The sequence below is a fragment of the Gnatocerus cornutus genome, unplaced genomic scaffold, assembly GCF_029298725.1.
Source record: "Gnatocerus cornutus isolate USDA-ARS CGAHR unplaced genomic scaffold, icGnaCorn1.1 ctg00000025.1, whole genome shotgun sequence".
Classification (NCBI taxonomy): domain Eukaryota; kingdom Metazoa; phylum Arthropoda; class Insecta; order Coleoptera; family Tenebrionidae; genus Gnatocerus; species Gnatocerus cornutus.
In genome coordinates this window covers 2761475-2905653 of record NW_028275376.1, presented here as the reverse complement: position 1 = coordinate 2905653, position 144179 = coordinate 2761475, and positions in this window count along the sequence as shown.

Genomic DNA, 144179 nt, shown 5'->3' with positions numbered 1-144179 from the left:
TTCTATCTTGAATTCGCAAAGAAGAGCACAAAATCTACAAAATCATGACTTTTTACCAAGATTCAACGGCTGAATTGCAAGAAAACAGCAGAATTCTGCACGAAATTATCAAAATTCTTAGAGAAAACCGAATATTTCGATGCAAAACGACGATTTCTCGCCGATTTTCGTTGTTTTCTGGCTTGAATTCGCAAAGAAGAGCACGAAATCTACAAAATCATCACTTTTTACCAAGACTCAACGGCTGAATTGCAAGAAAACAGCAGAATTCTGCACGAAATCATCAAAATTCTTAGAGAAAACCGCATATTTCGATGCAAAACGACGACTTCTCGCCGATTTTCGTGGTTTTCTGGTTTAAATTCGCAAAGAAGAGCACGAAATCTACAAAATCATGACTTTCTGCACGAAATCATCAAAATTCTTACAGAAAACCGCATTTTTCGATGCAAAACGACGATTTTTCGCCGATTTTCGTTGTTTTCTGGCTTGAATTCGCAAAGAAGAGCACGAAATCTACAAAATCATGACTTTTTACCAAGATTCAACGGCTGAATTGCAAGAAAACAGCAGAATTCTGCACGAAATCATCAAAATTCTTACAGAAAACCGCATATTTCGATGCAAAACAACGATTTCTCGCCGATTTTCGTTGTTTTCTGGCTTGAATTCGCAAAGAAGAGCACGAAATCTACAAAATCATCACTTTTTACCAAGATTCTACGGCTGAATTGCAAGAAAACAGCAGAATTCTGGACGAAATCATCAAAATTCTTACAGAAAACCGCATATTTCGATGCAAAACGATTATTTCTCGCCGATTTTCGTTGTTTTCTGGCTTGAATTCGCAAAGAAGAGCACGAAATCTACAAAATCATGACTTTTTACCAAGATTCAACGGCTGAATTGCAAGAAAACAGCAGAATTCTGCACGAAATCATCAAAATTCTTACAGAAAACCGCATATTTCGATGCAAAACGACGATTTCTCGCCGATTTTCGTTGTTTTCTGGCTTGAATTCGCAAAGAAGAGCACGAAATCTACAAAATCATGACTTTTTACCAAGATTCAACGGCTGAATTGCAAGAAAACCGCAGAATTCTGCACGAAATTATCAAAATTCTTACAGAAAACCGCATATTTCGATGCAAAACAACGATTTCTCGCCGATTCTCGTTGTTTTCTGGCTTGAATTCGCAAAGAAGAGCACGAAATCTACAAAATCATCACTTTTTACCAAGATTCTACGGCTAAATTGCAAGAAAACAGCAGAATTTTGCACGAAATCATCAAAATTCTTACAGAAAACCGCATATTTCGATGCAAAACGACGATTTCTTGCCGATTTTCGTTGTCTTCTCGCTTGAATTCGCAAAGAAGAGCACGAGATCTACAAAATCATGACTTTTTACCAAGATTCACCGGCTGAATTGCAAGAAAACAGCAGAATTCTGCACGAAATCATCAAAATTCTTACAGAAAACCGCATATTTCGATGCAAAACGACGATTTCTCGCCGATTTTCGTTGTTTTCTGGCATGAATTTGCAAAGAAGAGCACGAAATCTACAAAATCATGACTTTTTACCAAGATTCAACGGCTGAATTGCAAGAAAACAGCAGAATTCTGCACGAAATCATCAAAATTCTTACAGAAAACCGCATATTTCGATGCAAAACGACGATTTCTCGCCGATTTTCGTTGTTTTCTGGCTTGAATTTGCAAAGAAGAGCACGAAATCTACAAAATCATGACTTTTTACCAAGATTCAACGGCTGAATTGCAAGAAAACCGCAGAATTCTGCACGAAATTATCAAAATTCTTACAGAAAACCGCATATTTCGATGCAAAACAACGATTTCTCGCCGATTTTCGTTGTTTTCTGGCTTGAATTCGCAAAGAAGAGCACGAAATCTACAAAATCATCACTTTTTACCAAGATTCTACGGCTAAATTGCAAGAAAACAGCAGAATTTTGCACGAAATCATCAAAATTCTTACAGAAAACCGCATATTTCGATGCAAAACGACGATTTCTCGCCGATTTTCGTTGTTTTCTAGCTTGAATTCGCAAAGAAGAGCACGAAATCTACAAAATCATGACTTTTTACCAAGATTCAACGGCTGAATTGCAAGAAAACAGCAGAGTTCACGAAATCATCAAAATTCTTAGAGAAAACTGCATATTTCGATGCAAAACAACGATTTCTCGCCGATTTTCGTTGTTTTCTATCTTGAATTCGCCAAGAAGAGCACGAAATCTACAAAATCATGACTTTTTACCAAGATTCAACGGCTGAATTGCAAGAAAACAGCAGAATTCTGCACGAAATCGTCAAAATTCTTAGAGAAAACCGCATATTTCGATGCAAAACGACGATTTCTCGCCGATTTTCGTTGTTTTCTGGCTTGAGTTCGCAAAGAAGAGCACGAAATCTACAAAATCATCACTTTTTACCAAGATTCAACGGCTGAATTGCAAGAAAACAGCAGAATTCTGCACGAAATCATCAAAATTCTTAGAGAAAACCGCATATTTCGATGCAAAACGACGATTTCTCGCCGATTTTCGTGGTTTTCTGGCTTGAATTCGCAAAGAAGAGCACAAAATCTACAAAATCATGACTTTTTACCAAGATTCAACGGCTGAATTGCAAGAAAACAGCAGAATTCTGCACAAAATCATCAAAATTCTTACAGAAAACCGCATATTTCGATGCAAAACGCTTATTTCTCGCCGATTTTCGTTGTTTTCTGGCTTGAATTCGCAAAGAAGAGCACGAAATCTACAAAATCATGAATTTTTACCAAAATTCAACGGCTGAATTGCAAGAAAACAGCAGAATTCTGCACGAAATCATCAAAATTCTTACAGAAAACCGCATATTTCGATGCAAAACGACGATTCCTCGCCGATTTTTGTTGTTTTCTGGCTTGAATTCGCAAAGAAGAGCACGAAATCTACAAAATCATGACTTTTTACTAAGATTCAACGGCTGAATTGCAAGAAAACCGCAGAATTCTGCACGAAATCATCAAAATTCTTACAGAAAACCGCATTTTTCGATGCAAATCGACGATTTCTCGCCGATTTTCGTTGTTTTCTGGCTTCAATTCGCAAAGAAGAGCACGAAATCTACAAAATCATGACTTTTCACCAAGGTTCAACAGCTGAATTGCAAGAAAACAGCAGAATTCTGCACGAAATCATCAAAATTCTTACAGAAAACCGCATATTTCGATGCAAAACAACGATTTCTCGCCGATTTTCGTTGTTTTCTGGCTTCAATTCGCAAAGAAGAGCACGAAATCTACAAAATCATCACTTTTTACCTAGATTCTACGGCTGAATTGCAAGAAAACAGCATAATTCTGCACGAAATCATCAAAATTCTTACAGAAAACCGCATATTTCGATGCAAAACGACGATTTCTCGCCGATTTTCGTTGTTTTCTGGCTTGAATTCGCAAAGAAGAGCACGAAATCTACAAAATCATGACTTTTTACCAAGATTCAACAGCTGAATTGCAAGAAAACCGCAGAATTCTGCACGAAATCATCAAAATTCTTACAGAAAACCGCATTTTTCGATGCAAATCGACGATTTCTCGCCGATTTTCGTTGTTTTCTGGCTTGAATTTGCAAAGAAGAGCACGAAATCTACAAAATCATGACTTTTTACCAAGGTTCAACAGCTGAATTGCAAGAAAACAGCAGAATTCTGCACGAAATCATCAAAATTCTTACAGAAAACCGCATATTTCGATGCAAAACAACGATTTCTCGCCGATTTTCGTTGTTTTCTGGCTTCAATTCGCAAAGAAGAGCACGAAATCCACAAAATCATCACTTTTTACCTAGATTCTACGGCTGAATTGCAAGAAAACAGCAGAATTCTGCACGAAATCATCAAAATTCTTACAGAAAACCGCATATTTCGATGCAAAACGACGATTTCTCGCCGATTTTCGTTGTTTTCTGGCTTGAATTCGCAAAGAAGAGCACGAAATCTACAAAATCATGACTTTTTACCAAGATTCAACGGCTGAATTGCAAGAAAACAGCAGAATTCTGCACGAAATCATCAATATTCTTAGAGAAAACCGCATATTTCGATGCAAAACGACGATTTCTCGCTGATTTTCGTTGTTTTCTATCTTGAATTCGCAAAGAAGAGCACAAAATCCACAAAATCATGACTTTTTACCAAGATTCAACGGCTGAATTGCAAGAAAACAGCAGAATTCTGCACGAAATTGTCAAAATTCTTAGAGAAAACCGCATATTTCGATGCAAAACGACGATTTCTCGCCGATTTTCGTTGTTTTCTGGCTTGAATTCGCAAAGAAGAGCACGAAATCTACAAAATCATCACTTTTTACCAAGATTCTACGGCTGAATTGCAAGAAAACAGCAGAATTCTGCACGAAATCATCAAAATTCTTAGAGAAAACTGCATATTTCGATGCAAAACAACGATTTCTCGCCGAGTTTCGTTGTTTTCTAACTTGAATTCGCAAAGAAGAGCACGAGATCTACAAAATCATGACTTTTTACCAAGATTCAACGGCTGAATTGCAAGAAAACAGCAGAATTCTGCACGAAATCATCAAAATTCTTACAGAAAACCGCATATTTCGATGCAAAACGACGATTTCTCGCCGATCTTCGTTGTTTTCTAGCAAGAATTTGTAAAGAAGAGCCCGAAATCTACAAAATCATGACTTTTTACCAAGATTCAACGGCTGAATTGCAAGAAAACAGCAGAATTCTGCACGAAATCATCAAAATTCTTAGAGAAAACCGCATATTTCGATGCAAAACGACGATTTCTCGCTGATTTTCGTTGTTTTCTATCTTGAATTCGCAAAGAAGAGCACGAAATCTACAAAATCAAGACTTTTTACCAAGATTCAACGGCTGAATTGCAAGAAAACAGCAGAATTCTGCACGAAATCATCAAAATTCTTAGAGAAAACTGCATATTTCGATGCAAAACAACGATTTCTCGCCGATTTTCGTTGTTTTCTATCTTGAATTCGCCAAGAAGAGCCCGAAATCTACAAAATCATGACTTTTTACCTAGATTGAACGGCTGAATTGCAAGAAAACAGCAGAATTCTGCACGAAATCATCAAAATTCTTACAGAAAACCGCATATTTCGATGCAAAACGACGATTTCTCGCCGATTTTCGTTGTTTTTTGGCTTGAATTCGCAAAGAAGAGCACGAGATCTACAAAATCATGACTTTTTACCAAGATTCAACGGCTGAATAGCAAGAAAACAGCAGAATTCTGCACGAAATCATCAAAATTCTTACAGAAAACCGCATATTTCGATGCAAAACGACGATTTCTCGCCAATTTTCGTTGTTTTCTGGCATGAATTCGCAAAGAAGAGCACGAAATCTACAAAATCATGACTTTTTTCCAAGATTCAACGGCTGAATTGCAAGAAAACAGCAGAATTCTGCACGAAATCATCAATATTCTTAGAGAAAACCGCATATTTCGATGCAAAACGACGATTTCTCGCTGATTTTCGTTGTTTTCTATCTTGAATTCGCAAAGAAGAGCACAAAATCTACAAAATCATGACTTTTTACCAAGATTCAACGGCTGAATTGCAAGAAAACAGCAGACTTCTGCACGAAATTGTCAAAATTCTTAGGGAAAACCGCATATTTCGATGCAAAACGACGATTTCTCGCCGATTTTCGTTGATTTCTGGCTTGAATTCGCAAAGAAGAGCACGAAATCTACAAAATCATCACTTTTTACCAAGATTCAACGGCTGAATTGCAAGAAAACAGCAGAATTCTGCACGAAATCATCAAAATTCTTAGAGAAAACCGCATATTTCGATGCAAAACGACGATTTCTCGCCGATTTTCGTGGTTTTCTGGCTTGAATTCGCAAAGAAGAGCACGAAATCTACAAAATCATGACTTTCTGCACGAAATCATCAAAATTCTTACAGAAAACCGCATTTTTCGATGCAAAACGACGATTTCTCGCCGATCTTCGTTGTTTTCTGGCTTGAATTCGCAAAGAAGAGCACGAAATCTACAAAATCATGACTTTTTACCAAGATTCAACGGCTGAATTGCAAGAAAACAGCAAAATTCTGCACGAAATCATCAAAATTCTTAGAGAAAACTGCATATTTCGATGCAAAACAACGATTTCTCGCCGATTTTCGTTGTTTTCTATCTTGAATTCGCCAAGAAGAGCACGAAATCTACAAAATCATGACTTTTTACCAAGATTCAACGGCTTAATTGCAAGAAAACAGCAGAATTCTGCACGAAATCGTCAAAATTCTTAGAGAAAACCGCTTATTTCGATGCAAAACGACGATTTCTCGCCGATTTTCGTTGTTTTCTGGCTTGAATTCGCAAAGAAGAGCACGAAATCAACAAAATCATTACTTTTTACCAAGATTCAACGGCTAAATTGCAAGAAAACAGCAGAATTCTGCACGAAATCATCAAAATTCTTAGAGAAAACCGCATATTTCGATGCAAAACGACGATTTCTCGCCGATTTTCGTGGTTTTCTGGCTTGAATTCGCAAGGAAGAGCACGAAATCTACAAAATCATGACATTTTACCAATATTCAACGGCTGAATTGCAAGAAAACAGCAGAATTCTGCACGAAATCATCAAAATTCTTACAGAAAACCGCATATTTCGATGCAAAACGATTATTTCTCGCCGATTTTCGTTGTTTTGTGGCTTGAATTCGCAAAGAAGAGCACGAAATCTACAAAATCATGACTTTTTACCAAGATTCAACGGCTGAATTGCAAGAAAACAGCAGAATTCTGCACGAAATCATCAAAATTCTTAGAGAAAACTGCATATTTCGATGCAAAACAACGATTTCTCGCCGATTTTCGTTGTTTTCTATCTTGAATTCGCTAAGAAGAGCACGAAATCTACAAAATCATGACTTTTTACCTAGATTCAACGGCTGAATTGCAAGAAAACTGCAGAATTCTGCACGAAATTGTCAAAATTCTCACAAAAAACCGCATATTTCGATGCAAAACGACGATTTTTCGCCGATTTTCGTTGTTTTCTGGCTTGAATTCGCAAAGAAGAGCACGAAATCTACAAAATCATGACTTTCTGCATGAAATCATCAAAATTCTTACAGAAAACCGCATTTTTCGATACAAAACGACGATTTCTCGCCGATTTTCGTTGTTTTCTGGCTTGAATTCGCAAAGAAGAGCACGAAATCTACAAAATCATGACTTTTTACCAAGATTCAACGGCTGAATTGCAAGAAAACAGCAGAATTCTGCACGAAATCATCAAAATTCTTACAGAAAACCGCATATTTCGACGCAAAACAACGATTTCTCGCCGATTTTCGTTGTTTTCTGGCTTGAATTCGCAATGAAGAGCACGAAATCTACAAAATCATTACTTTTTACCAAGATTCTACGGCTGAATTGCAAGAAAACAGCAGAATTCTGCACGAAATCATCAAAATTCTTACAGAAAACCGCATATTTCGATGCAAAACGACGATTTCTCGCCGATTTTCGTTGTTTTCTGGCTTGAATTCGCAAAGAAGAGCACGAAATCTACAAAATCATGACTTTTTACCAAGATTCAACGGCTGAATTGCAAGAAAACAGCAAAATTCTGCACGAAATCATCAAAATTCTTAGAGAAAACTGCATATTTCGATGCAAAACAACGATTTCTCGCCGATTTTCGTTGTTTTCTATCTTGAATTCGCCAAGAAGAGCACGAAATCTACAAAATCATGACTCTTTACCAAGATTCAACGGCTGAATTGCAAGAAAACAGCAGAATTCTGCACGAAATCGTCAAAATTCTTAGAGAAAACCGCATATTTCGATGCAAAACGATTATTTCTCGCCGATTTTCGTTGTTTTCTGGCTTGAATTTGCAAAGAAGAGCACGAAATCTACAAAATCATGACTTTTTACCAAGATTCAACGGCTGAATTGCAAGAAAACAGCAGAATTCTGCACGAAATCATCAAAATTCTTACAGAAAACCGCATATTTCGATGCAAAACAACGATTTCTCGCCGATTTTCGTTGTTTTCTGGCTTGAATTCGCAAAGAAGAGCACGAAATCTACAAAATCATGACTTTTTACCAAGATTCAACGGCTGAATTGCAAGAAAACAGCAGAATTCTGCACGAAATCATCAAAATTCTTACAGAAAACCGCATATTTCGATGCAAAACGACGATTTCTCGCCGATTTTCGTTGTTTTCTGGCTTGAGTTCGCAAAGAAGAGCACGAAATCTACAAAATCATCACTTTTTACCAAGATTCTACGGCTGAATTGCAAGAAAACAGCAGAATTCTGCACGAAATCATCAAAATTCTTAGAGAAAACCGCATATTTCGATGCAAAACGACGATTTCTCGCCGATTTTCGTGGTTTTCTGGCTTGAATTCGCAAAGAAGAGCACGAAATCTACAAAATCATGACTTTCTGCATGAAATCATCAAAACTCTTACAGAAAACCGCATTTTTCGATGCAAAACGACGATTTCTCGCCAATTTTCGTTGTTTTCTGGCTTGAATTCGCAAAGAAGAGCACGAAATCTACAAAATCATGACTTTTTACCAAGATTCAACGGCTGAATTGCAAGAAAACAGCAGAATTCTGCACGAAATCATCAAAATTCTTACAGAAAACCGCATATTTCGATGCAAAACAACGATTTCTCGCCGATTTTCGTTGTTTTCTGGCTTGAATTCGCAAAGAAGAGCACGAAATCTACAAAATCATTACTTTTTACCAAGATTCTACGGCTGAATTGCAAGAAAACAGCAGATTTCTGCACGAAATCATCAAAATTCTTAGAGAAAACCGCATATTTCGATGCAAAACGACGATTTCTCGCTGATTTTCGTTGTTTTCTATCTTGAATTCGCAAAAAAGAGCAGGAAATCTACAAAATCATGACTTTTTACCAAGATTCAACGGCTGAATTACAAGAAAACAGCAGAATTCTGCACGAAATCATCAAAATTCTTACAGAAAACCGCATATTTCGATGCAAAACGACGATTTCTCGCCGATTTTCGTTGTTTTCTGGCATGAATTTGCAAAGAAGAGCACGAAATCTACAAAATCATGACTTTTTACCAAGATTCAACGGCTGAATTGCAAGAAAACAGCAGGATTCTGCACGAAATCATCAAAATTCTTAGAGAAAACCGCATATTTCGATGCAAAACGACGATTTCTCGCTGATTTTCGTTGTTTTCTATCTTGAATTTGCAAAGAAGAGCACGAAATCTATAAAATCATTACTTTTTACCAAGATTCAACGGCTAAATTGCAAGAAAACAGCAGAATTCTGCACGAAATCATCAAAATTCTTAGAGAAAACTGCATATTTCGATGCAAAACAACGATTTCTCGCCGATTTTCGTTGTTTTCTATCTTGAATTCGCCAAGAAGAGCCCGAAATCTACAAAATCATGACTTTTTACCCAGATTGAACGGCTGAATTGCAAGAAAACAGCAGAATTCTGCACGAAATCATCAAAACTCTTACAGAAAACCGCATATTTCGATGCAAAACAACGAGTTCTCGCCGATTTTCGTTGTTTTCTGGCTTGAATTCGCAAAGAAGAGCACGAAATCTACAAAATCATTACTTTTTACCAAGATTCTACGGCTGAATTGCAAGAAAACAGCAGAATTCTGCACGAAATCATCAAAATTCTTAAAGAAAACCGCATATTTCGATGCAAAACGACGATTTCTCGCCGATTTTCGTTGTTTTCTGGCTTGAATTCGCAAAGAAGAGCACGAAATCTACAAAATCATGACTTTTTACCAAGATTCAACAGCTGAATTGCAAGAAAACAGCAAAATTCTGCACGAAATCATCAAAATTCTTAGAGAAAACTGCATATTTCGATGCAAAACAACGATTTCTCGCCGATTTTCGTTGTTTTCTATCTTGAATTCGCCAAGAAGAGCACGAAATCTACAAAATCATGACTTTTTACCAAGATTCAACGGCTGAATTGCAAGAAAACAGCAGAATTCTGCACGAAATCATCAAAATTCTTACAGAAAACCGCATATTTCGATGCAAAACGACGATTTCTCGCCGATTTTCGTTGTTTTCTGGCTTGAATTCGCAAAGAAGAGCACGAAATCTACAAAATCATTACTTTTTACCAAGATTCTACGGCTGAATTGCAAGAAAACAGCAGAATTCTGCACGAAATCATCAAAATTCTTACAGAAAACCGCATATTTCGATGCAAAACAACGATTTCTCGCCGATTTTCGTTGTTTTCTGGCTTGAGTTCGCAAAGAAGAGCACGAAATCTACAAAATCATTACTTTTTACCAAGATTCTACGGCTGAATTGCAAGAAAACAGCAGAATTCTGCACGAAATCATCAAAATTCTTACAGAAAACCGCATATTTCGATGCAAAACAACGATTTCTCGCCGATTTTCGTTGTTTTCTGGCTTGAATTCGCAAAGAAGAGCACGAAATCTACAAAATCATGACTTTTTACCAAGATTCAACGGCTGAATTGCAAGAAAACAGCAGAATTCTGCACGAAATCATCAAAATTCTTACAGAAAACCGCATATTTCGATGCAAAACAACGATTTCTCGCCGATTTTCGTTGTTTTCTGGCTTGAATTCGCAAAGAAGAGCACGAAATCTACAAAATCATTACTTTTTACCAAGATTCCACGGCTGAATTGCAAGAAAACAGCAGAATTCTGCACGAAATCATCAAAATTCTTACAGAAAACCGCATATTTCGATGCAAAACGACGATTTCTCGCCGATTTTCGTTGTTTTCTGGCTTGAATTCGCAAAGAAGAGCACGAAATCTACAAAATCGTGACTTTTTACCAAGATTCAACGGCTGAATTGCAAGAAAACAGCAGAATTCTGCACGAAATCATCAAAATTCTTACAGAAAACCGCATATTTCGATGCAAAACGACGATTTCTCGCCGATTTTCGTTGTTTTCTGGCTTGAATTCGCAAAGAAGGGCACGAAGTCTACAAAATCATGACTTTTTTCCAAGATTCAACGGCTGAATTGCAAGAAAACCGCAGAATTCTGCACGCAATTATCAAAATTCTTACAGAAAACCGCATATTTCGATGCAAAACAACGATTTCTCGCCGATTTTCGTTGTTTTCTGGCTTGAATTCGCAAAGAAGAGCACGAAATCTACAAAATCATTACTTTTTACCAAGATTCTACGGCTGAATTGCAAGAAAACAGCAGAATTCCGCACGAAATCATCAAAATTCTTACAGAAAACCGCATATTTCGATGCAAAACGACGATTTCTCGCCGATTTTCGTTGTTTTCTGGCTTGAATTCGCAAAGAAGAGCACGAAATCTACAAAATCATGACTTTTTACCAAGATTCAACGGCTGAATTGCAAGAAAACAGCAAAATTCTGCACGAAATCATCAAAATTCTTAGAGAAAACTGCATATTTCGATGCAAAACAACGATTTCTCGCCGATTTTCGTTGTTTTCTATCTTGAATTCGCCAAGAAGAGCACGAAATCTACAAAATCCTGACTTTTTACCAAGATTCAACGGCTGAATTGCAAGAAAACAGCAGAATTCTGCACGAAATCGTCAAAATTCTTAGAGAAAACCGCATATTTCGATGCAAAACGATTTCTCGCCGATTTTTGTTGTTTTCTGGCTTGAATTCGCAAAGAAGAGCACGAAATCTACAAAATCATGACTTTTTACCAAGATTCAACGGCTGAATTGCAAGAAAACAGCAGAATTCTGCACGAAATCATCAAAATTCTTACAGAAAACCGCATATTTCGATGCAAAACAACGATTTCTCGCAGATTTTCGTTGTTTTCTGGCTTGAATTCGCAAAGAAGAGCAGGAAATCTACAAAATCATGACATTTTACCAAGATTCAACGGCTGAATTGCAAGAAAACAGCAGAATTCTGCACGAAATCATCAAAATTCTTACAGAAAACCGCATATTTCGATGCAAAACGACGATTTCTCGCCGATTTTCGTTGTTTTCTGGCTTGAATTCGCAAAGAAGAGCACGAAATCTACAAAATCATGACTTTTTACCAAGATTCAACGGCTGAATTGCAAGAAAACCGCAGAAATCTGCACGCAATTATCAAGATTCTTACAGAAAACCGCATATTTCGATGCAAAACAACAATTTCTCGCCGATTTTCGTTGTTTTCTGGCTTGAATTCGCAAAGAAGAGCACGAAATCTACAAAATCATCACTTTTTACCAAGATTCTACGGCTGAATTGCAAGAAAACAGCAGAATTCTGCACGCAATTATCAAAATTCTTACAGAAAACCGCATATTTCGATGCAAAACGACGATTTCTCGCCGATTTTCGTTGTTTTCTGGCTTGAATTCGCAAAGAAGAGCACGAAATCTACAAAATCATGACTTTTTACCAAGATTCAACGGCTGAATTGCAAGAAAACCGCAGAATTCTGCACGCAATTATCAAAATTCTTACAGAAAACCGCATATTTCAATGCAAAACAACGATTTCTCGCCGATTTTCGTTGTTTTCTGGCTTGAATTCGCAAAGAAGAGCACGAAATCTACAAAATCATCACTTTTTACCAAGATTCTACGGCTGAATTGCAAGAAAACAGCAGAATTCTGCACGAAATCATCAAGATTCTTACAGAAAACCGCATATTTCGATGCAAAACAACGATTTCTCGCCGATTTTCGTTGTTTTCTGGCTTGAATTCGCAAAGAAGAGCACGAAATCTACAAAATCATCACTTTTTACCAAGATTCTACGGCTGAATTGCAAGAAAACAGCAGAATTCTGCACGAAATCATCAAAATTCTTACAGAAAACTGCATATTTCGATGCAAAACAACGATTTCTCGCCGATTTTCGTTGTTTTCTGGCTTGAATTCGCAAAGAAGAGCACGAGATCTACAAAATCATGACTGTTTACCAAGATTCAACGGCTAAATTGCAAGAAAACAGCAGAATTCTGCACGAAATCATCAAAATTCTTAGAGAAAACCGCATATTTCGATGCAAAACGACGATTTCTCGCCGATTTTCGTGGTTTTCTGGCTTGAATTCGCAAAGAAGAGCACAAAATCTACAAAATCATGACTTTTTACCAAGATTCAACGGCTGAATTGCAAGAAAACAGCAGAATTCTGCACAAAATCATCAAAATTCTTACAGAAAACCGCATATTTCGATGCAAAACGATTATTTCTCGCCGATTTTCGTTGTTTTCTGGCTTGAATTCGCAAAGAAGAGCACGAAATCTACAAAATCATCACTTTTTACCAAGATTCAACGGCTGAATTGCAAAAAAACAGCAGAATTCTGCACGAAATCATCAAAATTCTTAGAGAAAACCGCATATTTCGATGCAAAACGACGATTTCTCGCCGATTTTCGTGGTTTTCTGGCTTGAATTTGCAAAGAAGAGCACAAAATCTACAAAATCATGACTTTTTACTAAGATTCAACGGCTGAATTGCAAGAAAACAGCAGAATTCTGCACAAAATCATCAAAATTCTTACAGAAAACCGCATATTTCGAAGCAAATCGATTATTTCTCGCCGATTTTAGTTGTTTTCTGGCTTGAATTCGCAAAGAAGAGCACGAAATCTACAAAATCATGACTTTTTACCAAGATTCAACGGCTGAATTGCAAGAAAACAGCAGAATTCTGCACGAAATCATCAAAATTCTTAGAGAAAATTGCATATTTCGATGCAAAACAACGATTTCTCGCCGATTTTCGTTGTTTTCTATCTTGAATTCGCCAAAAAGAGCACAAAATCTACAAAATCATGACTTTTTACCTAGATTCAACGGCTGAATTGCAAGAAAACAGCAGAATTCTGCACGAAATCATCAAAATTCTTACAGAAAACCGCATATTTCGATGCACAACGACGATTTCTCGCCGATTTTCGTTGTTTTCTCGCTTGAATTCGCAAAGAAGAGCACGAGATCTACAAAATCATGACTTTTTACCAAGATTCAACGGCTGAATTGCAAGAAAACAGCAGAATTCTGCACGAAATCTTCAAAATTCTTACAGAAAACCGCATATTTCGATGCAAAACGAGGATTTCTCGCCGATTTTCGTTGTTTTCTGGGATGAATTTGCAAAGAAGAGCACGAAATCTACAAAATCATGACTTTTTACCAAGATTCAACAGCTGAATTGCAAGAAAACAGCAGAATTCTGCACGAAATCATCAAAATTCTTAGAGAAAACCGCATATTTCGATGCAAAACGACGATTTCTCGCTGATTTTCGTTGTTTTCTATCTTGAATTCGCAAAGAAGAGCACGAAATCTACAAAATCATGACTTTTTACCAAGATTCAACGGCTGAATTGCAAGTAAACAGCAGAATTCTGCACGAAATCGTCAAAATTCTTAGAGAAAACCGCATATTTCGATGCAAAACGACGATTTCTCGCCGATTTTCGTTGTTTTCTGGCTTGAATTCGCAAAGAAGAGCACGAAATCTACAAAATCATGACTTTTTACCAAGATTCAACGGCTGAATTGCAAGAAAACAGCAGAATTCTGCACGAAATCATCAAAATTCTTACAGAAAACCGCATATTTCGATGCAAAACGACGATTTCTCGCCAATTTTCGTTGTTTTCTGGCATGAATTCGCAAAGAAGAGCACGAAATCTACAAAATCATGACTTTTTACCAAGATTCAACGGCTGAATTGCAAGAAAACAGCAGAATTCTGCACGAAATCATCAATATTCTTAGAGAAAACCGCATATTTCGATGCAAAACGACGATTTCTCGCTGATTTTCGTTGTTTTCTATCTTGAATTCGCAAAGAAGAGCACAAAATCTACAAAATCATGACTTTTTACCAAGATTCAACGGCTGAATTGCAAGAAAACAGCAGAATTCTGCACGAAATTATCAAAATTCTTAGAGAAAACCGAATATTTCGATGCAAAACGACGATTTCTCGCCGATTTTCGTTGTTTTCTGGCTTGAATTCGCAAAGAAGAGCACGAAATCTACAAAATCATCACTTTTTACCAAGACTCAACGGCTGAATTGCAAGAAAACAGCAGAATTCTGCACGAAATCATCAAAATTCTTAGAGAAAACCGCATATTTCGATGCAAAACGACGACTTCTCGCCGATTTTCGTGGTTTTCTGGTTTAAATTCGCAAAGAAGAGCACGAAATCTACAAAATCATGACTTTCTGCACGAAATCATCAAAATTCTTACAGAAAACCGCATTTTTCGATGCAAAACGACGATTTTTCGCCGATTTTCGTTGTTTTCTGGCTTGAATTCGCAAAGAAGAGCACGAAATCTACAAAATCATGACTTTTTACCAAGATTCAACGGCTGAATTGCAAGAAAACAGCAGAATTCTGCACGAAATCATCAAAATTCTTACAGAAAACCGCATATTTCGATGCAAAACAACGATTTCTCGCCGATTTTCGTTGTTTTCTGGCTTGAATTCGCAAAGAAGAGCACGAAATCTACAAAATCATCACTTTTTACCAAGATTCTACGGCTGAATTGCAAGAAAACAGCAGAATTCTGGACGAAATCATCAAAATTCTTACAGAAAACCGCATATTTCGATGCAAAACGATTATTTCTCGCCGATTTTCGTTGTTTTCTGGCTTGAATTCGCAAAGAAGAGCACGAAATCTACAAAATCATGACTTTTTACCAAGATTCAACGGCTGAATTGCAAGAAAACAGCAGAATTCTGCACGAAATCATCAAAATTCTTACAGAAAACCGCATATTTCGATGCAAAACGACGATTTCTCGCCGATTTTCGTTGTTTTCTGGCTTGAATTCGCAAAGAAGAGCACGAAATCTACAAAATCATGACTTTTTACCAAGATTCAACGGCTGAATTGCAAGAAAACCGCAGAATTCTGCACGAAATTATCAAAATTCTTACAGAAAACCGCATATTTCGATGCAAAACAACGATTTCTCGCCGATTCTCGTTGTTTTCTGGCTTGAATTCGCAAAGAAGAGCACGAAATCTACAAAATCATCACTTTTTACCAAGATTCTACGGCTAAATTGCAAGAAAACAGCAGAATTTTGCACGAAATCATCAAAATTCTTACAGAAAACCGCATATTTCGATGCAAAACGACGATTTCTTGCCGATTTTCGTTGTCTTCTCGCTTGAATTCGCAAAGAAGAGCACGAGATCTACAAAATCATGACTTTTTACCAAGATTCACCGGCTGAATTGCAAGAAAACAGCAGAATTCTGCACGAAATCATCAAAATTCTTACAGAAAACCGCATATTTCGATGCAAAACGACGATTTCTCGCCGATTTTCGTTGTTTTCTGGCATGAATTTGCAAAGAAGAGCACGAAATCTACAAAATCATGACTTTTTACCAAGATTCAACGGCTGAATTGCAAGAAAACAGCAGAATTCTGCACGAAATCATCAAAATTCTTACAGAAAACCGCATATTTCGATGCAAAACGACGATTTCTCGCCGATTTTCGTTGTTTTCTGGCTTGAATTTGCAAAGAAGAGCACGAAATCTACAAAATCATGACTTTTTACCAAGATTCAACAGCTGAATTGCAAGAAAACCGCAGAATTCTGCACGAAATTATCAAAATTCTTACAGAAAACCGCATATTTCGATGCAAAACAACGATTTCTCGCCGATTTTCGTTGTTTTCTGGCTTGAATTCGCAAAGAAGAGCACGAAATCTACAAAATCATCACTTTTTACCAAGATTCTACGGCTAAATTGCAAGAAAACAGCAGAATTTTGCACGAAATCATCAAAATTCTTACAGAAAACCGCATATTTCGATGCAAAACGACGATTTCTCGCCGATTTTCGTTGTTTTCTAGCTTGAATTCGCAAAGAAGAGCACGAAATCTACAAAATCATGACTTTTTACCAAGATTCAACGGCTGAATTGCAAGAAAACAGCAGAGTTCTGCACGAAATCATCAAAATTCTTAGAGAAAACTGCATATTTCGATGCAAAACAACGATTTCTCGCCGATTTTCGTTGTTTTCTATCTTGAATTCGCCAAGAAGAGCACGAAATCTACAAAATCATGACTTTTTACCAAGATTCAACGGCTGAATTGCAAGAAAACAGCAGAATTCTGCACGAAATCGTCAAAATTCTTAGAGAAAACCGCATATTTCGATGCAAAACGACGATTTCTCGCCGATTTTCGTTGTTTTCTGGCTTGAGTTCGCAAAGAAGAGCACGAAATCTACAAAATCATCACTTTTTACCAAGATTCAACGGCTGAATTGCAAGAAAACAGCAGAATTCTGCACGAAATCATCAAAATTCTTAGAGAAAACCGCATATTTCGATGCAAAACGACGATTTCTCGCCGATTTTTGTGGTTTTCTGGCTTGAATTCGCAAAGAAGAGCACAAAATCTACAAAATCATGACTTTTTACCAAGATTCAACGGCTGAATTGCAAGAAAACAGCAGAATTCTGCACAAAATCATCAAAATTCTTACAGAAAACCGCATATTTCGATGCAAAACGCTTATTTCTCGCCGATTTTCGTTGTTTTCTGGCTTGAATTCGCAAAGAAGAGCACGAAATCTACAAAATCATGAATTTTTACCAAAATTCAACGGCTGAATTGCAAGAAAACAGCAGAATTCTGCACGAAATCATCAAAATTCTTACAGAAAACCGCATATTTCGATGCAAAACGACGATTTCTCGCCGATTTTTGTTGTTTTCTGGCTTGAATTCGCAAAGAAGAGCACGAAATCTACAAAATCATGACTTTTTACTAAGATTCAACGGCTGAATTGCAAGAAAACCGCAGAATTCTGCACGAAATCATCACAATTCTTACAGAAAACCGCATTTTTCGATGCAAATCGACGATTTCTCGCCGATTTTCGTTGTTTTCTGGCTTCAATTCGCAAAGAAGAGCACGAAATCTACAAAATCATGACTTTTCACCAAGGTTCAACAGCTGAATTGCAAGAAAACAGCAGAATTCTGCACGAAATCATCAAAATTCTTACAGAAAACCGCATATTTCGATGCAAAACAACGATTTCTCGCCGATTTTCGTTGTTTTCTGGCTTCAATTCGCAAAGAAGAGCACGAAATCTACAAAATCATCACTTTTTACCTAGATTCTACGGCTGAATTGCAAGAAAACAGCATAATTCTGCACGAAATCATCAAAATTCTTACAGAAAACCGCATATTTCGATGCAAAACGACGATTTCTCGCCGATTTTCGTTGTTTTCTGGCTTGAATTCGCAAAGAAGAGCACGAAATCTACAAAATCATGACTTTTTACCAAGATTCAACAGCTGAATTGCAAGAAAACCGCAGAATTCTGCACGAAATCATCAAAATTCTTACAGAAAACCGCATTTTTCGATGCAAATCGACGATTTCTCGCCGATTTTCGTTGTTTTCTGGCTTGAATTTGCAAAGAAGAGCACGAAATCTACAAAATCATGACTTTTTACCAAGGTTCAACAGCTGAATTGCAAGAAAACAGCAGAATTCTGCACGAAATCATCAAAATTCTTACAGAAAACCGCATATTTCGATGCAAAACAACGATTTCTCGCCGATTTTCGTTGTTTTCTGGCTTCAATTCGCAAAGAAGAGCACGAAATCTACAAAATCATCACTTTTTACCTAGATTCTACGGCTGAATTGCAAGAAAACAGCAGAATTCTGCACGAAATCATCAAAATTCTTACAGAAAACCGCATATTTCGATGCAAAACGACGATTTCTCGCCGATTTTCGTTGTTTTCTGGCTTGAATTCGCAAAGAAGAGCACGAAATCTACAAAATCATGACTTTTTACCAAGATTCAACGGCTGAATTGCAAGAAAACAGCAGAATTCTGCACGAAATCATCAATATTCTTAGAGAAAACCGCATATTTCGATGCAAAACGACGATTTCTCGCTGATTTTCGTTGTTTTCTATCTTGAATTCGCAAAGAAGAGCACAAAATCCACAAAATCATGACTTTTTACCAAGATTCAACGGCTGAATTGCAAGAAAACAGCAGAATTCTGCACGAAATTGTCAAAATTCTTAGAGAAAACCGCATATTTCGATGCAAAACGACGATTTCTCGCCGATTTTCGTTGTTTTCTGGCTTGAATTCGCAAAGAAGAGCACGAAATCTACAAAATCATCACTTTTTACCAAGATTCTACGGCTGAATTGCAAGAAAACAGCAGAATTCTGCACGAAATCATCAAAATTCTTAGAGAAAACTGCATATTTCGATGCAAAACAACGATTTCTCGCCGAGTTTCGTTGTTTTCTAACTTGAATTCGCAAAGAAGAGCACGAGATCTACAAAATCATGACTTTTTACCAAGATTCAACGGCTGAATTGCAAGAAAACAGCAGAATTCTGCACGAAATCATCAAAATTCTTACAGAAAACCGCATATTTCGATGCAAAACGACGATTTCTCGCCGATCTTCGTTGTTTTCTAGCAAGAATTTGTAAAGAAGAGCCCGAAATCTACAAAATCATGACTTTTTACCAAGATTCAACGGCTGAATTGCAAGAAAACAGCAGAATTCTGCACGAAATCATCAAAATTCTTAGAGAAAACCGCATATTTCGATGCAAAACGACGATTTCTCGCTGATTTTCGTTGTTTTCTATCTTGAATTCGCAAAGAAGAGCACGAAATCTACAAAATCAAGACTTTTTACCAAGATTCAACGGCTGAATTGCAAGAAAACAGCAGAATTCTGCACGAAATCATCAAAATTCTTAGAGAAAACTGCATATTTCGATGCAAAACAACGATTTCTCGCCGATTTTCGTTGTTTTCTATCTTGAATTCGCCAAGAAGAGCCCGAAATCTACAAAATCATGACTTTTTACCTAGATTGAACGGCTGAATTGCAAGAAAACAGCAGAATTCTGCACGAAATCATCAAAATTCTTACAGAAAACCGCATATTTCGATGCAAAACGACGATTTCTCGCCGATTTTCGTTGTTTTTTGGCTTGAATTCGCAAAGAAGAGCACGAGATCTACAAAATCATGACTTTTTACCAAGATTCAACGGCTGAATAGCAAGAAAACAGCAGAATTCTGCACGAAATCATCAAAATTCTTACAGAAAACCGCATATTTCGATGCAAAACGACGATTTCTCGCCAATTTTCGTTGTTTTCTGGCATGAATTCGCAAAGAAGAGCACGAAATCTACAAAATCATGACTTTTTTCCAAGATTCAACGGCTGAATTGCAAGAAAACAGCAGAATTCTGCACGAAATCATCAATATTCTTAGAGAAAACCGCATATTTCGATGCAAAACGACGATTTCTCGCTGATTTTCGTTGTTTTCTATCTTGAATTCGCAAAGAAGAGCACAAAATCTACAAAATCATGACTTTTTACCAAGATTCAACGGCTGAATTGCAAGAAAACAGCAGACTTCTGCACGAAATTGTCAAAATTCTTAGGGAAAACCGCATATTTCGATGCAAAACGACGATTTCTCGCCGATTTTCGTTGATTTCTGGCTTGAATTCGCAAAGAAGAGCACGAAATCTACAAAATCATCACTTTTTACCAAGATTCAACGGCTGAATTGCAAGAAAACAGCAGAATTCTGCACGAAATCATCAAAATTCTTAGAGAAAACCGCATATTTCGATGCAAAACGACGATTTCTCGCCGATTTTCGTGGTTTTCTGGCTTGAATTCGCAAAGAAGAGCACGAAATCTACAAAATCATGACTTTCTGCACGAAATCATCAAAATTCTTACAGAAAACCGCATTTTTCGATGCAAAACGACGATTTCTCGCCGATCTTCGTTGTTTTCTGGCTTGAATTCGCAAAGAAGAGCACGAAATCTACAAAATCATGACTTTTTACCAAGATTCAACGGCTGAATTGCAAGAAAACAGCAAAATTCTGCACGAAATCATCAAAATTCTTAGAGAAAACTGCATATTTCGATGCAAAACAACGATTTCTCGCCGATTTTCGTTGTTTTCTATCTTGAATTCGCCAAGAAGAGCACGAAATCTACAAAATCATGACTTTTTACCAAGATTCAACGGCTTAATTGCAAGAAAACAGCAGAATTCTGCACGAAATCGTCAAAATTCTTAGAGAAAACCGCTTATTTCGATGCAAAACGACGATTTCTCGCCGATTTTCGTTGTTTTCTGGCTTGAATTCGCAAAGAAGAGCACGAAATCAACAAAATCATTACTTTTTACCAAGATTCAACGGCTAAATTGCAAGAAAACAGCAGAATTCTGCACGAAATCATCAAAATTCTTAGAGAAAACCGCATATTTCGATGCAAAACGACGATTTCTCGCCGATTTTCGTGGTTTTCTGGCTTGAATTCGCAAGGAAGAGCACGAAATCTACAAAATCATGACATTTTACCAATATTCAACGGCTGAATTGCAAGAAAACAGCAGAATTCTGCACGAAATCATCAAAATTCTTACAGAAAACCGCATATTTCGATGCAAAACGATTATTTCTCGCCGATTTTCGTTGTTTTGTGGCTTGAATTCGCAAAGAAGAGCACGAAATCTACAAAATCATGACTTTTTACCAAGATTCAACGGCTGAATTGCAAGAAAACAGCAGAATTCTGCACGAAATCATCAAAATTCTTAGAGAAAACTGCATATTTCGATGCAAAACAACGATTTCTCGCCGATTTTCGTTGTTTTCTATCTTGAATTCGCTAAGAAGAGCACGAAATCTACAAAATCATGACTTTTTACCTAGATTCAACGGCTGAATTGCAAGAAAACTGCAGAATTCTGCACGAAATTGTCAAAATTCTCACAAAAAACCGCATATTTCGATGCAAAACGACGATTTTTCGCCGATTTTCGTTGTTTTCTGGCTTGAATTCGCAAAGAAGAGCACGAAATCTACAAAATCATGACTTTCTGCATGAAATCATCAAAATTCTTACAGAAAACCGCATTTTTCGATACAAAACGACGATTTCTCGCCGATTTTCGTTGTTTTCTGGCTTGAATTCGCAAAGAAGAGCACGAAATCTACAAAATCATGACTTTTTACCAAGATTCAACGGCTGAATTGCAAGAAAACAGCAGAATTCTGCACGAAATCATCAAAATTCTTACAGAAAACCGCATATTTCGACGCAAAACAACGATTTCTCGCCGATTTTCGTTGTTTTCTGGCTTGAATTCGCAATGAAGAGCACGAAATCTACAAAATCATTACTTTTTACCAAGATTCTACGGCTGAATTGCAAGAAAACAGCAGAATTCTGCACGAAATCATCAAAATTCTTACAGAAAACCGCATATTTCGATGCAAAACGACGATTTCTCGCCGATTTTCGTTGTTTTCTGGCTTGAATTCGCAAAGAAGAGCACGAAATCTACAAAATCATGACTTTTTACCAAGATTCAACGGCTGAATTGCAAGAAAACAGCAAAATTCTGCACGAAATCATCAAAATTCTTAGAGAAAACTGCATATTTCGATGCAAAACAACGATTTCTCGCCGATTTTCGTTGTTTTCTATCTTGAATTCGCCAAGAAGAGCACGAAATCTACAAAATCATGACTCTTTACCAAGATTCAACGGCTGAATTGCAAGAAAACAGCAGAATTCTGCACGAAATCGTCAAAATTCTTAGAGAAAACCGCATATTTCGATGCAAAACGATTATTTCTCGCCGATTTTCGTTGTTTTCTGGCTTGAATTTGCAAAGAAGAGCACGAAATCTACAAAATCATGACTTTTTACCAAGATTCAACGGCTGAATTGCAAGAAAACAGCAGAATTCTGCACGAAATCATCAAAATTCTTACAGAAAACCGCATATTTCGATGCAAAACAACGATTTCTCGCCGATTTTCGTTGTTTTCTGGCTTGAATTCGCAAAGAAGAGCACGAAATCTACAAAATCATGACTTTTTACCAAGATTCAACGGCTGAATTGCAAGAAAACAGCAGAATTCTGCACGAAATCATCAAAATTCTTACAGAAAACCGCATATTTCGATGCAAAACGACGATTTCTCGCCGATTTTCGTTGTTTTCTGGCTTGAGTTCGCAAAGAAGAGCACGAAATCTACAAAATCATCACTTTTTACCAAGATTCTACGGCTGAATTGCAAGAAAACAGCAGAATTCTGCACGAAATCATCAAAATTCTTAGAGAAAACCGCATATTTCGATGCAAAACGACGATTTCTCGCCGATTTTCGTGGTTTTCTGGCTTGAATTCGCAAAGAAGAGCACGAAATCTACAAAATCATGACTTTCTGCATGAAATCATCAAAACTCTTACAGAAAACCGCATTTTTCGATGCAAAACGACGATTTCTCGCCAATTTTCGTTGTTTTCTGGCTTGAATTCGCAAAGAAGAGCACGAAATCTACAAAATCATGACTTTTTACCAAGATTCAACGGCTGAATTGCAAGAAAACAGCAGAATTCTGCACGAAATCATCAAAATTCTTACAGAAAACCGCATATTTCGATGCAAAACAACGATTTCTCGCCGATTTTCGTTGTTTTCTGGCTTGAATTCGCAAAGAAGAGCACGAAATCTACAAAATCATTACTTTTTACCAAGATTCTACGGCTGAATTGCAAGAAAACAGCAGATTTCTGCACGAAATCATCAAAATTCTTAGAGAAAACCGCATATTTCGATGCAAAACGACGATTTCTCGCTGATTTTCGTTGTTTTCTATCTTGAATTCGCAAAAAAGAGCAGGAAATCTACAAAATCATGACTTTTTACCAAGATTCAACGGCTGAATTACAAGAAAACAGCAGAATTCTGCACGAAATCATCAAAATTCTTACAGAAAACCGCATATTTCGATGCAAAACGACGATTTCTCGCCGATTTTCGTTGTTTTCTGGCATGAATTTGCAAAGAAGAGCACGAAATCTACAAAATCATGACTTTTTACCAAGATTCAACGGCTGAATTGCAAGAAAACAGCAGGATTCTGCACGAAATCATCAAAATTCTTAGAGAAAACCGCATATTTCGATGCAAAACGACGATTTCTCGCTGATTTTCGTTGTTTTCTATCTTGAATTTGCAAAGAAGAGCACGAAATCTATAAAATCATTACTTTTTACCAAGATTCAACGGCTAAATTGCAAGAAAACAGCAGAATTCTGCACGAAATCATCAAAATTCTTAGAGAAAACTGCATATTTCGATGCAAAACAACGATTTCTCGCCGATTTTCGTTGTTTTCTATCTTGAATTCGCCAAGAAGAGCCCGAAATCTACAAAATCATGACTTTTTACCCAGATTGAACGGCTGAATTGCAAGAAAACAGCAGAATTCTGCACGAAATCATCAAAACTCTTACAGAAAACCGCATTTTTCGATGCAAAACGACGATTTCTCGCCAATTTTCGTTGTTTTCTGGCTTGAATTCGCAAAGAAGAGCACGAAATCTACAAAATCATGACTTTTTACCAAGATTCAACGGCTGAATTGCAAGAAAACAGCAGAATTCTGCACGAAATCATCAAAATTCTTACAGAAAACCGCATATTTCGATGCAAAACAACGATTTCTCGCCGATTTTCGTTGTTTTCTGGCTTGAATTCGCAAAGAAGAGCACGAAATCTACAAAATCATTACTTTTTACCAAGATTCTACGGCTGAATTGCAAGAAAACAGCAGATTTCTGCACGAAATCATCAAAATTCTTAGAGAAAACCGCATATTTCGATGCAAAACGACGATTTCTCGCTGATTTTCGTTGTTTTCTATCTTGAATTCGCAAAAAAGAGCACGAAATCTACAAAATCATGATTTTTTACCAAGATTCAACGGCTGAATTACAAGAAAACAGCAGAATTCTGCACGAAATCATCAAAATTCTTACAGAAAACCGCATATTTCGATGCAAAACGACGATTTCTCGCCGATTTTCGTTGTTTTCTGGCATGAATTTGCAAAGAAGAGCACGAAATCTACAAAATCATGACTTTTTACCAAGATTCAACGGCTGAATTGCAAGAAAACAGCAGGATTCTGCACGAAATCATCAAAATTCTTAGAGAAAACCGCATATTTCGATGCAAAACGACGATTTCTCGCTGATTTTCGTTGTTTTCTATCTTGAATTTGCAAAGAAGAGCACGAAATCTACAAAATCATTACTTTTTACCAAGATTCAACGGCTAAATTGCAAGAAAACAGCAGAATTCTGCACGAAATCATCAAAATTCTTAGAGAAAACCGCATATTTCGATGCAAAACGACGATTTCTCGCTGATTTTCGTTGTTTTCTATCTTGAATTCGCAAAGAAGAGCACGAAATCTACAAAATCAAGACTTTTTACCAAGATTCAACGGCTGAATTGCAAGAAAACAGCAGAATTCTGCACGAAATCATCAAAATTCTTAGAGAAAACTGCATATTTCGATGCAAAACAACGATTTCTCGCCGATTTTCGTTGTTTTCTATCTTGAATTCGCCAAGAAGAGCCCGAAATCTACAAAATCATGACTTTTTACCTAGATTGAACGGCTGAATTGCAAGAAAACAGCAGAATTCTGCACGAAATCATCAAAATTCTTACAGAAAACCGCATATTTCGATGCAAAACGACGATTTCTCGCCGATTTTCGTTGTTTTTTCGCTTGAATTCGCAAAGAAGAGCACGAGATCTACAAAATCATGACTTTTTACCAAGATTCAACGGCTGAATAGCAAGAAAACAGCAGAATTCTGCACGAAATCATCAAAATTCTTACAGAAAACCGCATATTTCGATGCAAAACGACGATTTCTCGCCAATTTTCGTTGTTTTCTGGCATGAATTCGCAAAGAAGAGCACGAAATCTACAAAATCATGACTTTTTTCCAAGATTCAACGGCTGAATTGCAAGAAAACAGCAGAATTCTGCACGAAATCATCAATATTCTTAGAGAAAACCGCATATTTCGATGCAAAACGACGATTTCTCGCTGATTTTCGTTGTTTTCTATCTTGAATTCGCAAAGAAGAGCACAAAATCTACAAAATCATGACTTTTTACCAAGATTCAACGGCTGAATTGCAAGAAAACAGCAGAATTCTGCACGAAATTGTCAAAATTCTTAGAGAAAACCGCATATTTCGATGCAAAACGACGATTTCTCGCCGATTTTCGTTGATTTCTGGCTTGAATTCGCAAAGAAGAGCACGAAATCTACAAAATCATCACTTTTTACCAAGATTCAACGGCTGAATTGCAAGAAAACAGCAGAATTCTGCACGAAATCATCAAAATTCTTAGAGAAAACCGCATATTTCGATGCAAAACGACGATTTCTCGCCGATTTTCGTGGTTTTCTGGCTTGAATTCGCAAAGAAGAGCACGAAATCTACAAAATCATGACTTTCTGCACGAAATCATCAAAATTCTTACAGAAAACCGCATTTTTCGATGCAAAACGACGATTTCTCGCCGATCTTCGTTGTTTTCTGGCTTGAATTCGCAAAGAAGAGCACGAAATCTACAAAATCATGACTTTTTACCAAGATTCAACGGCTGAATTGCAAGAAAACAGCAAAATTCTGCACGAAATCATCAAAATTCTTAGAGAAAACTGCATATTTCGATGCAAAACAACGATTTCTCGCCGATTTTCGTTGTTTTCTATCTTGAATTCGCCAAGAAGAGCACGAAATCTACAAAATCATGACTTTTTACCAAGATTCAACGGCTGAATTGCAAGAAAACAGCAGAATTCTGCACGAAATCGTCAAAATTCTTAGAGAAAACCGCATATTTCGATGCAAAACGACGATTTCTCGCCGATTTTCGTTGTTTTCTGGCTTGAATTCGCAAAGAAGAGCACGAAATCAACAAAATCATTACTTTTTACCAAGATTCAACGGCTAAATTGCAAGAAAACAGCAGAATTCTGCACGAAATCATCAAAATTCTTAGAGAAAACCGCATATTTCGATGCAAAACGACGATTTCTCGCCGATTTTCGTGGTTTTCTGGCTTGAATTCGCAAGGAAGAGCACGAAATCTACAAAATCATGACATTTTACCAATATTCAACGGCTGAATTGCAAGAAAACAGCAGAATTCTGCACGAAATCATCAAAATTCTTACAGAAAACCGCATATTTCGATGCAAAACGATTATTTCTCGCCGATTTTCGTTGTTTTCTGGCTTGAATTCGCAAAGAAGAGCACGAAATCTACAAAATCATGACTTTTTACCAAGATTCAACGGCTGAATTGCAAGAAAACAGCAGAATTCTGCACGAAATCATCAAAATTCTTAGAGAAAACTGCATATTTCGATGCAAAACAACGATTTCTCGCCGATTTTCGTTGTTTTCTATCTTGAATTCGCCAAGAAGAGCACGAAATCTACAAAATCATGACTTTTTACCAAGATTCAACGGCTGAATTGCAAGAAAACAGCAGAATTCTGCACGAAATCGTCAAAATTCTTAGAGAAAACCGCATATTTCGATGCAAAACGACGATTTCTCGCCGATTTTCGTTGTTTTCTGGCTTGAATTCGCAAAGAAGAGCACGAAATCAACAAAATCATTACTTTTTACCAAGATTCAACGGCTAAATTGCAAGAAAACAGCAGAATTCTGCACGAAATCATCAAAATTCTTAGAGAAAACCGCATATTTCGATGCAAAACGACGATTTCTCGCCGATTTTCGTGGTTTTCTGGCTTGAATTCGCAAGGAAGAGCACGAAATCTACAAAATCATGACATTTTACCAATATTCAACGGCTGAATTGCAAGAAAACAGCAGAATTCTGCACGAAATCATCAAAATTCTTACAGAAAACCGCATATTTCGATGCAAAACGATTATTTCTCGCCGATTTTCGTTGTTTTCTGGCTTGAATTCGCAAAGAAGAGCACGAAATCTACAAAATCATGACTTTTTACCAAGATTCAACGGCTGAATTGCAAGAAAACAGCAGAATTCTGCACGAAATCATCAAAATTCTTAGAGAAAACTGCATATTTCGATGCAAAACAACGATTTCTCGCCGATTTTCGTTGTTTTCTATCTTGAATTCGCTAAGAAGAGCACGAAATCTACAAAATCATGACTTTTTACCTAGATTCAACGGCTGAATTGCAAGAAAACAGCAGAATTCTGCACGAAATCATCAAAATTCTCACAAAAAACCGCATATTTCGATGCAAAACGACGATTTTTCGCCGATTTTCGTTGTTTTCTGGCTTGAATTCGCAAAGAAGAGCACGAGATCTACAAAATCATGACATTTTACCAAGATTCAACGGCTGAATTGCAAGAAAACAGCAGAATTCTACACGAAATCATCAATATTCTTAGAGAAAACCGCATATTTCGATGCAAAACGACGATTTCTCGATGATTTTCGTTGTTTTCTGTCTTGAATTCGCAAAGAAGAGCACAAAATCTACAAAATCATGACTTTTTACCAAGATTCAACGGCTGAATTGCAAGAAAACTGCAGAATTCTGCACGAAATTGTCAAAATTCTTAGAGAAAACCGCATATTTCGATGCAAAACGACGATTTCTCGCCGATTTTCGTAGTTTTCTGGCTTGAATTCGCAAAGAAGAGCACGAAATCTACAAAATCATCACTTTTTACCAAGATTCAACGGCTGAATTGCAAGAAAACAGCAGAATTCTGCACGAAATCATCAAAATTCTTAGAGAAAACCGCATATTTCGATGCAAAATTACGATTTCTCGCCGATTTTCGTGGTTTTCTGGCTTGAATTCGCAAAGAAGAGCACGAAATCTACAAAATCATGACTTTCTGCATGAAATCATCAAAATTCTTACAGAAAACCGCATTTTTCGATACAAAACGACGATTTCTCGCCGATTTTCGTTGTTTTCTGGCTTGAATTCGCAAAGAAGAGCACGAAATCTACAAAATCATGACTTTTTACCAAGATTCAACGGCTGAATTGCAAGAAAACAGCAGAATTCTGCACGAAATCATCAAAATTCTTACAGAAAACCGCATATTTCGACGCAAAACAACGATTTTTCGCCGATTTTCGTTGTTTTCTGGCTTGAATTCGCAATGAAGAGCACGAAATCTACAAAATCATTACTTTTTACCAAGATTCTACGGCTGAATTGCAAGAAAACAGCAGAATTCTGCACGAAATCATCAAAATTCTTACAGAAAACCGCATATTTCGATGCAAAACGACGATTTCTCGCCGATTTTCGTTGTTTTCTGGCTTGAATTCGCAAAGAAGAGCACGAAATCTACAAAATCATGACTTTTTACCAAGATTCAACGGCTGAATTGCAAGAAAACAGCAAAATTCTGCACGAAATCATCAAAATTCTTAGAGAAAACTGCATATTTCGATGCAAAACAACGATTTCTCGCCGATTTTCGTTGTTTTCTATCTTGAATTCGCCAAGAAGAGCACGAAATCTACAAAATCATGACTTTTTACCAAGATTCAACGGCTGAATTGCAAGAAAACAGCAGAATTCTGCACGAAATCGTCAAAATTCTTAGAGAAAACCGCATATTTCGATGCAAAACGATTATTTCTCGCCGATTTTCGTTGTTTTCTGGCTTGAATTTGCAAAGAAGAGCACGAAATCTACAAAATCATGACTTTTTACCAAGATTCAACGGCTGAATTGCAAGAAAACAGCAGAATTCTGCACGAAATCATCAAAATTCTTACAGAAAACCGCATATTTCGATGCAAAACGACGATTTCTCGCCGATTTTCGTTGTTTTCTGGCTTGAATTCGCAAAGAAGAGCACGAAATCTACAAAATCATGACTTTTTACCAAGATTCAACGGCTGAATTGCAAGAAAACCGCAGAATTCTGCACGCAATTATCAAAATTCTTACAGAAAACCGCATATTTCGATGCAAAACAACGATTTCTCGCCGATTTTCGTTGTTTTCTGGCTTGACTTCGCAAAGAAGAGCACGAAATCTACAAAATCATCACTTTTTACCAAGATTCTACGGCTGAATTGCAAGAAAACAGCAGAATTCTGCACGAAATCATCAAAATTCTTAGAGAAAACCGCATATTTCGATGCAAAACGACGATTTCTCGCCGATTTTCGTGGTTTTCTGGCTTGAATTCGCAAAGAAGAGCACGAAATCTACAAAATCATGACTTTCTGCATGAAATCATCAAAACTCTTACAGAAAACCGCATTTTTCGATGCAAAACGACGATTTCTCGCCAATTTTCGTTGTTTTCTGGCTTGAATTCGCAAAGAAGAGCACGAAATCTACAAAATCATGACTTTTTACCAAGATTCAACGGCTGAATTGCAAGAAAACAGCAGAATTCTGCACGAAATCATCAAAATTCTTACAGAAAACCGCATATTTCGATGCAAAACAACGATTTCTCGCCGATTTTCGTTGTTTTCTGGCTTGAATTCGCAAAGAAGAGCACGAAATCTACAAAATCATTACTTTTTACCAAGATTCTACGGCTGAATTGCAAGAAAACAGCAGATTTCTGCACGAAATCATCAAAATTCTTAGAGAAAACTGCATATTTCGATGCAAAACAACGATTTCTCGCCGATTTTCGTTGTTTTCTATCTTGAATTCGCCAAGAAGAGCACGAAATCTACAAAATCATGACTTTTTACCAAGATTCAACGGCTGAATTGCAAGAAAACAGCAGAATTCTGCACGAAATCGTCAAAATTCTTAGAGAAAACCGCATATTTCGATGCAAAATGATTATTTCTCGCCGATTTTCGTTGTTTTCTGGCTTGAATTTGCAAAGAAGAGCACGAAATCTACAAAATCATGACTTTTTACCAAGATTCAACGGCTGAATTGCAAGAAAACAGCAGAATTCTGCACGAAATCATCAAAATTCTTACAGAAAACCGCATATTTCGATGCAAAACAACGATTTCTCGCCGATTTTCGTTGTTTTCTGGCTTGAATTCGCAAAGAAGAGCACGAAATCTACAAAATCATGACTTTTTACCAAGATTCAACGGCTGAATTGCAAGAAAACAGCAGAATTCTGCACGAAATCATCAAAATTCTTACAGAAAACCGCATATTTCGATGCAAAACGACGATTTCTCGCCGATTTTCGTTGTTTTCTGGCTTGAATTCGCAAAGAAGAGCACGAAATCTACAAAATCATGACTTTTTTCCAAGATTCAACGGCTGAATTGCAAGAAAACAGCAGAATTCTGCACGAAATCATCAATATTCTTAGAGAAAACCGCATATTTCGATGCAAAACGACGATTTCTCGCTGATTTTCGTTGTTTTCTATCTTGAATTCGCAAAGAAGAGCACAAAATCTACAAAATCATGACTTTTTACCAAGATTCAACGGCTGAATTGCAAGAAAACAGCAGAATTCTGCACGAAATTGTCAAAATTCTTAGAGAAAACCGCATATTTCGATGCAAAACGACGATTTCTCGCCGATTTTCGTTGATTTCTGGCTTGAATTCGCAAAGAAGAGCACGAAATCTACAAAATCATCACTTTTTACCAAGATTCAACGGCTGAATTGCAAGAAAACAGCAGAATTCTGCACGAAATCATCAAAATTCTTAGAGAAAACCGCATATTTCGATGCAAAACGACGATTTCTCGCCGATTTTCGTGGTTTTCTGGCTTGAATTCGCAAAGAAGAGCACGAAATCTACAAAATCATGACTTTCTGCACGAAATCATCAAAATTCTTACAGAAAACCGCATTTTTCGATGCAAAACGACGATTTCTCGCCGATCTTCGTTGTTTTCTGGCTTGAATTCGCAAAGAAGAGCACGAAATCTACAAAATCATGACTTTTTACCAAGATTCAACGGCTGAATTGCAAGAAAACAGCAAAATTCTGCACGAAATCATCAAAATTCTTAGAGAAAACTGCATATTTCGATGCAAAACAACGATTTCTCGCCGATTTTCGTTGTTTTCTATCTTGAATTCGCCAAGAAGAGCACGAAATCTACAAAATCATGACTTTTTACCAAGATTCAACGGCTGAATTGCAAGAAAACAGCAGAATTCTGCACGAAATCGTCAAAATTCTTAGAGAAAACCGCATATTTCGATGCAAAACGACAATTTCTCGCCGATTTTCGTTGTTTTCTGGCTTGAATTCGCAAAGAAGAGCACGAAATCAACAAAATCATTACTTTTTACCAAGATTCAACGGCTAAATTGCAAGAAAACAGCAGAATTCTGCACGAAATCATCAAAATTCTTAGAGAAAACCGCATATTTCGATGCAAAACGACGATTTCTCGCCGATTTTCGTGGTTTTCTGGCTTGAATTCGCAAGGAAGAGCACGAAATCTACAAAATCATGACATTTTACCAATATTCAACGGCTGAATTGCAAGAAAACAGCAGAATTCTGCACGAAATCATCAAAATTCTTACAGAAAACCGCATATTTCGATGCAAAACGATTATTTCTCGCCGATTTTCGTTGTTTTCTGGCTTGAATTCGCAAAGAAGAGCACGAAATCTACAAAATCATGACTTTTTACCAAGATTCAACGGCTGAATTGCAAGAAAACAGCAGAATTCTACACGAAATCATCAAAATTCTTAGAGAAAACTGCATATTTCGATGCAAAACAACGATTTCTCGCCGATTTTCGTTGTTTTCTATCTTGAATTCGCTAAGAAGAGCACGAAATCTACAAAATCATGACTTTTTACCTAGATTCAACGGCTGAATTGCAAGAAAACAGCAGAATTCTGCACGAAATCATCAAAATTCTCACAAAAAACCGCATATTTCGATGCAAAACGACGATTTTTCGCCGATTTTCGTTGTTTTCTGGCTTGAATTCGCAAAGAAGAGCACGAGATCTACAAAATCATGACTTTTTACCAAGATTCAACGGCTGAATTGCAAGAAAACAGCAGAATTCTACACGAAATCATAAATATTCTTAGAGAAAACCGCATATTTCGATGCAAAACGACGATTTCTCGATGATTTTCGTTGTTTTCTGTCTTGAATTCGCAAAGAAGAGCACAAAATCTACAAAATCATGACTTTTTACCAAGATTCAACGGCTGAATTGCAAGAAAACTGCAGAATTCTGCACGAAATTGTCAAAATTCTTAGAGAAAACCGCATATTCCGATGCAAAACGACGATTTCTCGCCGATTTTCGTTGTTTTCTGGCTTGAATTCGCAAAGAAGAGCACGAAATCTACAAAATCATCACTTTTTACCAAGATTCAACGGCTGAATTGCAAGAAAACAGCAGAATTCTGCACGAAATCATCAAAATTCTTAGAGAAAACCGCATATTTCGATGCAAAACGACGATTTCTCGCCGATTTTCGTGGTTTTCTGGCTTGAATTCGCAAAGAAGAGCACGAAATCTACAAAATCATGACTTTCTGCATGAAATCATCAAAATTCTTACAGAAAACCGCATTTTTCGATACAAAACGACGATTTCTCGCCGATTTTCGTTGTTTTCTGGCTTGAATTCGCAAAGAAGAGCACGAAATCTACAAAATCATGACTTTTTACCAAGATTCAACGGCTGAATTGCAAGAAAACAGCAGAATTCTGCACGAAATCATCAAAATTCTTACAGAAAACCGCATATTTCGACGCAAAACAACGATTTCTCGCCGATTTTCGTTGTTTTCTGGCTTGAATTCGCAATGAAGAGCACGAAATCTACAAAATCATTACTTTTTACCAAGATTCTACGGCTGAATTGCAAGAAAACAGCAGAATTCTGCACGAAATCGTCAAAATTCTTAGAGAAAACCGCATATTTCGATGCAAAACGATTATTTCTCGCCGATTTTCGTTGTTTTCTGGCTTGAATTTGCAAAGAAGAGCACGAAATCTACAAAATCATGACTTTTTACCAAGATTCAACGGCTGAATTGCAAGAAAACAGCAGAATTCTGCACGAAATCATCAAAATTCTTACAGAAAACCGCATATTTCGATGCAAAACAACGATTTCTCGCCGATTTTCGTTGTTTTCTGGCTTGAATTCGCAAAGAAGAGCACGAAATCTACAAAATCATGACTTTTTACCAAGATTCAACGGCTGAATTGCAAGAAAACAGCAGAATTCTGCACGAAATCATCAAAATTCTTACAGAAAACCGCATATTTCGATGCAAAACGACGATTTCTCGCCGATTTTCGTTGTTTTCTGGCTTGAATTCGCAAAGAAGAGCACGAAATCTACAAAATCATGACTTTTTACCAAGATTCAACGGCTGAATTGCAAGAAAACCGCAGAATTCTGCACGCAATTATCAAAATTCTTACAGAAAACCGCATATTTCGATGCAAAACAACGATTTCTCGCCGATTTTCGTTGTTTTCTGGCTTGAATTCGCAAAGAAGAGCACGAAATCTACAAAATCATCACTTTTTACCAAGATTCTACGGCTGAATTGCAAGAAAACAGCAGAATTCTGCACGAAATCATCAAAATTCTTAGAGAAAACCGCATATTTCGATGCAAAACGACGATTTCTCGCCGATTTTCGTGGTTTTCTGGCTTGAATTCGCAAAGAAGAGCACGAAATCTACAAAATCATGACTTTCTGCATGAAATCATCAAAACTCTTACAGAAAACCGCATTTTTCGATGCAAAACGACGATTTCTCGCCAATTTTCGTTGTTTTCTGGCTTGAATTCGCAAAGAAGAGCACGAAATCTACAAAATCATGACTTTTTACCAAGATTCAACGGCTGAATTGCAAGAAAACAGCAGAATTCTGCACGAAATCATCAAAATTCTTACAGAAAACCGCATATTTCGATGCAAAACAACGATTTCTCGCCGATTTTCGTTGTTTTCTGGCTTGAATTCGCAAAGAAGAGCACGAAATCTACAAAATCATTACTTTTTACCAAGATTCTACGGCTGAATTGCAAGAAAACAGCAGATTTCTGCACGAAATCATCAAAATTCTTAGAGAAAACCGCATATTTCGATGCAAAACGACGATTTCTCGCTGATTTTCGTTGTTTTCTATCTTGAATTCGCAAAAAAGAGCACGAAATCTACAAAATCATGACTTTTTACCAAGATTCAACGGCTGAATTACAAGAAAACAGCAGAATTCTGCACGAAATCATCAAAATTCTTACAGAAAACCGCATATTTCGATGCAAAACAACGATTTCTCGCCGATTTTCGTTGTTTTCTGGCATGAATTTGCAAAGAAGAGCACGAAATCTACAAAATCATGACTTTTTACCAAGATTCAACGGCTGAATTGCAAGAAAACAGCAGGATTCTGCACGAAATCATCAAAATTCTTACTGAAAACCGCATATTTCGATGCAAAACGACGATTTCGCGGCGATTTTCGTTGTTTTCTGGCTTGAATTCGCAAAGAAGAGCACGAAATCTACAAAATCATGACTTTTTACCAAGATTCAACGGCTGAATTGCAAGAAAACAGCAGAATTCTGCACGAAATCATCAAAATTCTTAGAGAAAACCGCATATTTCGATGCAAAACGACGATTTCTCGCCGATTTTCGTTGTTTTCTGGCTTGAATTCGCAAAGAAGAGCACGAAATCTACAAAATCATCACTTTTTACCAAGATTCAACGGCTGAATTGCAAGAAAACAGCAGAATTCTGCACGAAATCATCAAAATTCTTAGAGAAAACCGCATATTTTGATGCAAAACGACGATTTCTCGCTGATTTTCGATGTTTTCTATCTTGAATTTGCAAAGAAGAGCACGGAATCTACAAAATCATGACTTTTTACCAAGATTCAACGGCTGAATTGCAAGAAAACAGCAGAATTCTGCACGAAATCATCAAAATTCTTATAGAAAACCGCATATTTCGATGCAAAACGAAGATTTCTCGCCGATTTTCGTTGTTTTCTGGCTTGAATTTGCAAAGAAGAGCACGAAATCTACAAAATCATGACTTTTTACCAAGATTCAACGGCTGAATTGCAAGAAAACAGCAGAATTCTGCACGAAATCATCAAAATTCTTACAGAAAACCGCATTTTTCGATGCAAAACGACGATTTTTCGCCGATTTTCGTTGTTTTCTGGCTTGAATTCGCAAAGAAGAGCACGAAATCTACAAAATCATGACTTTTTATCAAGATTCAACGGCTGAATTGCAAGAAAACAGCAGAATTCTGCACGAAATCATCAAAATTCTTACAGAAAACCGCATATTTCCATGCAAAACAACTATTTCTCGCCGATTTTCGTTGTTTTCTGGCTTGAATTCGCAAAGAAGAGCACGAAATCTACAAAATCATCACATTTTACCAAGATTCTACTGCTGAATTGCAAGAAAACAGCAGAATTCTGCACGAAATCATCAAAATTCTTACTGAAAACCGCATATTTCGATGCAAAACGACGATTTCGCGCCGATTTTCGTTGTTTTCTGGCTTGAATTCGCAAAGAAGAGCACGAAATCTACAAAATCATGACTTTTTACCAAGATTCAACGGCTAAATTGCAAGAAAACAGCAGAATTCTGCACGAAATCATCAAAATTCTTAGAGAAAACCGCATATTTCGATGCAAAACGACGATTTCTCGCCGATTTTCGTGGTTTTCTGGCTTGAATTCGCAAAGAAGAGCACGAAATCTACAAAATCATGATTTTTCACCAAGATTCAACGGCTGAATTGCAAGAAAACAGCAGAATTCTGCACGAAATCATCAAAATTCTTACAGAAAACCGCATATTTCGATGCAAAACGATTATTTCTCGCCGATTTTCGTTGTTTTCTAGCTTGAATTCGCAAAGAAGAGCACGAAATCTACAAAATCATGACTTTTTACCAAGATTCAACAGCTGAATTGCAAGAAAACAGCAGAATTCTGCACGAAATCATCAAAATCCTTACAGAAACCCGTATTTTTCGATGCAAAACGACGATTTCTCGCCGATTTTCGTTGTTTTCTGGCTTGAATTCGCAAAGAAGAGCACGAGATCTACAAAATCATCACATTTTACCAAGATTCTACTGCTGAATTGCAAGAAAACAGCAGAATTCTGCACGAAATCATCAAAATTCTTACTGAAAACCGCATATTTCGATGCAAAACGACGATTTCGCGCCGATTTTCGTTGTTTTCTGGCTTGAATTCGCAAAGAAGAGCACGAAATCTACAAAATCATGACTTTTTACCAAGATTCAACGGCTGAATTGCAAGAAAACAGCAGAATTCTGCACGAAATCATCAAAATTCTTAGAGAAAACCGCATATTTCGATGCAAAACGACGATTTCTCGCCGATTTTCGTGGTTTTCTGGCTTGAATTCGCAAAGAAGAGCACGAAATCTACAAAATCATGATTTTTCACCAAGATTCAACGGCTGAATTGCAAGAAAACAGCAGAATTCTGCACGAAATCATCAAAATCCTTACAGAAAACCGTATTTTTCGATGCAAAACGACGATTTCTCGCCGATTTTCGTTGTTTTCTGGCTTGAATTCGCAAAGAAGAGCACGAGATCTTCAAAATCATGACTTTATTCCAAGATTCAACGGCTGAATTGCAAGAAAACAGCAGAATTCTGCACGAAATCATCAAAATTCTCACAGAAAACCGCATATTTCTATGCAAAACAACGATTTCTCGCCGATTTTCGTTGTTTTCTGGCTTGAATTCGCAAAGAAGAGCACAAAATCTACAAAATCATCACTTTTTACCAAGATTCTACGGCTGAATTGCAAGAAAACAGCAGAATTCTGCACGAAATCATCAAAATTCTTACAGAAAACCGCATATTTCGATGCAAAACAACGATTTCTCGCCGATTTTCGTTGTTTTCTGGCTTCAATTCGCAAAGAAGAGCACGAAATCTACAAAATCATCACTTTTTACCTAGATTCGACGGCTGAATTGCAAGAAAACAGCAGAATTCTGCACGAAATCATCAAAATTCTTACAGAAAACCGCATATTTCGATGCAAAACGACGATTTCTCGCCGATTTTCGTTGTTTTCTGGCTTGAATTCGCAAAGAAGAGCACGAAATCTACAAAATCATGACTTTTTACCAAGATTCAACAGCTGAATTGCAAGAAAACAGCAGAATTCTGCACGAAATCATCAAAATTCTTAGAGAAAACTGCATATTTCGATGCAAAACAACGATTTCTCGCCGATTTTCGATGTTTTCTATCTTGAATTCGCCAAGAAGAGCACGAAATCTACAAAATCATGACTTTTTACCTAGATTCAACATCTGAATTGCAAGAAAACAGCAGAATTCTGCACGAAACCATCAAAATTCTTACAGAAAACCGCATATTTCGATGCAAAACAACGATTTCTCGCCGATTTTCGTTGTTTTCTATCTTGAATTCGCCAAGAAGAGCACGAAATCTATAAAATCATGACTTTTTACCTAGATTCAACGGCTGAATTGCAAGAAAACAGCAGAATTCTGCACGAAATCATCAAAATTCTTACAGAAAACCGCATATTTCGATGCAAAACGACGATTTCTCGCCGATTTTCGTTGTTTTCTGGCATGAATTTGCAAAGAAGAGCACGAAATCTACAAAATCATGACTTTTTACCAAGATTCAACGGCTGAATTGCAAGAAAACAGCAAAATTCTGCACGAAATCATCAAAATCCTTAGAGAAAACCGCATATTTCGATGCAAAACGACGATTTCTCGCTGATTTTCGTTGTTTTCTGTCTTGAATTCGCAAAGAAGAGCACGAAATCTACAAAATCATGACTTTTTACCAAGATTCAACGGCTGAATTGCAAGTAAACAGCAGAATTCTGCACGAAATCGTCAAAATTCTTAGAGAAAACCGCATATTTCGATGCAAAACGACGATTTCTCGCCGATTTTCGTTGTTTTCTGGCTTGAATTCGCAAAGAAGAGCACGAAATCTACAAAATCATGACTTTTTACCAAGATTCAACGGCTGAATTGCAAGAAAACAGCAGATTTCTGCACGAAATCATCAAAATTCTTAGAGAAAACCGCATATTTCGATGCAAAACAACGATTTTTCGCTGATTTTCGATGTTTTCTATCTTGAATTCGCAAAGAAGAGCACGGAATCTACAAAATCATGACTTTTTACCAAGATTCAACGGCTGAATTGCAAGAAAACAGCAGAATTCTGCACGAAATCATCAAAATTCTTACAGAAAACCGCATATTTCGATGCAAAACGACGATTTCCCGCCGATTTTCGTTGTTTTCTGGCTTGAATTCGCAAAGAAGAGCACGAAATCTACAAAATCATGACTTTTTACCAATATTCAACGGCTGAATTGCAAGAAAACAGCAGAATTCTGCACGAAATGATCAAAATTCTTAGAGAAAACTGCATATTTCGATGGAAAACAACGATTTCTCGCCGATTTTCGTTGTTTTCTATCTTGAATTCGCCAAGAAGAGCACGAAATCTACAAAATCATGACTTTTTACCTAGATTCAACGGCTGAATTGCAAGAAAACAGCAGAATTCTTCACGAAATCATCAAAATTCTTACAGAAAACCGCATATTTCGATGCAAAACGACGATTTCTCGCCGATTTTCGTTGTTTTCTGGCTTGAATTCGCAAAGAAGAGCACGAAATCTACAAAATCATGACCTTTTACCAAGATTCAACGGCTGAATTGCAAGAAAACAGCAGAATTCTGCACGAAATCATCAAAATTCTTACAGAAAACCGCATATTTGGATGCAAAACGATGATTTCTCGCCGATTTTCGTTGTTTTCTGGCATGAATTCGCAAAGAAGAGCACGAAATCTACAAAATCATGACTTTTTACCAAGATTCAACGGCTGAATTGCAAGAAAACAGCAGAATTCTGTACGAAATCATCAAAATTCTTAGAGAAAACCGCATATTTCGATGCAAAACGACGATTTTTCGATGATTTTCGTTGTTTTCTGGCTTGAATTCGCAAAGAAGGGCACGAAATCTACAAAATCATCACTTTTTACCAAGATTCAACGGCTGAATTGCAAGAAAACAGCAGAATTCTGCACGAAATCATCAAAATTCTTAGAGAAAACCGCATATTTCGATGCAAAACGACGATTTCTCGCCGATTTTCGTGGTTTTCTGGCTTGAATTCGCAAAGAAGAGCACGAAATCTACAAAATCATGACTTTTTACCAAGATTCAACAGCTGAATTGCAAGAAAACAGCAGAATTCTGCACGAAATCATCAAAATTCTTACAGAAAACCGCATATTTGGATGCAAAACGACGATTTCTCGCCGATTTTCGTTGTTTTCTGGCTTGAATTCGCAAAGAAGAGCACGAAATCTACAAAATCATCACTTTTTACCAAGATTCAACAGCTGAATTGCAAGAAAACAGCAGAATTCTGCACGAAATCATCAAAATTCTTAGAGAAAACCGCATATTTCGATGCAAAACGACGATTTCTCGCTGATTTTCGTTGTTTTCTATCTTGAATTCGCAAAGAAGAGCAAGGAATCTACAAAATCATGACTTTCTACCAAGATTCAACGGCTGAATTGCAAGAAAATAGCAGAATTCTGCACAAAATCATCAAAATTCTTACAGAAAACCGCATATATCGATGCAAAACGACGATTTCTCGCCGATTTTCGTTGTTTTCTGGCTTGAATTCGCAAAGAAGAGCACGAAATCTACAAAATCATGACTTTTTACCAAGATTCAACGGCTGAATTGCAAGAAAACAGCAGAATTCAGCACGAAATCATCAAAATTCTTACAGAAAACCGCATCTTTCGATGCAAAACGACGATTTCTCGCCGATTTTCGCTGTTTTCTGGCTTGAATTCGCAAAGAAGAGCACGAAATCTACAAAATCATGACTTTACCAAGATTCAACGCCTGAATTGCAAGAAAACAGCAGAATTCTGCACGAAATCATCAAAATTCTTACAGAAAACAGCATATTTCGATGCAAAACAACGATTTCTCGCCGATTTTCGTGTTTTCTGGCTTGAATTCGCAAAGAAGAGCACTAAATCTACAAAATCATCACTTTTTACCAAGATTCTACGGCTAAATTGCAAGAAAACAGCAGAATTCTGCACGAAATCATCAAAATTCTTACAGAAAACCGCATATTTCGATGCAAAACGACGATTTCTCGCCGATTTTCGTTGTTTTCTGGCTTGAATTCGCAAAGAAGAGCACGAAATCTACAAAATCATGACTTTTTACCTAGATTCAACGGCTGAATTGCAAGAAAACAGCAGAATTCTGCACGAAATCATCAAAATTCTTAGAGAAAACCGCATATTTCGATGCAAAACGACGATTTCTCGCTGATTTTTGTTGTTTTCTATCTTGAATTCGCAAAGAAGAGCACGAAATCTACAAAATCATGACTTTTTACCAAGATTCAACGGCTGAATTGCAAGAAAACAGCAGAATTCTGCACGAAATCGTCAAAATTCTTAGAGAAAACCGCATATTTCGATGCAAAACGACGATTTCTCGCCGATTTTCGTTGTTTTCTGGCTTGAATTCGCAAAGAAGAGCACGAAATCTACAAAATCATGACTTTTTACCAAGATTCAACGCCTGAATTGCAAGAAAACAGCAGAATTCTGCACGAAATCATCAAAATTCTTACAGAAAACAGCATATTTCGATGCAAAACAACGATTTCTCGCCGATTTTCGTGTTTTCTGGCTTGAATTCGCAAAGAAGAGCACGAAATCTACAAAATCATCACTTTTTACCAAGATTCTACGGCTGAATTGCAAGAAAACAGCAGAATTCTGCACGAAATCATCAAAATTCTTACAGAAAACTGCATATTTCGATGCAAAACGACGATTTCTCGCCGATTTTCGTTGTTTTCTGGCTTGAATTCGCAAAGAAGAGCACGAAATCTACAAAATCATGACTTTTTACCTAGATTCAACGGCTGAATTGCAAGAAAACAGCAGAATTCTGCACGAAATCATCAAAATTCTTACAGAAAACCGCATATTTGGATGCAAAACGACGATTTCTCGCCGATTTTCGTTGTTTTCTGGCTTGAATTCGCAAAGAAGAGCACGAAACCTACAAAATCATCACTTTTTACCAAGATTCAACAGCTGAATTGCAAGAAAACAGCAGAATTCTGCACGAAATCATCAAAATTCTTAGAGAAAACCGCATATTTCGATGCAAAACGACGATTTCTCGCTGATTTTCGTTGTTTTCTATCTTGAATTCGCAAAGAAGAGCAAGGAATCTACAAAATCATGACTTTCTACCAAGATTCAACGGCTGAATTGCAAGAAAACAGCTGAATTCTGCACAAAATCATCAAAATTCTTACAGAAAACCGCATATTTCGATGCAAAACGACGATTTCTCGCCGATTTTCGTTGTTTTCTGGCTTGAATTCGCAAAGAAGAGCACGAAATCTACAAAATCATGACTTTTTACCAAGATTCAACGGCTGAATTGCAAGAAAACAGCAGAATTCAGCACGAAATCATCAAACTTCTTACAGAAAACCGCATCTTTCGATGCAAAACGACGATTTCTCGCCGATTTTCGTGTTTTCTGGCTTGAATTCGCAAAGAAGAGCACGAAATCTACAAAATCATCACTTTTTACCAAGATTCTACGGCTGAATTGCAAGAAAACAGCAGAATTCTGCACGAAATCATCAAAATTCTTACAGAAAACCGCATATTTCGATGCAAAACGACGATTTCTCGCCGATTTTCCTTGTTTTCTGGCTTGAATTCGCAAAGAAGAGCACGAAATCTACAAAATCATGACTTTTTACCTAGATTCAACGGCTGAATTGCAAGAAAACAGCAGAATTCTGCACGAAATCATCAAAATTCTTAGAGAAAACCGCATATTTCGATGCAAAACGACGATTTCTCGCTGATTTTCGTTGTTTTCTATCTTGAATTCGCAAAGAAGAGCACGAAATCTACAAAATCATGACTTTTTACCAAGATTCAACGGCTGAATTGCAAGAAAACAGCAGAATTCTGCACGAAATCGTCAAAATTCTTAGAGAAAACCGCATATTTCGATGCAAAACGACAATTTCTCGCCGATTTTCGTTGTTTTCTGGCTTGAATTCGCAAAGAAGAGCACGAAATCTACAAAATCATGACTTTTTACCAAGATTCAACGCCTGAATTGCAAGAAAACAGCAGAATTCTGCACGAAATCATCAAAATTCTTACAGAAAACAGCATATTTCGATGCAAAACAACGATTTCTCGCCGATTTTCGTGTTTTCTGGCTTGAATTCGCAAAGAAGAGCACGAAATCTACAAAATCATCACTTTTTACCAAGATTCTACGGCTGAATTGCAAGAAAACAGCAGAATTCTGCACGAAATCATCAAAATTCTTACAGAAAACCGCATATTTCGATGCAAAACGACGATTTCTCGCCGATTTTCGTTGTTTTCTGGCTTGAATTCGCAAAGAAGAGCACGAAATCTACAAAATCATGACTTTTTACCTAGATTCAACGGCTGAATTGCAAGAAAACAGCAGAATTCTGCACGAAATCATCAAAATTCTTAGAGAAAACCGCATATTTCGATGCAAAACGACGATTTCTCGCTGATTTTCGTTGTTTTCTATCTTGAATTCGCAAAGAAGAGCACGAAATCTACAAAATCATGACTTTTTACCAAGATTCAACGGCTGAATTGCAAGAAAACAGCAGAATTCTGCACGAAATCGTCAAAATTCTTAGAGAAAACCGCATATTTCGATGCAAAACGACGATTTCTCGCCGATTTTCGTTGTTTTCTGGCTTGAATTCGCAAAGAAGAGCACGAAATCTACAAAATCATGACTTTTTACCAAGATTCAACGCCTGAATGCAAGAAAACAGCAGAATTCTGCACGAAATCATCAAAATTCTTACAGAAAACAGCATATTTCGATGCAAAACAACGATTTCTCGCCGATTTTCGTGTTTTCTGGCTTGAATTCGCAAAGAAGAGCACGAAATCTACAAAATCATCACTTTTTACCAAGATTCTACGGCTGAATTGCAAGAAAACAGCAGAATTCTGCACGAAATCATCAAAATTCTTACAGAAAACTGCATATTTCGATGCAAAACGACGATTTCTCGCCGATTTTCGTTGTTTTCTGGCTTGAATTCGCAAAGAAGAGCACGAAATCTACAAAATCATGACTTTTTACCTAGATTCAACGGCTGAATTGCAAGAAAACAGCAGAATTCTGCACGAAATCATCAAAATTCTTAGAGAAAACCGCATATTTCGATGCAAAACGACGATTTCTCGCTGATTTTCGTTGTTTTCTATCTTGAATTCGCAAAGAAGAGCAAGGAATCTACAAAATCATGACTTTCTACCAAGATTCAACGGCTGAATTGCAAGAAAACAGCAGAATTCTGCACAAAATCATCAAAATTCTTACAGAAAACCGCATATTTCGATGCAAAACGACGATTTCTCGCCGATTTTCGTTGTTTTCTGGCTTGAATTCGCAAAGAAGAGCACGAAATCTACAAAATCATGACTTTTTACCAAGATTCAACGGCTGAATTGCAAGAAAACAGCAGAATTCAGCACGAAATCATCAAAATTCTTACAGAAAACCGCATCTTTCGATGCAAAACGACGATTTCTCGCCGATTTTCGTGTTTTCTGGCTTGAATTCGCAAAGAAGAGCACGAAATCTACAAAATCATCACTTTTTACCAAGATTCTACGGCTGAATTGCAAGAAAACAGCAGAATTCTGCACGAAATCATCAAAATTCTTACAGAAAACCGCATATTTCGATGCAAAACGACGATTTCTCGCCGATTTTCCTTGTTTTCTGGCTTGAATTCGCAAAGAAGAGCACGAAATCTACAAAATCATGACTTTTTACCTAGATTCAACGGCTGAATTGCAAGAAAACAGCAGAATTCTGCACGAAATCATCAAAATTCTTAGAGAAAACCGCATATTTCGATGCAAAACGACGATTTCTCGCTGATTTTCGTTGTTTTCTATCTTGAATTCGCAAAGAAGAGCACGAAATCTACAAAATCATGACTTTTTACCAAGATTCAACGGCTGAATTGCAAGAAAACAGCAGAATTCTGCACGAAATCGTCAAAATTCTTAGAGAAAACCGCATATTTCGATGCAAAACGACAATTTCTCGCCGATTTTCGTTGTTTTCTGGCTTGAATTCGCAAAGAAGAGCACGAAATCTACAAAATCATGACTTTTTACCAAGATTCAACGCCTGAATTGCAAGAAAACAGCAGAATTCTGCACGAAATCATCAAAATTCTTACAGAAAACAGCATATTTCGATGCAAAACAACGATTTCTCGCCGATTTTCGTGTTTTCTGGCTTGAATTCGCAAAGAAGAGCACGAAATCTACAAAATCATGACTTTTTACCAAGATTCAACAGCTGAATTGCAAGAAAACAGCAGAATTCTGCACGAAATCATCAAAATTCTTAGAGAAAACCGCATATTTCGATGCAAAACGACGATTTCTCGCCGATTTTCGTGGTTTTCTGGCTTGAATTCGCAAAGAAGAGCACGAAATCTACAAAATCATGATTTTTCACCAAGATTCAACGGCTGAATTGCAAGAAAACAGCAGAATTCTGCACGAAATCATCAAAATTCTTACAGAAAACCGCATATTTCGATGCAAAACGATTATTTCTCGCCGATTTTCGTTGTTTTCTGGCTTGAATTCGCAAAGAAGAGCACGAAATCTACAAAATCATGACTTTTTACCAAGATTCAACGGCTGAATTGCAAGAAAACAGCAGAATTCTGCACGAAATCATCAAAATTCTTACAGAAAACCGCATTTTTCGATGCAAAACGACGATTTTTCGCCGATTTTCGTTGTTTTCTGGCTTGAATTCGCAAAGAAGAGCACGAAATCTACAAAATCATGACTTTTTATCAAGATTCAACGGCTGAATTGCAAGAAAACAGCAGAATTCTGCACGAAATCATCAAAATTCTTACAGAAAACCGCATATTTCGATGCAAAACAACGATTTCTCGCCGATTTTCGTTGTTTTCTGGCTTGAATTCGCAAAGAAGAGCACGAAATCTACAAAATCATCACATTTTACCAAGATTCTACTGCTGAATTGCAAGAAAACAGCAGAATTCTGCACGAAATCATCAAAATTCTTACAGAAAACCGCATATTTCGATGCAAAACGACGATTTCGCGCCGATTTTCGTTGTTTTCTGGCTTGAATTCGCAAAGAAGAGCACGAAATCTACAAAATCATGACTTTTTACCAAGATTCAACGGCTGAATTGCAAGAAAACAGCAGAATTCTGCACGAAATCATCAAAATTCTTAGAGAAAACCGCATATTTCGATGCAAAACGACGATTTCTCGCCGATTTTCGTGGTTTTCTGGCTTGAATTCGCAAAGAAGAGCACGAAATCTACAAAATCATGATTTTTCACCAAGATTCAACGGCTGAATTGCAAGAAAACAGCAGAATTCTGCACGAAATCATCAAAATTCTTACAGAAAACCGCATATTTCGATGCAAAACGATTATTTCTCGCCGATTTTCGTTGTTTTCTGGCTTGAATTCGCAAAGAAGAGCACGAAATCTACAAAATCATGACTTTTTACCAAGATTCAACGGCTGAATTGCAAGAAAACAGCAGAATTCTGCACGAAATCATCAAAATCCTTACAGAAAACCGTATTTTTCGATGCAAAACGACGATTTCTCGCCGATTTTCGTTGTTTTCTGGCTTGAATTCGCAAAGAAGAGCACGAGATCTTCAAAATCATGACTTTCTTCCAAGATTCAACGGCTGAATTGCAAGAAAACAGCAGATTTCTGCACGAAATCATCAAAATTCTTAGAGAAAACCGCATATTTCGATGCAAAACGACGATTTCTCGCCGATTTTCGTTGTTTTCTGGCTTGAATTCGCAAAGAAGAGCACGAAATCTACAAAATCATCACTTTTTACCAAGATTCAACGGCTGAATTGCAAGAAAACAGCAGAATTCTGCACGAAATCATCAAAATTCTTATAGAAAACCGCATATTTCGATGCAAAACGAAGATTTCTCGCCGATTTTCGTTGTTTTCTGGCTTGAATTTGCAAAGAAGAGCACGAAATCTACAAAATCATGACTTTTTACCAAGATTCAACGGCTGAATTGCAAGAAAACAGCAGAATTCTGCACGAAATCATCAAAATTCTTACAGAAAACCGCATTTTTCGATGCAAAACGACGATTTTTCGCCGATTTTCGTTGTTTTCTGGCTTGAATTCGCAAAGAAGAGCACGAAATCTACAAAATCATGACTTTTTATCAAGATTCAACGGCTGAATTGCAAGAAAACAGCAGAATTCTGCACGAAATCATCAAAATTCTTACAGATAACCGCATATTTCGATGCAAAACAACGATTTCTCGCCGATTTTCGTGGTTTTCTGGCTTGAATTCGCAAATAAGAGCACGAAATCTACAAAATCATCACATTTTACCAAGATTCTACTGCTGAAAAACCGCATATTTCGATGCAAAACGATTATTTCTCGCCGATTTTCGTTGTTTTCTGGCTTGAATTCGCAAAGAAGAGCACGAAATCTACAAAATCATGACTTTTTACCAAGATTCAACGGCTGAATTGCAAGAAAACAGCAGAATTCTGCACGAAATCATCAAAATCCTTACAGAAAACCGCATTTTTCGATGCAAAACGACGATTTCTCGCCGATTTTCGTTGTTTTCTGGCTTGAATTCGCAAAAAAGAGCACGAAATCTTCAAAATCATGACTTTATTCCAAGATTCAACGGCTGAATTGCAAGAAAACAGCAGAATTCTGCACGAAATCATCAAAATTCTTACAGAAAACCGCATATTTCTATGCAAAACAACGATTTCTCGCCGATTTTCGTTGTTTTCTGGCTTGAATTCGCAAAGAAGAGCACAAAATCTACAAAATCATCACTTTTTACCAAGATTCTACGGCTGAATTGCAAGAAAACAACAGAATTCTGCACGAAATCATCAAAATTCTTACAGAAAACCGCATATTTCGATGCAAAACGACGATTTCTCGCCGATTTTCGTTGTTTTCTGGCTTGAATTCGCAAAGAAGAGCACGAAATCTACAAAATCATGACTTTTTACCAAGATTCAAAGGCTGAATTGCAAGAAAACAGCAGAATTCTGCACGAAATCATCAAAATTCTTAGAGAAAACTGCATATTTCGATGCAAAACAACGATTTCCCGCCGATTTTCGTTGTTTTCTGGCATGAATTTACAAAGAAGAGCACAAAATCTACAAAATCATCACTTTTTACCAAGATTCTACGGCTGAATTGCAAGAAAACAACAGAATTCTGCACGAAATCATCAAAATTCTTACAGAAAACCGCATATTTCGATGCAAAACGACGATTTCTCGCCGATTTTCGTTGTTTTCTGGCTTGAATTCGCAAAGAAGAGCACGAAATCTACAAAATCATGACTTTTTACCAAGATTCAACGGCTGAATTGCAAGAAAACAGCAGAATTCTGCACGAAATCATCAAAATTCTTAGAGAAAACTGCATATTTCGATGCAAAACAACGATTTCCCGCCGATTTTCGTTGTTTTCTGGCATGAATTTACAAAGAAGAGCACGAAATCTACAAAATCATGACTTTTTACCAAGATTCAACGGCTGAATTGCAAGAAAACAGCAGAATTCTGCACGAAATCATCAAAATTCTTAGAGAAAACCGCATATTTCGATGCAAAACGACGATTTTTCGCTGATTTTCGTTGTTTTCTATCTTGAATTCGCAAAGGAGAGCACGAAATCTACAAAATCATGACTTTTTACCAAGATTCAACGGCTGAATTGCAAGAAAACAGCAGAATTCTGCACGAAATCGTCAAAATTCTTAGAGAAAACCGCATATTTCGATGCAAAACGACGATTTCTTGCCGATTTTCGTTGTTTTCTGGCTTGAATTCGCAGAGAAGAGCACGAAATCTACAAAATCATCACTTTTTACCAAGATTTAACGGCTGAATTGCAAGAAAACAGCAGAATTCTGCACGAAATCATCAAAATTCTTAGAGAAAACCGCATATTTCGATGCAAAACGACGATTTCTCGCCGATTTTCGTTGTTTTCTGGCTTGAATTCGCAAAGAAGAGCACGAAATCTACAAAATCCTCACTTTTTACCAAGATTCAACGGCTGAATTGCAAGAAAACAGCAGAATTCTGCACGAAATCATCAAAATTCTTAGAGAAAACCGCATATTTCGATGCAAAACGACGATTTCTCGCTGATTTTCGTTGTTTTCTATCTTGAATTCGCAAAGAAGAGCACGGAATCTACAAAATCATGACTTTTTACCAAGATTCAACGGCTGAATTGCAAGAAAACAGCAGAATTCTGCACGAAATCATCAAAATTCTTACAGAAAACCGCATATTTCGATGCAAAACGACGATTTCTCGCCGATTTTCGTTGTTTTCTGGCTTGAATTCGCAAAGAAGAGCACGAAATCTACAAAATCATAACTTTTTACCAAGATTCAACGGCTGAATTGCAAGAAAACAGCAGAATTTTGCACGAAATCATCAAAATTCTTACAGAAAACCGCATATTTCGATGCAAAACGATTATTTCTCGCCGATTTTCGTTGTTTTCTGGCTTGAATTCGCAAAGAAGAGCACAAAATCTACAAAATCATGACTTTTTACCAAGATTCAACGGCTGAATTGCAAGAAAACAGCAGAATTCTGCACGAAATCATCAAAATTCTTACAGAAAACCGCATATTTCGATGCAAAACGACGATTTCTCGCTGATTTTCGTTGTTTTCTATCTTGAATTCGCAAAGGAGAGCACGAAATCTACAAAATCATGACTTTTTACCAAGATTCAACGGCTGAATTGCAAGAAAACAGCAGAATTCTGCACGAAATCGTCAAAATTCTTAGAGAAAACCGCATATTTCGATGCAAAACGACGATTTCTTGCCGAATTTCGTTGTTTTCTGGCTTGAATTCGCAGAGAAGAGCACGAAATCTACAAAATCATCACTTTTTACCAAGATTTAACGGCTGAATTGCAAGAAAACAGCAGAATTCTGCACGAAATCATCAAAATTCTTAGAGAAAACCGCATATTTCGATGCAAAACGACGATTTCTCGCCGATTTTCGTTGTTTTCTGGCTTGAATTCGCAAAGAAGAGCACGAAATCTACAAAAGCATCACTTTTTACCAAGATTCAACGGCTGAATTGCAAGAAAACAGCAGAATTCTGCACGAAATCATCAAAATTCTTAGAGAAAACCGCATATTTCGATGCAAAACGACGATTTCTCGCTGATTTTCGTTGTTTTCTATCTTGAATTCGCAAAGAAGAGCACGGAATCTACAAAATCATGACTTTTTACCAAGATTCAACGGCTGAATTGCAAGAAAACAGCAGAATTCTGCACGAAATCATCAAAATGCTTACAGAAAACCGCATATTTCGATGCAAAACGACGATTTCTCGCCGATTTTCGTTGTTTTCTGGCTTGAATTCGCAAAGAAGAGCACGAAATCTACAAAATCATAACTTTTTACCAAGATTCAACGGCTGAATTGCAAGAAAACAGCAGAATTCTGCACGAAATCGTCAAAATTCTTAGAGAAAACTGCATATTTCGATGCAAAACGACGATTTCTCGCCGATTTTCGTTGTTTTCTGGCTTGAATTCGCAAAGAAGAGCACGAAATCTACAAAATCATCACTTTATACCAAGATTCAACGGCTGAATTGCAAGAAAACAGCAGAATTCTGCACGAAATCATCAAAATTCTTAGAGAAAACCGCATTTTTCGATGCAAATCGACGATTTCTCGCCGATTTTCGTTGTTTTCTGGCTTGAATTCGCAAAGAAGAGCACGAAATCTACAAAATCATGACTTTTACCTAGATTCAACGGCTGAATTGCAAGAAAACAGCAGAATTCTGCACGAAATCATCAAAATTCTTACAGAAAACCGCATATTTCGATGCAAAACAACGATTTCTCGCCGATTTTCGTTGTTTTCTATCTTGAATTCGCCAAGAAGAGCACGAAATCTACAAAATCATGACTTTTTACCTAGATTCAACGGCTGAATTGCAAGAAAACAGCAGAATTCTGCACGAAATCATCAAAATTCTTACAGAAAACCGCATATTTGGATGCAAAACGACGATTTCTCGCCGATTTTCGTTGTTTTCTGGCTTGAATTCGCAAAGAAGAGCACGAAATCTACAAAATCATGACTTTTTACCAAGATTCAACAGCTGAATTGCAAGAAAACAGCAGAATTCTGCACGAAATCGTCAAAATTCTTAGAGAAAACCGCATATTTCGATGCAAAACGACGATTTCTTGCCGATTTTCGTTGTTTTCTGGCTTGAATTCGCAAAGAAGAGCACGAAATCTACAAAATCATCACTTTTTACCAAGATTCAACGGCTGAATTGCAAGAAAACAGCAGAATTCTGCACGAAATCATCAAAATTCTTAGAGAAAACCGCATATTTCGATGCAAAACGACGATTTCTCGCCGATTTTCGTTGTTTTATGGCTTGAATTCGCAAAGAAGAGCACGAAATCTACAAAATCATCACTTTTTACCAAGATTCAACGGCTGAATTGCAAGAAAACAGCAGAATTCTGCACGAAATCATCAAAATTCTTAGAGAAAACCGCATATTTCGATGCAAAACGACGATTTCTCGCTGATTTTCGTTGTTTTCTATTTTGAATTTGCAAAGAAGAGCACGGAATCTACAAAATCATAACTTTTTACCAAGATTCAACGGCTGAATTGCAAGAAAACAGCAGAATTCTGCACGAAATCATCAAAATTCTTACAGAAAACCGCATATTTCGATGCAAAACGACGATTTCTCGCCGATTTTCGTTGTTTTCTGGCTTGAATTCGCAAAGAAGAGCACAAAATCTACAAAATCATGACTTTTTACCAAGATTCAACGGCTGAATTGCAAGAAAACAGCAGAATTCTGCACGAAATTATCAAAATTCTTACAGAAAACCGCATATTTCGATGCAAAACAACGATTTCTCGCCGATTTTCGTTGTTTTCTGGCTTGAATTCGCAAAGAAGAGCACGAAATCTACAAAATCATGACTTTTTACCAAGATTCAACGGCTGAATTGCAAGAAAACAGCAGAATTCTGCACGAAATCATCAAAATTCTCACAGAAAACCGCATATTTCGATGCAAAACGACGATTTCTCGCCGATTTTCGTTGTTTTCTGGCTTGAATTCGCAAAGAAGAGCACGAAATCTACAAAATCATGACTTTTTACCAAGATTCAACGGCTGAATTGCAAGAAAACAGCAGAATTCTGCAGGAAATCATCAAAATTCTCACAGAAAACCGCATATTTCGATGCAAAACAACGATTTCTCGCCGATTTTCGTTGTTTTCTATCTTGAATTCGCCAAGAAGAGCACGAAATCTACAAAATCATGACTTTTTACCTAGATTCAACGGCTGAATTGCAAGAAAACAGCAGAATTCTGCACGAAATCATCAAAATTCTTACAGAAAACCGCATATTTCGATGCAAAACGACGATTTCTCGTCGATTTTCGTTGTTTTCTGGCTTGAATTCGCAAAGAAGAGCACGAAATCTACAAAATCATGACTTTTTACCAAGATTCAACGGCTGAATTGCAAGAAAACAGCAGAATTCTGCACGAAATCATCAAAATTCTTACAGAAAACCGCATATTTCGTTGCAAAACCACGATTTCTCGCCGATTTTCGTTGTTTTCTGGCATGAATTTGCAAAGAAGAGCACGAAATCTACAAAATCATGACTTTTTACCAAGATTCAACGGCTGAATTGCAAGAAAACAGCAGAATTCTGCACGAAATCATCAAAATTCTTAGAGAAAACCGCATATTTCGATGCAAAACGACGATTTCTCGCCGATTTTCGTTGTTTTCTGGCTTGAATTCGCAAAGAAGAGCACGAAATCTACAAAATCATCACTTTTTACCAAGATTCAACGGCTGAATTGCAAGAAAACAGCAGAATTCTGCACGAAATCATCAAAATTATTAGAGAAAACCGCATATTTCGATGCAAAACGACGATTTCTCGCTGATTTTCGTTGTTTTCTATCTTGAATTCGCAAAGAAGAGCACGGAATCTACAAAATCATGACTTTTTACCAAGATTCAACGGCTGAATTGCAAGAAAACAGCAGAATTCTGCACGAAATCATCAAAATTCTTACAGAAAACCGCATATTTCGTTGCAAAACCACGATTTCTCGCCGATTTTCGTTGTTTTCTGGCATGAATTTGCTAAGAAGGGCACGAAATCTACAAAATCATGACTTTTTACCAAGATTCAACGGCTGAATTGCAAGAAAACAGCAGAATTCTGCACGAAATCATCAAAATTCTTAGAGAAAACCGCATATTTCGATGCAAAACGACGATTTCTCGCTGATTTTCGTTGTTTTCTATCTTGAATTCGCAAAGGAGAGCACGAAATCTACAAAATCATCACTTTTTACCACGATTCAACGGTTGAATTGCAAGAAAACAGCAGAATTCTGCACGAAATCATCAAAATTCTCACAGAAAACCGCATATTTCGATGCAAAACGACGATTTCTCGCCGATTTTCGTTGTTTTCTGGCTTGAATTCGCAAAGAAGAGCACGAAATCTACAAAATCATGACTTTTTACCAAGATTCAACGGCTGAATTGCAAGAAAACAGCAGAATTCTGCACGAAATTATCAAAATTCTTACAGAAAACCGCATATTTCGATGCAAATCGACGATTTCTCGCCGATTTTCGTTGTTTTCTGGCTTGAATTCGCAAAGAAGAGCACGAAATCTACAAAATCATAACTTTTTACCAAGATTCAACGGCTGAATTGCAAGAAAACAGCAGAATTCTGCACGAAATCGTCAAAATTCTTAGAGAAAACTGCATATTTCGATGCAAAACGACGATTTCTCGCCGATTTTCGTTGTTTTCTGGCTTGAATTCGCAAAGAAGAGCACGGAATCTACAAAATCATCACTTTATACCAAGATTCAACGGCTGAATTGCAAGAAAACAGCAGAATTCTGCACGAAATCATCAAAATTCTTAGAGAAAACCGCATTTTTCGATGCAAATCGACGATTTCTCGCCGATTTTCGTTGTTTTCTGGCTTGAATTCGCAAAGAAGAGCACGAAATCTACAAAATCATGACTTTTACCTAGATTCAACGGCTGAATTGCAAGAAAACAGCAGAATTCTGCACGAAATCATCAAAATTCTTACAGAAAACCGCATATTTCGATGCAAAACAACGATTTCTCGCCGAGTTTCGTTGTTTTCTATCTTGAATTCGCCAAGAAGAGCACGAAATCTACAAAATCATGACTTTTTACCTAGATTCAACGGCTGAATTGCAAGAAAACAGCAGAATTCTGCACGAAATCATCAAAATTCTTACAGAAAACCGCATATTTGGATGCAAAACGACGATTTCTCGCCGATTTTCGTTGTTTTCTGGCTTGAATTCGCAAAGAAGAGCACGAAATCTACAAAATCATGACTTTTTACCAAGATTCAACAGCTGAATTGCAAGAAAACAGCAGAATTCTGCACGAAATCGTCAAAATTCTTAGAGAAAACCGCATATTTCGATGCAAAACGACGATTTCTCGCTGATTTTCGTTGTTTTCTATCTTGAATTCGCAAAGAAGAGCACGGAATCTACAAAATCATGACTTTTTACCAAGATTTAACGGCTGAATTGCAAGAAAACAGCAGAATTCTGCACGAAATCATCAAAATTCTTAGAGAAAACCGCATATTTCGATGCAAAACGACGATTTCTCGCTGATTTTCGTTGTTTTCTATCTTGAATTCGCAAAGAAGAGCACGGAATCTACAAAATCATGACTTTTTACCAAGATTCAACGGCTGAATTGCAAGAAAACAGCAGAATTCTGCACGAAATCATCAAAATGCTGTCACACCTTTCAAAAAAAAGGTCGGTAGGTGACACCGCACCGGTGCTCTTATAGCCTTTGGTGAGCTGGTGTCGTGGGTCAGAGAGAATGGGCGCCAAGAACTTAGTTTGGTTTTTAAAGTAGCCAAGTCGCTCAATGCTACTCAGAAGTAAATAAATGGTTTTTAAAAAATTTGGTTTTAATAAAAAATATGAACTTAACAATTGGTGAAATTTTAGGTGATGTTGGTTACTTAAATTTAAATGACAGGTTTGTTACCGTGTCACAGCTGTGATTGGTTTACAGAAAGACTATAAAAAAGTTAAATACTAAAAATAATGATGATTAATTGAATTGAACTCAAGAGGAAGTTAATAAAATCAGGTTACAGGCCAGCGAGACTCTCGATAGAGTCTAGATAACACGCTGTCGGTGACGTCGATAGTACGACTCAGGCGGTGACGCAATTAAACAATAATATCGCAAAAAAGGTACTTATCGCCGTCGGGAACGCTCCAGGTACCTCTTGTCGTCTGGTCCGGGTTGGATGTGGCCGCTCGGGATGGTTATTAGCGGGCGAGAAAGTCTCGGTTACTCCACGAGGTCGATCGGGGACTCAAGGCGACGGGCAAGGTGTTACGGGCGTACCGGCGAGAATCTGGTAGTCGTTTTTGCGAGAGTCGTAGGCGTGCGTGCGACCCTAATTTTCTAAATTAGTATCGTCAAGAAAAAACGTGAAATATTACCTCTCTGAGGGTGAACGATACCTAATGCGGTTCTGGGGTTCTTAACCGCAAGTACGGGACTTCAAATAGTACTAGGAAGTGCTTAGACGGTAAAAGGTAAGATAATACGTCTGCTTCCTTCGAAGCCCAAAACGGAAAAGAGCGTTAAAATACCACGAGGAATCGTAGGTGGCACTACCTGTGATTTCGGGGATGATAAGAAGATTCCGACCTCTGCGCGAGTATCGCGGGCGTTCTCAATGTCGCACTTGTCAAAGGGTCGTGATTGACAGGTTATGTTTGTTTGTTATTGTTGGCAGACATCCGCAATAAACGTAAGTTGGTAAGTGATACTGTTATTTAACATAGTAGTCGCGAGGGGGTTGATCTTGAAAACTAATACGGTTGTTGTAGGGATTTAGAGAAAGGTAGGGAACCAGTCATGACGAATTCCTGGACTGGACAACATAAAGGGGCTTTAAACCACACCGAGTCGCCCTTGGTTCGGTGCGACGATACAAGAAGGAACGTGGGCTCTGAAATTCACCGGAAGGGTGCCAACACCTTCCAGAGGGACAGTCGAAAACGCTCAGGGGTGGTCTGCGCCTCACCAACCCCTTCCTGGCGAACACACGAAATTTTTGGGGCACAGGCTTGATCCAACTTCCCCTAGGATTGGAGCCGAAGAAAAGATAAAAAAGATAAACGCAATAATAGTAAGTTTTGAACCGTGGAGGCTTACTAGACTATTATTCATTTTAGGTTGAACACTGATGTTGTCGTGTCAACGGTGGAAAAGTACCCAGGCATTTATGGGACTCCTAAATCGCCTCCCATACCAGCGGTGTCTCGCGTTTATCCCCTAATTCATAAAAATCTTAATAAATGACCTTGTTCTCATTTTAGAAACGTTACACTGCCCCCTTCCAAAAAAGAAGAAAATGATGAAGTCTTTTTCTTAAAATAATCTGTCGTCAGGAAGAGAAAAGCTCTACAATAATCAACTCTTTGTAACCAATCTATTAATCCGGTAAAATTTCCGTAAATCCGCGTCTTAAAGGTCGTTACATCTGTGTCATGTGACAACTAAAAGCAAAACAGTGTCGGTATCTGCGCGTACCATACGCCTCGGGAGGGTCAAAATCAGTAGTTTCCGTTTTTTTTTTTTGGAAACTGTCAAAATCGGTAGGGGTCAAAATTGGGGGTTGTCAAGGACTGTTCGCAATTTAGTCTGTAGCATGAGGCTAGATAATACCTTGCGCGAGGAAAAAATCGGTAAATGAGGTAGAGTAGTTTTAATCGTAGGGAAAAATAATTTAATCGACCAGGAATATTTCGATAAGAGGACGCGGTCTCGTCCAAGGTAGTCGGTAGATTAAATAACGGTAATTTCGGTAAAAGAACGTCGGTAACGTCCTAGCGGTAGGTTGACAGATATTTTAATTTAGGTAAATGAGAAGTTGACAGTAACGGCAATAAATGAGAGAACGAGGGAGAAAAAAGTTAGTCTGAACTTTCGGTATCTTGGGTCGAATTCGATTCACTGTCCGAATCGTCCGTGTCGGTAACATCGTCATCATAATAGAGCTTGAGATCTTTTACATGCCATTTACCCGCGTCCGAGCCATCTTCGTTGCGGATGCGGTAAACTAATCTGGACACCTTCTGCGTAATGGTACCAGGAATTAGTTGGAATCTCTCGACAATTTCACCGACTCGCGCTTTTTGGTTTTCATTCAACGGTAACTCATCTTTTGACTCGATATTAAAGATAGGCACGGAGTTCTGCTGAGGTACACACGTTTTATTCAGAAAGTCTAACTTTAACGAGAATAGTAGGCAAAAATCGCTTCCGAGGAGGAGGGAGTGTTGAAGGGACGGTATTACGAGAAAAGTCATCAATTTAGTTACACTCGAAAAAGACACTTCCACTTCAACCTCTGAATCGATACTATGCACGGTTCCGTCCGCGGTTCGAGCAAGTTGAAATTGTGATTTCGTCTGGGAAGGTTGGAGACGTTTCAATAACCAAAGTCCTTTCGCGCCGATAATTGACTTAGAGGCACCGGAATCGAGAAGACAAGTCATAAGCTTACTGCTTATCGAAATTTTGACATGAGGTCGATTATCTCTTAAAGGCTGCAAAAAGACTGTGTTTACTGAAGTTGACTTTATGCCGGGTTTACAAAACTTCCGCACGCGTTCTAACCAGGAAGTCCAGTCAGTAGGAGATGTTTTAACTTTGGTGCGAGCCCTGGGGATCGCACCCATGCTTAGTTTTTTGACTTGCACGCAGGACAACTAGATACGGTAACGTCGGGGGTACCACAACGATAACAAAAACGTTTCCTAGGTAAGGTACAGCTGGCGTAAAAGTGGTTGGTACCTCCGCAATTAAAGCATTTGGTCACTTTGTTTCCCGGAGACGAATTGGGGACCTTTTTTGGAGTTTGTTTATTTTTAGAGGAGGGACTTGATGTTGACGGTACGAGATTTTCCGGGTGTGCTTCTAAAGACAACAACTGAGGCTCTATTAGTCGGTATTTTTGTTTTGTTCCCGAAGATCTGAGATCAAATGACTTCTCCAGTCTTTTACATAAGGAAATTAGTTCGTCTACGCTCGGGATTTCTTGAAGAGCTAGAGGCGTTACATATTCGGGTCGAACTAACTTAAGCAAAGTCTTAATTTTAATAGTTTCGGAAGCAGGTTCAATAAGACGGTTAAACAGAGTTTCCATCACTGCAGCAAAAATGCAAACTGGCTCGTCCGGGTGTTGTTGTCTTTGGCGTATTTCAGCCCACAACAGTTCGTCATAATCGCTAGGAAGAAAATCTTTTTTTAAGGCCTCCTTGAGGGACTTCCAATTGGTAAAAGACGATTTCCACTTGCGATACCACTGTAAGGCAGGTCCGTCAAAGAAATCTACCGCAGACGCGAATAATTCCGCTTCGCTGAATCCTCTAGCAGGAGCCAACTCTTCAACACGCTCTAGGAAAGAGATTAAGTTATCTCGCGGCATACCGGAGTAAGAAATTCCCCATTTAAAAGCGGGAACCGATTTAGTTGAAGGGAGTTTAGCGGCATCGGTAAAAGACATCGTCGTAGAGTTAAACCACGGAAGCAACGGATTCACAAGAGTCGCTGGCGACAACAAGAGACAATCTCGAAGGTCTGCTTCGAGTTTGAGAGCGGTAGCATACAGTTCGTCACGTTGTTCGAGGGCTGCATCTTTATTCTCAACCGGAATGGGTACTCGCAAAATTCGCTCGCGAACATGATTCAGTCTCGAGGTAATCCGGCGGCACAAGGAGTCACCCGGCGGTCCTGAACCGAATTCAAGGATGAGGGTCGTTACCGATTCCAAAGTGGAGGAAATTTCGCGAATGTCTGACTCAAAGATAAGATATTTTGTAGAGAAATGAACTGGATTTGACCTCTCCTTAAACAGTTCATGTTCTAACAAGCGCCTTTTTTCCTCAATAGGACGTTTAGTCTTAATTCGCCGAATTAGAAGTTCATAGTTAACCTCCGCCTCCGACAGATATTCCGGTACAATCATTATTACATCCATGTTCGTGTAAAGCCTGTTACTGATTCTATTATTTAAAAAAAATACTGAAAATAGATACTTGACTTAACGAAAACTAGGCCTACTTGCCTGACAAAAAAATTAAGTTAAATCGGGCCCCACGTTGGGCGCCAAAATCTTGTGTCACACCTTTCAAAAAAAAGGTCGGTAGGTGACACCGCACCGGTGCTCTTATAGCCTTTGGTGAGCTGGTGTCGTGGGTCAGAGAGAATGGGCGCCAAGAACTTAGTTTGGTTTTTAAAGTAGCCAAGTCGCTCAATGCTACTCAGAAGTAAATAAATGGTTTTTAAAAAATTTGGTTTTAATAAAAAATATGAACTTAACAATTGGTGAAATTTTAGGTGATGTTGGTTACTTAAATTTAAATGACAGGTTTGTTACCGTGTCACAGCTGTGATTGGTTTACAGAAAGACTATAAAAAAGTTAAATACTAAAAATAATGATGATTAATTGAATTGAACTCAAGAGGAAGTTAATAAAATCAGGTTACAGGCCAGCGAGACTCTCGATAGAGTCTAGATAACACGCTGTCGGTGACGTCGATAGTACGACTCAGGCGGTGACGCAATTAAACAATAATATCGCAAAAAAGGTACTTATCGCCGTCGGGAACGCTCCAGGTACCTCTTGTCGTCTGGTCCGGGTTGGATGTGGCCGCTCGGGATGGTTATTAGCGGGCGAGAAAGTCTCGGTTACTCCACGAGGTCGATCGGGGACTCAAGGCGACGGGCAAGGTGTTACGGGCGTACCGGCGAGAATCTGGTAGTCGTTTTTGCGAGAGTCGTAGGCGTGCGTGCGACCCTAATTTTCTAAATTAGTATCGTCAAGAAAAAACGTGAAATATTACCTCTCTGAGGGTGAACGATACCTAATGCGGTTCTGGGGTTCTTAACCGCAAGTACGGGACTTCAAATAGTACTAGGAAGTGCTTAGACGGTAAAAGGTAAGATAATACGTCTGCTTCCTTCGAAGCCCAAAACGGAAAAGAGCGTTAAAATACCACGAGGAATCGTAGGTGGCACTACCTGTGATTTCGGGGATGATAAGAAGATTCCGACCTCTGCGCGAGTATCGCGGGCGTTCTCAATGTCGCACTTGTCAAAGGGTCGTGATTGACAGGTTATGTTTGTTTGTTATTGTTGGCAGACATCCGCAATAAACGTAAGTTGGTAAGTGATACTGTTATTTAACATAGTAGTCGCGAGGGGGTTGATCTTGAAAACTAATACGGTTGTTGTAGGGATTTAGAGAAAGGTAGGGAACCAGTCATGACGAATTCCTGGACTGGACAACATAAAGGGGCTTTAAACCACACCGAGTCGCCCTTGGTTCGGTGCGACGATACAAGAAGGAACGTGGGCTCTGAAATTCACCGGAAGGGTGCCAACACCTTCCAGAGGGACAGTCGAAAACGCTCAGGGGTGGTCTGCGCCTCACCAACCCCTTCCTGGCGAACACACGAAATTTTTGGGGCACAGGCTTGATCCAACTTCCCCTAGGATTGGAGCCGAAGAAAAGATAAAAAAGATAAACGCAATAATAGTAAGTTTTGAACCGTGGAGGCTTACTAGACTATTATTCATTTTAGGTTGAACACTGATGTTGTCGTGTCAACGGTGGAAAAGTACCCAGGCATTTATGGGACTCCTAAATCGCCTCCCATACCAGCGGTGTCTCGCGTTTATCCCCTAATTCATAAAAATCTTAATAAATGACCTTGTTCTCATTTTAGAAACGTTACAATGCTTACAGAAAACCGCATATTTCGATGCAAAACGACGATTTCTCGCCGATTTTCGTTGTTTTCTGGCTTGAATTCGCAAAGAAGAGCACGAAATCTACAAAATCATAACTTTTTACCAAGATTCAACGGCTGAATTGCAAGAAAACAGCAGAATTCTGCACGAAATCGTCAAAATTCTTAGAGAAAACCGCATATTTCGATGCAAAACGACGATTTCTCGCCGATTTTCGTTGTTTTCTGGCTTGAATTCGCAAAGAAGAGCACGAAATCTACAAAATCATCACTTTATACCAAGATTCAACGGCTGAATTGCAAGAAAACAGCAGAATTCTGCACGAAATCATCAAAATTCTTAGAGAAAACCGCATTTTTCGATGCAAATCGACGATTTCTCGCCGATTTTCGTTGTTTTCTGGCTTGAATTCGCAAAGAAGAGCACGAAATCTACAAAATCATGACTTTTACCTAGATTCAACGGCTGAATTGCAAGAAAACAGCAGAATTCTGCACGAAATCATCAAAATTCTTACAGAAAACCGCATATTTCGATGCAAAACAACGATTTCTCGCCGATTTTCGTTGTTTTCTATCTTGAATTCGCAAAGAAGAGCACGAAATCTACAAAATCATGACTTTTTACCTAGATTCAACGGCTGAATTGCAAGAAAACAGCAGAATTCTGCACGAAATCATCAAAATTCTTACAGAAAACCGCATATTTGGATGCAAAACGACGATTTCTCGCCGATTTTCGTTGTTTTCTGGCTTGAATTCGCAAAGAAGAGCACGAAATCTACAAAATCATGACTTTTTACCAAGATTCAACAGCTGAATTGCAAGAAAACAGCAGAATTCTGCACGAAATCGTCAAAATTCTTAGAGAAAACCGCATATTTCGATGCAAAACGACGATTTCTTGCCGATTTTCGTTGTTTTCTGGCTTGAATTCGCAAAGAAGAGCACGAAATCTACAAAATCATCACTTTTTACCAAGATTCAACGGCTGAATTGCAAGAAAACAGCAGAATTCTGCACGAAATCATCAAAATTCTTAGAGAAAACCGCATATTTCGATGCAAAACGACGATTTCTCGCCGATTTTCGTTGTTTTATGGCTTGAATTCGCAAAGAAGAGCACGAAATCTACAAAATCATCACTTTTTACCAAGATTCAACGGCTGAATTGCAAGAAAACAGCAGAATTCTGCACGAAATCATCAAAATTCTTAGAGAAAACCGCATATTTCGATGCAAAACGACGATTTCTCGCTGATTTTCGTTGTTTTCTATTTTGAATTTGCAAAGAAGAGCACGGAATCTACAAAATCATAACTTTTTACCAAGATTCAACGGCTGAATTGCAAGAAAACAGCAGAATTCTGCACGAAATCATCAAAATTCTTACAGAAAACCGCATATTTCGATGCAAAACGACGATTTCTCGCCGATTTTCGTTGTTTTCTGGCTTGAATTCGCAAAGAAGAGCACAAAATCTACAAAATCATGACTTTTTACCAAGATTCAACGGCTGAATTGCAAGAAAACAGCAGAATTCTGCACGAAATTATCAAAATTCTTACAGAAAACCGCATATTTCGATGCAAAACAACGATTTCTCGCCGATTTTCGTTGTTTTCTGGCTTGAATTCGCAAAGAAGAGCACGAAATCTACAAAATCATGACTTTTTACCAAGATTCAACGGCTGAATTGCAAGAAAACAGCAGAATTCTGCACGAAATCATCAAAATTCTCACAGAAAACCGCATATTTCGATGCAAAACGACGATTTCTCGCCGATTTTCGTTGTTTTCTGGCTTGAATTCGCAAAGAAGAGCACGAAATCTACAAAATCATGACTTTTTACCAAGATTCAACGGCCGAATTGCAAGAAAACAGCAGAATTCTGCACGAAATCATCAAAATTCTTACAGAAAACTGCATTTTTCGATGCAAAACGACGATTTCTCGCCGATTTTCGTTGTTTTCTGGCTTGAATTCGCAAAGAAGAGCACGAAATCTACAAAATCATGACTTTTTACCAAGATTCAACGGCTGAATTGCAAGAAAACAGCAGAATTCTGCAGGAAATCATCAAAATTCTCACAGAAAACCGCATATTTCGATGCAAAACAACGATTTCTCGCCGATTTTCGTTGTTTTCTATCTTGAATTCGCCAAGAAGAGCACGAAATCTACAAAATCATGACTTTTTACCTAGATTCAACGGCTGAATTGCAAGAAAACAGCAGAATTCTGCACGAAATCATCAAAATTCTTACAGAAAACCGCATATTTCGATGCAAAACGACGATTTCTCGCCGATTTTCGTTGTTTTCTGGCTTGAATTCGCAAAGAAGAGCACGAAATCTACAAAATCATGACTTTTTACCAAGATTCAACGGCTGAATTGCAAGAAAACAGCAGAATTCTGCACGAAATCATCAAAATTCTTACAGAAAACCGCATATTTCGTTGCAAAACCACGATTTCTCGCCGATTTTCGTTGTTTTCTGGCATGAATTTGCAAAGAAGAGCACGAAATCTACAAAATCATGACTTTTTACCAAGATTCAACAGCTGAATTGCAAGAAAACAGCAGAATTCTGCACGAAATCATCAAAATTCTTAGAGAAAACCGCATATTTCGATGCAAAACGACGATTTCTCGCCGATTTTCGTTGTTTTCTGGCTTGAATTCGCAAAGAAGAGCACGAAATCTACAAAATCATCACTTTTTACCAAGATTCAACGGCTGAATTGCAAGAAAACAGCAGAATTCTGCACGAAATCATCAAAATTATTAGAGAAAACCGCATATTTCGATGCAAAACGACGATTTCTCGCTGATTTTCGTTGTTTTCTATCTTGAATTCGCAAAGAAGAGCACGGAATCTACAAAATCATGACTTTTTACCAAGATTCAACGGCTGAATTGCAAGAAAACAGCAGAATTCTGCACGAAATCATCAAAATTCTTACAGAAAACCGCATATTTCGTTGCAAAACCACGATTTCTCGCCGATTTTCGTTGTTTTCTGGCATGAATTTGCTAAGAAGGGCACGAAATCTACAAAATCATGACTTTTTACCAAGATTCAACGGCTGAATTGCAAGAAAACAGCAGAATTCTGCACGAAATCATCAAAATTCTTAGAGAAAACCGCATATTTCGATGCAAAACGACGATTTCTCGCTGATTTTCGTTGTTTTCTATCTTGAATTCGCAAAGGAGAGCACGAAATCTACAAAATCATCACTTTTTACCACGATTCAACGGTTGAATTGCAAGAAAACAGCAGAATTCTGCACGAAATCATCAAAATTCTCACAGAAAACCGCATATTTCGATGCAAAACGACGATTTCTCGCCGATTTTCGTTGTTTTCTGGCTTGAATTCGCAAAGAAGAGCACGAAATCTACAAAATCATGACTTTTTACCAAGATTCAACAGCTGAATTGCAAGAAAACAGCAGAACTCTGCACGAAATCATCAAAATTCTTAGAGAAAACTGCATATTTCGATGCAAAACAACGATTTCTCGCCGATTTTCGTTGTTTTCTATCTTGAATTCGCCAAGAAGAGCACGAAATCTACAAAATCATGACTTTTTACCTAGATTCAACAGCTGAATTGCAAGAAAACAGCAGAATTCTGCACGAAATCGTCAAAATTCTTAGAGAAAACCGCATATTTCGATGCAAAACGACGATTTCTCGCCGATTTTCGTTGTTTTCTGGCTTGAATTCGCAAAGAAGAGCACGAAATCTACAAAATTATCACTTTTTACCAAGATTCAACGGCTGAATTGCAAGAAAACAGCAGAATTCTGCACGAAATCATCAAAATTCTTAGAGAAAACCGCATATTTCGATGCAAAACGACGATTTCTCGCCGATTTTCGTGGTTTTCTGGCTTGAATTCGCAAAGAGGAGCACGAAATCTACAAAATCATGACTTTTTACCAAGATTCAACAGCTGAATTGCAAGAAAACAGCAGAATTCTACACGAAATCATCAAAATTCTTACAGAAAACCGCATATTTCGATGCAAAACGATTATTTCTCGCCGATTTTCGTTGTTTTCTGGCTTGAATTTGCAAAGAAGAGCACGAAATCTACAAAATCATGACTTTTTACCAAGATTCAACGGCTGAATTGCAGGAAAACAGCAGAATTCTGCACGAAATCATCAAAATTCTTAGAGAAAACCGCATATTTCGATGCAAAACGACGATTTCTCGCTGATTTTCGTTGTTTTCTATCTTGAATTCGCAAAGAAGAGCACGGAATCTACAAAATCATGACTTTTTACCAAGATTCAACGGCTGAATTGCAAGAAAACAGCAGAATTCTGCACGAAATCATCAAAATTCTTACAGAAAACCGCATATTTCGATGCAAAACGACGATTTCTCGCCGATTTTCGTTGTTTTCTGGCTTGAATTCGCAAAGAAGAGCACGAAATCTACAAAATCATGACTTTTTACCAAGATTCAACGGCTGAATTGCAAGAAAACAGCAGAATTCTGCACGAAATCATCAAAATTCTTACAGAAAACCGCATATTTCGATGCAAAACGACGATTTCTCGCCGATTTTCGTTGTTTTCTGGCTTGTATTCGCAGAAAAGAGCACTTAATCAACAAAGTCATGACTTTTTACCAAGATTCAACGGCTGAATTGCAAGAAAACAGCAGAATTCTGCACGAAATCATCAAAATTCTCACAGAAAACCGCATATTTCGATGCAAAACGACGATTTCTCGCCGATTTTCGTTGTTTTCTGGCTTGAATTCGCAAAGAAGAGCACGAAATCTACAAATCCATGACTTTTTACCAAGATTCAACGGCTGAATTGCAAGAAAACAGCAGAATTCTGCACGAAATCATCAAAATTCTTATAGAAAACTGCATTTTTCGATGCAAAACGACGATTTCTCGCCGATTTTCGTTGTTTTCTGGCTTGAATTCGCAAAGAAGAGCACGAAATCTACAAAATCATGACTTTTTACCAAGATTCAACGGCTGAATTGCAAGAAAACAGCAGAATTCTGCAGGAAATCATCAAAATTCTTACAGAAAACCGCATATTTCGATGCAAAACGACGATTTCTCGCCGATTTTCGTTGTTTTCTGGCTTGAATTCGCAAAAAAGAGCACGAAATCTACAAAATCATGACTTTTTACCAAGATTCAACGGCTGAATTGCAAGAAAACAGCAGAATTCTGCACGAAATCATCAAAAGTCTTACAGAAAACTGCATTTTTCGATGCAAAACGACGATTTCTCGCCGATTTTCGTTGTTTTCTATCTTGAATTCGCCAAGAAGAGCACGAAATCTACAAAATCATAACTTTTTACCAAGATTCAACGGCTGAATTGCAAGCAAACAGCAGAATTCTGCACGAAATCGTCAAAATTTTTTGAGAAAACCGCATATTTCGATGCAAAACGACGATTTCTCGCCGATTTTCGTTGTTTTCTGGCTTGAATTCGCAAAGAAGAGCACGAAATCTACAAAATCATCACTTTTTACCAAGATTCAACGGCTGAATTGCAAGAAAACAGCAGAATTCTGCACGAAATCATCAAAATTCTTAGAGAAAACCGCATATTTCGATGCAAAACGATTATTTCTCGCCGATTTTCGTTGTTTTCTGGCTTGAATTCGCAAAGAAGAGCACGAAATCTACAAAATCATGACTTTTTACCAAGATTCAACGGCTGAATTGCAAGAAAACAGCAGAATTCTGCACGAAATCATCAAAATTCTTACAGAAAACCGCATATTTCGATGCAAAACGACGATTTCTCGCCGATTTTCGTTGTTTTCTGGCTTGAATTCGCCAAGAAGAGCACGAAATCTACAAAATCATGACTTTTTACCTAGATTCAACGGCTGAATTGCAAGAAAACAGCAGAATTCTGCACGAAATCATCAAAATTCTTACAGAAAATCGCATATTTCGATGCAAAACGATGATTTCTCGCCGATTTTCGTTGTTTTCTGGCATGAATTCGCAAAGAAGAGCACGAAATCTACAAAATCATGACTTTTTACCAAGATCCAACGGCTGAATTGCAAGAAAACAGCAGAATTCTGCACGAAATCATCAAAACTCTTAGAGAAAACCGCATATTTCGATGCAAAACGACGATTTCTCGCTGATTTTCGTTGTTTTCTATCTTGAATTCGCAAAGAAGAGCACGAAATCTACAAAATCATGACTTTTTACCAAGATTCAACGGCTGAATTGCAAGAAAACAGCAGAATTCTGCACGAAATCATCAAAATTCTTAGAGAAAACCGCATATTTCGATGCAAATCGACGATTTCTCGCTGATTTTCGTTGTTTTCTGGCTTGAATTTGCAAAGAAGAGCACGAAATCTACAAAATCATGACTTTTTACCAAGATTCAACGGCTGAATTGCAAGCAAACAGCAGAATTCTGCACGAAATCGTCAAAATTTTTTGAGAAACGCATATTTCGATGCAAAACACGATTTCTCGCCGATTTTCGTTGTTTTCTGGCTTGAATTCGCAAAGAAGAACACGAAATCTACAAAATCATCACTTTTTACCAAGATTCAACGGCTGAATTGCAAGAAAACAGCAGAATTCTGCACGAAATCATCAAAATTCTTAGAGAAAACCGCATATTTCGATGCAAAACGATTATTTCTCGCCGATTTTCGTTGTTTTCTGGCTTGAATTCGCTAAGAAGAGCACGAAATCTACAAAATTATGACTTTTTACCAAGATTCAACGGCTGAATTGCAAGAAAACAGCAGAATTCTGCACGAAATCATCAAAATTCTTAGAGAAAACCGCATATTTCGATGCAAAACGACGATTTCTCGCCGATTTTCGTTGTTTTCTGGCTTGAATTCGCAAAGAAGAGCACGAAATCTACAAAATCATGACTTTTTACCAAGATTCAACGGCTGAATTGCATGAAAACAGCAGAATTCTGCACGAAATCATCAAAATTCTTACAGAAAACCGCATATTTCGATGCAAAACGACGATTTCTCGCCGATTTTCGTTGTTTTCTGGCTTGAATTCGCCAAGAAGAGCACGAAATCTACAAAATCATGACTTTTTACCTAGATTCAACGGCTGAATTGCAAGAAAACAGCAGAATTCTGCACGAAATCATCAAAATTCTTACAGAAAATCGCATATTTCGATGCAAAACGATGATTTCTCGCCGATTTTCGTTGTTTTCTGGCATGAATTCGCAAAGAAGAGCACGAAATCTACAAAATCATGACTTTTTACCAAGATCCAACGGCTGAATTGGAAGAAAACAGCAGAATTCTGCACGAAATCATCAAAATTCTTAGAGAAAACCGCATATTTCGATGCAAAACGACGATTTCTCGCTGATTTTCGTTGTTTTCTATCTTGAATTCGCAAAGAAGAGCACGAAATCTACAAAATCATGACTTTTTACCAAGATTCAACGGCTGAATTGCAAGAAAACAGCAGAATTCTGCACGAAATCATCAAAATTCTTAGAGAAAACCGCATATTTCGATGCAAATCGACGATTTCTCGCTGATTTTCGTTGTTTTCTGGCTTGAATTTGCAAAGAAGAGCACGAAATCTACAAAATCATGACTTTTTACCAAGATTCAACGGCTGAATTGCAAGCAAACAGCAGAATTCTGCACGAAATCGTCAAAATTTTTTGAGAAAACCGCATATTTCGATGCAAAACGACGATTTCTCGCCGATTTTCGTTGTTTTCTGGCTTGAATTCGCAAAGAAGAGCACGAAATCTACAAAATCATGACTTTTTACCAAGATTCAACGGCTGAATTGCAAGAAAACAGCAGAATTCTGCACGAAATCATCAAAATTCTTACAGAAAACCGCATATTTCGATGCAAAACGACGATTTCTCGCCGATTTTCGTTGTTTTCTGGCTTGAATTCGCCAAGAAGAGCACGAAATCTACAAAATCATGACTTTTTACCTAGATTCAACGGCTGAATTGCAAGAAAACAGCAGAATTCTGCACGAAATCATCAAAATTCTTACAGAAAATCGCATATTTCGATGCAAAACGATGATTTCTCGCCGATTTTCGTTGTTTTCTGGCATGAATTCGCAAAGAAGAGCACGAAATCTACAAAATCATGACTTTTTACCAAGATCCAACGGCTGAATTGCAAGAAAACAGCAGAATTCTGCACGAAATCATCAAAATTCTTACAGAAAACCGCATATTTCGATGCAAAACGACGATTTCTCGCCGATTTTCGTTGTTTTCTGGCTTGAATTCGCCAAGAAGAGCACGAAATCTACAAAATCATGACTTTTTACCTAGATTCAACGGCTGAATTGCAAGAAAACAGCAGAATTCTGCACGAAATCATCAAAATTCTTACAGAAAATCGCATATTTCGATGCAAAACGATGATTTCTCGCCGATTTTCGTTGTTTTCTGGCATGAATTCGCAAAGAAGAGCACGAAATCTACAAAATCATGACTTTTTACCAAGATCCAACGGCTGAATTGGAAGAAAACAGCAGAATTCTGCACGAAATCATCAAAATTCTTAGAGAAAACCGCATATTTCGATGCAAAACGACGATTTCTCGCTGATTTTCGTTGTTTTCTATCTTGAATTCGCAAAGAAGAGCACGAAATCTACAAAATCATGACTTTTTACCAAGATTCAACGGCTGAATTGCAAGAAAACAGCAGAATTCTGCACGAAATCATCAAAATTCTTAGAGAAAACCGCATATTTCGATGCAAATCGACGATTTCTCGCTGATTTTCGTTGTTTTCTGGCTTGAATTTGCAAAGAAGAGCACGAAATCTACAAAATCATGACTTTTTACCAAGATTCAACGGCTGAATTGCAAGCAAACAGCAGAATTCTGCACGAAATCGTCAAAATTTTTTGAGAAAACCGCATATTTCGATGCAAAACGACGATTTCTCGCCGATTTTCGTTGTTTTCTGGCTTGAATTCGCAAAGAAGAGCACGAAATCTACAAAATCATGACTTTTTACCAAGATTCAACGGCTGAATTGCAAGAAAACAGCAGAATTCTGCACGAAATCATCAAAATTCTTACAGAAAACCGCATATTTCGATGCAAAACGACGATTTCTCGCCGATTTTCGTTGTTTTCTGGCTTGAATTCGCCAAGAAGAGCACGAAATCTACAAAATCATGACTTTTTACCTAGATTCAACGGCTGAATTGCAAGAAAACAGCAGAATTCTGCACGAAATCATCAAAATTCTTACAGAAAATCGCATATTTCGATGCAAAACGATGATTTCTCGCCGATTTTCGTTGTTTTCTGGCATGAATTCGCAAAGAAGAGCACGAAATCTACAAAATCATGACTTTTTACCAAGATCCAACGGCTGAATTGCAAGAAAACAGCAGAATTCTGCACGAAATCATCAAAATTCTTAGAGAAAACCGCATATTTCGATGCAAAACGACGATTTCTCGCTGATTTTCGTTGTTTTCTATCTTGAATTCGCAAAGAAGAGCACGAAATCTACAAAATCATGACTTTTTACCAAGATTCAACGGCTGAATTGCAAGAAAACAGCAGAATTCTACACGAAATCATCAAAATTCTTACAGAAAACCGCATATTTCGATGCAAAACGATTATTTCTCGCCGATTTTCGTTGTTTTCTGGCTTGAATTTGCAAAGAAGAGCACGAAATCTACAAAATCATGACTTTTTACCAAGATTCAACGGCTGAATTGCAGGAAAACAGCAGAATTCTGCACGAAATCATCAAAATTCTTAGAGAAAACCGCATATTTCGATGCAAAACGACGATTTCTCGCTGATTTTCGTTGTTTTCTATCTTGAATTCGCAAAGAAGAGCACGGAATCTACAAAATCATGACTTTTTACCAAGATTCAACGGCTGAATTGCAAGAAAACAGCAGAATTCTGCACGAAATCATCAAAATTCTTACAGAAAACCGCATATTTCGATGCAAAACGACGATTTCTCGCCGATTTTCGTTGTTTTCTGGCTTGAATTCGCAAAGAAGAGCACGAAATCTACAAAATCATGACTTTTTACCAAGATTCAACGGCTGAATTGCAAGAAAACAGCAGAATTCTGCACGAAATCATCAAAATTCTTACAGAAAACCGCATATTTCGATGCAAAACGACGATTTCTCGCCGATTTTCGTTGTTTTCTGGCTTGTATTCGCAGAAAAGAGCACTTAATCAACAAAGTCATGACTTTTTACCAAGATTCAACAGCTGAATTGCAAGAAAACAGCAGAATTCTGCACGAAATCATCAAAATTCTCACAGAAAACCGCATATTTCGATGCAAAACGACGATTTCTCGCCGATTTTCGTTGTTTTCTGGCTTGAATTCGCAAAGAAGAGCACGAAATCTACAAATCCATGACTTTTTACCAAGATTCAACGGCTGAATTGCAAGAAAACAGCAGAATTCTGCACGAAATCATCAAAATTCTTATAGAAAACTGCATTTTTCGATGCAAAACGACGATTTCTCGCCGATTTTCGTTGTTTTCTGGTTTGAATTCGCAAAGAAGAGCACGAAATCTACAAAATCATGACTTTTTACCAAGATTCAACGGCTGAATTGCAAGAAAACAGCAGAATTCTGCAGGAAATCATCAAAATTCTTACAGAAAACCGCATATTTCGATGCAAAACGAAGATTTCTCGCCGATTTTCGTTGTTTTCTGGCTTGAATTCGCAAAAAAGAGCACGAAATCTACAAAATCATGACTTTTTACCAAGATTCAACGGCTGAATTGCAAGAAAACAGCAGAATTCTGCACGAAATCATCAAAAGTCTTACAGAAAACTGCATTTTTCGATGCAAAACGACGATTTCTCGCCGATTTTCGTTGTTTTCTATCTTGAATTCGCCAAGAAGAGCACGAAATCTACAAAATCATGACTTTTTACCAAGATTCAACGGCTGAATTGCAAGCAAACAGCAGAATTCTGCACGAAATCGTCAAAATTTTTTGAGAAAACCGCATATTTCGATGCAAAACGACGATTTCTCGCCGATTTTCGTTGTTTTCTGGCTTGAATTCGCAAAGAAGAGCACGAAATCTACAAAATCATCACTTTTTACCAAGATTCAACGGCTGAATTGCAAGAAAACAGCAGAATTCTGCACGAAATCATCAAAATTCTTAGAGAAAACCGCATATTTCGATGCAAAACGATTATTTCTCGCCGATTTTCGTTGTTTTCTGGCTTGAATTCGCAAAGAAGAGCACGAAATCTACAAAATCATGACTTTTTACCAAAATTCAACGGCTGAATTGCAAGAAAACAGCAGAATTCTGCACGAAATCATCAAAATTCTTACAGAAAACCGCATATTTCGATGCAAAACGACGATTTCTCGCCGATTTTCGTTGTTTTCTGGCTTGAATTCGCCAAGAAGAGCACGAAATCTACAAAATCATGACTTTTTACCTAGATTCAACGGCTGAATTGCAAGAAAACAGCAGAATTCTGCACGAAATCATCAAAATTCTTACAGAAAATCGCATATTTCGATGCAAAACGATGATTTCTCGCCGATTTTCGTTGTTTTCTGGCATGAATTCGCAAAGAAGAGCACGAAATCTACAAAATCATGACTTTTTACCTAGATTCAACGGCTGAATTGCAAGAAAACAGCAGAATTCTGCACGAAATCATCAAAATTCTTACAGAAAATCGCATATTTCGATGCAAAACGATGATTTCTCGCCGATTTTCGTTGTTTTCTGGCATGAATTCGCAAAGAAGAGCACGAAATCTACAAAATCATGACTTTTTACCAAGATCCAACGGCTGAATTGCAAGAAAACAGCAGAATTCTGCACGAAATCATCAAAATTCTTAGAGAAAACCGCATATTTCGATGCAAAACGACGATTTCTCGCTGATTTTCGTTGTTTTCTATTTTGAATTCGCAAAGAAGAGCACGAAATCTACAAAATCATAACTTTTTACCAAGATTCAACGGCTGAATTGCAAGAAAACAGCAGAATTCTGCACGAAATCATCAAAATTCTTAGAGAAAACCGCATATTTCGATGCAAATCGACGATTTCTCGCTGATTTTCGTTGTTTTCTGGCTTGAATTTGCAAAGAAGAGCACGAAATCTACAAAATCATGACTTTTTACCAAGATTCAACGGCTGAATTGCAAGCAAACAGCAGAATTCTGCACGAAATCGTCAAAATTTTTTGAGAAAACCGCATATTTCGATGCAAAACGACGATTTCTCGCCGATTTTCGTTGTTTTCTGGCTTGAATTCGCAAAGAAGAGCACGAAATCTACAAAATCATGACTTTTTACCAAGATTCAACGGCTGAATTGCAAGAAAACAGCAGAATTCTGCACGAAATCATCAAAATTCTTACAGAAAACCGCATATTTCGATGCAAAACGACGATTTCTCGCCGATTTTCGTTGTTTTCTGGCTTGAATTCGCCAAGAAGAGCACGAAATCTACAAAATCATGACTTTTTACCTAGATTCAACGGCTGAATTGCAAGAAAACAGCAGAATTCTGCACGAAATCATCAAAATTCTTACAGAAAATCGCATATTTCGATGCAAAACGATGATTTCTCGCCGATTTTCGTTGTTTTCTGGCATGAATTCGCAAAGAAGAGCACGAAATCTACAAAATCATGACTTTTTACCAAGATCCAACGGCTGAATTGCAAGAAAACAGCAGAATTCTGCACGAAATCATCAAAATTCTTAGAGAAAACCGCATATTTCGATGCAAAACGACGATTTCTCGCCGATTTTCGTTGTTTTCTGGCTTGAATTCGCCAAGAAGAGCACGAAATCTACAAAATCATGACTTTTTACCTAGATTCAACGGCTGAATTGCAAGAAAACAGCAGAATTCTGCACGAAATCATCAAAATTCTTACAGAAAATCGCATATTTCGATGCAAAACGATGATTTCTCGCCGATTTTCGTTGTTTTCTGGCATGAATTCGCAAAGAAGAGCACGAAATCTACAAAATCATGACTTTTTACCAAGATCCAACGGCTGAATTGCAAGAAAACAGCAGAATTCTGCACGAAATCATCAAAATTCTTATAGAAAACTGCATTTTTCGATGCAAAACGACGATTTCTCGCCGATTTTCGTTGTTTTCTGGCTTGAATTCGCAAAGAAGAGCACGAAATCTACAAAATCATGACTTTTTACCAAGATTCAACGGCTGAATTGCAAGAAAACAGCAGAATTCTGCAGGAAATCATCAAAATTCTTACAGAAAACCGCATATTTCGATGCAAAACGACGATTTCTCGCCGATTTTCGTTGTTTTCTGGCTTGAATTCGCAAAAAAGAGCACGAAATCTACAAAATCATGACTTTTTACCAAGATTCAACGGCTGAATTGCAAGAAAACAGCAGAATTCTGCACGAAATCATCAAAAGTCTTACAGAAAACTGCATTTTTCGATGCAAAACGACGATTTCTCGCCGATTTTCGTTGTTTTCTATCTTGAATTCGCCAAGAAGAGCACGAAATCTACAAAATCATGACTTTTTACCAAGATTCAACGGCTGAATTGCAAGCAAACAGCAGAATTCTGCACGAAATCGTCAAAATTTTTTGAGAAAACCGCATATTTCGATGCAAAACGACGATTTCTCGCCGATTTTCGTTGTTTTCTGGCTTGAATTCGCAAAGAAGAGCACGAAATCTACAAAATCATCACTTTTTACCAAGATTCAACGGCTGAATTGCAAGAAAACAGCAGAATTCTGCACGAAATCATCAAAATTCTTAGAGAAAACCGCATATTTCGATGCAAAACGATTATTTCTCGCCGATTTTCGTTGTTTTCTGGCTTGAATTCGCAAAGAAGAGCACGAAATCTACAAAATCATGACTTTTTACCAAGATTCAACGGCTGAATTGCAAGAAAACAGCAGAATTCTGCACGAAATCATCAAAATTCTTACAGAAAACCGCATATTTCGATGCAAAACGACGATTTCTCGCCGATTTTCGTTGTTTTCTGGCTTGAATTCGCCAAGAAGAGCACGAAATCTACAAAATCATGACTTTTTACCTAGATTCAACGGCTGAATTGCAAGAAAACAGCAGAATTCTGCACGAAATCATCAAAATTCTTACAGAAAATCGCATATTTCGATGCAAAACGATGATTTCTCGCCGATTTTCGTTGTTTTCTGGCATGAATTCGCAAAGAAGAGCACGAAATCTACAAAATCATGACTTTTTACCAAGATCCAACGGCTGAATTGCAAGAAAACAGCAGAATTCTGCACGAAATCATCAAAATTCTTAGAGAAAACCGCATATTTCGATGCAAAACGACGATTTCTCGCTGATTTTCGTTGTTTTCTATCTTGAATTCGCAAAGAAGAGCACGAAATCTACAAAATCATGACTTTTTACCAAGATTCAACGGCTGAATTGCAAGAAAACAGCAGAATTCTGCACGAAATCATCAAAATTTTTAGAGAAAACCGCATATTTCGATGCAAATCGACGATTTCTCGCTGATTTTTGTTGTTTTCTGGCTTGAATTTGCAAAGAAGAGCACGAAATCTACAAAATCATGACTTTTTACAAAGATTCAACGGCTGAATTGCAAGCAAACAGCAGAATTCTGCACGAAATCGTCAAAATTTTTTGAGAAAACCGCATATTTCGATGCAAAACGTCGATTTCTCGCCGATTTTCGTTGTTTTCTGGCTTGAATTCGCAAAGAAGAGCACGAAATCTACAAAATCATCACTTTTTACCAAGATTCAACGGCTGAATTGCAAGAAAACAGCAGAATTCTGCACGAAATCATCAAAATTCTTAGAGAAAACCGCATATTTCGATGCAAAACGATTATTTCTCGCCGATTTTCGTTGTTTTCTGGCTTGAATTCGCTAAGAAGAGCACGAAATCTACAAAATCATGACTTTTTACCAAGATTCAACGGCTGAATTGCAAGAAAACAGCAGAATTCTGCACGAAATCATCAAAATTCTTAGAGAAAACCGCATATTTCGATGCAAAACGACGATTTCTCGCCGATTTTCGTTGTTTTCTGGCTTGAATTCGCAAAGAAGAGCACGAAATCTACAAAATCATGACTTTTTACCAAGATTCAACGGCTGAATTGCAAGAAAACAGCAGAATTCTGCACGAAATCATCAAAATTCTTACAGAAAACCGCATATTTCGATGCAAAACGACGATTTCTCGCCGATTTTCGTTGTTTTCTGGCTTGAATTCGCCAAGAAGAGCACGAAATCTACAAAATCATGACTTTTTACCTAGATTCAACGGCTGAATTGCAAGAAAACAGCAGAATTCTGCACGAAATCATCAAAATTCTTACAGAAAATCGCATATTTCGATGCAAAACGATGATTTCTCGCCGATTTTCGTTGTTTTCTGGCATGAATTCGCAAAGAAGAGCACGAAATCTACAAAATCATGACTTTTTACCAAGATCCAACGGCTGAATTGCAAGAAAACAGCAGAATTCTGCACGAAATCATCAAAATTCTTAGAGAAAACCGCATATTTCGATGCAAAACGACGATTTCTCGCTGATTTTCGTTGTTTTCTATCTTGAATTCGCAAAGAAGAGCACGAAATCTACAAAATCATGACTTTTTACCAAGATTCAACGGCTGAATTGCAAGAAAACAGCAGAATTCTGCACGAAATCATCAAAATTCTTAGAGAAAACCGCATATTTCGATGCAAATCGACGATTTCTCGCTGATTTTCGTTGTTTTCTGGCTTGAATTTGCAAAGAAGAGCACGAAATCTACAAAATCATGACTTTTTACCAAGATTCAACGGCTGAATTGCAAGCAAACAGCAGAATTCTGCACGAAATCGTCAAAATTTTTTGAGAAAACCGCATATTTCGATGCAAAACGACGATTTCTCGCCGATTTTCGTTGTTTTCTGGCTTGAATTCGCAAAGAAGAGCACGAAATCTACAAAATCATGACTTTTTACCAAGATTCAACGGCTGAATTGCAAGAAAACAGCAGAATTCTGCACGAAATCATCAAAATTCTTACAGAAAACCGCATATTTCGATGCAAAACGACGATTTCTCGCCGATTTTCGTTGTTTTCTGGCTTGAATTCGCCAAGAAGAGCACGAAATCTACAAAATCATGACTTTTTACCTAGATTCAACGGCTGAATTGCAAGAAAACAGCAGAATTCTGCACGAAATCATCAAAATTCTTACAGAAAATCGCATATTTCGATGCAAAACGATGATTTCTCGCCGATTTTCGTTGTTTTCTGGCATGAATTCGCAAAGAAGAGCACGAAATCTACAAAATCATGACTTTTTACCAAGATCCAACGGCTGAATTGCAAGAAAACAGCAGAATTCTGCACGAAATCATCAAAATTCTTAGAGAAAACCGCATATTTCGATGCAAAACGACGATTTCTCGCTGATTTTCGTTGTTTTCTATCTTGAATTCGCAAAGAAGAGCACGAAATCTACAAAATCATGACTTTTTACCAAGATTCAACGGCTGAATTGCAAGAAAACAGCAGAATTCTGCACGAAATCATCAAAATTCTTAGAGAAAACCGCATATTTCGATGCAAATCGACGATTTCTCGCTGATTTTCGTTGTTTTCTGGCTTGAATTTGCAAAGAAGAGCACGAAATCTACAAAATCATGACTTTTTACCAAGATTCAACGGCTGAATTGCAAGCAAACAGCAGAATTCTGCACGAAATCGTCAAAATTTTTTGAGAAAACCGCATATTTCGATGCAAAACGACGATTTCTCGCCGATTTTCGTTGTTTTCTGGCTTGAATTCGCAAAGAAGAGCACGAAATCTACAAAATCATGACTTTTTACCAAGATTCAACGGCTGAATTGCAAGAAAACAGCAGAATTCTGCACGAAATCATCAAAATTCTTACAGAAAACCGCATATTTCGATGCAAAACGACGATTTCTCGCCGATTTTCGTTGTTTTCTGGCTTGAATTCGCCAAGAAGAGCACGAAATCTACAAAATCATGACTTTTTACCTAGATTCAACGGCTGAATTGCAAGAAAACAGCAGAATTCTGCACGAAATCATCAAAATTCTTACAGAAAATCGCATATTTCGATGCAAAACGATGATTTCTCGCCGATTTTCGTTGTTTTCTGGCATGAATTCGCAAAGAAGAGCACGAAATCTACAAAATCATGACTTTTTACCAAGATCCAACGGCTGAATTGCAAGAAAACAGCAGAATTCTGCACGAAATCATCAAAATTCTTAGAGAAAACCGCATATTTCGATGCAAAACGACGATTTCTCGCTGATTTTCGTTGTTTTCTATCTTGAATTCGCAAAGAAGAGCACGAAATCTACAAAATCATGACGTTTTACCAAGATTCAACGGCTGAATTGCAAGAAAACAGCAGAATTCTGCACGAAATCATCAAAATTCTTAGAGAAAACCGCATATTTCGATGCAAATCGACGATTTCTCGCTGATTTTCGTTGTTTTCTGGCTTGAATTTGCAAAGAAGAGCACGAAATCTACAAAATCATGACTTTTTACCCAGATTCAACAGCTGAATTGCAAGAAAACAGCACAATTCTGCACGAAATCATCAAAATTCTTAGAGAAAACTGCATATTTCGATGCAAAACAACGATTTCTCGCCAATTTTCGTTGTTTTCTATCTTGAATTCGCCAAGAAGAGCACGAAATCTACAAAATCATAACTTTTTACCTAGATTCAACGGCTGAATTGCAAGAAAACAGCAGAATTCTGCACGAAATCATCAAAATTCTTACAGAAAACCGCATATTTCGATGCAAAACGACGATTTCTCGCCGATTTTCGTTGTTTTCTGGCTTGAATTCGCAAAGAAGAGCACGAAATCTAAAAAATCATGACTTTTTACCAAGATTCAACGGCTGAATTGCAAGAAAACAGCAGAATTCTGCACGAAATCATCAAAATTCTTAGAGAAAACCGCATATTTCGATGCAAAACGACGATTTCTCGCCGATTTTCGTTGTTTTCTGGCTTGAATTCGCAAAGAAGAGCACGAAATCTACAAAATCATCACTTTTTACCAAGATTCAACGGCTGAATCGCAAGAAAACAGCAGAATTCTGCACGAAATCATCAAAATTCTTAGAGAAAACCGCAAATTTCGATGCAAAACGACGATTTCTCGCTGATTTTCGTTGTTTTCTATCTTGAATTCGCAAAGAATAGCACGGAATCTACAAAATCATGACTTTTTACCAAGATTCAACGGCTGAATTGCAAGAAAACAGCAGAATTCTGCACGAAATCATCAAAATTCTTACAGAAAACCGCATATTTCGATGCAAAACGACGATTTCTCGCCGATTTTCGTTGTTTTCTGGCTTGAATTCGCAAAGAAGAGCACGAAATCTACAAAATCATGACTTTTTACCAAGATTCAACGGCTGAATTGCAAGAAAACAGCAGAATTCTGCACGAAATGATCAAAATTCTTAGAGAAAACTGCATATTTCGATGGAAAACAACGATTTCTCGCCGATTTTCGTTGTTTTCTATATTGAATTTGCCAAGAAGAGCACAAAACCTACAAAATCATGACTTTTTACCTAGATTCAACGGCTGAATTGCAAGAAAACAGCAGAATTCTTCACGAAATCATCAAAATTCTTACAGAAAACCGCATATTTCGATGCAAAACGACGATTTCTCGCCGATTTTCGTTGTTTTCTGGCTTGAATTCGCAAAGAAGAGCACGAAATCTACAAAATCATGACCTTTTACCAAGATTCAACGGCTGAATTGCAAGAAAACAGCAGAATTCTGCACGAAATCATCAAAATTCTTAGAGAAAACCGCATATTTCGATGCAAAACGACGATTTCTCGCCGATTTTCGTTGTTTTCTGGCTTGAATTCGCAAAGAAGAGCACGAAATCTACATAATCATGACTTTTTACCAAGATTCAACGGCTGAATTGCAAGAAAACAGCAGAATTCTGCACGAAATCATCAAAATTCTTACAGAAAACCGCATATTTCGATGCAAAACGACGATTTCTCGCCGATTTTCGTTGTTTTCTGGCTTGAATTCGCCAAGAAGAGCACGAAATCTACAAAATCATGACTTTTTACCAAGATCCAACGGCTGAATTGCAAGAAAACAGCAGAATTCTGCACGAAATCATCAAAATTCTTAGAGAAAACCGCATATTTCGATGCAAAACGACGATTTCTCGCTGATTTTCGTTGTTTTCTATCTTGAATTCGCAAAGAAGAGCACGAAATCTACAAAATCATGACTTTTTACCAAGATTCAACGGCTGAATTGCAAGAAAACAGCAGAATTCTGCACGAAATCATCAAAATTCTTAGAGAAAACCGCATATTTCGATGCAAATCGACGATTTCTCGCTGATTTTCGTTGTTTTCTGGCTTGAATTTGCAAAGAAGAGCACGAAATCTACAAAATCATGACTTTTTACCAAGATTCAACAGCTGAATTGCAAGAAAACAGCACAATTCTGAACGAAATCATCAAAATTCTTAGAGAAAACTGCATATTTCGATGCAAAACAACGATTTCTCGCCAATTTTCGTGGTTTTCTATCTTGAATTCGCCAAGAAGAGCACGAAATCTACAAAATCATAACTTTTTACCTAGATTCAACGGCTGAATTGCAAGAAAACAGCAGAATTCTGCACGAAATCATCAAAATTCTTACAGAAAACCGCATATTTCGATGCAAAACGACGATTTCTCGCCGATTTTCGTTGTTTTCTGGCTTGAATTCGCAAAGAAGAGCACGAAATCTAAAAAATCATGACTTTTTACCAAGATTCAACGGCTGAATTGCAAGAAAACAGCAGAATTCTGCACGAAATCATCAAAATTCTTAGAGAAAACCGCATATTTCGATGCAAAACGACGATTTCTCGCCGATTTTCGTTGTTTTCTGGCTTGAATTCGCAAAGAAGAGCACGAAATCTACAAAATCATCACTTTTTACCAAGATTCAACGGCTGAATCGCAAGAAAACAGCAGAATTCTGCACGAAATCATCAAAATTCTTAGAGAAAACCGCAAATTTCGATGCAAAACGACGATTTCTCGCTGATTTTCGTTGTTTTCTATCTTGAATTTGCAAAGAATAGCACGGAATCTACAAAATCATGACTTTTTACCAAGATTCAACGGCTGAATTGCAAGAAAACAGCAGAATTCTGCACGAAATCATCAAAATTCTTACAGAAAAATGCATATTTCGATGCAAAACGACGATTTCTCGCCGATTTTCGTTGTTTTCTGGCTTGAATTCGCAAAGAAGAGCACGAAATCTACAAAATCATGACTTTTTACCAAGATTCAACGGCTGAATTGCAAGAAAACAGCAGAATTCTGCACGAAATGATCAAAATTCTTAGAGAAAACTGCATATTTCGATGGAAAACAACGATTTCTCGCCGATTTTCGTTGTTTTCTATATTGAATTTGCCAAGAAGAGCACAAAACCTACAAAATCATGACTTTTTACCTAGATTCAACGGCTGAATTGCAAGAAAACAGCAGAATTCTTCACGAAATCATCAAAATTCTTACAGAAAACCGCATATTTCGATGCAAAACGACGATTTCTCGCCGATTTTCGTTGTTTTCTGGCTTGAATTTGCAAAGAAGAGCACGAAATCTACAAAATCATGACCTTTTACCAAGATTCAACGGCTGAATTGCAAGAAAACAGCAGAATTCTGCACGAAATCATCAAAATTCTTACGGAAAACCGCATATTTCGATGCAAAACGATGATTTCTCGCCGATTTTCGTTGTTTTCTGGCATGAATTCGCAAAGAAGAGCACGAAATCCACAAAATCATGACTTTTTACCAAGATTCAACGGCTGAATTGCAAGAAAACAGCAGAATTCTGCACGAAATCATCAAAATTCTTAGAGAAAACCGCATATTTCGATGCAAAACGACGATTTTTCGATGATTTTCGTTGTTTTCTGGCTTGAATTCGCAAAGAAGAGCACGAAATCTACAAAATCATCACTTTTTACCAAGATTCAACGGCTGAATTGCAAGAAAACAGCAGAATTCTGCACGAAATCATCAAAATTCTTAGAGAAAACCGCATATTTCGATGCAAAACGACGATTTCTCGCCGATTTTCGTGGTTTTCTGGCTTGAATTCGCAAAGAAGAGCACGAAATCTACAAAATCATGACTTTTTACCAAGATTCAACGGCTGAATTGCAAGAAAACAGCAGAATTCTGCACGAAATCATCAAAATTCTTAGAGAAAACCGCATATTTCGATGCAAAACGACGATTTCTCGCTGATTTTCGTTGTTTTCTATCTTGAATTCGCAAAGAAGAGCACGAAATCTACAAAATCATGACTTTTTACCAAGATTCAACGCCTGAATTGCAAGAAAACAGCAGAATTCTGCACGAAATCATCAAAATTCTTACAGAAAACAGCATATTTCGATGCAAAACAACGATTTCTCGCCGATTTTCGTGTTTTCTGGCTTGAATTCGCAAAGAAGAGCACGAAATCTACAAAATCATCACTTTTTACCAAGATTCTACGGCTGAATTGCAAGAAAACAGCAGAATTCTGCACGAAATCATCAAAATTCTTACAGAAAACCGCATATTTCGATGCAAAACGACGATTTCTCGCCGATTTTCGTTGTTTTCTGGCTTGAATTCGCAAAGAAGAGCACGAAATCTACAAAATCATGACTTTTTACCTAGATTCAACGGCTGAATTGCAAGAAAACAGCAGAATTCTGCACGAAATCATCAAAATTCTTAGAGAAAACCGCATATTTCGATGCAAAACGACGATTTCTCGCTGATTTTCGTTGTTTTCTATCTTGAATTCGCAAAGAAGAGCACGAAATCTACAAAATCATGACTTTTTACCAAGATTCAACGGCTGAATTACAAGAAAACAGCAGAATTCTGCACGAAATCATCAAAATTCTTAGAGAAAACCGCATATTTCGATGCAAAACGACGATTTCTCGCTGATTTTCGTTGTTTTCTATCTTGAATTCGCAAAGATGAGCACGAAATTTACAAAATCATGACTTTTTACCAAGATTCAACGGCTGAATTGCAAGAAAACAGCAGAATTCTGCACGAAATCATCAAAATTCTTAGAGAAAACCGCATATTTCGATGCAAAACGACGATTTCTCGCTGATTTTCGTTGTTTTCTATCTTGAATTCGCAAAGATGAGCACGAAATTTACAAAATCATGACTTTTTACCAAGATTCAACGGCTGAATTGCAAGAAAACAGCAGAATTCTGCACGAAATCATCAAAATTCTTAGAGAAAACCGCATATTTCGATGCAAAACGACGATTTCTCGCCGATTTTCGTTGTTTTCTGGCTTGAATTCGCAAAGAAGAGCACGAAATCTACAAAATCATGACTTTTTACCAAGATTCAACGGCTGAATTGCAAGAAAACAGCAGAATTCTGCACGAAATCATCAAAATTCTTACAGAAAACCGCATATTTCGATGCAAAACGACGATTTCTCGCCGATTTTCGTTGTTTTCTGGCTTGAATTCGCCAAGAAGAGCACGAAATCTACAAAATCATGACTTTTTACCTAGATTCAACGGCTGAATTGCAAGAAAACAGCAGAATTCTGCACGAAATCATCAAAATTCTTACAGAAAATCGCATATTTCGATGCAAAACGATGATTTCTCGCCGATTTTCGTTGTTTTCTGGCATGAATTCGCAAAGAAGAGCACGAAATCTACAAAATCATGACTTTTTACCAAGATCCAACGGCTGAATTGCAAGAAAACAGCAGAATTCTGCACGAAATCATCAAAATTCTTAGAGAAAACCGCATATTTCGATGCAAAACGACGATTTCTCGCTGATTTTCGTTGTTTTCTATCTTGAATTCGCAAAGAAGAGCACGAAATCTACAAAATCATGACTTTTTACCAAGATTCAACGGCTGAATTGCAAGAAAACAGCAGAATTCTGCACGAAATCATCAAAATTCTTAGAGAAAACCGCATATTTCGATGCAAATCGACGATTTCTCGCTGATTTTCGTTGTTTTCTGGCTTGAATTTGCAAAGAAGAGCACGAAATCTACAAAATCATGACTTTTTACCAAGATTCAACGGCTGAATTGCAAGCAAACAGCAGAATTCTGCACGAAATCGTCAAAATTTTTTGAGAAAACCGCATATTTCGATGCAAAACGACGATTTCTCGCCGATTTTCGTTGTTTTCTGGCTTGAATTCGCAAAGAAGAGCACGAAATCTACAAAATCATCACTTTTTACCAAGATTCAACGGCTGAATTGCAAGAAAACAGCAGAATTCTGCACGAAATCATCAAAATTCTTAGAGAAAACCGCATATTTCGATGCAAAACGATTATTTCTCGCCGATTTTCGTTGTTTTCTGGCTTGAATTCGCTAAGAAGAGCACGAAATCTACAAAATCATGACTTTTTACCAAGATTCAACGGCTGAATTGCAAGAAAACAGCAGAATTCTGCACGAAATCATCAAAATTCTTACAGAAAACCGCATATTTCGATGCAAAACGACGATTTCTCGCCGATTTTCGTTGTTTTCTGGCATGAATTTGCAAAGAAGAGCACGAAATCTACAAAATCATGACTTTTTACCAAGATTCAACGGCTGAATTGCAAGAAAACAGCAGAATTCTGCACGAAATCATCAAAATTCTTAGAGAAAACCGCATATTTCGATGCAAAACGACGATTTCTCGCTGATTTTCGTTGTTTTCTATCTTGAATTCGCAAAGATGAGCACGAAATTTACAAAATCATGACTTTTTACCAAGATTCAACGACTGAATTGCAAGAAAACAGCAGAATTCTGCACGAAATCATCAAAATTCTTAGAGAAAACCGCATATTTCGATGCAAAACGACGATTTCTCGCCGATTTTCGTTGTTTTCTGGCTTGAATTCGCAAAGAAGAGCACGAAATCTACAAAATCATGACTTTTTACCAAGATTCAACGGCTGAATTGCAAGAAAACAGCAGAATTCTGCACGAAATCATCAAAATTCTTACAGAAAACCGCATATTTCGATGCAAAACGACGATTTCTCGCCGATTTTCGTTGTTTTCTGGCTTGAATTCGCCAAGAAGAGCACGAAATCTACAAAATCATGACTTTTTACCTAGATTCAACGGCTGAATTGCAAGAAAACAGCAGAATTCTGCACGAAATCATCAAAATTCTTACAGAAAATCGCATATTTCGATGCAAAACGATGATTTCTCGCCGATTTTCGTTGTTTTCTGGCATGAATTCGCAAAGAAGAGCACGAAATCTACAAAATCATGACTTTTTACCAAGATCCAACGGCTGAATTGCAAGAAAACAGCAGAATTCTGCACGAAATCATCAAAATTCTTAGAGAAAACCGCATATTTCGATGCAAAACGACGATTTCTCGCTGATTTTCGTTGTTTTCTATCTTGAATTCGCAAAGAAGAGCACGAAATCTACAAAATCATGACGTTTTACCAAGATTCAACGGCTGAATTGCAAGAAAACAGCAGAATTCTGCACGAAATCATCAAAATTCTTAGAGAAAACCGCATATTTCGATGCAAATCGACGATTTCTCGCTGATTTTCGTTGTTTTCTGGCTTGAATTTGCAAAGAAGAGCACGAAATCTACAAAATCATGACTTTTTACCAAGATTCAACAGCTGAATTGCAAGAAAACAGCACAATTCTGCACGAAATCATCAAAATTCTTAGAGAAAACTGCATATTTCGATGCAAAACAACGATTTCTCGCCAATTTTCTTGTTTTCTATCTTGAATTCGCCAAGAAGAGCACGAAATCTACAAAATCATAACTTTTTACCTAGATTCAACGGCTGAATTGCAAGAAAACAGCAGAATTCTGCACGAAATCATCAAAATTCTTACAGAAAACCGCATATTTCGATGCAAAACGACGATTTCTCGCCGATTTTCGTTGTTTTCTGGCTTGAATTCGCAAAGAAGAGCACGAAATCTAAAAAATCATGACTTTTTACCAAGATTCAACGGCTGAATTGCAAGAAAACAGCAGAATTCTGCACGAAATCATCAAAATTCTTAGAGAAAACCGCATATTTCGATGCAAAACGACGATTTCTCGCCGATTTTCGTTGTTTTCTGGCTTGAATTCGCAAAGAAGAGCACGAAATCTACAAAATCATCACTTTTTACCAAGATTCAACGGCTGAATCGCAAGAAAACAGCAGAATTCTGCACGAAATCATCAAAATTCTTAGAGAAAACCGCAAATTTCGATGCAAAACGACGATTTCTCGCTGATTTTCGTTGTTTTCTATCTTGAATTCGCAAAGAATAGCACGGAATCTACAAAATCATGACTTTTTACCAAGATTCGACGGCTGAATTGCAAGAAAACAGCAGAATTCTGCACGAAATCATCAAAATTCTTACAGAAAACCGCATATTTCGATGCAAAACGACGATTTCTCGCCGATTTTCGTTGTTTTCTGGCTTGAATTCGCAAAGAAGAGCACGAAATCTACAAATTCATGACTTTTTACCAAGATTCAACGGCTGAATTGCAAGAAAACAGCAGAATTCTGCACGAAATGATCAAAATTCTTAGAGAAAACTGCATATTTCGATGGAAAACAACGATTTCTCGCCGATTTTCGTTGTTTTCTATATTGAATTTGCCAAGAAGAGCACAAAACCTACAAAATCATGACTTTTTACCTAGATTCAACGGCTGAATTGCAAGAAAACAGCAGAATTCTTCACGAAATCATCAAAATTCTTACAGAAAACCGCATATTTCGATGCAAAACGACGATTTCTCGCCGATTTTCGTTGTTTTCTGGCTTGAATTCGCAAAGAAGAGCACGAAATCTACAAAATCATGACCTTTTACCAAGATTCAACGGCTGAATTGCAAGAAAACAGCAGAATTCTGCACGAAATCATCAAAATTCTTAGAGAAAACCGCATATTTCGATGCAAAACGACGATTTCTCGCCGATTTTCGTTGTTTTCTGGCTTGAATTCGCAAAGAAGAGCACGAAATCTAGAAAATCATGACTTTTTACCAAGATTCAACGGCTGAATTGCAAGAAAACAGCAGAATTCTGCACGAAATCATCAAAATTCTTACAGAAAACCGCATATTTCGATGCAAAACGACGATTTCTCGCCGATTTTCGTTGTTTCTGGCTTGAATTCGCCAAGAAGAGCACGAAATCTACAAAATCATGACTTTTTACCTAGATTCAACGGCTGAATTGCAAGAAAACAGCAGAATTCTGCACGAAATCATCAAAATTCTTACAGAAAATCGCATATTTCGATGCAAAACGATGATTTCTCGCCGATTTTCGTTGTTTTCTGGCATGAATTCGCAAAGAAGAGCACGAAATCTACAAAATCATGACTTTTTACCAAGATCCAACGGCTGAATTGCAAGAAAACAGCAGAATTCTGCACGAAATCATCAAAATTCTTAGAGAAAACCGCATATTTCGATGCAAAACGACGATTTCTCGCTGATTTTCGTTGTTTTCTATCTTGAATTCGCAAAGAAGAGCACGAAATCTACAAAATCATGACTTTTTACCAAGATTCAACGGCTGAATTGCAAGAAAACAGCAGAATTCTGCACGAAATCATCAAAATTCTTAGAGAAAACCGCATATTTCGATGCAAATCGACGATTTCTCGCTGATTTTCGTTGTTTTCTGGCTTGAATTTGCAAAGAAGAGCACGAAATCTACAAAATCATGACTTTTTACCAAGATTCAACAGCTGAATTGCAAGAAAACAGCACAATTCTGCACGAAATCATCAAAATTCTTAGAGAAAACTGCATATTTCGATGCAAAACAACGATTTCTCGCCAATTTTCGTTGTTTTCTATCTTGAATTCGCCAAGAAGAGCACGAAATCTACAAAATCATAACTTTTTACCTAGATTCAACGGCTGAATTGCAAGAAAACAGCAGAATTCTGCACGAAATCATCAAAATTCTTACAGAAAACCGCATATTTCGATGCAAAACGACGATTTCTCGCCGATTTTCGTTGTTTTCTGGCTTGAATTCGCAAAGAAGAGCACGAAATCTACAAAATCATGACTTTTTACCAAGATTCAACGGCTGAATTGCAAGAAAACAGCAGAATTCTGCACGAAATCATCAAAATTCTTAGAGAAAACTGCATATTTCGATGCAAAACAACGATTTCTCGCCGATTTTCGTTGTTTTCTATCTTGAATTCGCCAAGAAGAGCACGAAATTTACAAAATCATGACTTTTTACCTAGATTCAACGGCTGAATTGCAAGAAAACAGCAGAATTCTGCACGAAATCATCAAAATTCTTACAGAAAACCGCATATTTCGATGCAAAACGACGATTTCTCGCCGATTTTCGTTGTTTTCTGGCTTGAATTCGCAAAGAGGAGCACGAAATCTACAAAATCATGACTTTTTACCAAGATTCAACGGCTGAATTGCAAGAAAACAGCAGAATTCTGCACGAAATCATCAAAATTCTGACAGAAAACCGCATATTTCGTTGCAAAACGACGATTTTCGTTGTTTTCTGGCATGAATTTACTAAGAAGAGCACGAAATCTACAAAATCATGACTTTTTACCAAGATTCAACGGCTGAATTGCAAGAAAACAGCAGAATTCTGCACGAAATCATCAAAATTCTTAGAGAAAACCGCATATTTCGATGCAAAACGACAATTTCTCGCTGATTTTCGTTGTTTTCTATCTTGAATTCGCAAAGGAGAGCACGAAATCTACAAAATCATGACTTTTTACCAAGATTCAACGACTGAATTGCAAGAAAACAGCAGAATTCTGCACGAAATCGTCAAAATTCTTAGAGAAAACCGCATATTTCGATGCAAAACGACGATTTCTTGCCGATTTTCGTTGTTTTCTGGCTTGAATTCGCAAAGAAGAGCACGAAATCTACAAAATCATCACTTTTTACCAAGATTTAACGGCTGAATTGCAAGAAAACAGCAGAATTCTGCACGAAATCATCAAAATTCTTAGAGAAAACCGCATATTTTGATGCAAAACGACGATTTCTCGCTGATTTTCGTTGTTTTCTATCTTGAATTCGCAAAGAAGAGCACGGAATCTACAAAATGATGACTTTTTACCAAGATTCAACGGCTGAATTGCAAGAAAACAGCAGAATTCTGCACGAAATCATCAAAATTCTTACAGAAAACCGCATATTTCGATGCAAAACGACGATTTCTCGCTGATTTTCGTTGTTTTCTATCTTGAATTCGCAAAGGAGAGCACGAAATCTACAAAATCATGACTTTTTACCAAGATTCAACGGCTGAATTGCAAGAAAACAGCAGAATTCTGCACGAAATCATCAAAATTCTTACAGAAAACCGCATATTTCGATGCAAAACGACGATTTCTCGCTGATTTTCGTTGTTTTCTATCTTGAATTCGCAAAGGAGAGCACGAAATCTACAAAATCATGACTTTTTACCAAGATTCAACGGCTGAATTGCAAGAAAACAGCAGAATTCTGCACGAAATCGTCAAAATTCTTAGAGAAAACCGCATATTTCGATGCAAAACGACGATTTCTCGCCGATTTTCGTTGTTTTCTGGCTTGAATTCGCAAAGAAGAGCACGAAATCTACAAAATCATCACTTTATACCAAGATTCAACGGCTGAATTGCAAGAAAACAGCAGAATTCTGCACGAAATCATCAAAATTCTTAGAGAAAACCGCATATTTCGATGCAAAACGACGATTTCTCGCCGATTTTCGTTGTTTTCTGGCTTGAATTCGCAAAGAAGAGCACGAAATCTACAAAATCATGACTTTTTACCTAGATTCAACGGCTGAATTGCAAGAAAACAGCAGAATTCTGCACGAAATCATCAAAATTCTTACAGAAAACCGCATATTTCGATGCAAAACAACGATTTCTCGCCGATTTTCGTTGTTTTCTATCTTGAATTCGCCAAGAAGAGCACGAAATCTACAAAATCATGACTTTTTACCTAGATTCAACGGCTGAATTGCAAGAAAACAGCAGAATTCTGCACGAAATCATCAAAATTCTTACAGAAAACCGCATATTTCGATACAAAACGACGATTTCTCGCCGATTTTCGTTGTTTTCTGGCTTGAATTCGCAAAGAAGAGCACGAAATCTACAAAATCATGACTTTTTACCAAGATTCAACAGCTGAATTGCAAGAAAACAGCAGAATTCTGCACGAAATCGTCAAAATTCTTAGAGAAAACCGCATATTTCGATGCAAAACGACGATTTCTTGCCGATTTTCGTTGTTTTCTGGCTTGAATTCGCAAAGAAGAGCACGAAATCTACAAAATCATCACTTTTTACCAAGATTCAACGGCTGAATTGCAAGAAAACAGCAGAATTCTGCACGAAATCATCAAAATTCTTAGAGAAAACCGCATATTTCGATGCAAAACGACGATTTCTCGCCGATTTTCGTCGTTTTATGGCTTGAATTCGCAAAGAAGAGCACGAAATCTACAAAATCATCACTTTTTACCAAGATTCAAAGGCTGAATTGCAAGAAAACAGCAGAATTCTGCACGAAATCATCAAAATTCTTAGAGAAAACCGCATATTTCGATGCAAAACGACGATTTCTCGCTGATTTTCGTTGTTTTCTATCTTGAATTTGCAAAGAAGAGCACGGAATCTACAAAATCATAACTTTTTACCAAGATTCAACGGCTGAATTGCAAGAAAACAGCAGAATTCTGCACGAAATCATCAAAATTCTTACAGAAAACCGCATATTTCGATGCAAAACGACGATTTCACGCTGATTTTCGATGTTTTCTATCTTGAATTCGCAAAGAAGAGCACGGAATCTACAAAATCATGACTTTTTACCAAGATTTAACGGCTGAATTGCAAGAAAACAGCAGAATTCTGCACGAAATTATCAAAATTCTTATAGAAAACCGCATATTTCGATGCAAAACGAAGATTTCTCGCCGATTTTCGTTGTTTTCTGGCTTGAATTTGCAAAGAAGAGCACGAAATCTACAAAATCATGACTTTTTACCAAGATTCAACGGCTGAATTGCAAGAAAACAGCAGAATTCTGCACGAAATCATCAAAATTCTTACAGAAAACCGCATTTTTCGATGCAAAACGACGATTTTTCGCCGATTTTCGTTGTTTTCTGGCTTGAATTCGCAAAGAAGAGCACGAAATCTACAAAATCAAGACTTTTTATCAAGATTCAACGGCTGAATTGCAAGAAAACAGCAGAATTCTGCACGAAATCATCAAAATTCTTACAGAAAACCGCATATTTCGATGCAAAACAACGATTTCTCGCCGATTTTCGTTGTTTTCTGGCTTGAATTCGCAAAGAAGAGCACGAAATCTACAAAATCATCACATTTTACCAAGATTCTACTACTGAATTGCAAGAAAACAGCAGAATTCTGCACGAAATCATCAAAATTCTTACAGAAAACCGCATATTTCGATGCAAAACGACGATTTCGCGCCGATTTTCGTTGTTTTCTGGCTTGAATTCGCAAAGAAGAGCACGAAATCTACAAAATCATGACTTTTTACCAAGATTCAACGGCTGAATTGCAAGAAAACAGCAGAATTCTGCACGAAATCATCAAAATTCTTACAGAAAACCGCATATTTCGATGCAAAACAACGATTTCTCGCCGATTTTCGTTGTTTTCTATCTTGAATTCGCCAAGAAGAGCACGAAATTTACAAAATCATGACATTTTACCTAGATTCAACAGCTGAATTGCAAGAAAACAGCAGAATTCTGCACGAAATCATCAAAATTCTTACAGAAAACCGCATATTTCGATGCAAAACGACGATTTCTCGCCGATTTTCGTTGTTTTCTGGCTTGAATTCGCAAAGAAGAGCACGAAATCTACAAAATCATGATTTTTTACCAAGATTCAACGGCTGAATTGCAAGAAAACAGCAGAATTCTGCACGAAATCATCAAAATCCTTACAGAAAACCGCATTTTTCGATGCAAAACGACGATTTCTCGCCGATTTTCGTTGTTTTCTGGCTTGAATTCGCAAAGAAGAGCACGAAATCTTCAAAATCATGACTTTATTCCAAGATTCAACGGCTGAATTGCAAGAAAACAGCAGAATTCTGCACGAAATCATCAAAATTCTTAGAGAAAACCGCATATTTCTATGCAAAACAACGATTTCTCGCCGATTTTCGTTGTTTTCTGGCTTGAATTCGCAAAGAAGAGCACAAAATCTACAAAATCATCACTTTTTACCAAGATTCTACGGCTGAATTGCAAGAAAACAGCAGAATTCTGCACGAAATCATCAAAATTCTTACAGAAAACCGCATATTTCGATGCAAAACGACGATTTCTCGCCGATTTTCGTTGTTTTCTGGCTTGAATTCGCAAAGAAGAGCACGAAATCTACAAAATCATGACTTTTTACCAAGATTCAACGGCTGAATTGCAAGAAAACAGCAGAATTCTGCACGAAATCATCAAAATTCTTAGAGAAAACTGCATATTTCGATGCAAAACAACGATTTCTCGCCGATTTTCGTTGTTTTCTATCTTGAATTCGCCAAGAAGAGCACGAAATTTACAAAATCATGACTTTTTACCTAGATTCAACGGCTGAATTGCAAGAAAACAGCAGAATTCTGCACGAAATCATCAAAATTCTTACAGAAAACCGCATATTTCGATGCTAAACGACGATTTCTCGCCGATTTTCGTTGTTTTCTGGCTTGAATTCGCAAAGAAGAGCACGAAATCTACAAAATCATGACTTTTTACCAAGATTCAACGGCTGAATTGCAAGAAAACAGCAGAATTCTGCACGAAATCATCAAAATTCTTACAGAAAACCGCATATTTCGTTGCAAAACGACGATTTTCGTTGTTTTCTGGCATGAATTTACTAAGAAGAGCACGAAATCTACAAAATCATGACTTTTTACCAAGATTCAACGGCTGAATTGCAAGAAAACAGCAGAATTCTGCACGAAATCATCAAAATTCTTAGAGAAAACCGCATATTTCGATGCAAAACGACAATTTCTCGCTGATTTTCGTTGTTTTCTATCTTGAATTCGCAAAGGAGAGCACGAAATCTACAAAATCATGACTTTTTACCAAGATTCAACGACTGAATTGCAAGAAAACAGCAGAATTCTGCACGAAATCGTCAAAATTCTTAGAGAAAACCGCATATTTCGATGCAAAACGACGATTTCTTGCCGATTTTCGTTGTTTTCTGGCTTGAATTCGCAAAGAAGAGCACGAAATCTACAAAATCATCACTTTTTACCAAGATTTAACGGCTGAATTGCAAGAAAACAGCAGAATTCTGCTCGAAATCATCAAAATTCTTAGAGAAAACCGCATATTTCGATGCAAAACGACGATTTCTCGCCGATTTTCGTTGTTTTCTGGCTTGAATTCGCCAAGAAGAGCACGAAATCTACAAAATCATCACTTTTTACCAAGATTCAACGGCTGAATTGCAAGAAAACAGCAGAATTCTGCACGAAATCATCAAAATTCTTAGAGAAAACCGCATATTTCGATGCAAAACGACGATTTCTCGCTGATTTTCGTTGTTTTCTATCTTGAATTCGCAAAGAAGAGCACGGAATCTACAAAATGATGACTTTTTACCAAGATTCAACGGCTGAATTGCAAGAAAACAGCAGAATTCTGCACGAAATCATCAAAATTCTTACAGAAAACCGCATATTTCGATGCAAAACGACGATTTCTCGCTGATTTTCGTTGTTTTCTATCTTGAATTCGCAAAGGAGAGCACGAAATCTACAAAATCATGACTTTTTACCAAGATTCAACGGCTGAATTGCAAGAAAACATCAGAATTCTGCACGAAATCATCAAAATTCTTACAGAAAACCGCATATTTCGATGCAAAACGACGATTTCTCGCTGATTTTCGTTGTTTTCTATCTTGAATTCGCAAAGGAGAGCACGAAATCTACAAAATCATGACTTTTTACCAAGATTCAACGGCTGAATTGCAAGAAAACAGCAGAATTCTGCACGAAATCGTCAAAATTCTTAGAGAAAACCGCATATTTCGATGCAAAACGACGATTTCTCGCCGATTTTCGTTGTTTTCTGGCTTGAATTCGCAAAGAAGAGCACGAAATCTACAAAATCATCACTTTATACCAAGATTCAACGGCTGAATTGCAAGAAAACAGCAGAATTCTGCACGAAATCATCAAAATTCTTAGAGAAAACCGCATATTTCGATGCAAAACGACGATTTCTCGCCGATTTTCGTTGTTTTCTGGCTTGAATTCGCAAAGAAGAGCACGAAATCTACAAAATCATGACTTTTTACCTAGATTCAACGGCTGAATTGCAAGAAAACAGCAGAATTCTGCACGAAATCATCAAAATTCTTACAGAAAACCGCATATTTCGATGCAAAACAACGATTTCTCGCCGATTTTCGTTGTTTTCTATCTTGAATTCGCCAAGAAGAGCACGAAATCTACAAAATCATGACTTTTTACCTAGATTCAACGGCTGAATTGCAAGAAAACAGCAGAATTCTGCACGAAATCATCAAAATTCTTACAGAAAACCGCATATTTCGATACAAAACGACGATTTCTCGCCGATTTTCGTTGTTTTCTGGCTTGAATTCGCAAAGAAGAGCACGAAATCTACAAAATCATGACTTTTTACCAAGATTCAACAGCTGAATTGCAAGAAAACAGCAGAATTCTGCACGAAATCGTCAAAATTCTTAGAGAAAACCGCATATTTCGATGCAAAACGACGATTTTTTGCCGATTTTCGTTGTTTTCTGGCTTGAATTCGCAAAGAAGAGCACGAAATCTACAAAATCATCACTTTTTACCAAGATTCAAAGGCTGAATTGCAAGAAAACAGCAGAATTCTGCACGAAATCATCAAAATTCTTAGAGAAAACCGCATATTTCGATGCAAAACGACGATTTCTCGCTGATTTTCGTTGTTTTCTATCTTGAATTTGCAAAGAAGAGCACGGAATCTACAAAATCATAACTTTTTACCAAGATTCAACGGCTGAATTGCAAGAAAACAGCAGAATTCTGCACGAAATCATCAAAATTCTTAGAGAAAACCGCATATTTCGATGCAAAACGACGATTTCTCGCTGATTTTCGTTGTTTTCTATCTTGAATTTGCAAAGAAGAGCACGGAATCTACAAAATCATAACTTTTTACCAAGATTCAACGGCTGAATTGCAAGAAAACAGCAGAATTTTGCACGAAATCATCAAAATTCTTACAGAAAACCGCATATTTCGATGCAAAACGACGATTTATCGCCGATTTTCGTTGTTTTCTGGCTTGAATTCGCAAAGAAGAGCACGAAATCTACAAAATCATGACTTTTTACCAAGATTCAACGGCTGAATTGCAAGAAAACAGCAGAACTCTGCACGAAATCATCAAAATTCTTAGGGAAAACTGCATATTTCGATGCAAAACAACGATTTCTCGCCGATTTTCGTTGTTTTCTATCTTGAATTCGCCAAGAAGAGCACGAAGTCTACAAAATCATGACTTTTTACCTAGATTCAACAGCTGAATTGCAAGAAAACAGCAGAATTCTGCACGAAATCGTCAAAATTCTTAGAGAAAACCGCATATTTCGATGCAAAACGACGATTTCTCGCCGATTTTCGTTGTTTTCTGGCTTGAATTCGCAAAGAAGAGCACGAAATCTACAAAATTATCACTTTTTACCAAGATTCAACGGCTGAATTGCAAGAAAACAGCAGAATTCTGCACGAAATCATCAAAATTCTAAGAGAAGACCGCATATTTCGATGCAAAACGACGATTTCTCGCCGATTTTCGTGGTTTTTTGGCTTGAATTCGCAAAGAGGAGCACGAAATCTACAAAATCATGACTTTTTACCAAGATTCAACGGCTGAATTGCAAGAAAACAGCAGAATTCTGCACGAAATCATCAAAATTCTTACAGAAAACCGCATATTTCGATGCAAAACGATTATTTCTCGCCGATTTTCGTTGTTTTCTGGCTTGAATTCGCAAAGAAGAGCACGAAATCTACAAAATCATGACTTTTTACCAAGATTCAACGGCTGAATTGCAAGAAAACAGCAGAATTCTGCACGAAATCATCAAAATTCTTACAGAAAACCGCATATTTCGATGCAAAACGATTATTTCTCGCCGATTTTCGTTGTTTTCTGGCTTGAATTCGCAAAGAAGAGCACGAAATCTACAAAATCATGACTTTTTACCAAGATTCAACGGCTGAATTGCAAGAAAACAGCAGAATTCTGCACGAAATCATCAAAATTCTTACAGAAAACCGCATATTTCGATGCAAAACGACGATTTCTCGCCGATTTTCGTTGTTTTCTGGCTTGAATTCGCAAAGAAGAGCACGAAATCTACAAAATCATGACTTTTTACCAAGATTCAACGGCTGAATTGCAAGAAAACAGCAGAATTCTGCACGAAATCATCAAAATTCTTAGAGAAAACCGCATATTTCGATGCAAAACGACGATTTCTCGCCGATTTTCGTTGTTTTCTGGCTTGAATTCGCAAAGAAGAGCACGAAATCTACAAAATCATCACTTTTTACCAAGATTCAACGGCTGAATTGCAAGAAAACAGCAGAATTCTGCACGAAATCATCAAAATTCGTAGAGAAAACCGCATATTTCGATGCCAAACGACGATTTCTCGCTGATTTTCGTTGTTTTCTATCTTGAATTCGCAAAGAAGAGCACGGAATCTACAAAATCATGACTTTTTACCAAGATTCAACGGCTGAATTGCAAGAAAACAGCAGAATTCTGCACGAAATCATCAAAATTCTTACAGAAAACCGCATATTTCGATGCAAAACGACGATTTCTCGCCGATTTTCGTTGTTTTCTGGCTTGAATTCGCAAAGAAGAGCACGAAATCTACAAAATCATGACTTTTTACCAAGATTCAACGGCTGAATTGCAAGAAAACAGCAGAATTCTGCACGAAATCATCAAAATTCTTACAGAAAACCGCATATTTCGATGCAAAACGACGATTTCTCGCCGATTTTCGTTGTTTTCTGGCTTGAATTTGCAAAGAAGAGCACGAAATCTACCAAATCATGACTTTTTACCAAGATTCAACAGCTGAATTGCAAGAAAACAGCAGAATTCTGCACGAAATCATCAAAATTCTTACAGAAAACCGCATATTTCGATGCAAAACGACGATTTCTCGCTGATTTTCGTTGTTTTCTGGCTTGAATTCGCAAAGAAGAGCACGAAATCTAAAAATCATGACTTTTTACCAAGATTCAACGGCTGAATTGCAAGAAAACAGCAGAACTCTGCACGAAATCATCAAAATTCTTAGAGAAAACTGCATATTTCGATGCAAAACATCGATTTCTCGCCGATTTTCGTTGTTTTCTATCTTGAATTCGCCAAGAAGAGCACGAAATCTACAAAATCATCACTTTTTACCAAGATTCAACGGCTGAATTGCAAGAAAACAGCAGAATTCTGCACGAAATCATCAAAGTTCTTACAGAAAACCGCATATTTCGTTGCAAAACGACGATTTCTCGCTGATTTTCGTTGTTTTCTATCTTGAATTCGCAAAGAAGAGCACGGAATCTACAAAATCATGACTTTTTACCAAGATTCAACGGCTGAATTGCAAGAAAACAGCAGAATTCTGCACGAAATCATCAAAATTCTTACAGAAAACCGCATATTTCGATGCAAAACGACGATTTCTCGCCGATTTTCGTTGTTTTCTGGCTTGAATTCGCAAAGAAGAGCACGAAATCTACAAAATCATGACTTTTTACCAAGATTCAACAGCTGAATTGCAAGAAAACAGCAGAATTCTGCACGAAATCGTCAAAATTCTTAGAGAAAACCGCATATTTCGATGCAAAACGACGATTTCTCGCCGATTTTCGTTGTTTTCTGGCTTGAATTCGCAAAGAAGAGCACAAAATCTACAAAATTATCACTTTTTACCAAGATTCAACGGCTGAATTGCAAGAAAACAGCAGAATTCTGCACGAAATCATCAAAATTCTTAGAGAAAACCGCATATTTCGATGCAAAACGACGATTTCTCGCCGATTTTCGTGGTTTTCTGGCTTGAATTCGCATAGAGGAGCACGAAATCTACAAAATCATGACTTTTTACCAAGATTCAACGGCTGAATTGCAAGAAAGCAGCAGAATTCTGCACGAAATCATCAAAATTCTTACAGAAAACCGCATATTTCGATGCAAAACGATTATTTCTCGCCGATTTTCGTTGTTTTCTGGCTTGAATTCGCATAGAGGAGCACGAAATCTACAAAATCATGACTTTTTACCAAGATTCAACGGCTGAATTGCAAGAAAACAGCAGAATTCTGCACGAAATCATCAAAATTCTTTGAGAAAACCGCATATTTCGATGCAAATCGACGATTTCTCGCTGATTTTCGTTGTTTTCTGGCTTGAATTCGCAAAGAAGAGCACAAAATCTACAAAATTATCACTTTTTACCAAGATTCAACGGCTGAATTGCAAGAAAACAGCAGAATTCTGCACGAAATCATCAAAATTCTTAGAGAAAACCGCATATTTCGATGCAAAACGACGATTTCTCGCCGATTTTCGTGGTTTTCTGGCTTGAATTCGCATAGAGGAGCACGAAATCTACAAAATCATGACTTTTTACCAAGATTCAACGGCTGAATTGCAAGAAAGCAGCAGAATTCTGCACGAAATCATCAAAATTCTTACAGAAAACCGCATATTTCGTTGCAAAACCACGATTTCTCGCCGATTTTCGTTGTTTTCTGGCATGAATTTGCAAAAAAGAGCACGAAATCTACAAAATCATGACTTTTTACCAAGATTCAACGGCTGAATTGCCAGAAAACAGCAGAATTCTGCACGAAATCATCAAAATTCTTTGAGAAAACCGCATATTTCGATGCAAAACGACGATTTCTCGCTGATTTTCGTTGTTTTCTATCTTGAATTCGCAAAGGAGAGCACGAAATCTACAAAATCATCACTTTTTACCAAGATTCAACGGCTGAATTGCAAGAAAACAGCAGAATTCTGCACGAAATCATCAAAATTCTTAGAGAAAACCGCATATTTCGATGCAAAACGACGATTTCTCGCCGATTTTCGTTGTTTTCTGGCTTGAATTCGCAAAGAAGAGCACGAAATCTACAAAATCATCACTTTTTACCAAGATTCAACGGCTGAATTGCAAGAAAACAGCAGATATCTGCACGAAATCATCAAAATTCTTAGAGAAAACCGCATATTTCGATGCAAAACGACGATTTCTCGCTGATTTTCGTTGTTTTCTATCTTGAATTCGCAAAGAAGAGCACGGAATCTACAAAATCATGACTTTTTACCAAGATTCAACGGCTGAATTGCAAGAAAACAGCAGAATTCTGCACGAAATCATCAAAATTCTTACAGAAAACCGCATATTTCGTTGCAAAACCACGATTTCTCGCCGATTTTCGTTGTTTTCTGGCATGAATTTGCAAAGAAGGGCACGAAATCTACAAAATCATGACTTTTTACCAAGATTCAACGGCTGAATTGTAAGAAAACAGCAGAATTCTGCACGAAATCATCAAAATTCTTAGAGAAAACCGCATATTTCGATGCAAAACGACGATTTCTCGCTGATTTTCGTTGTTTTCTATCTTGAATTCGCAAAGGAGAGCACGAAATCTACAAAATCATCACTTTTTACCACGATTCAACGGCTGAATTGCAAGAAAACAGCAGAATTCTGCACGAAATCATCAAAATTCTTACAGAAAACTGCATTTTTCGATGCAAAACGACGATTTCTCGCCGATTTTCGTTGTTTTCTGGCTTGAATTCGCAAAGAAGAGCACGAAATCTACAAAATCATGACTTTTTACCAAGATTCAACGGCTGAATTGCAAGAAAACAGCAGAATTCTGCAGGAAATCATCAAAATTCTCACAGAAAACCGCATATTTCGATGCAAGACGACGATTTCTCGCCGATTTTCGTTGTTTTCTATCTTGAATTCGCCAAGAAGAGCACGAAATCCACAAAATCATGACTTTTTACCTAGATTCAACGGCTGAATTGCAAGAAAACAGCAGAATTCTGCACGAAATCATCAAAATTCTTACAGAAAACCGCATATTTCGATGCAAAACAACGATTTCTCGCCGATTTTCGTTGTTTTCTATCTTGAATTCGCCAAGAAGAGCACGAAATCTACAAAATCATGACTTTTTACCTAGATTCAACGGCTGAATTGCAAGAAAACAGCAGAATTCTGCACGAAATCATCAAAATTCTTACAGAAAACCGCATATTTCGATGCAAAACGACGATTTCTCGCCGATTTTCGTTGTTTTCTGGCTTGAATTTGCAAAGAAGAGCACGAAATCTACAAAATCATGACTTTTTACCAAGATTCAACGGCTGAATTGCAAGAAAACAGCAGAATTCTGCACGAAATCATCAAAATTCTTACAGAAAACCGCATATTTCGTTGCAAAACCACGATTTCTCGCCGATTTTCGTTGTTTTCTGGCATGAATTTGCAAATAAGAGCACGAAATCTACAAAATCATGACTTTTTACCAAGATTCAACGGCTGAATTGCAAGAAAACAGCAGAATTCTGCACGAAATCATCAAAATTCTTACAGAAAACCGCATATTTCGTTGCAAAACCACGATTTCTCGCCGATTTTCGTTGTTTTCTGGCATGAATTTGCAAAGAAGGGCACGAAATCTACAAAATCATGACTTTTTACCAAAATTCAACGGCTGAATTGCAAGAAAACAGCAGAATTCTGCACGAAATCATCAAAATTCTTAGAGAAAACCGCATATTTCGATGCAAAACGACGATTTCACGCTGATTTTCGTTGTTTTCTATCTTGAATTCGCAAAGGAGAGCACGAAATCTACAAAATCATCACTTTTTACCACGATTCAACGGCTGAATTGCAAGAAAACAGCAGAATTCTGCACGAAATCATCAAAATTCTTACAGAAAACCGCATATTTCGATGCAAAACGACGATTTCTCGCCGATTTTCGTTGTTTTCTGGCTTGAATTCGCAAAGAAGAGCACGAAATCTACAAAATCATGACTTTTGACCAAGATTCAACGGCTGAATTGCAAGAAAACAGCAGAATTCTGCACGAAATCATCAAAATTCTTACAGAAAACCGCATATTTCGATGCAAAACGACGATTTCTCGCCGATTTTCGTTGTTTTCTGGCTTGAATTCGCAAAGAAGAGCACGAAATCTACAAAATCATGACTTTTGACCAAGATTCAACGGCTGAATTGCAAGAAAACAGCAGAATTCTGCACGAAATCGTCAAAATTCTTAGAGAAAACCGCATATTTCGATGCAAAACGACGATTTCTCGATGATTTTCGTTCTTTTCTGGCTTGAATTCGCAAAGAAGAGCACGAAATCTACAAAATTATCACTTTTTACCAAGATTCAACGGCTGAATTGCAAGAAAACAGCAGAATTTTGCACGAAATCATCAAAATTCTTAGAGAAAACCGCATATTTCGATGCAAAACGACGATTTCTCGCCGATTTTCGTGGTTTTCTGGCTTGAATTCGCAAAGAGGAGCACGAAATCTACAAAATCATGACTTTTTACCAAGATTCAACGGCTGAATTGCAAGAAAACAGCAGAATTCTGCACGAAATCATCAAAATTCTTACAGAAAACCGCATATTTCGATGCAAAACGACGATTTCTCGCCGATTTTCGTTGTTTTCTGGCTTGTATTCGCAAAAAAGAGCACGAAATCTACAAAATCATGACTTTTTACCAAGATTCAACGGCTGAATTGCAAGAAAACAGCAGAATTCTGCACGAAATCATCAAAATTCTTACAGCAAACCGCATATTTTGATGCAAAACGACGATTTCTCGCCGATATTCGTTGTTTTCTGGTTTGAATTCGCAAAGAAGAGCACGAAATCTACAAAATCATGACTTTTTACCAAGATTTAACGGCTGAATTGCAAGAAAACAGCAGAATTCTGCACGAAATCATCAAAATTCTTATAGAAAACTGCATTTTTCGATGCAAAACGACGATTTCTCGCCGATTTTCGTTGTTTTCTGGCTTGAATTCGCAAAGAAGAGCACGAAATCTACTAAATCATGACTTTTCACCAAGATTCAACGGCTGAATTGCAAGAAAACAGCAGAATTCTGCAGGAAATCATCAAAATTCTTACAGAAAACCGCATATTTCGATGCAAAACGACGATTTCTCGCCGATTTTCGTTGTTTTCTGGCTTGAATTCGCAAAAAAGAGCACGAAATCTACAAAATCATGACTTTTTACCAACATTCAACGGCTGAATTGCAAGAAAACAGCAGAATTCTGCACGAAATCATCAAAATTCTTACAGAAAACTGCATTTTTCGATGCAAAACGACGATTTCTCGCCGATTTTCGTTGTTTTCTATCTTGAATTCGCCAAGAAGAGCACGAAATCTACAAAATCATGACTTTTTACCAAGATTCAACGGCTGAATTGCAAGCAAACAGCAGAATTCTGCACGAAATCGTTAAAATTTTTTGAGAAAACCGCATATTTCGATGCAAAACGACGATTTCTCGCCGATTTTCGTTGTTTTCTGGCTTGAATTCGCAAAGAAGAGCACGAAATCTACAAAATCATCACTTTTTACCAAGATTCAACGGCTGAATTGCAAGAAAACAGCAGAATTCTGCACGAAATCATCAAAATTTTTAGAGGAAACCGCATATTTCGATGCAAAACGACGATTTCTCGCCGATTTTCGTTGTTTTCTGGCTTGAATTCGCAAAGAAGAGCACGAAATCTACAAAATCATGACTTTTTACCAAGATTCAACGGCTGAATTGCAAGAAAACAGCAGAATTCTGCACGAAATCATCAAAATTCTTACAGAAAATCGCATATTTCGATGCAAAACGATGATTTCTCGCCGATTTTCGTTGTTTTCTGGCATGAATTCGCAAAGAAGAGCACGAAATCTACAAAATCATGACTTTTTACCAAGATCCAACGGCTGAATTGCAAGAAAACAGCAGAATTCTGCACGAAATCATCAAAATTCTTAGAGAAAACCGCATATTTCGATGCAAAACGACGATTTCTCGCTGATTTTCGTTGTTTTCTATCTTGAATTCGCAAAGAAGAGCACGAAATCTACAAAATCATGACTTTTTACCAAGATTCAACGGCTGAATTGCAAGAAAACAGCAGAATTCTGCACGAAATCATCAAAATTCTTAGAGAAAACCGCATATTTCGATGCAAAACGACGATTTCTCGCTGATTTTCGTTGTTTTCTGGCTTGAATTTGCAAAGAAGAGCACGAAATCTACAAAATCATAACTTTTTACCAAGATTCAACGGCTGAATTGCAAGAAAACAGCAGAATTCTGCACGAAATCATCAAAATTCTTACAGAAAACCGCATATTTCGATGCAAAACGACGATTTCTCGCCGATTTTCGTTGTTTTCTGGCTTGAATTCGCAAAGAAGAGCACGAAATCTAAAAAATCATGACTTTTTACCAAGATTCAACGGCTGAATTGCAAGAAAACAGCAGAATTCTGCACGAAATCATCAAAATTCTTACAGAAAACCGCATATTTCGATGCAAAACGATGATTTCTCGCCGATTTTCTTTGTTTTCTGGCATGAATTCGCAAAGAAGAGCACGAAATCTACAAAATCATGACTTTTTACCAAGATTCAACGGCTGAATCGCAAGAAAACAGCAGAATTCTGCACGAAATCATCAAAATTCTTAGAGAAAACCGCATATTTCGATGCAAAACGACGATTTCTCGCTGATTTTCGTTGTTTTCTATCTTGAATTCGCAAAGAAGAGCACGAAATCTACAAAATCATGATTTATTACCAAGATTCAACGGCTGAATTGCCAGAAAACAGCAGAATTCTGCACGAAATCGTCAAAATTCTTAGAGAAAACCGCATATTTCGATGCAAAACGACGATTTCTCGCCGATTTTCGTTGTTTTCTGGCTTGAATTCGCAAAGAAGAGCACGAAATCTACAAAATCATGACTTTTTACCAAGATTCAACGGCTGAATTGCAAGAAAACAGCAGAATTCTGCACGAAATGATCAAAATTCTTAGAGAAAACTGCATATTTCGATGGAAAACAACGATTTCTCGCCGATTTTCGTTGTTTTCTATCTTGAATTCGCCAAGAAGAGCACGAAATCTACAAAATCATGACCTTTTACCTAGATTCAACGGCTGAATTGCAAGAAAACAGCAGAATTCTTCACGAAATCATCAAAATTCTTACAGAAAACCGCATATTTCGATGCAAAACGACGATTTCTCGCCGATTTTCGTTGTTTTCTATCTTGAATTCGCAAAGAAGAGCACGAAATCTACAAAATCATGATTTATTACCAAGATTCAACGGCTGAATTGCAAGAAAACAGCAGAATTCTGCACGAAATCATCAAAATTCTTACAGAAAACCGCATATTTCGATGCAAAACGATGATTTCTCGCCGATTTTCGTTGTTTTCTGGCATGAATTCGCAAAGAAGAGCACGAAATCTACAAAATCATGACTTTTTACCAAAATTCAACGGCTGAATTGCAAGAAAACAGTAGAATTCTGCACGAAATCATCAAAATTCTTAGAGAAAACCGCATATTTCGATGCAAAACGACGATTTTTCGATGATTTTCGTTGTTTTCTGGCTTGAATTCGCAAAGAAGAGCACGAAATCTACAAAATCATCACTTTTTACCAAGATTCAACGGCTGAATTGCAAGAAAACAGCAGAATTCTGCACGAAATCATCAAAATTCTTAGAGAAAACCGCATATTTCGATGCAAAACGACGATTTCTCGCCGATTTTCGTGGTTTTCTGGCTTGAATTCGCAAAGAAGAGCACGAAATCTACAAAATCATGACTTTTTACCAAGATTCAACGGCTGAATTGCAAGAAAACAGCAGAATTCTGCACGAAATCATCAAAATTCTTAGAGAAAACCGCATATTTCGATGCAAAACGACGATTTCTCGCCGATTTTTGTTGTTTTCTGGCTTGAATTCGCAAAGAAGAGCACGAAATCTACAAAATCATCACTTTTTACCGAGATTCAACAGCTGAATTGCAAGAAAACAGCAGAATTCTGCACGAAATCATCAAAATTCTTAGAGAAAACCGCATATTTCGACGATTTCTCGCTGATTTTCGTTGTTTTCTATCTTGAATTCGCAAAGAAGAGCAAGGAATCTACAAAATCATGACTTTTTACTAAGATTCAACGGCTGAATTGCAAGAAAACAGCAGAATTCTGCACAAAATCATCAAAATTCTTACAGAAAACCGCATATTTCGATGCAAAACGACGATTTCTCGCCGATTTTCGTTGATTTCTGGCTTGAATTCGCAAAGAGGAGCACGAAATCTACAAAATCATGACTTTTTACCAAGATTCAACGGCTGAATTGCAAGAAAACAGCAGAATTCAGCACGAAATCATCAAAATTCTGACAGAAAACCGCATTTTTCGATGCAAAACGACGATTTCTCGCCGATTTTCGTTGTTTTCTGGCTTGAATTCGCAAAGAAGAGCACGAAATCTACAAAATCATGACTTTTTACCAAGATTCAACGCCTGAATTGCAAGAAAACAGCAGAATTCTGCACGAAATCATCAAAATTCTTACAGAAAACAGCATATTTCGATGCAAAACAACGATTTCTCGCCGATTTTCGTGTTTTCTGGCTTGAATTCGCAAAGAAGAGCACGAAATCTACAAAATCATCACTTTTTACCAAGATTCTACGGCTGAATTGCAAGAAAACAGCAGAATTCTGCACGAAATCATCAAAATTCTTACAGAAAACCGCATATTTCGATGCAAAACGACGATTTCTCGCCGATTTTCGTTGTTTTCTGGCTTGAATTAGCAAAGAAGAGCACGAAATCTACAAAATCATGACTTTTTACCTAGATTCAACGGCTGAATTGCAAGAAAACAGCAGAATTCTGCACGAAATCATCAAAATTCTTGGAGAAAACCGCATATTTCGATGCAAAACGACGATTTCTCGCTGATTTTCGTTGTTTTCTATCTTGAATTCGCAAAGAAGAGCACGAAATCTACAAAATCATGACTTTTTACCAAGATTCAACGGCTGAATTGCAAGAAAACAGCAGAATTCTGCACGAAATCGTCAAAATTCTTAGAGAAAACCGCATATTTCGATGCAAAACGACGATTTCTCGCCGATTTTCGTTGTTTTCTGGCTTGAATTCGCAAAGAAGAGAAGGAATCTACAAAATCATCACTTTTTACCAAGATTCAACGGCTGAATTGCAAGAAAACACCAGAATTCTGCACGAAATCATCAAAATTCTTAGAGAAAACCGCATTTTTCGATGCAAAATGATTATTTCTCGCCGATTTTCGTTGTTTTCTGGCTTGAATTCGCAAAGAAGAGCACGAAATCTACAAAATCATGACTTTTTTCCAAGATTCAACGGCTGAATTGCAAGAAAACAGCAGAATTCTGCACGAAATCATCAAAATTCTTACAGAAAACCGCATATTTCGATGCAAAACGAAGTTTTCTCGCCGATTTTCGTTATTTTCTGGCTTGAATTCGCAAAGAAGAGCACGAAATCTACAAAATCATGACTTTTTACCAAGATTCAACGGCTGAATTGCAAGAAAACAGCAGAATTCTGCACGAAATCATCAAAATTCTTACAGAAAACCGCATATTTCGATGCAAAACGACGATTTCTCGCCGATTTTCGTTGTTTTCTGGCTTGAATTCGCAAAGAAGGGCACGAAATCTACAAAATCATGACTTTTTACCAAGATTCAACGGCTGAATTGCAAGAAAACAGCAGAATTCTGCACAAAATCATCAAAATTCTTACAGAAAACCGCATATTTCGATGCAAAACGACGATTTCTCGCCGATTTTCGTTGTTTTCTGGCATGAATTTGCAAAGAAGAGCACGAAATCTACAAAATCATCACTTTTTACCAAGATTCAACAACTGAATTGCAAGAAAACAGCAGAATTCTGCACGAAATCATCAAAATTCTTAGAGAAAACCGCATATTTCGATGCAAATCGACGATTTCTCGCTGATTTTCGTTGTTTTCTATCTTGAATTCGCAAAGAAGAGTACGAAATCTACAAAATCATGACTTTTTACCAAGAATCAACGGCTGAATTTCAAGAAAACAGCAGAATTCTGCACGAAATCGTCAAAATTCTTAGAGAAAACCGCATATTTCGATGCAAAACGACGATTTCTCGCCGATTTTCGTTGTTTTCTGGCTTGAATTCGCAAAGAAGAGCACGAAATCTACAAGATCATCACTTTTTACCAAGATTCAACGGCTGAATTGCAAGAAAACAGCAGAATTCTGCAAGAAATCATCAAAATTCTTAGAGAAAACCGCATATTTCGATGCAAAACGACGATTTCTCGCCGATTTTCGTTGTTTTCTGGCTTGAATTCGCAAAGAAGAGCACGAAATCTACAAAATCATCACTTTTTACCAAGATTCAACGGCTGAATTGCAAGAAAACAGCAGAATTCTGCACGAAATCATCAAAATTCTTAGAGAAAACCGCATATTTCGATGGAAAACGACGATTTCTCGCTGATTTTCGTTGTTTTCTATCTTGAATTCGCAAAGAAGAGCACGGAATCTACAAAATCATGACTTTTTACCAAGATTCAACGGCTGAATTGCAAGAAAACAGCAGAATTCTGCACGAAATCATCAAAATTCTTACAGAAAACCGCATTTTTCGATGCAAAACGACGATTTCTCGCCGATTTTCGTTGTTTTCTGGCTTGAATTTGCAAAGAAGAGCACGAAATCTACAAAATCATGACTTTTTACCAAGATTCAACGGCTGAATTGCAAGAAAACAGCAGAATTCTGCACGAAATCATCAAAATTCTTACAGAAAACCGCATTTTTCGATGCAAAACGACGATTTCTCGCCGATTTTCGTTGTTTTCTGGCATGAATTCGCAAAGAAGAGCACGAAATCTACAAAATCATGACTTTTTACCAAGATTCAACGGCTGAATTGCAAGAAAACAGCAGAATTCTGCACGAAATCGTCAAAATTCTTAGAGAAAACCGCATATTTCGATGCAAAACGACGATTTTTCGCCGATTTTCGTTGTTTTCTGGCTTGAATTCGCAAAGAAGAGTACGAAATCTACAAAATCATGACTTTTTACCAAGATTCAACGGCTGAATTGCAAGAAAACAACAGAATTCTGCACGAAATCATCAAAATTCTTACAGAAAACCGCATATTTCGATGCAAAACGACGATTTCTCGCCGATTTTCGTTGTTTTCTGGCTTGAATTCGCAAAGAAGAGCACGAAATCTACAAAATCATGACTTTTTACCAAGATTCAACGGCTGAATTGCAAGAAAACAGCAGAATTCTGCACAAAATCATCAAAATTCTTAGAGAAAACCGCATATTTCGATGCAAAACGACGATTTCTCGCCGATTTTCGTTGTTTTCTGGCTTGAATTCGCAAAGAAGAGCACGAAATCTACAAAATCATCACTTTTTACCAAGATTCAACGGCTGAATTGCAAGAAAACAGCAGAATTCTGCACGAAATCATCAAAATTCTTAGAGGAAACCGCATATTTCGATGCAAAACGACGATTTCTCGCTGATTTTCGTTGTTTTCTATCTTGAATTCGCAAAGAAGAGCAAGGAATCTACAAAATCATGACTTTTTACCAAGATTCAACGGCTGAATTGCAAGAAAACAGCAGAATTCTGCACGAAATCATCAAAATTCTTACAGAAAACCGCATATTTCGATGCAAAACGACGATTTCTCGCCGATTTTCGTTGTTTTCTGGCTTGAATTCGCAAAGAAGAGCACGAAATCTACAAAATCATGACTTTTTACCAAGATTCAACGGCTGAATTGCAAGAAAACAGCAGAATTCTGCACGAAATCATCAAAATTCTTACAGAAAACCGCATTTTTCGATGCAAAACGACGATTTCTCGCCGATTTTCGTTGTTTTCTGGCTTGAATTTGCAAAGAAGAGCACGAAATCTACAAAATTATGACTTTTTACCAAGATTCAACGCCTGAATTGCAAGAAAACAGCAGAATTCTGCACGAAATCATCAAAATTCTTACAGAAAACAGCATATTTCGATGCAAAACAACGATTTCTCGCCGATTTTCGTGTTTTCTAGCTTGAATTCGCAAAGAAGAGCACGAAATCTACAAAATCATCACTTTTTACCAAGATTCTACGGCTGAATTGCAAGAAAACAGCAGAATTCTGCAAGAAATCATCAAAATTCTTAGAGAAAACCGCATATTTCGATGCAAAACGACGATTTCTCGCCGATTTTCGTTGTTTTCTGGCTTGAATTCGCAAAGAAGAGCACGAAATCTACAAAATCATCACTTTTTACCAAGATTCAACGGCTGAATTGCAAGAAAACAGCAGAATTCTGCACGAAATCATCAAAATTCTTAGAGAAAACCGCATATTTCGATGGAAAACGACGATTTCTCGCTGATTTTCGTTGTTTTCTATCTTGAATTCGCAAAGAAGAGCACGGAATCTACAAAATCATGACTTTTTACCAAGATTCAACGGCTGAATTGCAAGAAAACAGCAGAATTCTGCACGAAATCATCAAAATTCTTACAGAAAACCGCATATTTCGATGCAAAACGACGATTTCTCACCGATTTTCGTTGTTTTCTGGCTTGAATTCGCAAAGAAGAGCACGAAATCTACAAAATCATGACTTTTTACCTAGATTCAACGGCTGAATTGCAAGAAAACAGCAGAATTCTGCACGAAATCATCAAAATTCTTAGAGAAAACCGCATATTTCGATGCAAAACGACGATTTCTCGCTGATTTTCGTTGTTTTCTATCTTGAATTCGCAAAGAAGAGCACGAAATCTACAAAATCATGACTTTTTACCAAGATTCAACGGCTGAATTGCAAGAAAACAGCAGAAGTCTGCACGAAATCGTCAAAATTCTTAGAGAAAACCGCAAATTTTGATGCAAAACGACGATTTCTCGCCGATTTTCGTTGTTTTCTGGCTTGAATTCGCAAAGAAGAGAAGGAATCTACAAAATCATCACTTTTTACCAAGATTCAACGGCTGAATTGCAAGAAAACAGCAGAATTCTGCACGAAATCATCAAAATTCTTAGAGAAAACCGCATTTTTCGATGCAAAATGATTATTTCTCGCCGATTTTCGTTGTTTTCTGGCTTGAATTCGCAAAGAAGAGCACGAAATCTACAAAATCATGACTTTTTACAAAGATTCAACGGCTGAATTGCAAGAAAACAGCAGAATTCTGCACGAAATCATCAAAATTCTTAGAGAAAACCGCATATTTCGATGCAAATCGACGATTTCTCGCTGATTTTCGTTGTTTTCTATCTTGAATTCGCAAAGAAGAGCACGAAATCTACAAAATCATGACTTTTTACCAAGATTCAACGGCTGAATTGCAAGAAAAAAGCAGAATTCTGCACGAAATCGTCAAAATTCTTAAAGAAAACCGCATATTTCGATGCAAAACGACGATTTCTCGCCGATTTTCGTTGTTTTCTGGCTTGAGTTCGCAAAGAAGAGCACGAAATCTACAAGATCATCACTTTTTACCAAGATTCAACGGCTGAATTGCAAGAAAACAGCAGAATTCTGCACGAAATCATCAAAATTCTTAGAGAAAACCGCATATTTCAATGCAAAACGACGATTTCTCGCCGATTTTCGTTGTTTTCTGGCTTGAATTCGCAAAGAAGAGCACGAAATCTACAAAATCATCACTTTTTGCCAAGATTCAACGGCTGAATTGCAAGAAAACAGCAGAATTCTGCACGAAATCATCAAAAATTCTTAGAGAAAACCGCATATTTCGATGGAAAACGACGATTGGTCGCTGATTTTCGTTGTTTTCTATCTTGAATTCGCAGAGAAGAGCACGGAATCTACAAAATCATGACTTTTTACCAAGATTCAACGGCTGAATTGCAAGAAAACAGCAGAATTCTGCACGAAATCATCAAAATTCTTACAGAAAACCATATATTTCGATGCAAAACGACGATTTCTCGCCGATTTTCGTTGTTTTCTGGCTTGAATTTGCAAAGAAGAGCACGAAATCTACAAAATCATGACTTTTTACCAAGATTCAACGGCTGAATTGCAAGAAAACAGCAGAATTCTGCACGAAATCATCAAAATTCTTACAGAAAACCGCATTTTTCGATGCAAAACGACGATTTCTCGCCGATTTTCGTTGTTTTCTGGCATGAATTCGCAAAGAAGAGCACGAAATCTACAAAATCATGACTTTTTACCAAGATTCAACGGCTGAATTGCAAGAAAACAGCAGAATTCTGCACGAAATCGTCAAAATTCTTAGAGAAAACCGCATATTTCGATGCAAAACGACGATTTCTCGCCGATTTTCGTTGTTTTCTGGCTCGAATTGCAAGAAAACAGCAGAATTCTGCACGAAATCATCAAAATTCTTACTGAAAACAGCATATTTCGATGCAAAACAACGATTTCTCGCCGATTTTCGTGTTTTCTAGCTTGAATTCGCAAAGAAGAGCACGAAATCTACAAAATCATCACTTTTTACCAAGATTCTACGGCTGAATTGCAAGAAAACAGCAGAATTCTGCACGAAATCATCAAAATTCTTACAGAAAACCGCATATTTCGATGCAAAACGACAATTTCTCGCCGATTTTCGTTGTTTTCTGGCTTGAATTCGCAAAGAAGAGCACGAAATCTACAAAATCATAACTTTTTACCTAGATTCAACGGCTGAATTGCAAGAAAACAGCAGAATTCTGCACGAAATCATCAAAATTCTTAGAGAAAACCGCATATTTCGATGCAAAACGACGATTTCTCGCCGATTTTCGTTGTTTTCTGGCTTGAATTCGCAAAGAAGAGAAGGAATCTACAAAATCATCACTTTTTACCAAGATTCAACGGCTGAATTGCAAGAAAACAGCAGAATTCTGCACGAAATCATCAAAATTCTTAGAGAAAACCGCATTTTTCGAAGCAAAATGATTATTTCTCGCCGATTTTCGTTGTTTTCTGGCTTGAATTCGCAAAGAAGAGCACGAAATCTACAAAATCATGACTTTTTACCAAGATTCAACGGCTGAATTGCAAGAAAACAGCAGAATTCTGCACGAAATCATCAAAATTCTTACAGAAAACCGCATATTTCGATGCAAAACGACGATTTCTCGCCGATTTTCGTTGTTTTCTGGCATGAATTTGCAAAGAAGAGCACGAAATCTACAAAATCATCACTTTTTACCAAGATTCAACGGCTGAATTGCAAGAAAACAGCAGAATTCTGCACGAAATCATCAAAATTCTTAGAGAAAACCGCATATTTCGATGCAAATCGACGATTTCTCGCTGATTTTCGTTGTTTTCTATCTTGAATTCGCAAAGAAGAGCACGAAATCTACAAAATCATGACTTTTTACCAAGATTCAACGGCTGAATTGCAAGAAAACAGCAGAATTCTGCACGAAATCGTCAAAATTCTTAGAGAAAACCGCATATTTCGATGCAAAACGACGATTTCTCGCCGATTTTCGTTGTTTTCTGGCTCGAATTGCAAGAAAACAGCAGAATTCTGCACGAAATCATCAAAATTCTTACTGAAAACAGCATATTTCGATGCAAAACAACGATTTCTCGCCGATTTTCGTGTTTTCTAGCTTGAATTCGCAAAGAAGAGCACGAAATCTACAAAATCATCACTTTTTACCAAGATTCTACGGCTGAATTGCAAGAAAACAGCAGAATTCTGCACGAAATCATCAAAATTCTTACAGAAAACCGCATATTTCGATGCAAAACGACAATTTCTCGCCGATTTTCGTTGTTTTCTGGCTTGAATTCGCAAAGAAGAGCACGAAATCTACAAAATCATAACTTTTTACCTAGATTCAACGGCTGAATTGCAAGAAAACAGCAGAATTCTGCACGAAATCATCAAAATTCTTAGAGAAAACCGCATATTTCGATGCAAAACGACGATTTCTCGCCGATTTTCGTTGTTTTCTGGCTTGAATTCGCAAAGAAGAGAAGGAATCTACAAAATCATCACTTTTTACCAAGATTCAACGGCTGAATTGCAAGAAAACAGCAGAATTCTGCACGAAATCATCAAAATTCTTAGAGAAAACCGCATTTTTCGAAGCAAAATGATTATTTCTCGCCGATTTTCGTTGTTTTCTGGCTTGAATTCGCAAAGAAGAGCACGAAATCTACAAAATCATGACTTTTTACCAAGATTCAACGGCTGAATTGCAAGAAAACAGCAGAATTCTGCACGAAATCATCAAAATTCTTACAGAAAACCGCATATTTCGATGCAAAACGACGATTTCTCGCCGATTTTCGTTGTTTTCTGGCATGAATTTGCAAAGAAGAGCACGAAATCTACAAAATCATCACTTTTTACGAAGATTCAACGGCTGAATTGCAAGAAAACAGCAGAATTCTGCACGAAATCATCAAAATTCTTAGAGAAAACCGCATATTTCGATGCAAATCGACGATTTCTCGCTGATTTTCGTTGTTTTCTATCTTGAATTCGCAAAGAAGAGCACGAAATCTACAAAATCATGACTTTTTACCAAGATTCAACGGCTGAATTGCAAGAAAACAGCAGAATTCTGCACGAAATCGTCAAAATTCTTAGAGAAAACCGCATATTTCGATGCAAAACGACGATTTCTCGCCGATTTTCGTTGTTTTCTGGCTTGAATTCGCAAAGAAGAGCACGAAATCTACAAGATCATCACTTTTTACCAAGATTCAACGGCTGAATTGCAAGAAAACAGCAGAATTCTGCACGAAATCATCAAAATTCTTAGAGAAAACCGCATATTTCGATGCAAAACGACGATTTCTCGCCGATTTTCGTTGTTTTCTGGCTTGAATTCGCAAAGAAGAGCACGAAATCTACAAAATCATCACTTTTTACCGAGATTCAACGGCTGAATTGCAAGAAAACAGCAGAATTCTGCACGAAATCATCAAAATTCTTAGAGAAAACCGCATATTTCGATGGAAAACGACGATTTCTCGCTGATTTTCGTTGTTTTCTATCTTGAATTCGCAAAGAAGAGCACGGAATCTACAAAATCATGACTTTTTACCAAGATTCAACGGCTGAATTGCAAGAAAACAGCAGAATTCTGCACGAAATCATCAAAATTCTTACAGAAAACCGCATATTTCGATGCAAAACGACGATTTCTCGCCGATTTTCGTTGTTTTCTGGCTTGAATTTGCAAAGAAGAGCACGAAATCTACAAAATCATGACTTTTTACCAAGATTCAACGGCTGAATTGCAAGAAAACAGCAGAATTATGCACGAAATCATCAAAATTCTTACAGAAAACCGCATTTTTCGATGCAAAACGACGATTTCTCGCCGATTTTCGTTGTTTTCTGGCATGAATTCGCAAAGAAGAGCACGAAATCTACTAAATCATGACTTTTTACCAAGATTCAACAGCTGAATTGCAAGAAAACAGCAGAATTCTGCACGAAATCATCAAAATTCTTACAGAAAACCGCATATTTCGATGCAAAACGACGATTTCTCGCCGATTTTCGTTGTTTTCTGGCTCGAATTCGCAAAGAAGAGCACGAAATCTACAAAATCATGACTTTTTACCAAGATTCAACGGCTGAATTGCAAGAAAACAGCAGAATTCTGCACGAAATCATCAAAATTCTTAGAGAAAACCGCATATTTCGATGCAAAACGACGATTTCTCGCCGATTTTCGTTGTTTTCTGGCTTGAATTCGCAAAGAAGAGCACGAAATCTACAAAATCATGACTTTTTACCAAGATTCAACGCCTGAATTGCAAGAAAACAGCAGAATTCTGCACGAAATCATCAAAATTCTTACTGAAAACAGCATATTTCGATGCAAAACAACGATTTCTCGCCGATTTTCGTGTTTTCTAGCTTGAATTCGCAAAGAAGAGCACGAAATCTACAAAATCATCACTTTTAACCAAGATTCTACGGCTGAATTGCAAGAAAACAGCAGAATTCTGCACGAAATCATCAAAATTCTTGCAGAAAACCGCATTTTTCGAAGCAAAATGATTATTTCTCGCCGATTTTCGTTGTTTTCTGGCTTGAATTCGCAAAGAAGAGCACGAAATCTACAAAATCATGACTTTTTACCAAGATTCAACAGCTGAATTGCAAGAAAACAGCAGAATTCTGCACGAAATCGTCAAAATTCTTAGAGAAAACCGCATATTTTGATGCAAAACGACGATTTCTCGCCGATTTTCGTTGTTTTCTGGCTTAAATTCGCAAAGAAGAGAAAGAATCTACAAAATCATGACTTTTTACCAAGATTCAACGGCTGAATTGCAAGAAAACAGCAGAATTCTGCACGAAATCGTCAAAATTCTTAGAGAAAACCGCATATTTTGATGCAAAACGACGATTTCTCGCCGATTTTCGTTGTTTTCTGGCTTGAATTCGCAAAGAAGAGAAGGAATCTACAAAATCATCACTTTTTACCAAGATTCAACGGCTGAATTGCAAGAAAACAGCAGAATTCTGCACGAAATCATCAAAATTCTTAGAGAAAACCGCATTTTTCGAAGCAAAATGATTATTTCTCGCCGATTTTCGTTGTTTTCTGGCTTGAATTCGCAAAGAAGAGCACGAAATCTACAAAATCATGACTTTTTACCAAGATTCAACGGCTGAATTGCAAGAAAACAGCAGAATTCTGCACGAAATCATCAAAATTCTTACAGAAAACCGCATATTTCGATGCAAAACGACGATTTCTCGCCGATTTTCGTTGTTTTCTGGCTTGAATTCGCAAAGAAGAGCACGAAATCTACAAAATCATGACTTTTTACCAAGATTCAACGGCTGAATTGCAAGAAAACAGCAGAATTCTGCACGAAATCATCAAAATTCTTACAGAAAACCGCATATTTCGATGCAAAACGACGATTTCTCGCCGATTTTCGTTGTTTTCTGGCATGAATTTGCAAAGAAGAGCACGAAATCTACAAAATCATCACTTTTTACCAAGATTCAACGGCTGAATTGCAAGAAAACAGCAGAATTCTGCACGAAATCATCAAAATTCTTAGAGAAAACCGCATTTTTCGAAGCAAAATGATTATTTCTCGCCGATTTTCGTTGTTTTCTGGCTTGAATTCGCAAAGAAGAGCACGAAATCTACAAAATCATGACTTTTTACCAAGATTCAACGGCTGAATTGCAAGAAAACAGCAGAATTCTGCACGAAATCGTCAAAATTCTTAGAGAAAACCGCATATTTTGATGCAAAACGACGATTTCTCGCCGATTTTCGTTGTTTTCTGGCTTGAATTCGCAAAGAAGAGAAAGAATCTACAAAATCATGACTTTTTACCAAGATTCAACGGCTGAATTGCAAGAAAACAGCAGAATTCTGCACGAAATCGTCAAAATTCTTAGAGAAAACCGCATATTTTGATGCAAAACGACGATTTCTCGCCGATTTTCGTTGTTTTCTGGCTTGAATTCGCAAAGAAGAGAAGGAATCTACAAAATCATCACTTTTTACCAAGATTCAACGGCTGAATTGCAAGAAAACAGCAGAATTCTGCACGAAATCATCAAAATTCTTAGAGAAAACCGCATTTTTCGAAGCAAAATGATTATTTCTCGCCGATTTTCGTTGTTTTCTGGCTTGAATTCGCAAAGAAGAGCACGAAATCTACAAAATCATGACTTTTTACCAAGATTCAACGGCTGAATTGCAAGAAAACAGCAGAATTCTGCACGAAATCATCAAAATTCTTACAAAAAACCGCATATTTCGATGCAAAACGACGATTTCTCGCCGATTTTCGTTGTTTTCTGGCTTGAATTCGCAAAGAAGAGCACGAAATCTACAAAATCATGACTTTTTACCAAGATTCAACGGCTGAATTGCAAGAAAACAGCAGAATTCTGCACGAAATCATCAAAATTCTTACAGAAAACCGCATATTTCGATGCAAAACGACGATTTCTCGCCGATTTTCGTTGTTTTCTGGCATGAATTTGCAAAGAAGAGCACGAAATCTACAAAATCATCACTTTTTACCAAGATTCAACGGCTGAATTGCAAGAAAACAGCAGAATTCTGCACGAAATCATCAAAATTCTTAGAGAAAACCGCATATTTCGATGCAAATCGACGATTTCTCGCAGATTTTCGTTGTTTTCTATCTTGAATTCGCAAAGAAGAGCACGAAATCTACAAAATCATGACTTTTTACCAAGATTCAACGGCTGAATTGCAAGAAAACAGCAGAATTCTGCACGAAATCGTCAAAATTCTTAGAGAAAACCGCATATTTCGATGCAAAACGACGATTTCTCGCCGATTTTCGTTGTTTTCTGGCTTGAATTCGCAAAGAAGAGCACGAAGTCTACAAGATCATCACTTTTTACCAAGATTCAACGGCTGAATTGCAAGAAAACAGCAGAATTCTGCACGAAATCATCAAAATTCTTAGAGAAAACCGCATATTTCGATGCAAAACGACGATTTCTCGCCGATTTTCGTTGTTTTCTGGCTTGAATTCGCAAAGAAGAGCACGAAATCTACAAAATCATCACTTTTTACCAAGATTCAACAGCTGAATTGCAAGAAAACAGCAGAATTCTGCACGAAATCATCAAAATTCTTAGAGAAAACCGCATATTTCGATGGAAAACGACGATTTCTCGCTGATTTTCGTTGTTTTCTATCTTGAATTCGCAAAGAAGAGCACGGAATCTACAAAATCATGACTTTTTACCAAGATTCAACGGCTGAATTGCAAGAAAACAGCAGAATTCTGCACGAAATCATCAAAATTCTTACAGAAAACCGCATATTTCGATGCAAAACGACGATTTCTCTCCGATTTTCGTTGTTTTCTGGCTTGAATTTGCAAAGAAGAGCACGAAATCTACAAAATCATGACTTTTTACCAAGATTCAACGGCTGAATTGCAAGAAAACAGCAAAATTATGCACGAAATCATCAAAATTCTTACAGAAAACCGCATTTTTCGATGCAAAACGACGATTTCTCGCCGATTTTCGTTGTTTTCTGGCATGAATTCGCAAAGAAGAGCACGAAATCTACAAAATCATGACTTTTTACCAAGATTCAACGGCTGAATTGCAAGAAAACAGCAGAATTCTGCACGAAATCATCAAAATTCTTACAGAAAACCGCATATTTCGATGCAAAACGACGATTTCTCGCCGATTTTCGTTGTTTTCTGGCTCGAATTCGCAAAGAAGAGCACGGAATCTACAAAATCATGACTTTTTACCAAGATTCAACGGCTGAATTGCAAGAAAACAGCAGAATTCTGCACGAAATCATCAAAATTCTTACAGAAAACCGCATATTTCGATGCAAAACGACGATTTCTCGCCGATTTTCGTTGTTTTCTGGCATGAATTGGCAAAGAAGAGCACGAAATCTACAAAATCATCACTTTTTACCAAGATTCAACGGCAGAATTGCAAGAAAACAGCAGAATTCTGCACGAAATCATCAAAATTCTTAGAGAAAACCGCATATTTCGATGCAAATCGACGATTTCTCGCTGATTTTCGTTGTTTTCTATCTTGAATTCGCAAAGAAGAGCACGAAATCTACAAAATCATGACTTTTTACCAAGATTCAACGGCTGAATTGCAAGAAAACAGCAGAATTCTGCACGAAATCGTCAAAATTCTTAGAGAAAACCGCATATTTCGATGCAAAACGACGATTTCTCGCCGATTTTCGTTGTTTTCTGGCTTGAATTCGCAAAGAAGAGCACGAAATCTACAAGATCATCACTTTTTACCAAGATTCAACGGTTGAATTGCAAGAAAACAGCAGAATTCTGCAAGAAATCATCAAAATTCTTACAGAAAACCGCATTTTTCGATGCAAAACGACGATTTCTCGCCGATTTTCGTTGTTTTCTGGCTTGAATTCGCAAAGAAGAGCACGAAATCTACAAAATCATGACTTTTTACCAAGATTCAACTGCTGAATTGCAAGAAAACAGCAGAATTCTGCACGAAATCGTCAAAATTCTTAGAGAAAACCGCATATTTCGATGCAAAACGACGATTTCTCGCCGATTTTCGTTGTTTTCTGGCTTGAATTCGCAAAGAAGAGCACGAAATCTACAAAATCATGACTTTTTACCAAGATTCAACGGCTGAATTGCAAGAAAACAGCAGAATTCTGCACGAAATCATCAAAATTCTTACAGAAAACTGCATATTTCGATGCAAAACGACGATTTCTCGCCGATTTTCGTTGTTTTCTGGCTTGAATTTGCAAAGAAGAGCACGAAATCTACAAAATCATGACTTTCTACCAAGATTCAACGGCTGAATCGCAAGAAAACAGCAGAATTCTGCACGAAATCATCAAAATTCTTACAGAAAACCGCATTTTTCGATGCAAAACGTCGATTTCTCGCCGATTTTCGTTGTTTTCTGGCTTGAATTCGCAAAGAAGTGCACGAAATCTACAAAATCATGACTTTTTACCAAGATTCAACGGCTGAATTGCAAGAAAACAGCAGAATTCTGCACGAAATCATCAAAATTCTCACAGAAAACCGCATATTTCGATGCAAAACAACGATTTCTCGCCGATTTTCGTTGTTTTCTGGCTTGAATTCGCAAATAAGAGCACGAAATCTACAAAATCATCACTTTTTACCAAGATTCTACGGCTGAATTGCAAGAAAACAGCAGAATTCTGCACGAAATCATCAAAATTCTTACAGAAAACCGCATATTTCGAAGCAAAACGACGATTTCTCGCCGATTTTCGTTGTTTTCTGGCTTGAATTCGCAAAGAAGAGCACGAAATTTACAAAATCATGACTTTTTACCAAGATTCAACGGCTGAATTGCAAGAAAACAGCAGAATTCTGCACGAAATCGTCAAAATTCTTAGAGAAAACCGCATATTTCGATGCAAAACGACGATTTCTCGCCGATTTTCGTTGTTTTCTGGCTTGAATTCGCAAAGAAGAGCACGAAATCTACAAAATCATCACTTTTTACCAAGATTCAACGGCTGAATTGCAAGAAAACAGCAGAATTCTGCACGAAATCATCAAAATTCTTAGAGAAAACCGCATATTTCGATGGAAAACGACGATTTCTCGCTGATTTTCGTTGTTTTCTATCTTGAATTCGCAAAGAAGAGCACGGAATCTACAAAATCATGACTTTTTACCAAGATTCAACGGCTGAATTGCAAGAAAACAGCAGAATTCTGCACGAAATCATCAAAATTCTTACAGAAAACCGCATATTTCGATGCAAAACGACGATTTCTCGCCGATTTTCGTTGTTTTCTGGCTTGAATTCGCAAAGAAGAGCACGAAATCTACAAAATCATAACTTTTTACCAAGATTCAACGGCTGAATTGCAAGAAAACCGCAGAATTCTGCACGAAATCATCAAAATTCTTACAGAAAACAGCATTTTTCGATGCAAAACGACGATTTCTCGCCGATTTTCGTTGTTTTCTGGCTTGAATTCGCAAAGAAGAGCACGAAATCTACAAAATCATGACTTTTTACCAAGATTCAACGGCTGAATTGCAAGAAAACAGCAGAATTCTGCACGAAATCATCAAAATTCTTACAGAAAACAGCATATTTCGATGCAAAACAACGATTTCTCGCCGATTTTCGTGTTTTCTGGCTTGAATTCGCAAAGAAGAGCACGAAATATAAAAAATCATCACTTTTTACCAAGATTCTACGGCTGAATTGCAAGAAAACAGCAGAATTCTGCACGAAATCATCAAAATTCTTACAGAAAACCGCATTTTTCGATGCAAAACGACGATTTCTCGCCGATTTTCGTTGTTTTCTGGCTTGAATTTGCAAAGAAGAGCACGAAATCTACAAAATCATGACTTTTTACCAAGATTCAACGGCTGAATTGCAAGAAAACAGCAGAATTCTGCACGAAATCATCAAAATTTTTACAGAAAACCGCATATTTCGATGCAAAACAACGATTTCTCGCCGATTTTCGTTGTTTTCTGGCTTGAATACGCAAAGAAGAGCACGAAATCTACAAAATCATCACTTTTTACCAAGATTCTACGGCTGAATTGCAAGAAAACAGCAGAATTCTGCACGAAATCATCAAAATTCTTACAGAAAACCGCATATTTCGATGCAAAACGACGATTTCTCGCCGATTTTCGTTGTTTTCTGGCTTGAATTCGCAAAGAAGAGCACGAAATCTACAAAATCATGACTTTTTACCAAGATTCAACGGCTGAATTGCAAGAAAACAGCAGAATTCTGCACGAAATCATCAAAATTCTTAGAGAAAACTGCATATTTCGATGCAAAACAACGATTTCTCGCCGATTTTCGTTGTTTTCTATCTTGAATTCGCCAAGAAGAGCACGAAATCTACAATATCATGACTTTTTACCAAGATTCAACATCTGAATTGCAAGAAAACAGCAGAATTCTGCACGAAATCGTCAAAATTCTTAGAGAAAACCGCATATTTCGATGCAAAACGACGATTTCTCGCCGATTTTCGTTGTTTTCTGGCTTGAATTCGCAAAGAAGAGCACGAAATCTACAAAATCATGACTTTTTACCAAGATTCAACGGCTGAATTGCAAGAAAACAGCAGAATTCTGCACGAAATCATCAAAATTCTTACAGAAAACCGCATATTTCGATGCAAAACGACGATTTCTCGCCGATTTTCGTTGTTTTCTGGCATGAATTTGCAAAGAAGAGCACGAAATCTACAAAATCATCACTTTTTACCAAGATTCAACGGCTGAATTGCAAGAAAACAGCAGAATTCTGCACGAAATCATCAAAATTCTTAGAGAAAACCGCATATTTCGATGCAAATCGACGATTTCTCGCTGATTTTCGTTGTTTTTTATCTTGAATTCGCAAAGAAGAGTACGAAATCTACAAAATCATGACTTTTTACCAAGATTCAACGGCTGAATTGCAAGAAAACAGCAGAATTCTACACGAAATCGTCAAAATTCTTAGAGAAAACCGCATATTTCGATGCAAAACGACGATTTCTCGCCGATTTTCGTTGTTTTCTGGCTTGAATTCGCAAAGAAGAGCACGAAATCTACAAAAACATCACTTTTTACCAAGATTCAACGGCTGAATTGCAAGAAAACAGCAGAATTCTGCACGAAATCATCAAAATTCTTAGAGAAAACCGCATATTTCGATGGAAAACGACGATTTCTCGCTGATTTTCGTTGTTTTCTATCTTGAATTCGCAAAGAAGAGCACGGAATCTACAAAATCATGACTTTTTACCAAGATTCAACGGCTGAATTGCAAGAAAACAGCAGAATTCTGCACGAAATCAGAAAACCGCATATTTCGATGCAAAACAACGATTTCTCGCCGATTTTCGTTGTTTTCTGGCTTGAATACGCAAAGAAGAGCACGAAATCTACAAAATCATCACTTTTTACCAAGATTCTACGGCTGAATTGCAAGAAAACAGCAGAATTCTGCACGAAATCATCAAAATTCTTACAGAAAACCGCATATTTCGATGCAAAACGACGATTTCTCGCCGATTTTCGTTGTTTTCTGGCTTGAATTCGCAAAGAAGAGCACGAAATCTACAAAATCATGACTTTTTACCAAGATTCAACGGCTGAATTGCAAGAAAACAGCAGAATTCTGCACGAAATCATCAAAATTCTTAGAGAAAACTGCATATTTCGATGCAAAACAACGATTTCTCGCCGATTTTCGTTGTTTTCTATCTTGAATTCGCCAAGAAGAGCACGAAATCTACAAAATCATGACTTTTTACCAAGATTCAACGTCTGAATTGCAAGAAAACAGCAGAATTCTGCACGAAATCGTCAAAATTCTTAGAGAAAACCGCATATTTCGATGGAAAACGACGATTTCTCGCTGATTTTCGTTGTTTTCTATTTTGAATTCGCAAAGAAGAGCACGGAATCTACAAAATCATGACTTTTTACCAAGATTCAACGGCTGAATTGCAAGAAAACAGCAGAATTCTGCACGAAATCATCAAAATTCTTAGAGAAAACTGCATATTTCGATGCAAAACAACGATTTCTCGCCGATTTTCGTTGTTTTCTATCTTGCATTCGCCAAGAAGAGCACGAAATCTACAAAATCATGACTTTTTACCAAGATTCAACGTCTGAATTGCAAGAAAACAGCAGAATTCTGCACGAAATCGTCAAAATTCTTAGAGAAAACCGCATATTTCGATGCAAAACGACGATTTCTCGCCGATTTTCGTTGTTTTCTGGCTTGAATTCGCAAAGAAGAGCACGAAATCTACAAAATCATGACTTTTTACCAAGATTCAACGGCTGAATTGCAAGAAAACAGCAGAATTCTGCACGAAATCATCAAAATTCTTACAGAAAACCGCATATTTCGATGCAAAACGACGATTTCTCGCCGATTTTCGTTGTTTTCTGGCATGAATTTGCAAAGAAGAGCACGAAATCTACAAAATCATCACTTTTTACCAAGATTCAACGGCTGAATTGCAAGAAAACAGCAGAATTCTGCACGAAATCATCAAAATTCTTAGAGAAAACCGCATATTTCGATGCAAATCGACGATTTCTCGCTGATTTTCGTTGTTTTTTATCTTGAATTCGCAAAGAAGAGTACGAAATCTACAAAATCATGACTTTTTACCAAGATTCAACGGCTGAATTGCAAGAAAACAGCAGAATTCTGCACGAAATCGTCAAAATTCTTAGAGAAAACCGCATATTTCGATGCAAAACGACGATTTCTCGCCGATTTTCGTTGTTTTCTAGCTTGAATTCGCAAAGAAGAGCACGAAATCTACAAAATCATCACTTTTTACCAAGATTCAACGGCTGAATTGCAAGAAAACAGCAGAATTCTGCACGAAATCATCAAAATTCTTAGAGAAAACCGCATATTTCGATGGAAAACGACGATTTCTCGCTGATTTTCGTTGTTTTCTATCTTGAATTCGCAAAGAAGAGCACGGAATCTACAAAATCATGACTTTTTACCAAGATTCAACGGCTGAATTGCAAGAAAACAGCAGAATTCTGCACGAAATCATCAAAATTCTTACAGAAAACCGCATATTTCGATGCAAAACGACGATTTCTCGCCGATTTTCGTTGTTTTCTGGCTTGAATTCGCAAAGAAGAGCACGAAATCTACAAAATCATGACTTTTTACCAAGATTCAACGGCTGAATTGCAAGAAAACCGCAGAATTCTGCACGAAATCATCAAAATTCTTACAGAAAACCGCATTTTTCGATGCAAAACGACGATTTCTCGCCGATCTTCGTTGTTTTCTGGCTTGAATTCGCAAAGAAGAGCACGAAATCTACAAAATCATGACTTTTTACCAAGATTCAACAGCTGAATTGCAAGAAAACAGCATATTTCGATGCAAAACAACGATTTCTCGCCGATTTTCGTGTTTTCTAACTTGAATTCGCAAAGAAGAGCACGAAATCTACAAAATCATGACTTTTTACCTAGATTCAACGGCTGAATTGCAAGAAAACAGCAGAATTCTGCACGAAATCATCAAAATTCTTAGAGAAAACTGCATATTTCGATGCAAAACAACGATTTATCGCCGATTTTCGTTGTTTTCTATCTTGAATTCGCCAAAAAGAGCACGAAATCTACAAAATCATGACTTTTTACCTAGATTCAACGGCTGAATTGCAAGAAAACTGCAGAATTCTGCACGAAATCGTCAAAATTCTTAGAGTAAACCGCATATTTCGATGCAAAACGACGATTTCTCGCCGATTTTTGTTGTTTTCTGGCTTGAATTCGCAAAGAAGAGCACGAAATCTACAAAATCATCACTTTTTACCAAGATTCAACGACTGAATTGCAAGAAAACAGCAGAATTCTGCCCGAAATCATCAAAATTCTTAGAGAAAACCGTATATTTCGATGCAAAACAACGATTTCTCGCCGATTATCGTTGTTTTCTGGCTTGAATTCGCAAAGAAGAGCACGAAATCTACAAAATCATCACTTTTTACCAAGATTCTACGGCTGAATTGCAAGAAAACAGCAGAATTCTGCACGAAATCGTCAAAATTCTTAGAGAAAACCGCATATTTCGATGCAAAACGACGATTTCTCGCCGATTTTCGTTGTTTTCTGGCTTGAATTCGCAAAGAAGAGAACGAAATCTACAAAATCATCACTTTTTACCAAGATTCAACTGCTGAATTGCAAGAAAACAGCAGAATTCTGCACGAAATCATCAAAATTCTTACAGAAAACCGCATATTTCGATGCAAAACGACGATTTCTCGCCGATTTTCGTTGTTTTCTGGCATGAATTTGCAAAGAAGAGCACGAAATCTACAAAATCATCACTTTTTACCAAGATTCAACGGCTGAATTGCAAGAAAACAGCAGAATTCTGCACGAAATCATCAAAATTCTTAGAGAAAACCGCATATTTCGCAAATCGACGATTTCTCGCTGATGTTCGTTGTTTTTTATCTTGAATTCGCAAAGAAGAGTACGAAATCTACAAAATCATGACTTTTTACCAAGATTCAACGGCTGAATTGCAAGAAAACAGCAGAATTCTGCACGAAATCGTCAAAATTCTTAGAGAAAACCGCATATTTCGATGCAAAACGACGATTTCTCGCCGATTTTCGTTGTTTTCTGGCTTGAATTCGCAAAGAAGAGCACGAAATCTACAAAATCATCACTTTTTACCAAGATTCAACGGCTGAATTGCAAGAAAACAGCAGAATTCTGCACGAAATCATCAAAATTCTTAGAGAAAACCGCATATTTCGATGGAAAACGACGATTTCTCGCTGATTTTCGTTGTTTTCTATCTTGAATTCGCAAAGAAGAGCACGGAATCTACAAAATCATGACTTTTTACCAAGATTCAACGGCTGAATTGCAAGAAAACAGCAGAATTCTGCACGAAATCATCAAAATTCTTACAGAAAACCGCATATTTCGATGCAAAACGACGATTTCTCGCCGATTTTCGTTGTTTTCTGGCTTGAATTCGCAAAGAAGAGCACGAAATCTACAAAATCATGACTTTTTACCAAGATTCAACGGCTGAATGCAAGAAAACCGCAGAATTCTGCACGAAATCATCAAAATTCTTACAGAAAACCGCATTTTTCGATGCAAAACGATGATTTCTCGCCGATCTTCGTTGTTTTCTGGCTTGAATTCGCAAAGAAGAGCACGAAATCTACAAAATCATGACTTTTTACCAAGATTCAACAGCTGAATTGCAAGAAAACAGCATATTTCAATGCAAAACAACGATTTCTCGCCGATTTTCGTGTTTTCTAACTTGAATTCGCAAAGAAGAGCACAAAATCTACAAAATCATGACTTTTTACCTAGATTCAACGGCTGAATTGCAAGAAAACAGCAGAATTCTGCACGAAATCATCAAAATTCTTAGAGAAAACTGCATATTTCGATGCAAAACAACGATTTATCGCCGATTTTCGTTGTTTTCTATCTTGAATTCGCCAAAAAGAGCACGAAATCTACAAAATCATGACTTTTTACCTAGATTCAACGGCTGAATTGCAAGAAAACAGCAGAATTCTGCACGAAATCGTCAAAATTCTTAGAGTAAACCGCATATTTCGATGCAAAACGACGATTTCTCGCCGATTTTCGTTGTTTTCTGGCTTGAATTCGCAAAGAAGAGCACGAAATCTACAAAATCATCACTTTTTACCAAGATTCAACGACTGAATTGCAAGAAAACAGCAGAATTCTGCCCGAAATCATCAAAATTCTTAGAGAAAACCGTATATTTCGATGCAAAACAACGATTTCTCGCCGATTATCGTTGTTTTCTGGCTTGAATTCGCAAAGAAGAGCACGAAATCTACAAAATCATCACTTTTTACCAAGATTCTACGGCTGAATTGCAAGAAAACAGCAGAATTCTGCACGAAATCGTCAAAATTCTTAGAGAAAACCGCATATTTCGATGCAAAACGACGATTTCTCGCCGATTTTCGTTGTTTTATGGCTTGAATTCGCAAAGAAGAGAACGAAATCTACAAAATCATCACTTTTTACCAAGATTCAACGGCTGAATTGCAAGAAAACAGCAGAATTCTGCACGAAATCATCAAAATTCTTAGAGAAAACCGCATATTTCGATGCAAAACGACGATTTCTCGCCGATTTTCGTTGTTTTCTGGCTTGAATTCGCAAAGAAGAGCACGAAATCTACAAAATCATGACTTTTTACCAAGATTCAACGGCTGAATTGCTAGAAAACAGCAGAATTCTGCACGAAATCATCAAAATTCTTACAGAAAACCGCATATTTCGATGCAAAACGACGATTTCTCGCTGATTTTCGTTGTTTTCTATCTTGAATTCGCAAAGAAGAGCACGGAATCTACAAAATCATGACTTTTTACCAAGATTCAACGGCTGAATTGCAAGAAAACAGCAGAATTCTGCACGAAATCATCAAAATTCTTACAGAAAACCGCATATTTCGATGCAAAACGACGATTTCTCGCCGATTTTCGTTGTTTTCTGGCTTGAATTCGCAAAGAAGAGCACGAAATCTACAAAATCATGACTTTTTACCAAGATTCAACGGCTGAATTGCAAGAAAACAGCAGAATTCTGCACGAAATCGTCAAAATTCTTAGAGAAAACCGCATATTTCGATGCAAAACGACGATGTCTCGCCGATTTTCGTTGTTTTCTGGCTTGAATTCGCAAAGAAGAGCACGAAATCTTCAAAATCATGACTTTTTACCAAGATTCAACGGCTGAATTGCAAGAAAACAGCAGAATTCTGCACGAAATCATCAAAATTCTTAGAGAAAACCGCATATTTCGATGCAAAACGACGATTTCTCGCCGATTTTCGTTGTTTTCTGGCATGAATTTGCAAAGAAGAGCACGAAATCTACAAAATCATCACTTTTTACCAAGATTCAACGGCTGAATTGCAAGAAAACAGCAGAATTCTGCACGAAATCATCAAAATTCTTAGAGAAAACCGCATATTTCGATGCAAAACGACGATTTCTCGCCGATTTTCGTTGTTTTCTGGCTTGAATTCGCAAAGAAGAGCACGAAATCTACAAAATCATGACTTTTTACCAAGATTCAACGGCTGAATTGCAAGAAAACAGCAGAATTCTGCACGAAATCATCAAAATTCTTACAGAAAACCGCATATTTCGATGCAAAACGACGATTTCTCGCCGATTTTCGTTCTTTTCTGGCATGAATTTGCAAAGAAGAGCACGAAATCTACAAAATCATCACTTTTTACCAAGATTCAACGGCTGAATTGCAAGAAAACAGCAGAATTCTGCACGAAATCATCAAAATTCTTAGAGAAAACCGCATATTTCGATGCAAATCGACGATTTCTCGCTGATTTTCGTTGTTTTCTATCTTGAATTCGCAAAGAAGAGCACGAAATCTACAAAATCATGACTTTTTACCAAGATTCAACGGCTGAATTGCAAGAAAACAGCAGAATTCTGCACGAAATCGTCAAAATTCTTAGAGAAAACCGCATATTTCGATGCAAAACGACGATTTCTCGCCGATTTTCGTTGTTTTCTGGCTTGAATTCGCAAAGAAGAGCACGAAATCTACAAGATCATCACTTTTTACCAAGATTCAACGGCTGAATTGCAAGAAAACAGCAGAATTCTGCACGAAATCATCAAAATTCTTAGAGAAAACCGCATATTTCGATGCAAAACGACGATTTCTCGCCGATTTTCGTTGTTTTCTGGCTTGAATTCGCAAAGAAGAGCACGAAATCTACAAAATCATCACTTTTTACCAAGAATCAACGGCTGAATTGCAAGAAAACAGCAGAATTCTGCACGAAATCATCAAAATTCTTACAGAAAACCGCATATTTCGATGCAAAACGACGATTTCTCGCTGATTTTCGTTGATTTCTATCTTGAATTCGCAAAGAAGAGCACGGAATCTACAAAATCATGACTTTTTACCAAGATTCAACGGCTGAATTGCAAGAAAACAGCAGAATTCTGCACGAAATCATCAAAATTCTTACAGAAAACCGCATATTTCGATGCAAAACGACGATTTCTCGCCGATTTTCGTTGTTTTCTGGCTTGAATTCGCAAAGAAGAGCACGAAATCTACAAAATCATGACTTTTTACCAAGATTCAACGGCTGAATTGCAAGAAAACCGCAGAATTCTGCACGAAATCATCAAAATTCTTACAGAAAACCGCATTTTTCGATGCAAAACGACGATTTCTCGCCGATTTTCGTTGTTTTCTGGCTTGAATTCGCAAAGAAGAGCACGAAATCTACAAAATCATGACTTTTTACCAAGATTCAACGGCTGAATTGCAAGAAAACAGCAGAAATCTGCACGAAATCATCAAAATTCTTACAGAAAACCGCATATTTCGATGCAAAACGACGATTTCTCGCCGATTTTCGTTGTTTTCTGGCATGAATTTGCAAAGAAGAGCACGAAATCTACAAAATCATCACTTTTTACCAAGATTCAACGGCTGAATTGCAAGAAAACAGCAGAATTCTGCACGAAATCATCAAAATTCTTAGAGAAAACCGCATATTTCGATGCAAATCGACGATTTCTCGCTGATTTTCGTTGTTTTCTATCTTGAATTCGCAAAGAAGAGCACGAAATCTACAAAATCATGACTTTTTACCAAGATTCAACGGCTGAATTGCAAGAAAACAGCAGAATTCTGCACGAAATCGTCAAAATTCTTAGAGAAAACCGCATATTTCGATGCAAAACGACGATTTCTCGCCGATTTTCGTTGTTTTCTGGCTTGAATTCGCAAAGAAGAGCACGAAATCTACAAGATCATCACATTTTACCAAGATTCAACGGCTGAATTGCAAGAAAACAGCAGAATTCTGCACGAAATCATCAAAATTCTTAGAGAAAACCGCATATTTCGATGCAAAACGACGATTTCTCGCCGATTTTCGTTGTTTTCTGGCTTGAATTCGCAAAGAAGAGCACGAAATCTACAAAATCATCACTTTTTACCAAGATTCAACGGCTGAATTGCAAGAAAACAGCAGAATTCTGCACGAAATCATCAAAATTCTTAGAGAAAACCGCATATTTCGATGGAAAACGACGATTTCTCGCTGATTTTCGTTGTTTTCTATCTTGAATTCGCAAAGAAGAGCACGGAATCTACAAAATCATGACTTTTTACCAAGATTCAACGGCTGAATTGCAAGAAAACAGCAGAATTCTGCACGAAATCATCAAAATTCTTACAGAAAACCGCATATTTCGATGCAAAACGACGATTTCTCGCCGATTTTCGTTGTTTTCTGGCTTGAATTCGCAAAGAAGAGCACGAAATCTACAAAATCATGACTTTTTACCAAGATTCAACGGCTGAATTGCAAGAAAACAGCAGAATTCTGCACGAAATCAACAAAATTCTTACAGAAAACCGCATATTTCGATTCAAAACGACGATTTCTCGCCGATTTTCGTTGTTTTCTGGCTTGAATTCGCAAAGAAGAGCACGAAATCTACAAAATCATGACTTTTTACCAAGATTCAACGGCTGAATTGCAAGAAAACAGCAGAATTCTGCACGAAATCATCAAAATTCTTACAGAAAACCGCATATTTCGATGCAAAACGACGATTTCTCGCCGATTTTCGTTGTTTTCTGGCATGAATTCGCAAAGAAGAGCACGAAATCTACAAAATCATGACTTTTTACCAAGATTCAACGGCTGAATTGCAAGAAAACAGCAGAATTCTGCACGAAATCGTCAAAATTCTTAGAAAAAACCGCATATTTCGATGCAAAACGACGATGTCTCGCCGATTTTCGTTGTTTTCTGGCTTGAATTCGCAAAGAAGAGCACGAAATCTACAAAATCATGACTTTTTACCAAGATTCAACGGCTGAATTGCAAGAAAACAGCAGAATTCTGCACGAAATCATCAAAATTCTTAGAGAAAACCGCATATTTCGATGCAAAACGACGATTTCTCGCCGATTTTCGTTGTTTTCTGGCATGAATTTGCAAAGAAGAGCACGAAATCTACAAAATCATCACTTTTTACCAAGATTCAACGGCTGAATTGCAAGAAAACAGCAGAATTCTGCACGAAATCATCAAAATTCTTAGAGAAAACCGCATATTTCGATGCAAAACGACGATTTCTCGCCGATTTTCGTTGTTTTCTGGCTTGAATTCGCAAAGAAGAGCACGAAATCTACAAAATCATGACTTTTTACCAAGATTCAACGGCTGAATTGCAAGAAAACAGCAGAATTCTGCACGAAATCATCAAAATTCTTACAGAAAACCGCATATTTCGATGCAAAACGACGATTTCTCGCCGATTTTCGTTGTTTTCTGGCATGAATTTGCAAAGAAGAGCACGAAATCTACAAAATCATCACTTTTTACCAAGATTCAACGGCTGAATTGCAAGAAAACAGCAGAATTCTGCACGAAATCTTCAAAATTCTTAGAGAAAACCGCATATTTCGATGCAAATCGACGATTTCTCGCTGATTTTCGTTGTTTTCTATCTTGAATTCGCAAAGAAGAGCACGAAATCTACAAAATCATGACTTTTTACCAAGATTCAACGGCTGAATTGCAAGAAAACAGCAGAATTCTGCACGAAATCGTCAAAATTCTTAGAGAAAACCGCATATGTCGATGCAAAACGGCGATTTCTCGCCGATTTTCGTTGTTTTCTGGCTTGAATTCGCAAAGAAGAGCACGAAATCTACAAGATCATCACTTTTTACCAAGATTCAACGGCTGAATTGCAAGAAAACAGCAGAATTCTGCACGAAATCATCAAAATTCTTAGAGAAAACCGCATATTTCGATGCAAAACGACGATTTCTCGCCGATTTTCGTTGTTTTCTGGCTTGAATTCGCAAAGAAGAGCACGAAATCTACAAAATCATCACTTTTTACCAAGATTCAACGGCTGAATTGCAAGAAAACAGCAGAATTCTGCACGAAATCATCAAAATTCTTAGAGAAAACCGCATATTTCGATGGAAAACGACGATTTCTCGCTGATTTTCGTTGTTTTCTATCTTGAATTCGCAAAGAAGAGCACGGAATCTACAAAATCATGACTTTTTACCAAGATTCAACGGCTGAATTGCAAGAAAACAGCAGAATTCTGCACGAAATCATCAAAATTCTTACAGAAAACCGCATATTTCGATGCAAAACGACGATTTCTCGCCGATTTTCGTTGTTTTCTGGCTTGAATTTGCAAAGAAGAGCACGAAATTTACAAAATCATGACTTTTTACCAAGATTCAACGGCTGAATTGCAAGAAAACAGCAGAATTATGCACGAAATCATCAAAATTCTTACAGAAAACCGCATTTTTCGATGCAAAACGACGATTTCTCGCCGATTTTCGTTGTTTTCTGGCATGAATTCGCAAAGAAGAGCACGAAATCTACAAAATCATGACTTTTTACCAAGATTGAACGGCTGAATTGCAAGAAAACAGCAGAATTCTGCACGAAATCATCAAAATTCTTACAGAAAACCGCATATTTCGATGCCAAACGACGATTTCTCGCCGATTTTCGTTGTTTTCTGGCTCGAATTCGCAAAGAAGAGCACGAAATCTACAAAATCATGACTTTTTACCAAGATTCAACGGCTGAATTGCAAGAAAACAGCAGAATTCTGCACGAAATCATCAAAATTCTTACAGAAAACCGCATATTTCGATGCAAAACGACGATTTCTCGCCGATTTTCGTTGTTTTCTGGCATAAATTGGCAAAGAAGAGCACGAAATCTACAAAATTATCACTTTTTACCAAGATTCAACGGCTGAATTGCAAGAAAACAGCAGAATTCTGCACGAAATCATCAAAATTCTTAGAGAAAACCGCATATTTCGATGCAAAACGACGATTTCTCGCCGATTTTCGTTGTTTTCTGGCTTGAATTCGCAAAGAAGAGCACGAAATCTACAAAATCATGACTTTTTACGAAGATTCAACGGCTGAATTGCAAGAAAACAGCAGAATTCTGCAAGAAATCATCAAAATTCTTACAGAAAACCGCATATTTCGAAGCAAAACGACGATTTCTCGCCGATTTTCGTTGTTTTCTGGCTTGAATTCGCAAAGAAGAGCACGAAATCTACAAAATCATGACTTTTTACCAAGATTCAACGGCTGAATTGCAAGAAAACAGCAGAATTCTGCACGAAATCATCAAAATTCTTACAGAAAACCGCATATTTCGATGCAAAACGACGATTTCTCGCCGATTTTCGTTGTTTTCTGGCATGAATTTGCAAAGAAGAGCACGAAATCTACAAAATCATCACTTTTTACCAAGATTCAACGGCTGAATTGCAAGAAAACAGCAGAATTCTGCACGAAATCATCAAAATTCTTAGAGAAAACCGCATATTTCGATGCAAATCGACGATTTCTCGCTGATTTTCGTTGTTTTCTATCTTGAATTCGCAAAGAAGAGCACGAAATCTACAAAATCATGACTTTTTACCAAGATTCAACGGCTGAATTGCAAGAAAACAGCAGAATTCTGCACGAAATCGTCAAAATTCTTAGAGAAAACCGCATATTTCGATGCAAAACGACGATTTCTCGCCGATTTTCGTTGTTTTCTGGCTTGAATTCGCAAAGAAGAGCACGAAATCCACAAGATCATCACTTTTTACCAAGATTCAACGGCTGAATTGCAAGAAAACAGCAGAATTCTGCACGAAATCATCAAAATTCTTAGAGAAAACCGCATATTTCGATGCAAAACGACGATTTCTCGCCGATTTTCGTTGTTTTCTGGCTTGAATTCGCAAAGAAGAGCACGAAATCTACAAAATCATCACTTTTTACCAAGATTCAACGGCTGAATTGCAAGAAAACAGCAGAATTCTGCACGAAATCATCAAAATTCTTAGAGAAAACCGCATATTTCGATGGAAAACGACGATTTCTCGCTGATTTTCGTTGTTTTCTATCTTGAATTCGCAAAGAAGAGCACGGAATCTACAAAATCATGACTTTTTACCAAGATTCAACGGCTGAATTGCAAGAAAACAGCAGAATTCTGCACGAAATCATCAAAATTCTTACAGAAAACCGCATATTTCGATGCAAAACGACGATTTCTCGCCGATTTTCGTTGTTTTCTGGCTTGAATTTGCAAAGAAGAGCACGAAATCTACAATATCATGACTTTTTACCAAGATTCAACGGCTGAATTGCAAGAAAACAGCAGAATTCTGCACGAAATCATCAAAATTCTTACAGAAAACCGCATATTTCGATGCAAAACGACGATTTCTCGCCGATTTTCGTTGTTTTCTGGCTTGAATTCGCAAAGAAGAGCACGAAATCTACAAAATCATCACTTTTTACCAAGATTCAACGGCTGAATTGCAAGAAAACAGCAGAATTCTGCACGAAATCATCAAAATTCTTAGAGAAAACCGCATATTTCGATGGAAAACGACGATTTCTCGCTGATTTTCGTTGTTTTCTATCTTGAATTCGCAAAGAAGAGCACGGAATCTACAAAATCATGACTTTTTACCAAGATTCAACGGCTGAATTGCAAGAAAACAGCAGAATTCTGCACGAAATCATCAAAATTCTTACAGAAAACCGCATATTTCGATGCAAAACGACGATTTCTCGCCGATTTTCGTTGTTTTCTGGCTTGAATTCGCAAAGAAGAGCACGAAATCTACAAAATCATCACTTTTTACCAAGATTCAACGGCTGAATTGCAAGAAAACAGCAGAATTCTGCACGAAATCATCAAAATTCTTAGAGAAAACCGCATATTTCGATGGAAAACGACGATTTCTCGCTGATTTTCGTTGTTTTCTATCTTGAATTCGCAAAGAAGAGCACGGAATCTACAAAATCATGACTTTTTACCAAGATTCAACGGCTGAATTGCAAGAAAACAGCAGAATTCTGCACGAAATCATCAAAATTCTTACAGAAAACCGCATATTTCGATGCAAAACGACGATTTCTCGCCGATTTTCGTTGTTTTCTGGCTTGAATTTGCAAAGAAGAGCACGAAATCTACAAAATCATGACTTTTTACCAAGATTCAACGGCTGAATTGCAAGAAAACAGCAGAATTCTGCACGAAATCATCAAAATTCTTACAGAAAACCGCATATTTCGATGCAAAACGACGATTTCTCGCCGATTTTCGTTGTTTTCTGGCTTGAATTCGCAAAGAAGAGCACGAAATCTACAAAATCATGACTTTTTACCAAGATTCAACGCCTGAATTGCAAGAAAACAGCAGAATTCTGCACGAAATCATCAAAATTCTTACTGAAAACAGCATATTTCGATGCAAAACGACGATTTCTCGCCGATTTTCGTTGTTTTCTAGCTTGAATTCGCAAAGAAGAGCACGAAATCTACAAAATCATCACTTTTTACCAAGATTCTACGGCTGAATTGCAAGAAAACAGCAGAATTCTGCACGAAATCATCAAAATTCTTACAGAAAACCGCATATTTCGATGCAAAACGACAATTTCTCGCCGATTTTCGTTGTTTTCTGGCTTGAATTCGCAAAGAAGAGAAGGAATCTACAAAATCATCACTTTTTACCAAGATTCAACGGCTGAATTGCAAGAAAACAGCAGAATTCTGCACGAAATCATCAAAATTCTTAGAGAAAACCGCATTTTTCGAAGCAAAATGATTATTTCTCGCCGATTTTCGTTGTTTTCTGGCTTGAATTCGCAAAGAAGAGCACGAAATCTACAAAATCATGACTTTTTACCAAGATTCAACAGCTGAATTGCAAGAAAACAGCAGAATTCTGCACGAAATCGTCAAAATTCTTAGAGAAAACCGCATATTTTGATGCAAAACGACGATTTCTCGCCGATTTTCGTTGTTTTCTGGCTTGAATTCGCAAAGAAGAGAAAGAATCTACAAAATCATGACTTTTTACCAAGATTCAACGGCTGAATTGCAAGAAAACAGCAGAATTCTGCACGAAATCATCAAAATTCTTACAGAAAACCGCATATTTCGATGCAAAACGACGATTTCTCGCCGATTTTCGTTGTTTTCTGGCTTGAATTCGCAAAGAAGAGCACGAAATCTACAAAATCATCACTTTTTACCAAGATTCAACGGCTGAATTGCAAGAAAACAGCAGAATTCTGCACGAAATCATCAAAATTCTTAGAGAAAACCGCATATTTCGATGGAAAACGACGATTTCTCGCTGATTTTCGTTGTTTTCTATCTTGAATTCGCAAAGAAGAGCACGGAATCTACAAAATCATGACTTTTTACCAAGATTCAACGGCTGAATTGCAAGAAAACAGCAGAATTCTGCACGAAATCATCAAAATTCTTACAGAAAACCGCATATTTCGATGCAAAACGACGATTTCTCGCCGATTTTCGTTGTTTTCTGGCTTGAATTCGCAAAGAAGAGCACGAAATCTACAAAATCATCACTTTTTACCAAGATTCAACGGCTGAATTGCAAGAAAACAGCAGAATTCTGCACGAAATCATCAAAATTCTTAGAGAAAACCGCATATTTCGATGGAAAACGACGATTTCTCGCTGATTTTCGTTGTTTTCTATCTTGAATTCGCAAAGAAGAGCACGGAATCTACAAAATCATGACTTTTTACCAAGATTCAACGGCTGAATTGCAAGAAAACAGCAGAATTCTGCACGAAATCATCAAAATTCTTACAGAAAACCGCATATTTCGATGCAAAACGACGATTTCTCGCCGATTTTCGTTGTTTTCTGGCTTGAATTCGCAAAGAAGAGCACGAAATCTACAAAATCATGACATTTTACCTAGATTCAACGGCTGAATTGCAAGAAAACAGCAGAATTCTGCACGAAATCATCAAAATTCTTAGAGAAAACCGCATATTTCGATGCAAAACGACGATTTCTCGCGGATTTTCGTGGTTTTCTGGCTTGAATTCGCAAAGAAGAGCACGAAATCTACAAAATCATGACTTTTTACCAAGATTCAACGGCTGAATTGCAAGAAAACAGCAGAATTCTGCACGAAATCATCAAAATTCTTACAGAAAACCGCATATTTCGATGCAAAACGACGATTTCTCGCCGATTTTCGTTGTTTTCTGGCTTGAATTCGCAAAGAAGAGCACGAAATCTACAAAATCATGACTTTTTACCAAGATTCAACGCCTGAATTGCAAGAAAACAGCAGAATTCTGCACGAAATCATCAAAATTCTTACTGAAAACAGCATATTTCGATGCAAAACGACGATTTCTCGCCGATTTTCGTTGTTTTCTAGCTTGAATTCGCAAAGAAGAGCACGAAATCTACAAAATCATCACTTTTTACCAAGATTCTACGGCTGAATTGCAAGAAAACAGCAGAATTCTGCACGAAATCATCAAAATTCTTACAGAAAACCGCATATTTCGATGCAAAACGACAATTTCTCGCCGATTTTCGTTGTTTTCTGGCTTGAATTCGCAAAGAAGAGAAGGAATCTACAAAATCATCACTTTTTACCAAGATTCAACGGCTGAATTGCAAGAAAACAGCAGAATTCTGCACGAAATCATCAAAATTCTTAGAGAAAACCGCATTTTTCGAAGCAAAATGATTATTTCTCGCCGATTTTCGTTGTTTTCTGGCTTGAATTCGCAAAGAAGAGCACGAAATCTACAAAATCATGACTTTTTACCAAGATTCAACAGCTGAATTGCAAGAAAACAGCAGAATTCTGCACGAAATCGTCAAAATTCTTAGAGAAAACCGCATATTTTGATGCAAAACGACGATTTCTCGCCGATTTTCGTTGTTTTCTGGCTTGAATTCGCAAAGAAGAGAAAGAATCTACAAAATCATGACTTTTTACCAAGATTCAACGGCTGAATTGCAAGAAAACAGCAGAATTCTGCACGAAATCGTCAAAATTCTTAGAGAAAACCGCATATTTTGATGCAAAACGACGATTTCTCGCCGATTTTCGTTGTTTTCTGGCTTGAATTCGCAAAGAAGAGAAGAAATCTACAAAATCATCACTTTTTACCAAGATTCAACGGCTGAATTGCAAGAAAACAGCAGAATTCTGCACGAAATCATCAAAATTCTTAGAGAAAACCGCATTTTTCGAAGCAAAATGATTATTTCTCGCCGATTTTCGTTGTTTTCTGGCTTGAATTCGCAAAGAAGAGCACGAAATCTACAAAATCATGACTTTTTACCAAGATTCAACGGCTGAATTGCAAGAAAACAGCAGAATTCTGCACGAAATTATCAAAATTCTTACAGAAAACCGCATATTTCGATGCAAAACGACGATTTCTCGCCGATTTTCGTTGTTTTCTGGCTTGAATTCGCAAAGAAGAGCACGAAATCTACAAAATCATGACTTTTTACCAAGATTCAACGGCTGAATTGCAAGAAAACAGCAGAATTCTGCACGAAATCATCAAAATTCTTACAGAAAACCGCATATTTCGATGCAAAACGACGATTTCTCGCCGATTTTCGTTGTTTTCTGGCATGAATTTGCAAAGAAGAGCACGAAATCTACAAAATCATCACTTTTTACCAAGATTCAACGGCTGAATTGCAAGAAAACAGCAGAATTCTGCACGAAATCATCAAAATTCTTAGAGAAAACCGCATATTTCGATGCAAATCGACGATTTCTCGCTGATTTTCGTTGTTTTCTATCTTGAATTCGCAAAGAAGAGCACGAAATCTACAAAATCATGACTTTTTACCAAGATTCAACGGCTGAATTGCAAGAAAACAGCAGAATTCTGCACGAAATCGTCAAAATTCTTAGAGAAAACCGCATATTTCGATGCAAAACGACGATTTCTCGCCGATTTTCGTTGTTTTCTGGCTTGAATTCGCAAAGAAGAGCACGAAATCTACAAGATCATCACTTTTTACCAAGATTCAACGGCTGAATTGCAAGAAAACAGCAGAATTCTGCACGAAATCATCAAAATTCTTAGAGAAAACCGCATATTTCGATGCAAAACGACGATTTCTCGCCGATTTTCGTTGTTTTCTGGCTTGAATTCGCAAAGAAGAGCACGAAATCTACAAAATCATCACATTTTACCAAGATTCAACGGCTGAATTGCAAGAAAACAGCAGAATTCTGCACGAAATCATCAAAATTCTTAGAGAAAACCGCATATTTCGATGGAAAACGACGATTTCTCGCTGATTTTCGTTGTTTTCTATCTTGAATTCGCAAAGAAGAGCACGGAATCTACAAAATCATGACTTTTTACCAAGATTCAACGGCTGAATTGCAAGAAAACAGCAGAATTATGCAAGAAATCATCAAAATTCTTACAGAAAACCGCATATTTCGATGCAAAACGACGATTTCTCGCCGATTTTCGTTGTTTTCTGGCTTGAATTCGCAAAGAAGAGCACGAAATCTACAAAATCATGACTTTTTACCAAGATTCAACGGCTGAATTGCAAGAAAACAGCAGAATTCTGCACGAAATCATCAAAATTCTTACAGAAAACCGCATATTTCGATGCAAAACGACGATTTCTCGCCGATTTTCGTTGTTTTCTGGCATGAATTTGCAAAGAAGAGCACGAAATCTACAAAATCATCACTTTTTACCAAGATTCAACGGCTGAATTGCAAGAAAACAGCAGAATTCTGCACGAAATCATCAAAATTCTTAGAGAAAACCGCATATTTCGATGCAAAACGACGATTTCTCGCCGATTTTCGTTGTTTTCTGGCTTGAATTCGCAAAGAAGAGCACGAAATCTACAAAATCATGACTTTTTACGAAGATTCAACGGCTGAATTGCAAGAAAACAGCAGAATTCTGCAAGAAATCATCAAAATTCTTACAGAAAACCGCATATTTCGAAGCAAAACGACGATTTCTCGCCGATTTTCGTTGTTTTCTGGCTTGAATTCGCAAAGAAGAGCACGAAATCTACAAAATCATGACTTTTTACCAAGATTCAACGGCTGAATTGCAAGAAAACAGCAGAATTCTGCACGAAATCATCAAAATTCTTACAGAAAACCGCATATTTCGATGCAAAACGACGATTTCTCGCCGATTTTCGTTGTTTTCTGGCATGAATTTGCAAAGAAGAGCACGAAATCTACAAAATCATCACTTTTTACCAAGATTCAACGGCTGAATTGCAAGAAAACAGCAGAATTCTGCACGAAATCATCAAAATTCTTTGAGAAAACCGCATATTTCGATGCAAATCGACGATTTCTCGCTGATTTTCGTTGTTTTCTATCTTGAATTCGCAAAGAAGAGCACGAAATCTACAAAATCATGACTTTTTACCAAGATTCAACGGCTGAATTGCAAGAAAACAGCAGAATTCTGCACGAAATCGTCAAAATTCTTAGAGAAAACCGCATATTTCGATGCAAAACGACGATTTCTCGCCGATTTTCGTTGTTTTCTGGCTTGAATTCGCAAAGAAGAGCACGAAATCCACAAGATCATCACTTTTTACCAAGATTCAACGGCTGAATTGCAAGAAAACAGCAGAATTCTGCACGAAATCATCAAAATTCTTAGAGAAAACCGCATATTTCGATGCAAAACGACGATTTCTCGCCGATTTTCGTTGTTTTCTGGCTTGAATTCGCAAAGAAGAGCACGAAATCTACAAAATCATCACTTTTTACCAAGATTCAACGGCTGAATTGCAAGAAAACAGCAGAATTCTGCACGAAATCATCAAAATTCTTAGAGAAAACCGCATATTTCGATGGAAAACGACGATTTCTCGCTGATTTTCGTTGTTTTCTATCTTGAATTCGCAAAGAAGAGCACGGAATCTACAAAATCATGACTTTTTACCAAGATTCAACGGCTGAATTGCAAGAAAACAGCAGAATTCTGCACGAAATCATCAAAATTCTTACAGAAAACCGCATATTTCGATGCAAAACGACGATTTCTCGCCGATTTTCGTTGTTTTCTGGCTTGAATTTGCAAAGAAGAGCACGAAATCTACAATATCATGACTTTTTACCAAGATTCAACGGCTGAATTGCAAGAAAACAGCAGAATTCTGCACGAAATCATCAAAATTCTTACAGAAAACCGCATATTTCGATGCAAAACGACGATTTCTCGCCGATTTTCGTTGTTTTCTGGCTTGAATTCGCAAAGAAGAGCACGAAATCTACAAAATCATCACTTTTTACCAAGATTCAACGGCTGAATTGCAAGAAAACAGCAGAATTCTGCACGAAATCATCAAAATTCTTAGAGAAAACCGCATATTTCGATGGAAAACGACGATTTCTCGCTGATTTTCGTTGTTTTCTATCTTGAATTCGCAAAGAAGAGCACGGAATCTACAAAATCATGACTTTTTACCAAGATTCAACGGCTGAATTGCAAGAAAACAGCAGAATTCTGCACGAAATCATCAAAATTCTTACAGAAAACCGCATATTTCGATGCAAAACGACGATTTCTCGCCGATTTTCGTTGTTTTCTGGCTTGAATTCGCAAAGAAGAGCACGAAATCTACAAAATCATCACTTTTTACCAAGATTCAACGGCTGAATTGCAAGAAAACAGCAGAATTCTGCACGAAATCATCAAAATTCTTAGAGAAAACCGCATATTTCGATGGAAAACGACGATTTCTCGCTGATTTTCGTTGTTTTCTATCTTGAATTCGCAAAGAAGAGCACGGAATCTACAAAATCATGACTTTTTACCAAGATTCAACGGCTGAATTGCAAGAAAACAGCAGAATTCTGCACGAAATCATCAAAATTCTTACAGAAAACCGCATATTTCGATGCAAAACGACGATTTCTCGCCGATTTTCGTTGTTTTCTGGCTTGAATTTGCAAAGAAGAGCACGAAATCTACAAAATCATGACTTTTTACCAAGATTCAACGGCTGAATTGCAAGAAAACAGCAGAATTCTGCACGAAATCATCAAAATTCTTAGAGAAAACCGCATATTTCGATGGAAAACGACGATTTCTCGCTGATTTTCGTTGTTTTCTATCTTGAATTCGCAAAGAAGAGCACGGAATCTACAAAATCATGACTTTTTACCAAGATTCAACGGCTGAATTGCAAGAAAACAGCAGAATTCTGCACGAAATCATCAAAATTCTTACAGAAAACCGCATATTTCGATGCAAAACGACGATTTCTCGCCGATTTTCGTTGTTTTCTGGCTTGAATTCGCAAAGAAGAGCACGAAATCTACAAAATCATCACTTTTTACCAAGATTCAACGGCTGAATTGCAAGAAAACAGCAGAATTCTGCACGAAATCATCAAAATTCTTAGAGAAAACCGCATATTTCGATGGAAAACGACGATTTCTCGCTGATTTTCGTTGTTTTCTATCTTGAATTCGCAAAGAAGAGCACGGAATCTACAAAATCATGACTTTTTACCAAGATTCAACGGCTGAATTGCAAGAAAACAGCAGAATTCTGCACGAAATCATCAAAATTCTTAGAGAAAACCGCATTTTTCGAAGCAAAATGATTATTTCTCGCCGATTTTCGTTGTTTTCTGGCTTGAATTCGCAAAGAAGAGCACGAAATCTACAAAATCATGACTTTTTACCAAGATTCAACAGCTGAATTGCAAGAAAACAGCAGAATTCTGCACGAAATCGTCAAAATTCTTAGAGAAAACCGCATATTTTGATGCAAAACGACGATTTCTCGCCGATTTTCGTTGTTTTCTGGCTTGAATTCGCAAAGAAGAGAAAGAATCTACAAAATCATGACTTTTTACCAAGATTCAACGGCTGAATTGCAAGAAAACAGCAGAATTCTGCACGAAATCGTCAAAATTCTTTGAGAAAACCGCATATTTTGATGCAAAACGACGATTTCTCGCCGATTTTCGTTGTTTTCTGGCTTGAATTCGCAAAGAAGAGAAGAAATCTACAAAATCATCACTTTTTACCAAGATTCAACGGCTGAATTGCAAGAAAACAGCAGAATTCTGCACGAAATCATCAAAATTCTTAGAGAAAACCGCATTTTTCGAAGCAAAATGATTATTTCTCGCCGATTTTCGTTGTTTTCTGGCTTGAATTCGCAAAGAAGAGCACGAAATCTACAAAATCATGACTTTTTACCAAGATTCAACGGCTGAATTGCAAGAAAACAGCAGAATTCTGCACGAAATTATCAAAATTCTTACAGAAAACCGCATATTTCGATGCAAAACGACGATTTCTCGCCGATTTTCGTTGTTTTCTGGCTTGAATTCGCAAAGAAGAGCACGAAATCTACAAAATCATGACTTTTTACCAAGATTCAACGGCTGAATTGCAAGAAAACAGCAGAATTCTGCACGAAATCATCAAAATTCTTACAGAAAACCGCATATTTCGATGCAAAACGACGATTTCTCGCCGATTTTCGTTGTTTTCTGGCATGAATTTGCAAAGAAGAGCACGAAATCTACAAAATCATCACTTTTTACCAAGATTCAACGGCTGAATTGCAAGAAAACAGCAAAATTCTGCACGAAATCATCAAAATTCTTAGAGAAAACCGCATATTTCGATGCA